The 135,564-nt window shown below is 45.5% G+C and overlaps 2 protein-coding genes and 1 non-coding gene across 6 annotated transcripts; 2 read left to right on the top strand and 1 right to left on the bottom strand.

Annotated features, from left to right (window-relative positions):
• Positions 1–24,714: 24,714 nt before the first annotated feature.
• RAB19 (RAB19, member RAS oncogene family) lies at positions 24,715–45,351 on the bottom strand. The gene is made up of 4 exons (XM_054496900.1): positions 45,295–45,351; positions 41,668–41,891; positions 38,815–38,998; positions 24,715–24,983 (listed from the first exon to the last, which is right to left on the bottom strand). Exons 2-4 carry the CDS (start codon positions 41,866–41,868, stop codon positions 24,715–24,717), a joined length of 654 nt encoding a protein of 217 aa, XP_054352875.1. The 5' UTR covers positions 41,869–41,891; positions 45,295–45,351.
• Positions 45,352–50,884: 5,533 nt separating this feature from the next.
• SLC37A3 (solute carrier family 37 member 3) lies at positions 50,885–111,722 on the top strand. 4 transcript variants are annotated; one of them, XM_063667886.1, is made up of 16 exons: positions 50,926–51,022; positions 56,093–56,152; positions 66,639–66,800; positions 68,841–68,949; positions 78,271–78,363; positions 83,470–83,553; positions 86,922–87,067; positions 89,950–90,046; positions 93,578–93,662; positions 94,273–94,451; positions 96,956–97,097; positions 99,753–99,854; positions 100,461–100,508; positions 102,170–102,321; positions 108,104–108,169; positions 109,942–111,722. In XM_063667886.1, the coding sequence occupies exons 3-16, from the start codon at positions 66,712–66,714 to the stop codon at positions 110,032–110,034; spliced, it is 1,485 nt and encodes a 494-aa protein (XP_063523956.1). In that variant the 5' UTR covers positions 50,926–51,022; positions 56,093–56,152; positions 66,639–66,711; the 3' UTR covers positions 110,035–111,722. The 4 variants fall into 4 exon arrangements, with proteins under 4 accessions (XP_054351819.1, XP_063523955.1, XP_063523956.1 ...); XM_063667884.1 differs by having other exon boundaries at positions 50,936–51,022; positions 110,007–111,722; XM_054495844.2 differs by lacking the exon at positions 56,093–56,152 and having other exon boundaries at positions 50,885–51,022.
• LOC129041858 (small nucleolar RNA U13) lies at positions 73,599–73,702 on the top strand. Its single transcript, XR_008503986.1, has one exon. It is a non-coding gene; the product is annotated as a small nucleolar RNA U13 (small nucleolar RNA).
• Positions 111,723–135,564: the final 23,842 nt, after the last annotated feature.

Here is a 135,564-nt window from a genome sequence, read left to right as displayed (position 1 = left end):
GTGGTGGCGGGCGCCTGTAGTCCCAGCTACTTGGGAGGCTGAGGCAGGAGAATGGTGGGAGCCAAGATCTCGCCACTGCACTCTAGCCTGGGCGAAAGAGCAAGACTCCATCTCCAAAAAAAAAAAAAAAAATTATGCTATCGGAAAATGTTTAAACATCTAGGAATCATTTCTGAGTGTGCTTACTGCAGTCATGGTAACAGCTGGAGATACTGAGTAGTCTGTTTCTGTAAGCTTGTAGCCCAGCAGCTCCCTCCCGGGGGGAGTTAAGTCCACCCTCAGCTGTACTAATCAGGCTATGCTGGGGACCTGCAGAGGGATGGGGAAGAGCCTGAGAATGGGTTGGGAGTGCTGGAGCTAGGAGGTGGAGAGAGCCTTGAGCACTTCTGGAAAGTAGGAAGAAGCACCCTGTTTGCATATCTGAATCTGTGACAGGGAGAGAGGGGTATAGCAAGGTCCAGGGAGTGGCAGTTGGTCACTTCTGGGATGGAGAGAAAGAAGTGTATGTTTAGAGCAACTCTTTGGTATCTTGGAAAAGGCAGTGGAAGCTTCTGTACTAGTCCGAGTAATCTGTAATGCGGATTGCTACCCTCACTGGCTGCATTGAGAGTGAGTTCTCTTTCCCCAAGTCTTAATTGCCTGTTGCAAAAGAAGCTGAGGTGTAAACATTGATGGGTGCAACGTCTCACTTTCTCATTTGCACAAAACTACAATTTCAGTCTCTTCCCTGCCACCATACACAATAAGTGATTTCACGTCGTGCCAGTGATTTGGGGGAGGGAAGAGGCTTGATACTGATAAAGGTAGTTGATAAAGTTGATACTGATAAAGGAGGAGAAAAAGGCTTGATATTGATAAAGGTAGATATTGAAATGGTAGTCATAGTACTGGCAACAGATTTCCAACCCTGCTTTTTGGGTTCGTGCTTCACCTGCAAGGCCCAGCTGACTTTCCTAGGCTGAAATGTGAGAAGTGTCGTTTCCAGATGAAAGTTTAAGATCCCACACGTGATCCTCTTTCCAGGCAATTAGTAAATTTTGAGAAGTGGCTGTTCTACCAGCCTGGGTCACCATGCTGGTACACTTAACTCAGTTAACCCATGAGGGACATGGAATGTGAGCAACCGATAAACCGTTGGGGTGAGAAGCCACTGAGCTAAACAGCCTGCCCTGTCTTGAAATCTTGTTTAAACTGTCATTTTATAAGGAAAATAAAGCAAAATCTGCAACCTCTGCCTCCTGGATTCAAGTGATTCTCCTGCCTCAGCCTCCTGAGTAGCTGGGCTACAAGTGCATGCCACCATGCCTAGCTACTTTTTTTGTATTTTCAGTAGAGATGGGGTTTCACCATGTTGGCCAGGATGGTCTCCATCTCCTGACCTCATGATCTGCCTGCCTCAGCCTCCCAAAGTGCTGTGATTGCAGGCGTGAGCCACCTCGCCCGGCTGAGAAATAATTTTTAAAAACAGCACTGACATACTTGTCCATCTGAAGTGGTTAATACAAACTCACTCTCACGCAGTGGCCGTGTTTTATTACTTTTCAGTGTCCAGGACTTATTTCACAAACCTTTAAACAAGTTTACATTGTTGATAAAGGAAGTGTTCTGTCGCAAATTGTCTTAGGACAGCGCTTATTTCTTTGTATTGAATGACAGGAAGAGATCCATTGCTGATAATAGAATATGCCTCAGATCTTACTTCCCCAGAATTAGCCTGGGCTCTTTGTTTAGTTCACTAGGTCTTTATCTCAGCCCCCTCATCAGTGTATAGAAGAAATAATACCACACAGTACCTGAGCAAATAAAAGCATTTTTAGGTTCTAGTGATGTGCTTTTTTTGTGGGGTTTTGCTCCATCACCCCGGCTGGAGTGCAGTGGCGCGGTTTTGACTCACTGCAACCTCTGTTTCCTGGGTTCAAGTGATTCTCCTGCCTTAGCCTCCTAAGTAGCTGGGACTACAGGCGCACGTCACCACGCCCTGCTAATTTTTGTATTTTTAGTAGAGATGGGGTTTCCCCCTTTTTTTTTTTTTTTTTTTTTTCTGAGACACTCTTGCTCTGTCACCCAGTCTGGAGTGCAGTGGCACAATCTCGGCTCACTGCAACCTCTGCCTCCTGGGTTCAAGCTATTCTGCCTCAGCTTGTCAAGTAGCTCAGATTACAGGCGCCAACCACCACGCCTGGCTATTTTTTGTATTTTTAGAAGAAGCGGGATTTTGCCATGTTGGCCAGGCCGGTCTGGAACTCCTGACCTCAGCCTGGAACTCCTGACCTCAGGTGATTTGCCTCCCAAAGTGCTGAGATTACAGGCACCACCATGCTCGGTCTAAAACTGTTAATGGATGACCTTTTTAGTAAAATGAAGGTATCCACATACTTTACAGATATTTGAGTTCTTGTGCATACAGGCACTGTACTAGTGCTAGAGATGCTGTGAGCAGAACACAGTTTGCAGAAGAAGTGCTCATCAAACTAGCCCACGTGGTCCCTTCCACTTCCCAGGCCCTTTGCAGTTTGGTTGGTGCTGCATGGCTAACTCACGTCATGTGCCGTGTGTCCTCCTTGTCATCGTCTCTGTTTCATGGAGGTATTGGAAGCCATGTGTTAAAGTGGCAGAGTCAAAAGACAGGAGGGATCCTGGATCTCTGTGTCATGGATAGAGGGAGAGCTCCCACCCCCAAAATCAGATTTTGTGTAAACGAGATAAATTGAGATTTGGGAGTTTTTTTGTTTTGTTTTGCCAGTAGCCTAATATGAAATATCCTAATAAGGCAGTTATGGCCCTTCATAAAACTGGTGACTGCTTTCGATAGGGGGCCTGGGCTAGTGTGGCCATGGAAAGCTCATTTGAAGTGAGATCTGAATTGCAGAAAAGGTGCCCTGCAGACAAGACATCCTGTGTTAAAGCCTGAGGCAGGCAAAGGCAAGACATCCAACAGCTTTTCCTTGACATCACCATTAAGGACACTCGATGGCCTACAGGACACACTGAATTTCCTGTGTTAGGTATAACTTTTACTTTCAGAAAAGTATACGTGCAAGTCAGTAACATTATAACAATGTGTAACATTTCTAGGAATAATGTTGGATTGCCTTAAAATATCAAAAACATTCTTCCTACAATTTAATGCTTTAATAAACTGCAACACACTCACCTGATCATGACCTGCTGCAGTTGGAACCAGTCTCCAGAGCAGGGCTTCTCAGCCTTTAATGTGCAAATAAATGAGAGGAGGAGGTTCTTGTCAAAATGCAGATTCTGGTTCAGTGGGTCTGGAATAGGCATAAGACACTTATTTGTATTTTTTGAGACTGGGTTACTCTGTCACACAGGCTGGAGTGTAGTGGTGCCATCGTGGCTTGCTGTAGCCTCGACCCCCTGGGCTCAGGGGATTCTTCTGCCTCAGCCTCCTGAGTAGCTGGGACCACAGGCACATGCCACCATGCTCAGCTAATTAAATTATTTATTTATTTATTTATTTTGAGACGGAGTCTCACTCTGTTGCCAGGCTGGAGTATAGTGGCGCGATCTTGGCTCACTGCAACCTCCGCTTCCCGGGTTCAAGTGATTCTCCTGTCTCAGCCTCCCAAATACCCGGGACTACAGGTGTGCATCACCACACCCAACTAATTTTTGTATTTTTATTAGAGACGGGTTTCACCGTGTTGGCCAGGATGGTCTTGATCTCCTGACCTCGTGATCCGCCCCCCTCGGCCTCCAAAGTGTTGAGATTACAGGCATGAGCCACCGCACCCAGCCAATTAAAAAAAAAAAATTCAAACTTGGTTCCATAGGCCAAAACCAGTAAGAGCAAATCCTGCAGGCAAATGCATGTAGAGGAATTTTGATTTAAGATTTGAAATAATTTACAACTGAAAACGACCATATGGAAGTACACACTGTATTAAGGGGTAAGGAGGTGTAGCGAAGTACTAGTAAAGGAACTACAGACACCCTTTTACCCTTCTGGCATTCAGTAACCAGTACAATCTAGCAAGTTAGTGGTCAATTAACCATCATGCCTGCAACGTTGAGAGGCCCAGTCCTTTCTTTAGTCTGATTTTTGAAGTATTCTAATAATAACAGCTATTATTCTATTACTTAAGCCAGTAAGTCTTCAGCAAACATATTTCTGGTATGTTGGGTGGCGTCAGGGAAGTGGTTGAGTTTGAGAAGACACATGCGATTTCAAAAGCATTGAATGTAGGACTTTTTGCTCCTAATCATAGCCCCATTATCTTTCACTGTGCATACTGCTGGGTGCCACATATGTCCCCCTTCAATCCCTTTGTTCTTCTCCCCATCAAGGCTTGTTGACTGCCTCCTTCCATCACACCGTAAAGACCGTCTATGAGCTAAACTTTAGTCTTGATCTATTTCTCATGCCAGCACTTCTCTTTTTTATGGAGATCTAATTACATACCCTAAAATTCACCCTTTTAGAGGGTACAATTTAGTGGTTTTAAAAACAAAGTGTTGGCTGGGCGCAGTGGCTCATGCCTGTAATCCCAGCACTTTGGGAGGCCAAGGCAGGCCGATCATCTGAGTTCAAGAGTTTGAGACCAGCCTGGTCAACATGGTGAAATCCCAACTCTACTAAAAATATACAAAAATTAGCCGGGCATGGTGGCACGCACCTATAGTCCCAGCTACTCAGGAGGCTAAGGCAGGATAATTGCTTGAACCCAGGAGGCGGAGGCTGTGGTGAACCGAGATCGCACCACTGCACTCCAGCCTGGATGATAGAGTGAGGCTTAGTCTCAAAAAAAAAAAAAACAGGCCGGCTGCGGTGGCTCACGCCTGTAATCCCAATACTTTGGGAGGCTGAGGTGGGTGGATCACCTGAGGTCGAGTTCGAGACCAGCCTGACCAACATGGAGAAACCCCCGTCTCTACTAAAATATACAAAATCAGCCAGGCGTGGTGGCGCATGCCTGTAATCCCAGCTACTTGGGAGGCTGAGGCAGGAGAATCTCTTGAACCCGGGAGGTGGAGGTTGCGGTTGCGGTGAGACGAGATCGCACCATTGCACTCCAGCCTGGGCAACAAGAGCAAAACTCTGAACTCCGTCTCAAAAAAACAAAAAAAGTGTGCAATACTCACCAATAACTTGAGAACATTTTCATCACCACCCCCCGAAAACCCCTATACCCATTAGCAGTCACTCCCCATTTCTCTGTTTCCCTAGCCCCTGGCAACCACTAACCCATGCTACTACTCCATAGAGGTAGGATTTCTGTCTATGGATTTGCCTGTTCTGGACACTTCATATAAATGGAGCTGTATAATCTGTGGCTTTTTGTGACTGGTTTCTTTGACTTAGCATAATGTTTTTATTTCATCCATGCTGTAGCATTTATCAGTACTTCATTTCTTTCAGTGGATGGACAGTGTTTTATTGCAGGGGTCTTCAACCCTTGGGCCGTGTACGAGTACCAGTACCAGTACCAATCCGTGGCCTGTTAGGAACTGGGCCACACAGTAGTAGGTGAGCGGCAAGCAATACTCTCGGAGCTCCGCCTTCAGTCAGACCAGGGTTCTGCTGCTGTTGTGAACTGTGCATACAAGGGATCTCGGTTGCATGCTGCTTATGAGAATCTCATGCCTAATGATCTGAGATGGAGCGGTTTCTTCCTGAAACCATCCCTGTCACCCCCTGTCCATGGAAAAAATTGTCTTCCAGGAAACCAGGCCCTGGTGCCAAAAAGTTTGGGGACTGCTGTTTTATTGTATGGATATACCACATTTTGTTTATTGATTCATGACTTGATGGACACTGAAGTCATTTCCACCTTTTGGCTATTATGAATAATGCTGCTATGAACGTTTGCGTACAGGTTTTTGTGTAAAGATATGTTTTCAGATTCTTTGGGGTGTATACCTAGGAGTAGAATTGGTGGGTCATATGGTAACTGTTTAACGTTTTGAGGAACTGCCAAACTGTTTTCCAAAGTGGCTGTACCACTTTTCGTGCCTGTCAACAATGTGTGAGGGTTCTAATTTCTCCACATTTTTTTTTTTTTTTTTTGAGATAGAGTTTCGCTCTTGTTGCCCAGGCTGGAGGGCAGTGGTGCCGTCTCAGCTCACTGCAACCTCTGCCTCCCAGGTTTAAGAGATTCTCCTGCCTCAGCCTCCCAAAATGCTGGGATTACAGGCGTGAGCCACAGGGCCCCGGTCTTATACCACTGTCTTCAAATGAGAACTTGTGTGATGCTTTATAAACCATTTTCATGGCTGTCTTATTTGATCCTCACATTTCTGTAAAGAAGTTAAGCCCTTATTAGTCTTATTTTGCAAATGAAAAAACTAAGGTTTAGAAGTTAAACAACTAACCCTGTCTAACAGCTAGTGTGTAAGTGCTACAGCTTTGGACTCCAAATCTATGTTTCTTTACATAGATCAGCTACTGTTGGCTGCCTTTGTGGACCTATCTCAAGTTTCTGGGTGATGTTAGTAGATTTACATTCTTCCTCGCTGTACTATGCCTGTTATCAGTTGTCTATGGCTTATCTGTTTTCTTTTGACCCTGTGGAGTCCTAAACCTCAAGATTTCAGGGGATGGGCAGGCACGGTGACCTGTAATCCCAGGCTACATGGGAGGCTGAGGTGGAAGGATCACTTGAGTCCAGGAGTTTGAGGCCCACAGTGTCCTATGATTACGCCTGTGAATAGCCACTACACTTCAGCCTTGGCAACATAGTGAGACCCTGTCTCTTAAAAAGAAAAATATTGGGGGCGGTGTGGGGGGCTGCTGATTTGTTCTATTTGGGTTTTTTTTGAGATGGAATCTTGCTCTGTCACCCAGGCTGGAGTGCAGTGGCACAGTCATAGCTCACTGCAGCTTCAAACACAGTGGTTCAAGTGATCCTCCTGCCCCAGCCTCCCAAGTAGCTAGGACTACAGGCATGTGACATCACACCCAGCTACTTTTTAAATTTTTGAGGCGGAGTCTTGCTGTGTTACCCAGGTTGATCTTGAATTCCTGAGCTCAAGTGATTCTCCCGCCTTGGCGTCCCAAAGTGTTGGGATTACAGGCACGAACCACTGGCCTGGATATTGATTTTTTTTTTTTTTTTTTTTTTTTTTGAGACAGAGTTTCGCTCTTGTTCCCCAGGCTGGAGTGCAATGGCCCAATCTCGGTTCACCGCAACCTCCGCCTCCCGGGTTCAAGCAATTCTCCTGCCTCAGCCTCCCAAGTAGCCGGGGTTACAGTCATGCGCCACCATGTCTGGCTAATTTTGTATTTTTAGTAGAGACGGGGTTTCTCCATGTTGGTCAGGCTGGCTTTGAACTCCCGACCTCAAATGATCCGCCCACCTCAGCCTCCCAAAGTGCTGGGATTGCAGGCATGAGCCACCTGCCCAGCCTGGATATTGATATTTGAAAATGAAAAATTGAAGCAGATTCTATTATTATCATTATCATTATTATTACTATTATTTTGAGACAGTCTTGCTCTGTTGCCCAGGCTGGAGTGCAGTGATGCAATCTGGGCTCACTGCAACTGCCACCTCCCGGGTCAAGCGATTCTCCTGCCTCAGCCTCCTGAGTAGTTGGGACTGCAGGCGCCCGCCACCACACCTGGCTAATTTTTGTTTTGTTTTGTTTTTGAGATGGAGTCTTGCTCTGTCGCTCAGGCTAGAGTGCAGTGGCGTGATCTTGACCCACTACAATCTCTGCCTTCTGGGTCCAAGCAATTCTCCTGCCTCAGCCTCCCGCTGGCCACCGCGCCTGGCTAAGTTTTGTATTTTTAGTAGAGACGGGGTTTCACCATCTTGGCCAGGCTGGTCTCGAATTCCTGACCTCGTGATCCACCCGCCTCGGCCTCCCAGAGTGCTGGGATTACAGGCGTCAGCCACGGAGCCCAGCCAAACCGATTCTATTATTGCCTTTGATGATAATGAATCCTCAGAAACTCGTCTCAATGACCCGGAGTTTTGCTAACCACCTGCAGGGGGCGCTGATCTATGCTTGCCTGGCTGCATCCTTCCCCACCTCTCGTTCCCTTCCAGTGTCTATTCCAACCCTTGGACTCGGATGATAGGGTGGAGCTCAACCTGATTTGCCCTGGCTCACCCAAATAACCTTGCACTGAGTGAACTGGAGTTTCTTCATGATCTAGGAGAAAGTGTACACAGGCCGGGCCTAGCACATTTCAAGCACAGCTTGCCCCTGATTTTCCTGCGGTTAGATGGGTTTGGGTTACTCCACCCAGCCATCTAGCCCTTCTCCACCCCACCTCCTCCTCCCTATCTAGCTTCTTTTACAGACAGCTGCACAATTTTACTTTGGAAGACACTGAAATACATGTATGAGAGGTATATCTTGGAATGGATACGTTTCTCTCTCTCTCTCTCGTGTGTGTGTGTGTGTGTGTGTGTGTGTGTGTGTGTGTGTGTGTGTGTGTGTGTGTGTGTGTGTGTGTGTGTGTGTGTTGAGAATGATGAGGGGTTAATATGATGGAGCCCAAATCTGATACTGGCCATTATCTGAGAGGGAGTTTAGCATAATTGTTTTTGTTTCTTTGTTTGCTTGTTTTGTTTTGAGACAGAGTCTGGCTTTTTCACCCAGGCTGGAGTGCAGTGGTGCGATCTCACCTCACTGCAACCTCTGCCTCCTGGGTTCAAGTGATTCTCCTGCCTCAGCCTACTGAGCAGCTGAAGTTGCAGGCAGGCACCACCATGCCTGGCTAATTTTTGTATTTTTAGTAGAGGCGTGGTTTCACCACGTTGGCCAGGCTGGTTGCAAACTCCTGTCCTCAAGTGATCTGCTCGTCTTAGCCTCCCAAAGTGCTGGGATTACAGGCGTGAGCCACCACCTCCAGTCTAGCATAATTGTTAAAAGTGGACTCTGGAATCAGATTGCTGGGGTTTGAGTCCTGGCTCTGCCATTCACTAGCTGTGTGACCTTAATGTCTCTGTGTCTCATAGCCTCATTTTAAAAAATAGGGATGATAAATAGTATACACTCCAAAATATAGTTGATAAATTAAGTGTTTGCTACAGTGCTGGGACATAGTAACTGCCATATGTGTTTGTCACTATTATTACTATTATACTAATATTACTATTAATACTAATAGATTTTTTTTTTTGAGATGGAGTTTTGCTCTTGTGGCCCATGCTGGAGTGCAATGGCGAGATCTCAGTTCATTGAAACCTCCGCCTCCCAAGTTCAAGTGATTCTCTTGCCTCAGCCTCTCAAGTAGCTGTGATTACAGGCGCCCACCACCACGCCCAGCTAATTTTTTTGTATTTTTAGTAGAGACGGGGTTTCATCATGTTGGTCAGGCTGGTCTTGAACTCCTGACCTCAGGTGATCCGCTTGCCTTGGCCTACCAGAGTGCTGGGATTACAGGCATGAGCCACCTCCCCAGCCAATAGGTCTTAAAAGTAAGAAAGTGGGGGAGATTCAGAAAAAATTTATGAACATAGATATATTAACTGAAAGATTCCCTCACATGTGAAAGTGCATTTGACACTGGCAGACAAGATAAAATATTAAGACGTTTTATAATATAATTTTTGTATTCTTCCGAAATGTACTTTTTGTTCAGAAATATTTGTGTTGGGTTAAAAAGTAAAAAACAAGCGGCCAGGCGCGGTGGCTCACGCCTGTAATCCTAGCACTTTGGGAGGCCGAGGTGGGCAGATCACGAGGTCAGGAGTTAGAGACCCGCCTGGCCAATATGGTGAAACCCCATCCCTACTAACAATACAAAAATTAGCCGGGCGTGGTGGCAGGCACTTGCAGTCCCAGCTACTTGGGAGGCTGAGGCAGGAGAATCGCTTGAACGCGGGAGGCGGAGGTTGCAGTGAGCCGAGATCGAGCCACTGCATTCCAACCTGGTGACAAAGCAAGACTCCATCTCAAAAAAAAAAAAAAAAAGTAAAAAACAAACAAAGCACCCAAACACGCACACGACAAAAAACCCAAAATGTTCCTCTTGGAACTTTTGTTTATTCTTTCTTTTTTTTGAGACAGGGTCTTGCTCTGTTGCTCAGGCTGGAGTTCAGTGCCACAATCATGGTTCACTGCAGCTTCGATCTCCTGGGCATACTCCTGCCTCAGGCTTCCCCCCACCCCAAGTAGCTGGGACTACAGGTTCATGCCATCATGCCCGGCTAATTTTTTATTTTTAAATTTTTTATAGAGATGGGGTCTCACCATGTTGCCCAGGCTGGTCTCAAAAACCTGGGCTCAAGCAATACTCCCACCTCAGCCTCCTAAAATGTTGATTACAGGTGCGAGCCACCATGCTTGGCCCTCACTTAATTTCATATCATTTACTTGTTACCAATTATACGATTTTGAGGATGTGAAAAAAATGCTAGAATTAATTAACACACAGTACCATATCTATAAAGCAAAGCCTGCCTGAGGCAGTTTCATAGTGCCAGTTATGGGACTGTGGTAAACTTCAGAGAAGTTGTCCCTGTTTTCACAGCAGACAAGACTCTTGTAGCCTCTAATTCAGGAAAATTGGTAGATTTTATGGGTCCCTTTCAAGTGCACACTATAATTTCAACAGAAGCAAAGGCTGGTTAATTACAGGTCGATGGTTTTCAGGTGACCATGTTCTCCTGTTGTGTAACTTGTTGGTAGGACAATTTCAGTGGTAAATAATCCCATAAAGTACACGATCCCAGAAATTGATGAGATTTTCAAAATATTTATTGGGATTGATGTGCAGATAAATGGAGGTAGATTGATGTGTGTCATTAAGGTTGTATTTGTTCCTCAAGTTTTGTGTTCCTTCTTTTGTGTAATTTTTTTTTTTTTTTTGAGACAGAGTCTCACTCTGTTGCCCAGGCTGGAGTGCAATGGTGTGATCTTGGCTCACTGCAACTTCTGCCTCCCAGGTTCAAGCGATTCTCCTGCCTCAGCTTCCCAAGTAGCTGGGATTTCAGGCACCCACCACCACGCCTGGCTAATTTTTGTAGTTTTAATAGAGACGGGGTTTCACTATGATGGCCAGGCTGGTCTTGAACTCCTGACCTCAGGTGATCTGCCCGCCTTGGCCTCCCAAAGTGCCGATTACAGGCGTGAGCCACTGCGTCCCGCCTTGTGTGTGTAATTGAAACATACATTTTTGTCTGGGCGTGGTGGCCAAATCCCAGCACCTTGGGAGGCCAAGGCAGGTGGATCACTTGAGGTCAGGAGTTCGGTACCAACCTTGCCAACGTGGTGAAACCCTGTCTCTACAAAAAATACAAAATTTAGCCAGGCATGTTGGCACGCACCTGGAATCCCAGCTACTCGGGAGGCTGAGGCAGGACAATCGCTTGAACCTGGGAGACAGAGGTTCCAGTGAGCCAAGATCATGCCATTTGCACTCCAGCCTGGGTGACAGAGTGAGACTGTGTCTCAAAAAAATAAAATAAACATTTTAGTCTCTCAGATTGTTGAGTCATCTGAAGTTCATTGTCAAGAGAGGGAGCTCAGTTTCAGCTGCCTCCTCATAGAAGCTGACGACCTCTTTTGTCCCCAGGCAGGCCGTATAGTTCAAAGCCTTACTTTTCCTCCAGGAGCAAACCATCCAGCTCCCGACAAGGCGGTGCATAAAGAGCTTTGCTTTTTTTTTTTTTTTTTTTTGAGAGAGAAGATCTCACTCTGTTGCCCAGGCTGGAGTGCAGTAGCATGATCTTGGCTCACTACAGCCTTGACCTCCTTGAGTCTGAACTCAAGTGATCCTCCTGCCTCAGCCTCCCGAGTAGCTGAGACTACAGGCGTGCACCATCACACCCAGCTAATTTGTATTTTTGTAGAGACAGGATTTTGCCATGTTGCCCAGGCTGGTCTCAAACTCCTTGGCTCAAGCCATCGTCCCACCTCACCCTCCCAAAATGCTGGGACTACAGATGTGGGCCACCATGCTGGACCTTACGAATTCATTCTCAGCTCCTAGGGATTGCCTTAATTTTTTTGTGAGTTTGACTATGAATTTACAACCATTTATAAATTTTTTTTTCTTTTTTGAGACAAAGTCTTGCTCTCTTGCCCATGCTGGAGTGCAGTGGCGTGATCTTGGCTCACTGCAACCTCCGCCTCCTGGGTTCAAGAGATTCTCCTACCTCAGCCTCCCGAGTAGCTGGGATTACAGACGTGCGCCACCACGCCCAGCTAATTTTTGTATTTTTAGTATAGATGGGGCTTCACCATGTTGGCCAGGCTGGTCTTGAACTCCTGACCTCGTGATCCGCCTGCCTCAGCCTCCCAAAGTGCTGTCATTACAGGCGTGAGCCACCGTGCCTGGCCCATTTATAAATATTTTATTCAGTGTTTTCAGGTATATATAGTAAGAAGATTTCAGGTTACCTAATCAGCAAAATCCTGGAGCCAAGCGTCTCCTGTCACTTATTGGAATGTTACCTTGGGCAAGTTATTTAACCTTAATCTCTTTGTAAAATGTGAATAGTAGCTATCGCAAGTGACAGTTTTGAAAATGAAAAAGAGCTTTACTTCTACTAGGCACGCAAATATGACATGTTACTGCCTCTGTGATTCATTCCCAGTTGATGAGGGAAAGCTCTTTTTTACCAAGAGTGACAGTTAACAAATATAGCAGAAACGATAGAATTTGAAAAGCACCATTTTATAACTCTTGATGAAACTGATTGAGACAGGTATCATCAGTGGGTGGTGAAACCAGTTAGTGAAATGTCAGTATTTGCATAGTCCAAAGTATCAGCTCAATAAGGACATCTTACTGCAAAGGAGGAAATGTGCTTTTTCACAGAGAGATCTTCAGTCTCCACTTCCAACAAGTGAGTGAACCCAGCATTTGCAAGAAGAGATGACCTTCAGGCCTGATACAGCAGCAAGCGCAGAGCATCACCCCAGGTCATGGTCTTGCCCAAAATGTTTAGCCCTAATAACAAGCCTTAGACCTGACTTCCGGCAGATGGAGAAAATAGTGGGTAGAAGAAATTAACCTTGGCTGGCCCAGTGGCTCACGCCTGTAATCCCAGCACTTTGGGAGGCTGAGGCAGAAGGATCCCTTGAGCTTAGGAGTTCCAGAGCAGCCCGTGGTCCGAGCTACTCGGGAGGCTGAGGTGGGAGGATCACTTGAGCCCAGGAAATTGAGGCCATAATGAGCTGTGATCGCGCCACTGCACTCCAGCCTGGGCAACAGAGTGAGATCCTGTCTCAAAAAAAAAAAAAAAAAAGAAATTAACCTTGAAGAAACAAATTCAGAATTCTAAAAGACAATGCCTTTATCTTCAAACAGCCAGCGTCATGGGAAAAAGTGAGGAGTCTGGAGAAACATGACAACTAAATGTAAGACGAAAACACGTAGCCGGGCGCAGTGGCTCACGCCTGTAATCCTAGCACTTTGGGAGGCCGAGGCGGGCAGATCACCTGAGGTCAGGAGTTCAAGACCAGCCTGACCAACATGGAGAAACCCCATCCTACTAAAAATACAAAATTAGCCGGGTGTGGAGGCGCATGCCTGTAATCCCAGTTACTCGGGAGGCTGAGGCAGGAGAATCACTTGAACCCAGGAGGCGGAGGTTGCGGTGAGCCGAGATCGCGCCATTGCACTCCAGCCTGGGCAAAAAGAGCAAAAACTCCGTCTCAAAAAAAAAAAAAAAAAAAAGAAAAGAAAACACGTGACTGGATCCTGGTTATTTTTATTAATATTATTTTTAATTGAAAAATCATAATTATATACATTTATAGGATACAATGTATTGTATATGCCATGGAATGATTAAATCAAGTTAATTAACAACCATCTCCCTTTCTTTACTGGTGAGTCATTTGAAATTTGCTCTTAGCTATTTTGAAATATATATTATTATTTTATTTTCCTTTTTTTTTTTTTTTTTTGAGACGGAGTCTTGCTCAGTCACCCAGGCTGGAGTGCAGTGGCGCGATCTCGGCTCACTGCAAGCTCTGCCTCCTGGGTTCACGCCATTTTCCTGCCTCAGCCTTCCGAGTAGCTGGGACTACAGGCGCCCGCCACCACGCCCAGCTAATTTTTTATGTATTCTTAGTAGAGACGGGGTTTCACCATGTTAGCCAGGATGGTCTCGATCTCCTGACCTCGTGATCCACCCGCCTTGGCCTCCCAAAGTGCTGGGATTACAGGCGTGAGCCACCGCGCCTGGCCTCCTTTTTTTTTTTTTTTTTTTTTGCGACAGAGTTTCACTCTGTTGCCCAGGCTGGAGTGCAGTGGCGTGATCTTGGCTCACTGCAACCTCTGCCTCCTGGGTTCAAGCGATTCTCCTGACTCAGCCTCCTGAGTAGCTGGGATTACAGGTGTGTGCCACCACATCCGGCTAAATTTTTGTATTTTCAGTAGAGATGGGGTTTCACCGTGTTAGCCAGGATGGTCTCGATTTCCTGACCTCATGATCCGCCCACCTCAGCCTCCCAAAGTGCTGGGATTACAGGCGTGAGCCACTGTGCCTGGCCTTTTTTCTCTTTTTTGAGACAGAGTCTTGCTCCAGCACCCAGGCTGGAGTGCAGTGGCATGATCTGGGCTCACTGCAACCTCTGCCTCCTGGGTTCAAGCAATTCTTGTGCCTCAGCCTCCTGAGTAGCTGGAATTACAGGGGCTGGAATTCTGTTGGTTTTTTTTTTTTTTTAAATACAAAAATGGAAGCCAGGCACACTGGCTCACGCCTGTAATCCCAGCACTTTGGGAGGCCTGGGTGGGTGGATCACAAGGTCAGGAGTTCGAGACCAGCCTGACCAACATGGAGAAACCCCGTCCCTACTAAAAACACAAAATTAGCTGGGCGTGGTGGTGCATGCCTGTAATCCCAGCTACTCAGGAGGCTGAGGCAGGAAAATTGCTTGAACCTGGGAGGCGAAGGTTGCAGTGAGCTGAGATCGTATCATTGCACGCAAGCCTGGGTAACAAGGGCAAAACTGCACCTCAAAAAAAAAAAAAAAAGTAAAATTACCAAAGACATTTTAGACTGAATATTCGATGATATTAGTGAATCACTGTAGATTTCCTTGGATGTGATCATTGTATTTAGGAGAATATTCTTTTTTAAAAAAATTTGTTTTTTTTTTTGAGACAGGGTCTCAGTCTGTTGCCCATGCTGGAGTGCAGTGGCACCATCTTGGCTCACCGCAACCTCCACCTCCTGGGTTCAAGCGATCCTCCTGCCTCTGCCTCCCAAGTAGATGGGGTTACAAGCGTGGGCCATCATGCCCAGCTAATTGGAGAATGTTCTTATTTGTAGGAAATGCATGTTAAAATTTGGGGGGCTGAAGTGTGATATGTATTATATATCAAATATGGGAAAATTATAACAAAATTCAAATCTAGGTATGTGGACGACGGGTAGACATTCATTGTTCAATTATTTCAACTTCTTTCTGTGTTTGAAGTTTTTCATAATAAAAAGTTAGGAGATGTCAGGTGCGGTGGCTCACGCCTATAATCCCAGCACTTTGGGAGGCTAAGGTGAGTGGATCACTTGAGGTCAGGAGTTCAAGACCCCATCTGGTGAACTCCTGACAGAGTTCAGGTGAAACCCCTTCTCTACTAAAAATACAAAAATTAGCCAGGAATGGTGGTGGGCGCCTGTAATCCCAGCTACTGAGAAGGCTGTGGCAGGAGAATTGCTTGAACCCAGGAGGCGGAGGCTGCAGTGAGCTGAGATCGCACCACTGCATTCCAGCCTGGGCAACAAAGCAAGACTCCATCTCGAAAATTAAAAAAAAAAAAGTTAGAAGATAAATATTATTTTTTCACATCTCACTAGGTATCTAGAATACAGTCAGGAAGGGAAAAAGCTTGGAAACTCTGCAGTCCATGGCAGCAGAAGGCACTGAGGGGCTGGGGAACTAGAAGGATGGTGTATGTGTGTGCATGGGCAGGGGTCGGGGGGATGCTGCATAAAAGCCAGGGAAATGAAGAAATCCACAGATGAAGTGCTGGCTAATATAAGCCAAGTCGGCATTTTATTATAAATAGTGATCAAAGAGAATTAATGGTGGCCACACAGGTTCCCAGCTCTTTCATCACAAGCTTACTGTGTGACTACATAAAGAACCTCATCCTGCTGAAGAAGAACCTCGTCTTAAACCACCTCATTCCAACAGCCTGAGAAGCATAGGAGTACATTGTGGTGCCAAAGCCGGGTGCCCTGGTACCACCTGCGATCCCAGCTACTGCTCCTTGTGAGGCTGAGGCTGGAGGATTGATTGAGCCCAGGAGTTTGAGCAACCTAGTTGAGCCTGGGCAACCTAGCAAGATCCTGTTATTTATTTATTTGAGACAGGGTCTGGCTCAGTCACCCAGGCTGGAGTGCAGTTGCGGATCTGGGCTCACTGCAACCTTCGCCTCCCAGGCTAAAGCGATCCTCCCACCCCAGCCTTCCAATTAGCTAGGACCACAGACTCCCACAACCATGCCTGGCTAATTAAAAAAATTTTTCTGTAGAGATGGGGGTTTTCTCACTATATTGCCCAGGCTGACACACACACACACACACACACACACACACACACTCCCAAAGAGAAGAATGCCAATGACACGCGGCTGCACGAGCCTGCGAGAAATGGGACTACAAGGTGGCTGGCTGCTCCAAGCTGCATGTTGTGATGTAGAATTAACTGATAATAGCGCTCAGCTGGCGGCCGGCCACACACACACACACACACACACACACACACACACCCCCAAAGAGAAGAATGCCAATGACACGCGGCCGGCCACACACACACACACACACACACACCCCCCCAAAGAGAAGAATGCCAATGACACGCGGCTGCACGAGCCTGCGAGAAATGGGAATACAAGGTGGCTGGCTGCTCCAAGCTGCATGTTGTGATGTAGAATTAACTGATAATAACGCTCAGCTGGCGGCCGGCCGGCCGGCCCGGCGTCACAGGAGGCTTCTCCGGGCGCGTTGCGCCGCGGGTTTCGCTGCGGCCTGTGGGCCCCGGGCCAAGCCTTCGTGCGCCCTAGCTCAGGAGGGCCCTCCTGGACCCTGGAGCGGACCCTCGTCGTGGTGAAGTCAGATGGGGCACAGCTGCGGCTCGTGGGGGACGAGATCTAGCGCTTTGAGAGGCGGCTTCACGCTGGTGGGGATGAGGACGCTGCAGGCGCACAGCGCGTCCTTGTCGGGCACCGCGAGGGCCCGCGGGGGAAGCACTGCTACCCAAGGCCTGCGAAGGGTCCAGTGTGGTCCCGCACCCCGGGACCATACAGGGAGATTTCAGCGCCCACATCAGCAGGAACCTCTTCCAGGCAAGCAACTCCGTGGAAGGGGCTCGGAAACGGACCCCGCTGTGGCTCCCGAGCAGGGACCTGGTGAGCTGGGCACGGCGCCAGCACAGCCGCAGCCACCCAGCCTGAGGCCCAGGCCGCCCTCCCAACGGTCAGCAAGAACCCAGGCCCACACGCATATCTGCCTCTCCCAAACCGCTTCCCTGTTCACCTCTGGCCCCCCAGCCCAGAGGAGTTTGAGCCACCAACTTTAGTACCTGTAATCTCAGCTACGCGGGAGGCTGAGGCAGGAGGATCCCTTGAATCCAGGAGTTCAAGACTAGCCTGGGCAATGCACCACCACGCCTGGCTAATTTTTGTATTTTTAGTAGAGATGGGGTTTCACCATGTTGGCCAGGCTGGTCTTGAACTCCTGACCTCAAGTGATCCGTCTGCCTTGGTCTCCCAAAGTGCTGGGATTACAGGCATGAGCCACTGCGCCTGGCCCCTAGAATTTTTAAATGGAATAAAGTAGGAGTCTCTCCAAAGAGGGAGTTTTCTTTGAAGATTACATCTTGGTCAGTGGATTCATCAAGAAATGTAGGAGGGTTTTCTGTACTGAAGTTGTTTGAACACTGCTCTTCACCCCAACCCTTCTCCAGGTTTTAGTAGGTCTGAGTAGGAGGGCAAATGTCATCTTACTCTTCTCACTTTCCTGGGGTTCATAATGGAGCCTGCTTTCCCCAGAGGCTTCACCCATGACCAAGTGAGAAGATAGTCCAGGGACCCAATGTGGTGGCTCACACCTGTAATCCCAGCACTTTGGAAGGCTGAGGAGGGAGAATTGCTTGAGCCTAGGAGTTTCAGACCAGCCTGGGCAACATAGCAAGACCCCATTTTTTTTTTTTTTTTGAGATGGAATCTCACTCAGTTGCCCAGGCTGGAGTTCAGTGGCTCAATCTCAGCTCACCACAACCTCCGTCTCCCAGGTTCAAGCAATTCTCCTGCCTCAGCCTCCTGAGTAGCTATAGGTGTGCACCACCATGCCCGGCTAATTTTTGTATTTTTAATAGAGACAGGGTTTCCCTATGTTGGCCAGGCTGGTCTCTAACTCCTGACCTCGTGATCTGCCCACCTTGGCCTCCCAAAGTGCTGGGATTATGGGCGTGTGCCACCGCGCCTGGCTACAAGACCCCGTCTTTACAGAAAATACAAAAATGAGCCGGGTATGGTAGTGCAAGCCTGTAGTCTCAGCTAGCTATTCAGGGGGCTGAGGTGGGAGGATCACTTGAGCCTGGGAGGTCAAGGCTACAGGGAGCTGTGATTGTGTCACTGCATTCCAGATTGGGTGGCAGAGTGAGACCGTATCTCTAAAAAAAAAATGAAAGAAAAAGAAAGAAAAAAGATAGTCCGGAGAACCTAAGGAGCACTGCCTTGGCCTCTGCTGTGGGCCTGGCAACCCGAGGCCTTTCCAGGATTCCTCATGAGTGACACACAGCCTCCCTCCGACACCCAGTCAGTTTCATATCTCCTGATCTGTCTGTTCCTATGCCCTGGAAATTTTGCTGCATTACCCATGTGTGATTTGATCTTGGAACCTGTTAGGAAATTATTCTAGAAATGGCGTTTGTCAGAACATGCTGGCACCAAGAAGCTGTAAAAGGTTCTTTCTGGAGCTGAAGGGCACGGGGCTTGGAATAGTGGCAGGAAGGGTTTTGCAAACCCTCTTTCTGAACAGACACCACCCCAGAACTTCACATCCCCCACTATAACTCTTCCCTGGGCAGGCTGAGGGGCAGGGACCAGCCACAGGGACTCTGTGAGGCTGGGTGTAGGCAGTTCAGGGCTGTTTGCTCCGTGGATGGACAATGAAGCCCTTTACCGTCGCTTCTTGTGAGGACAGTGCTTTGACATGTGCATTTTCAGGTAATGTGAGTTTCTCAATAATTTCTTTATGTCATCAAGAGTATTTGTGCCAACACATGGAGTAGAGAAGAGTAGTTCCTTTATTCTCAAGGAACTAGTAGGCCACAGGGAAAACGCACCCCTTTCCACCTCTTCCCAGGTGACAAGGCCTTAAATACCAGACCAAGTGTCCAGACGCTGAGCTTCAGTTCCCTGATGGCTGCTGAACAACATGACAATGATTCCCTATTGCCTTTGTCTTGCTTTTATATTTTATTTTCTTTTTTTTTTTTGAGATGGAGTCTTGCTCTGTCACCCAGGCTGGAGTGCAGTGGCGCAATCTCGGCTCACTACAGCCTCTGCCTCCCGGGTTCCAGCGATTCTCCTGCCTCAGCCTCCTGGGTAGGTGGCATTACAGGCGCACACCACCATGTCCAGCTAATTTTTTTGTATTTTTAGTAGCGATGGGGTTTCGCTATGTTGGCCAGGCTGGTCTTGAACTCCTGACCTCAGGCGATCTTCCCGCCTCAGCCTCCCAAAGTGCTGGGATTACAGGCGTGAGCCACCACGCCTGGCCTGGTTTTATATTTTCAAAGCATTTTCACAGCCATTCCCTCTCTTAGTCCTCACAAGAGTTTAATTAAGCAACTGCATCATATGCTTGAGCAAAGGGAATTCACAGAGGTGTGTGACTTGTCCAAGGATACGTAGTGCCCAAGCCCAGGGGTTTGAGTCTCATACCATCACCCTCTCCTTCTATCACGGGCCAGGTCTGCTCAGGTGGGTCACAGAGAGCTGTGGGCCCCTGCCTTGGCTTGTTGACTAAGTGGGTGAGGCTGGACACATGCACACATGCTGCCAAGTACCTGCACCCAAACACAGGAGGCCACTATATTGGTGACAGACCTAGGAAGTTGGCAGAAGTTGGACACTTTCTGGTAGAAGGTGTCCTGGTAGAGACAGTTGATTGACTGAGGAAGGACCTGTGGATATGGCTGCCGTACCTCTCAGAACTTTAATGTAAATTCTTATTATTTATTTGAGACGGAGTCTCACTCCGTCACCCAGGCTGGAGTGCAGTGGCACCATCTCGGCTCACTGCAACCTCTGCCTCCCGGGTTCAAGTGATTCTCTTGCCTCAGCCTCCTGAGTAGCTGGGATTACAGGCATACGCTACCACACCTGGCTAATTTTTGTATTTTTAGTAGAGATGGGGTTTCACCATGTTGGCCAGGCTGGTCTCAAACTCTTGACCTCAGGTAACCCGGCCTAATGCAAATTCTTAACTGGACCGTGGAAGCCAGGGTTTGGCAGCTGGTCTCAGAGCTTACCCTTTGTGAACAAAGTGGGGAGAGGAGGGTTCTGTGAGGAAGGGCAGACACTCCAGCAAAAATGAGGGACTCACATGACTCCTCTGGGATGCGGCTTGTTTAGGGGAGCTGCTCAGGCAGCTGGTGTCTTTGTGTGGAGCTCTCTCCTCCCAAAGCCAGCCCTAGAGCCCTCCCTCCACCTGGCACCAAGCAGCCATCTCCATCCCCTCAACACCTGTTTGGGAGGCCTGGCGTGGAGGATACCTGTGCGTAGAAAAACAATCTCCCAGTGGGGATGTCCCACACTAGGACGATGGCTGAACCAGCGGTGATCTCAGGGGTTCCCAGAAGGCCGCCTTCTCTCTAGATGCCTTTCTTTTCCTGTGATCCTGCGAGCTGAAGTCCTGGCTACAGTTCCAACCTTACAGCTTTATCTCTAGGTTTGTGTCTTTGATTCCCACCAAAATACAGATGTGTCAGGGAAGACTAGTACTCCAGGATGCCATTGGTCTCTGATCTGAGATCTCCTCCTGGGGGTGAAAGAGGAGGGGAAAGAGGGTGAGGTTTGCTTTCGGGGGAGGCTGCATGGCTGCTCCTCAGAACAGGAGAGGGCTAGCCCCCACAGGAGGCTCAGCAGGCTGTTTATCTTGATCGGTGCCCGCCCTGAGTCGGCTCTGGGACACACACTGAACAGATTGATGGATCCATTCCTCAAGAATAGACTAATCAACAAGGAATGAAAACTCTGTCGCAAGACAAGAAATTTCTAAAAGGCACCTTAACTGAGAAAAATTAAGAGTGCTTCCTGATGGTGGAGAACTGGGAGGAGGCTCGTGCTTCGTAGGTCTCCTAGCTTTGCTCTTCTTCTCTGTGGTTGGCTTAGTTTATGGATATATTCCAAAGGTCAGAATTTAAATTCTGGCTCCTACCTAAGGACTCCTTGCAGACCAAGAAATGTATAAAGGAGCAGGAGAATAACTTAAGGCCAAGGAGAAGACCAGTCCAGGGGAAGAGCCCTAAAGCCTGCCTTCCTCTCACTGAAAGGCAGATAGGCTGTGATTGGGGCCCTGATACCCAGATGCTAAGAGTGGAGCAGGGGGCTGGGCACAGTGGCTCACGCCTGTAATCCCAGCACTTTGGGAGGCTGAGGTGGGCGGATCACCTGAGGTCAGGAGTTCGGGACCAGCCTGACCAACATGGAGAAACCCTGTCTCTACTAAAAATACAAAATTGGCCAGGAGTGGTGGCACACGCCTGTAATCCCAGCTACTCGGGAGACTGAGGCAAGAGAATCGCTTGAACTCAGGAGGCGGAGGTTGTGGTGAGCCAAGATTGCACTATTGCACTCCAGCCTGGGCAACAAGAATGAAACTCTATCTCAAAAAAAAAAAAAAAAAAAAAGGGCTGGGCGCGGTGGCTCACGCCTGTAATTCCAGCACTTTGGGAGGCCAAGAGGGGAGGATCACGAAGTTAGGAGATTGAGACCATCCTGGCTAACACGGTGAAACCCCGTCTCTATTAAAAATACAAAAAGTTAGCTGGGTGTGGTGGCATGCGCCTGTAGTCCCAGCTACTCAGGAGGCTGAGGCAGAATCACTTGAACCTGGGAGGCGGAGGTTGCAGTGAGCCGAGATCGCACCACTGCACTCCAACTTGGGCAACAGAGCGAGACGCTGTCTCAAAAAAAAAAAAAAAAAAAAAAAAAAATAGTGGAGCAGGGAAAGGGTGGACTGACAGCCACTGCTGGATGAGAGGATGCCAGGAAGTCCAGGGGTATTAAGAGGAGCAGCAGGCCAGGTGCGGTGGCTCAAGCCTGTAATTCCAGCACTTTGGGAGGCTGAGGCAGGTGGATCACCTGAGGTCAGGAGTTCAAGACCAGCCTGACCAACATGGTGAAACCCTGTCTCTACTAAAAATACAAAAATTATACAGGTGTGGTGGTATACCCCTGTAATCCCAGCTACTCGGGAGGCTGGGCAGGAGAATCACTTGAACCTGGGAGGTGGAGGTTGCAGTGAGCCAAGATCACGCCATTGCACTCCAGCCTGGGTGACAGAGCAAGACTCTGTCTCAAAAAAAGAGGAACAGCACAATGTGGCTGGTATCTCTTTTCCTCTCCACTGGCATCACAAACCAAGGGGACCATTCGCTTTCCCCAGACCTCACACAACTTCTGGCCATGAGAAGCAGCTCAGTAAATGTCAGCTGCAGTCATAAGTGGTATTTGTCCTCTGGAAGCCCCCGGTGAGTGTCCACAGTTCCCTGGGACCCTGGAGGGGCTCCGTGGCCTGCTCCTGCTGCCTGCCCTGATGTCCCCTAACACAGTCCTGGAAACGAGGGGTGCCTGGTGACTTCCAGCCTCCTCTTACGTGTTTAGTTCTGAAAGCCAGGGTTACTCCATCCCAGAAGGCACCAGCTGCTCTCTGGCCATATCTTACAGAAGGGGCAGTACAACACTGGCTTGATATTCATCTATGAACCAATTTAATTTTAATTCAAAAATGACTTCTGATCTGGCAGATGATTTGGGGTTCTAGAAAGAAATTGGGCCAGGCATGGTGGCTCATGCCTGTAATCCCAGCACTTTGGGAGGCTGAGGCGGGAGAATCCTGTGAGCTCAGGAATTGGAGACCAGCCTGGGCAACGTAGCAAGACTTCGTTTCTACAATAATAATAATAATAATAAAAGGCCAGGTGCGGTGGTTCACACCTGTAATCCCAGCACTTTGGGAGACCACGAGACGGGCGGATCATGAGGTCAGGAGTTCGAGACCAGCCTGGCTAACATGGTGAAACCTCGCCTCTATTAAAAACACAAAAATTAGCTAGGCGTGGTGGCGGGATCCTGTAATCCCAGCTACTAGGGAGGTTGAGGCAGAAGAATCGCTTGAATCTGGAAGGCAGAAGTTGCAGTGAGCTGAGGTCACACCATTGCACTCCAGCCTGGGCAACAAGAGTGAAACTCTGTCTCAAAAAAAAAAAAAAAAAAAAAGGGCCGGGCATGGTGGCTCATGCCTGTAATCCCAGCACTTTAGGAGGCCGAGACGGGTGGATCATGAGGTCAGGAGTTCAAGACCAGCCTGACCAACATAGTGAAACCCAGTCTGTACTAAAAATACAAAAAAAATTAGCTGGGCGTGGTAGTGGGCGCCAGTAGTCCCAGCTACTTGGGAGGCTGAGGCAGGAGAATTGCTTGAGCCCAGGAGGTGGAGGTTGAGGTTGCAGTGAGCCGAGATCGTGCCACTGGATTCCATTCCAGCCTGGGTGACAGAGTGAGACTCAGTCTCAAAAAAAAAAAAAAAAAAAAAAAAAAGAAGAAGAAGATCAGGCATGGTGGCTCCTGCCTGTAATCCCAGCACTTTGAGAAGCCAAGGTGGGCAGATCACTTGAGCTCAGGAGTTGAAGATCAGCCTGAGCAACATGGTGAAACCTTGTCTCTACAAAAAATACAAAAATTAGCCAGGTGTGGTGGCGTGTGTCTGTAGTCCCAGCCACTTGGGAGAACCTCTTGAACCCAGGAGGTGGAGGTTGCAGTGAGCCAAGATCCCACCACTGTACTCCAGCTTGGGTGACAGAGTATGACCCTGTCTCAAAAAAAAAAAAAAAAAGAAAGAAAGAAATGACCCTGTCTCAAAAAAAAAAAAAAAGAAAGAAAGAAAAAAAATTGCAGGTGTCTTCCCCTATCCCAGGAGGGTGGCCAAGTCAGCGCTGCTAGAATAGAGTGAATTCCAGTTCCATCTCCATCAGATAGTTCCTGACCATTTGGCAAGACGGTACTTCTGGTATTTCTGCTAAAAGGCTTCGCTCCCCAAAGTGAAGACCTGAGGTGTGAATGTCAGGAACAAAATGATAGCAGCATTCTGGTTTCTCATTGCAGGCTTTTGTTCCATTCTCCCTGCCTGAGCTGTTTCAAACAGCCTCTTCTCTCTCTTGCTGTTTTGCCTCCCTCCTTTCCTTCACTACCCTCTTCTTCAAGCAAGAAACAAAATTCAGTAGAAAGCAGCAGAAGTGCTGGGGAGACAGAAAAGTGAAAGGGGAGAAGAGTCCACTTCGTCCTCCCTCTCCTAGCCTGAAGTCCTGCCTTCTCCAGGAGTCAAGAGTCAGTGAAAACAATGGTGCTGGTTTTCCTGAGAGTCAGCAGCTACGGCCTGTGGTGTGAGTCAAGGGAGAGGTGTGGCCCATCCAGACTAGGAGGATTAGGGGTGAGCAGCAAGTCCACGCTGGGGTCTAAAGTGCCACTGGGGCAACACTACGGTATCCTGGCTACCTTTGGTTTCAGAGGCGGCCTCTTTGGTGGGTGCGACTGGCTTTGCAAACATCTTAGCAAGTGCAATGGGTATTTTCACTTGGACCCTGGGCCATAAGAACGGGGCTGGAGTCCAGTGGGAGGCCGTTCGAGGCACTCTCCCCATATAGGTGCAGGCTGTTGCGGGCGATCAGCTCCTTGGCCATGAGCACGAAGACTTCGTCTATGTTCTTTGACTCCTTGGCAGATGTCTCCAAAACGGCCAGGAGGCCGTACTTCTCAGCCAGTGTGCAGGCATCCTCGAACAGGACGTGCCGCTTTTCCCAGAGGTCACATTTATTTCCTGGAAGGAAAAGATAAACCGATATTCCACTGAGTAACTTAATCTGGTTTCTTTCAAAATGAACTTTACAAATAACATTTTAGTTCTTCAATAGGCACGCATGCATTCATCACAAATGGTAATTGAGGGCACATTTTTTTGTTTCTTTTTTTTTTTTTTTTTTTGAGATGGAGTTTCACTCTTGTCGCCCAGGCTGGAGTGCAATGGTGCAATCTTGGCTCATTGCAACCTCCGTCTCCCAGGTTCAGGCAATTATCCTGCCTCAGCCTCCCAAGTAGCTGGAATTACAGGCACCTGCCACCACGCCCGGCTAGTTTTGTATTTTCAGTAGAGAAGGGGTTTTGCCATATTGGCCAGGCTGGTCTCGTACTCCTGACCTCAGGTGATCACCTGCTTCGGCCTCCGAAAGTGCTGGGATTACAGGCATGAGCCACCGCACCTGGCCCTTGCTCCTCTTTTTACTCTCTTTTTCTCCTCCTCAAACAGCAGAGTGTTAGATGCTGTCTGAGATGGAGCTCATTTAGCTGAGTAGACTGTGATCAGGATTTGCTGGATTGGAGGTGCATAATGGAAGACTTTCTTTTGCTTTTTTTTTTGAGATGGAGTCTCACTTTGTCACCCAGGCTGGAGTGCAGTGGTACAGTCTTAGCTCACTGCTACCTTTGCCTCCCAGGTTCAAATGAGTCTCGTGCCTCAGACTCCCGAGTAGCTGAGATTACAGGCCAATGCCACCACGCCTGGCTAATTTTTGTATTTTTAGTAGAGACAGGGTTTCACCATGTTGACCAGGCTGGTCTTGAACTCCTGGCCTCCAGTGATCTGCCCACCTTGGCCTCCCAAAGTGCTGGGATTATAGGCATGAACCACCACGCCTGGCCTAAAGGACTTTCTGAGAAAGCTATAATTTACACACAATAAAAGTTTGCCTTTGATTTCCCTGAGGCAGGAATCTAAAGATAAAATTACTTTCCCACAGGATTTGTTCTACCAGACATCAAGATTTATTACAAAACTGTAGTAATTAAGACAAGCTAGACTATTGTTTCTGAACCTGGTTTTCATTCCTGTCCCCACAGGAGCCTCTGTAGATATTTTTTTCCATAATTTCCCCTTCTTCCATAAAACATGTTTAAACCTTTTATTTTGAAACAATTATAGATATACGGGAAGTCATTATATATGTATATATATAGATAAGTGTATATATATATACACACACATATATACACACACACACATATATATATATAGAGAGAGAGAGAGAGAGAAAGAGAGGGGTCCAGTTTACCCTTCACCCAGTTTCCCCCAATATAATATCTTGTATAACTAGTACATTATCAATACCAGGAAATTGACATTGGTGCTATCCACAGACTTTAATCAGATTTCTTGTCATGAGTCCAGGCTTGGTGGCTCATGCCTGTAATCCCTGCACTTTGGGAAGCCGAGGTGGGTGGATCACCTGAGGTCAGGAGTTTGAGACCAGCCTGGCCAAGATGGCAAGAAACCATCTCTACTAAAAATACAAAATTAGCTGAGTGTGGTGGTGCATGCCTGTAGTCCCAGCTACGGGGGAGGCTGAAGCAGGAGAATCACCTGAACCCAGGAGGCAGAGGTTGCAGTGAGCTGAGATCGCACCATTGCACTCCAGCCTGGGCGACAACAGCGAAACGCCATCTCAAAAAAAAAAAAAAAATTTATCAGCCAGGCACAGTGGCTCACGCCTGCAATCCCTGCATTATGGGAAGCTGAGGCAGGTGGATCACCTGAGGTCAGGAATTCGAGACCATCCTGGCCAACATGGCAAAACCCCATCTACTAAAAATACAAAAAATTAACTGGGTGTGGTGGCACGTGCCTGTAATACCAGCTACTCAGGAGGCTGAGGCAGGAGAATCACCTGAACCCGGGAGGCGGAGGTTGCAGTGAACTAAGATTGTGCCACTGCACTCCAGCCTGGGCAACAAGAATAAAATTCTGTCTTAAAAAAAAAAAAAAGTTTCTTGTCATGAAATGAATAAATGTCCCAAGCACTTATTTGTGTGTATATTTATAATTATACACAATGTGATCACATGCATAGATTCCTTTAATCACCACCACAGTCAAAGCACTCAACAGTTCTGTTCTCACAAAGCTCTCTTTCATGCTATTCCTTTATAACTCTCACCACCCCCGGTCCTCCGCCCCTGCTAACCACCAGTCTATTCTAGTTCCAGAATATTATATAAATAGATTCATATATGTAATCTTTTGAGATTGTCTTTTTTCACTCAGCATAATTCCTCTGAGATCCATTCAAGTTGTTGTATAAATCAGTAGTTTGTTTTCTGCATACCACTAGTAGTTTTTATTGCTGAGTAGTATTCCATAGTATGCATGGACCAACATTTGTGTTTTTTTTTTAAAATGTAGTCTCTCTCTGTTACCCAAGCTGGAGTACAGTGGCACCATCTTGGCTCACTGCAACCTCTGCCTCCCAGGTTCAAGCGATTCTCCTGCTTCAGCCTCCTGAGTAGCTGGGACTCCAGGCACACACCACCATGCCCAGCTAATTTTTGTATTTTTAGTAGAGACAGAGCTTCACCATGTTGGCCAGGCTGGCCTTGAACTCCTGACCTCAGATGATCCGCCCACCTTGGCTTCCCAAAATGTTGGGATTACAGGCGTGAGCCACCACGCCCAGCCAAGGACCAATATTTGTTTAACCATCCACCTTATTTATTTATTTATTTGAGCAGAGCCTTGCTCTGTTGCTCAGGCTGGAGTGCAGTGGTGCTATCTTGGCTCACTGCAACCTCCGCCTCCCAGGTTCAAGAGATTCTCATACCTCAGCTTCTCTAGTAACTGGGATTACAGGCATGCACCACCATGCCTGGCTAATTTTTGTATTTTTAGTAGAGACAGGGTTTCACCATGTTAGCCAGGCTGGTCTTGAACTCCTGACCTCAAGTGATCCACCCGCCTCAGCCTCCCAAAGTGCCGGGATTACAGGCATGAGCCACTGTGCCTGGCCTTTATTTATTCATTTTTTTTGAGACAGGGTCTTGTCCTGTCACCTGGGCTGGAGTGTAGTGGCATGATCATAGCTCACTGCAGCGTTAACATTCTAGGCTCAAGCAGTCAGCCTCTCAAATAACTAGGACTACAGACATGCACCACCATCCATGGCTAATTTTTTTTTTTGGTGATAGGGTCTCACTTTGTTGCCCAGGCTGGAGTGCAGTGGAGTGATCTTGGCCTATGAAAATTTACTACCACAGATGTACTGTGTATGGCCCTTTGGAGGGCCATAAACCATTGTAAAAGTGAGGATATTTTCACTCCCAAGAGCATGAATGAACTAGATCAATGGAGAGGAAAAACAGCTCAGAAACTCATCTATAAATGTGTACTCTACAAAAAGATGGCGCCACAGAGCAGTGGAAAAGGTTGCCTTTTTTTTTTTTTTTTTTGAGACAGCATCTCACTCTGTTGCCCAGGCTGGAGTGCAGTGGCGTGATCTCGGCTCACTGCAACCTCCACTTCCCAGGTTCAAGTGATTCTCCTGCCTCCGCCTCCCGAGTAGCTGGGATTACAGGCACCCGCCACCACGCCCAGCTAATTTTTGTATTTTTCTAGTAGAGACGGGGTTTTACCATGTTGGCCAGGCTGGTCTTGAACTCCTGACTTCAGGTAATCAGCCCATCTCAGCCTCCCAAAGTGTTGGGATTACAGGCGTGAGCCACCGTGCCTGGCCAAGGTTGCCTTTTTGTTAAATGGTACTGAGACAATTAGATCTTTATATAGAAAAATTTTGGACCCATACCTTTCACCATACATAAAAAATCAATTACAGGTAGATCTAAATGTAAAAGGCAGAGTAATGATAATAATTAATCAATTAAACTTTAAAAGGTAATATAATCTTGATGATTTCAATTAAGAAAAAATTTCCTAAATAGGACACAGGAAGCAATCATTATTAAAGAAAAGATCAATAGATTGAAATATATTAAAATTAAGAGTGTCTGTTCATCAAAATACACCATCAAGAGACGAAAAGGCTGGGTATAGTGGTTCATGCCTGTAAACCCAATGGTTTGGGAAGCTGAGGCAAGAGGATCACTTGAGCCCAGGAATTCAAGACCAGCCTGGGCAATACAGCAAGACCCCATCTCTACAAAACATAATACAAAACTAGCTGGGGCTGGGCATGGTGGCTCACACCTGTAATCTCAGCACTTTGGGAGGCTGAGGCTAGTGGATCACTTGAGGCCAGGAGTTTGAGACCAGCTTGGCCAACATGGTGAAACCTCATCTTTACTCATAATATAAAAATTAGCTGGGTGTAGTGGCATGTGCCTGTAATCCCAGCTACTTGGGAGGCTGAGGCATGAGAATCGTTGAACCCAGGAGGTGGAGGTTGCAGTGAGACGAGATTGGGCCACTGTACCCCAGCCTGTGTCACAGATCAAGACTCTGTCTCAAAAAACAACACAAAACAACCTAACTGGACATGTTGGAATGCGCCTGTCATCCCAGCTACTTGGAAGATTGAGGCAGGAGGATTGCTTCAGCCCAGGAGTTCGAAGCTGCCGTAAGCTAGGACAGCACTATTGCACTCCAGCCTGGGTGACAGAGTTGGACCTTATCTATAAAAAATAAAACATAAAAGGCCAGGCGTGGTGGCTCATGCCTGTAATCCCAGCACTTTGGGAGGCCGAGGCGGGTGGATCATGAGGTCAGGGGTTCGAGACCAGCCTGACCAACATGGTGAAACCCCGTCTCTATTAAAAATACAAAAATTACCTGGGCGTGGTGGTGGGCGCCTATAATCCCAGCTACTCAGGAGGCTGAGGCAGGAGAATTGCTTGAACCTGGGAGGCGGAGGTTGCAGTGAGCTAAGATCGTGCCACTGCACTCCAAACTGGGCGACAGAGCAAGACTCAGTCTCAAACAAATAAAAATAAAATAAAAAATAAAAAAACCAAAATATTCCTTCCTTCAGGTATTTTTAAGAAGAGAGAGGGAAAAGTTACTCCACAGGGTGGAAGATGATGTTTGCAACATATGTAACTGACAAAGGGCTGGGGCCTCCTTCAAGAGAACCTAGTGCCGAGAATGCAGGTCACAGACAGCCCAACAGGACCCTAGTGCAGCGCCCTAGTGGGGATAGCACCCCATCCCCCGTACCATGAGGGCACTCACGCACATCCATGCTGCAGGATGCGGGATTCGATTCCTCTATCAGGCAACCTTGGCTTTTGAGCACCCCACTGCCTGAAAAATAAACTTTCTTTGAATTGTGCTTAGTCTAAGACTCTTCCTACCTACCAAGCCGTCCTTCCTCCGTTCTCTCCTTCCCAGGGGCAGGTCTACATCTCATAGAAGACTCCCTGCCTCCTTCTGCTCCTTCTTCTTCTTCTTTTTTTTTTTTTGAGATGGAGTCTCTGTTGCCCAGGCTGGAGTGCAATGGCGCGATCTCAGCTCACTGCAACCTCTGCCTCCCAGGTTCAAGCGATTCTCCTGGCTCAGCCTCCTGAGTAGCTGGGATTACAGGCTCCCACCACCACACCCAGCTATTTTTTGTATTCTTAGTAGAGACAGGGTTTCGCCATGTTGGCCAGGCTGGTCTCAAACTCCTGACCTCAGGTGATCCACCTGCCTCGGCCTCCCAAAGTGCTGGGATTACAGGCATGAGCCACCGTGCCCAGCCCTGCTCCTTCTTCTTTATCCCCCACAGCTGCTTCTCCCAATAAATCTCTTGCATGTCTATCTCATCCTGTCCCAACATCTGCTTCCTGGAGGACCCACACTGACACAGACTCATTTTCAGAAGATATAAGCTACTGTTAGGAATTGACAAGAAAAAGATAAACAGAAAAATGGGCCTTGGACTTGAAAAGTATTTCATAACAGAGGATATCCAAATAGCTAACAAACACCTGAAAAGGTGTTCAATTTCATTAATAAACAGGGAAATACAAATGAAAAACACTAGTGATCTCATGACACACTTCTCAGGGTGCATGCAAGTAAAAGGACTAATAGCACCAGATGTTGGTGAGGATGTAGAACAACTGAAACCCACACACACTGCTGATGGGAGTACAGACTAGAACGACCACTCTGGCAAGTGGTTTGAGATGATCTAGAGCTGCATGACCATGCAATTTTGCTCCTGGGTATTACTCAACACAGATGTGTGCCCATCGGCATCAATAAACATATACCTGAATGTTCAGAGCAGCAATTTTCCTAGTTGCCCCAAACTAGAAACAACTCAAATGTCCATTGCCAAGAGAACAGAGAAATACTCTGTATTTCTTGCAAAGGAATAGTATATGAATTATACAAAAGAATAGATTACAGCCACATGCAACAATGGATGAAACTCATAAACAATATTGAGGGAAAGAAAGTTAGGCAAAAAGGTATGATTTTGTTTATATATAATGTACAAAACAATAGCAAAACAAGACGAGGCATTGTGGCTCACACCTGTAATCCCAGCACTTTGGGAGGCTGAGGTGGGCGGATCACTTGAGGTGGGGAGTTCAAGACCAGCCTGGCCAAGATAGTAAAACGTGTCTGTACTAAAAATACAAAAATTAGCTGGGCATGGTGGCACATGCCTGTAATCCCAGCTACTTGAGAGGCTGAGGCAGGAGAATCACTTGAACCTGGGAGGTGGAGTTTGCAGTGAGCCGAGATCACGCCACTGCACTCCAGCCTGGGCAACAGAGTGAGACTCCATCTCAAAACAAAAACAAAAACAAGAAACCCACAAAACAAACAAACAAAAAAACCCACCAAAACAAAACTGCAGTATTTAGGGATGTGGGCTGAGGTAGTAAAATGATTAAAAAAGAAAAAAGCAAAGAAGTGTTTATCATAAAAGCACTTGCCTTTGGGGCAGGAGTGTGGAGTAATGAAGTGAAAGCTGGTGGGGGTGAAGAGTGGGCTGGCAATATTCTTTTTTTTTTTTTTTTTTTTTTGAGACATGGTCTCACTGTGTCACCCAGGCTGTAGTGCAGTGGTGTGATCACAGCTTACTGCAGACTCTACCTCCTGGGCTAAAGCAATCCTCCCAATTCAGCCTCCTGTGTAGCTGGGACTACAGGCGCATGCCATCACGCCCAGCTAATTTGTAATTTTTTTGTAGAGATCGGGTCTCCCTATGTTGCTCAGGCTGGTCCCACCTCTGCCTCCCAAAGTGTTGGGATTACAGGTGTGAGCCCACACCCGGTCAATATTCTCTGTCTTTTTTTTTTTTTTTTTTTTTTTTTTAAGAGACGGAGTCTCTCTCTGTCACCCAGGCTGGAGTGAAGTGGCACAATCTCGGCTTACTGCAACCTCTGCCTCCCAGTTTCAAGCAATTCTCCCGCCTCAGCCTCCCGAGTAGCTGGGACTACATACAGGTGCATGCCGCCCCGCCCGGCTAATTTTTTTTTTTTTTGTATTTTAGCAGAGATGGGGTTACACTGTGTTGCCCAGGCTGGTCTCCAACTCCTGAGCTCAGGCAATCCACCCGCCTCAGCCTCCCAAAGTGCTAGGACTACAGGCGTGAGCCACCGCACCTCGCCAATATTCTCTGTCTTGACCCAGCTGGTGTTTGCTCAGCAGTTCCCTTTGAGACAAATCAATGTGTACTTTTCTTTATATACATTAATATGTCCCAATAAAAAAGATTTTGAAAATCTTTTCCCATAGTCACTGTCACCAACCTGCCCAGCGTCAAAGCTGGACTTAGATCATAATGATCCCCAAAGAAGTTTAAATCCAAGACCATTTTCAGCAGACATTAGCACATTGGAGTGCTACAGTAGGCTAGGAAAGGGGGCCCATGGAGACCAGGCTCTGGCCTCAGGCAGCTGTCAATGCTAAAAGGGTCTTTGCAGGTGTGATTAATTTGAGGATCTTGAGATGGGGGGATTATTCTGGACTAGCTAGGCAGGCCCTGAATGCAATCGCAAGTAACCTTACAAGGGGGAGGTAGAGGGAGACTTGATCCCACACAGGCAGGAAAAGGTGAGGCACACAGAGCCAAAGATGGCACCAGAAGCCAGAGGAGGCGAGGGACAGAGTCTCCCCTACAGCGTCCAGAGGGGCATGGCCCTGCTGACACCTCCATTTCAGCCCCACAGGACTGATTTCAGAGTTGTGGCCTCCAGAACAGTGGGAGAACACATCTGTTGTTTTCAGCCCCCAGCTTGTGGCAGCTGGTTACAGCAGCCACGGGAAGCTCGAATAGCACGCACCTTCAAGAGAACCATGCGTGTGTTTTTAGCTGGTGAGCCTGAAGCTCAGGGCTGAGCTCTGCTTCTAGAAGAAAGGAATGAGAGTCCCTAGTGGAGGAAGGGATGTGGTGGGAAAAGGAACCCCTGCAGCCAGGAATCTGATCTACTCCCTGCATCCCACTCCATCTGTGGATTTGACTTTTTTTTTTTTTTTTTTTTTTAAGAAATAGGGTCTCCATCTGTTATCTAGGCTGGAGCACGGTGGCTCAATCATAGCTCACTGCAGCCTTGAACTCCTAGCCTCAAGCAATGTGCCCACCTCAGTCTCCAGAGTAGCTGAGACTATAGGCGTACACCACTGAGTGCAGCTAATTTTTTTTTTTTTGAGACAGAGTCTTGATCTGTCACCCAGGCTGGAGTGCAGTGGTGCGATCTTGGCTCACGGCAGCCTCTGCCTCCTAGGTTCAAGTGATTCTTGTGCCTCAGCCTCCCGAGTGGCTGGGACTACAGGCACTAGCCACCACACCTGGCTGCCTTTTTTTTTTTATTTTGTATTTTTAGTAGAGATGGGGTTTCACCATGTTGGCCAGGCTGGTCTCAAACTCCTGACCTCAAGTGATCCACCTGCCTCAGCCTCCCAAAGTGCTGGGATTACAGGTGTGAGCCACTGCGCCTGGCTTAATTTTTTATTTTTTGTAGAGATGGAGGTCTCACTATGTTGCCTGGGCTGATCTCAAGCTCCTGGCATCAAGCAATCTTCCCACCTCAACTTCCCAAAGTGCTGGGATTTATAGCTGTGAGCCACGGCGCCCAGCTGGATTCTAACTTTTATGACCTGCTCCTTCCACCTGCTCCTCTACCACAACTAGATCAACAGTGCTGATGTCCACGGTTCCACCTTCCAACAGCCAGGGCTGCACACTCCGGGGTGAGCCAGGTGCCTGGAGGAACGAAAAGGATCTGAAGTTTGCTAAGTGCACAGTGACAGATGGCCTTGCCCCAAGGAAGGGCTTCTTCATTTCGTTAGGGAGGCAAGAGAGACACACAGAACATTAAATGGCTAGATAAGAATGTACCAATCCAAGACAGCAATAAAATAGCATACGCTATGGACCAGGTGAGCTGCATGAGTTGTTTGTAGTATAAGCATACAACCCCCAAATCCCCCAAACTCTGAAACTCCACTCCTGGGCAGCTGTAACCAGTGCATTTCTTGATAATTCATTTGACAGTAAAATCTGAGCTAAACTAGCCATTTGAAGTTTTTTGTTTGATTTATTTATTTATTTATTTATTTATTTATTTATTTTTGAGACAGAGTTTTGTTCTTGTTGCCCAGGCTGGAGTGCAATGGTGTGATCTCGGCTCACTGCAACATCCACCTCCTGGGTTCAAGCGATTCTCCCACCTCAGCCTTCTGAGTAGCTGGGATTACAGGTGCCCACCACCAAGCCCAGCTAGTAGAGATGGGGTTTCTCTATGTTGGTCAGGCTGGTCTCAAATTCCCGACCTCAGGTGATCTGCCCGCCTTGGCCTCCCAAAGTGCTAGGATTACAGACATGAGCCACTGCACCCAGCTGTTTGTTTTAAAAATAAAAATAAAGATGGGGTCTTGCTATGTTGCCCAGGCTGGTGTTGAACTCCTGGCCTTAAGCAATCCCCTACCTCAGCCTCCCAAAGTGCTGGGATTACTGACGTGAGCCACCACACCTGGCTTGAATAATTTTTTTTTTTTTTTTTTGAGACAGAGTCTTGCTCTGTCACCCAGGTTGGAGTGCAGTGGTGTGATCTCAGCTCACTGCAACCTCCGCCTCCTGGGTTCAAGCGAGTCTCCTGCCTCAGCCTCCCGAGTAGCTGGGATTCCAGGCATGCGCCACCGTGTCTGGCTAATTTTTGTGTTTTTATTACAAAATAATCCACCTGCCTTGGCCTCCCAAAGTGCTGAGATTACAGGCATGAGCCACCATGCCCAGCATTAAAGATTTTATTCAACCTGCTCTGGATGACTATTTATACATCTGACTGCATAAATAGTAACGTATTTGGCCATGGGCCATTGGCCCAGACCCTGCTGAGGGTGTTATGTAACACAGAGTACATTTTTCTAAAATCTGACGAATTCTGAACTCTGAAATATTTGGCCCTGAGGGTTTTTGTTGAGTGATTGTGGACCTGTAATATAACAGGACTTTAAGTGGGAGGTTTGGCTGAGATCTTTAGAGGGACAAATATCAGATGTTGAAGAAAGTTATGAGACAGAGCATCCAGGATAACCTACAAAAAAGGCTGGTTCCCTGCAATCCCAGCACTTTGGGAGGCGAGGTGGGTGGATCATTTGAGGTCAGGAGTTTGAGACGAGTCTGGCCAACATGGTGAAACCCTGTCTCTACTAAAAATACAAAAATTAGCCAGGTGTGATGGCAGGTGCCTGTAATCCCAGCTGCTTGGGAGGCTGAGACAGGAGAATCACTTGAACCCGGGTGGTGGAGGTTGCAGTGAGCTGAGATTGAACCACTGCACTCCAGCCTGGGCTACAGAGCAAGACCCTGTCTCAAAAAAAAGAAAAAAAAAAAAAAAAAGAGGTCAGGTCCTAAAGCCCTTGCTGCGATGGAGTGAGGGCAGGAGAAAGATGGGAAGCCAACCATCCCCAGAAGAAAAGCAGGACTGGGACCTGAAGTACCTTGTGAACTATGTTCAGGAATATGTGCGTCATTCTAAGGGAAATGGGGGCCTCTGAGGGTTTTACATGGGGACATTAGGAGGATCCTGGCCCCCTGTGGCCAGCTAGAGGAAGAACAGCTGTACAAATCAACATGCAATCAACCCCTGACACCGGGGTCATTCCTGTGCTGATAAAGTGGCTTCGAGGAGCTGGGGATAAACTTCTGAGACAGAAAGAAGCACCTGTATGAGGCAATGTGTGCAGGGACACTTCCGTGAGGGATGACACGAATTTTTCTGGATTCAGGCAGGGAGGCCACGAACAGAAAACAGGAAGGCTGCTGTGTCAGCCCTCTGGCATGGACACCTTATAAACCGGGAGACTGGGACACTCTAGATCATCTTTGGGGGCATTTCTAGAACCAAGGAAGAAGTGAGGCAGAGATGGTTGTTATGAAAGACAGACTAGGGTATAAATACCAAGCAAACATTCTGAGATTCCTGGAAATCCTGCAACATCCTGGCATCTGTCACCCTTCTCTGATGCATCTGTTTCACAGAGTGATTAAAGACGGAGCTGGCTGGGGGAGAGGCAGCCGGGAGCCTGTGTGCTGGAGACAGGGAGCTGCCTTCAGAGATAGTGCAGAGGGGCCGGGGGTGGTGGTTCACGCCTGTAATCCCAGTACTTTGGGAGGCTGAGGTGGACGGATCACCTGAGGTTGGGGGTTCAAGACCAGCCTAGCCAACATGGTGAAATCCTGTCTCTACTAAAGCAAAAATTAGCTAAGTGTGGTGGCGGGAGCCTGTAATCCCAGCTACTCGGGAGGCTGAGGCAGAAGAATTGCTTGAACCTGAGAGGCGGAGATTGCAGTGAGTCGAGGTCGCGCCCCTGCACTCCAGCCGAGGCAACAGAGTAAGACTCTGTCTCAGAAAAAGAGAGAAGGTAGCGCAGAGGGAGGCACCTGAGGTTGGGCAGCTTCCCACTCAGCCCTGAGGAAGAACTGCCTCCACTGTGTCCTGGAGATGCATGACCTTAATACAAAGGTGGATCTGGTCCACATTCCTGGGGAAACTGCACATAGCTTAGAACTGCTTCATTCCCAAGTGAGATGCGTGCATTCCGCCCTTCTGTGGGAGCCACCATTGCTGGGTTTCCTTTTGTCCCTGGAGGGTATGGGCTGCACCTGCCTGTCCACCCTGGCTGTTTGTATGCCATGGCACAGCTCTCCCATCTTTGCTCTACTAGGACATAAGAGTTTCCTTTTATTATTTATTTATTTTTTTTTTAAGAGACCAAGTTTTGCTTTCTCACCCAGGCTGGAGTGCAGTGGTATGATCACAGCTCACTGCAGCCTCAAATTCCTGGGCTCAACTGATTCCCCCCACCCTAACCTCCAACGTAGCTGGGACTATAGGCCTGTGCCACCACATCTCACTATTTTGTTTTGTTTTAGTTTTTGTAGAGATGAGGTCTCACTATGTTGACCAGGATGGTCTCAAGCTATCCTCCCGCCTCAGCTTCCCAAAGTGCTGGGATTACAGGCATGAACCACCGTGCCTGGCCCAAAGACATTCATCACAGAAATAGAAAAGATTATCCTAAAATTTATATGGAACCATGAAAGACTCAGAATAGTCAAAGCTACCCTGAGCAAAAAGAACCAACCTAGAGGAATCACATTGCCTGACTTCAAATTATACTACAGAACTAGAGTAACCAAAACAGTGTGGTACTGATAAAAACAGACACATAGACCAATGGAACAGAATCCAGAATCCAGAAATAAATCCATACATCTACAGTAAAGTCATTTTCGACAAAGGTGCTAAGAACATATGTTGGGGAAAGGACAGTCTCTTCAATAAGTGGTGCTGGGAAAACTGGATACCCATATGGAGTGCAATGGTACAATCTCAGCTTACTATAACCTCTGCCTGCTGGGCTCAAGCAATCCTCCCACCTCAGCCTCCTGAGTAGCTGGGACTGCAGGTGTGCACCACCACACTCAGCTAATTTTTTTTATTTTTTGTAGAGACGAGGTTTTGCCATGTTGCTTAGGCTGGTCTTGAACTCCTGGGCTCAAGCAATTTACCTGCCTCGCCCTCCAAAGTGCTGGGATTACAGGCATGAACCACCACGCCCCATCTAGTTTATGTATTTTAATGTAAATTATTGGTAAACACTTAGAAATTGCCTCTTCTTTTTTCAAGAACCCATTTGTACCCAATAAATATATATACCTACTAGATACCCATAAAAAATTAAAAAACAAAACTCACCTGTTCACTCTGCAGTAGAGACTGTCAAAAATAAAAATAAAGGGCCAGGCACATTGGCTCATGCCTGTAATCCCAGCACTTTGGGAGGGCCAGGCAGGAGGATCACTTGAGTCCAGGAGTTCCAGACCAGCCTGGGCAACACGGCAAAACCCTGTCTTTACAAAAAATTAAAAAAAAAAAATGGGCTGGGCATGGTGGCATCCAGCTTAAAGGCACTTTCTGAGGCCCTATCCATCACTTAACACTTTTTTTGTTTTTTTTGTTTGTTTGTTTTCCGACGGAGTGTTGCTCTGTCACCCAGGCTGGAGTGCAATGGCTCGATCTCGAATCACTGCAACCTCTGCCTCCTGGGTTCAAGCAATTCTCCTGCCTCAGCCTCCCAAGTAGCTGGGACTACAGGCGCCCGCCATCACGCCTGGCTATTTTTTTTGTATTTTTAGTAGAGATGGGGTTTCACCATGTTAGCCAGGATGGTCTTGATCTCCTGACCTCGTGATCCGCCCGCCTCGGCCTCCCAAAGTGCTGGGATTACAGGTGTGAGCCACCACGCCCGGCTGCATCACTTACACTTTTAAGATTTCATTTTCCACTGTCATTAGAAACACGCAGAAAGCTGAGCATCCTCAGAGGAGAGTAAACAAAAGTTAAAAACTTCAAAAATGCCATACCAATCAGCATAATGACCACATTTGCAGCTCCATATTTCTCTATCTCATGAATCCAGTGAGGGATGGACTCGAACGTGGACCGCCGGGTGAGGTCATAGGCGATGATGGCCGCGTGGGCACTGCGGTAGTAGCTTTGGGTGATGGTGCGGAAGCGCTCCTGGCCAGCTGTGTCCCACACCTGCATCTGGAGAAGGACAGAAAGGAGAGTCCAAATCAGGGGTTCCCACAGGTAATGGGGACTCCTTCACCTACATCACCTTAAAAACACAGTTTTCTGGTTCTCACTTCTAGATATTCAGACCCAGTAGATCTGGGGTGGGATCCAGGAATCTATTCTTCCAGTTGCTCCCTGGATGACTTGGATATCCTCCTTGGTTGGGGAACGACCATCTAAGACAAACTTGTCCAACCCGCAACCCACGGGACACATTTGACCCAGGACAACTTTGAATGCAGCCCAACACAAATTTTTAAACTTTCTTAAAATATTATGAGTTTCTTGCATTTTTTTTTTTTTTTTTAGCTCATCAGTTATCATTAGTGTTAGTGTAATTTATGTTTGGCCCAAGAGAATTCTTCTTCCAACACGGCCCAGGGAAACCAGAAGCTTGGACAGCCCTGATTTAAGGGATGCTGCTGTCAGAGAGGTGGACCTGTTTTTTTTTTTTTTTTTTTGAGACGGAGTCTCACTCTGTCATCCAGGCTGGAGTGCAGTGGCGCGATCTCTGCTCACTGCAAGCTCTGCCTCCCGGGTTCACACCACTCTCCTGCCTCAGCCTCCCGAGTAGCTGGGACTACAGGCGCCCGCCACCACGCCCGGCTAATTTTTTTGTATTTTTAGTAGAGACGGGGTTTCACTGTGTTAGCCAGGATGGTCTCGATCTCCTGACCTCGTGATCTGCTGGCCTCGGCCTCCCAAAGTGCTGAGATTACAGGCGTGAGCCACTGCGCCCGGCCTATTTTATCTTTTTGAGACAGAGTCTTGCTCTGACTCCCAGGCTGGAGTGCAATGGTGTGATCTTGGCTCACTGCAACCTCTGCCTCCCGGGTTCAAGTAATTTTCATGCCTCAAGCCTCCCGAGCAGCTGGGATTACAGGCATGCGCCACCACGCCCGGTTAATTTTTTTGTATTTTTAGTAGAGATGGGGTTTCCCCCCGTTGGCCAGGCTGGTCTTGAACTCCTGACCTTGGGTGATCCGGCTGCCTCGGCCTCCAAAAGTGCTGGGATTACAGACATGAACCACCATGCCTGGCAGTTTATGGCATTTTTGAGTACATAGGAAATTTGACCTTTTTTTTTTTTGAGACAGAGTCTCACACTGTCGCCTAGGCTGGAATGCAGTGGTATGATCTCAGCTCACTGTAACCTCTGCCTCCCAGGTTTGAGAGATTCTTGTACCTCAGCCTCCCAAGTAGCTAGGACTATAGGCAGCTGCCACCATGCCTGGCTAATTTTTGTACTTTTAGTAGAGACAGGGTTTCACCATGTTGGCCAGGCTGGTCTTGAACTCCGGACCTCAAGTCATCCACCCGCCTTGGCCTCCCGAAGTGCTGGGATTACAGGTGTGAGCCACCTTGCCTGGCCACTAGAAAATTTGACCTTTTAAGGCCAGGTTTGGTGGCTCACGCCTGTAATCCCAGCACTTTGGGAGGGTGAAGTGGGAGGATTGTTTGAGCCCATGAGTTTGAGACTGGCCTGAGCAACACAGGAAAATCCTGTCCCTACAACAAATTTAAAAAATGAGTTGGGCATGGTGGGGTGCACCTGTGGTTCCAGCTATTCAGGAGGCTGAGGTGAGAGGATCACTTGAGTCGGGGAGATGGAGGCTGGAGTGAGCTGTGATTGTGCCACTGCACTTCAGCCTGAGTGACAGAGCAAGACCCTGTCTCAGGCTGGGTGTGGTGATTCACATCTGTAATCCCAGCACTTTGGGAGGTAGAGGCGGGTGGATCACTTGAGGTCAGGAGTTCGAGACCAGTCTGGCCAACATAGTGAAACCTCATCTCTACTAAAAATACAAAACTTAGCCCAGTGTGGTGGTGTGCACCTGTAAATCCAGCTACTTGGAATGCTGAGGCATGAGAATTGCTTGAGTCCAGGAGGCGGAGATTGCAGTGAGCTGAAACTGTGCTCCTGCACTCCAGTCTGGGTGATGGAGTGAGACTCTGCCTCAAAAAAACAAAAACAAAAAGTCCTGTCTACACCCCCTACCCCCCAAAAAAAGCAAATTTGACCTTTACATAGAGAAATGTATAAATTTGACCTTCATAGTTAGATTCAGCAGTATTTTCCTTACTGGCGTCTAGGTTCGTGTCTCATTTAAAGCCTGATTTTCCCATTCCATGATGAGAAAATAAATACTCCCATGTTTTCTTCCACTATTTGTATTATTTCATGTTTTGTACTGAAATCTTTTATTGCTCAGACATGTGCTTTGTTGTTGGGAATTCTGGCTAAAAAAGGTGGAACTGGCCAGGCGCGGTGGCTCACACCTGTAATCCCAGCACTCTGGGAGGCTGAGGCGGGTGGATCATGAGGTCAGGAGATAGAAACCATCCTGGCTAACACGATGAAACCCCGTCTCCACTAAAAATACAAAAAAAAAAAAAAAAAATTAGCCAGGCGTGGTGGCGGGCGCCTGTAGTCCCTGTTACTTGGGAGGCTGAGGTGGGAGGCTGAAGCGGGAGGCTGAGGCAGGAGAATGGCATGAACTCGGGAGGTGGAGCTTGCAGTGAGCCGAGATCACGCCACTGCACTCCAGCCTGGGCAACGGAACGAGACTCCGTCTCAAGGAAAAAAAAAAAAAAAAAAAAGAAAAGGTGGAACCAGTCCCGTCCCGGTGCCCTCTGACCTTCACTTTTTTGCCGTCAATATCAAGGGAGCGCACGGTAAAGTCCACTCCAATCGTGTTCTGCTGTGTCTCAGTGTAGACTCCAGACTTGAAATGCTGCACCACACACGTCTTCCCCACATTGGAATCCCCAATGAGGATAATCTTGAACAAATAGTCAAAGTTCTCATCCGCTGTCCTGGCTGAGCTGGAGAAGTGCATGGTTCTTGCCACCTAGAATAGAGCTAGGAAGAAAGGATGGAATTCAGCACCAGGAACTGGGGATCCAGTATAAGACGAGATGAAGGGAGGTCATTACCTACACAGCGCTACATTCTTGTGAGAGGACAATGCTAATGATGCTAGTCAGGCACAGAGGAGTTGTCCCCATAAGCTGACATCTGCCCTACATGTGTTGATCTTACTTTAGGGGTGCTCTTGGAATAAAGAGGTACTACTGCCATTCTCTGGTGGGTCCAGTGGATGGTCAACACCATCAGATAAAAGCAGTGATATATCCTAGGCCTGGAGACGAGGTGCCACATGCTCCATCAGAGTGCCCGGAGAGCAGGAGGATGGCAGAGGAAATGCCCACAGCAGTGACTCACCTGCCATTGGAGGTCCCACTAGTGTCAATTTCACCTGGGGAGAAAGATTCCCAACTGCTGTAAGACTGACCATCCAGGCTGGGCACGATGGCTCATGCCTGTAATCCCAGTGCTTCGGGAGGCCAAGGTGGGTGGATCACCCGAGGTTGGGAGTTTGAGACCAGCCTGACCAACATAGAGAAACCCCATCTCTACTAAAAATACAAAATTAGCTGGGTGTGGTGGCGTATGCCTATAATCTCAGCTATTTGGGAGGCTGAGGCAGGAGAATCACTTGAATCCGGGAGGCAGAAATTGCAGTGAGCCGAGATCACGCCATTGCACTCCAGCCTGGGCAACAAGAGCGAAACTCCACCTCAAAAAAAAACCCCAAAAAACAAAAAACTACTGACCATCTAGGTAGTCAGCAACGAGGACTGATAAGAGGTGATTGGTAAGTCAGCTTGGGGAAGAGTGACATGACCTTTTTGTTCTGTTTGGAGCCTAATTTTTTTGACCACGAAATTAGGATTTTGAGAATATTCAAAATTAAAACCACAGCTATAATGTTATGGCATATTTTACCAAAGGCTGGTTATGGCATATTTTACCAAAGGTTTTTTTTTCTTTTTTTCGAGACAGAGTCTCGCTGTGTCGCCCAGGCTGGAGTGCAATGGCATGATCTCAGTTCACTGCAACCTCTGCCTTCCAGTTCAAACGATTCTCCCGCCTCAGCCTCCCGAGTAGCTGGGATTATAGACCTGCACTACCACACCCAGGTAATTTTTGTATTTTTAGTAGAGACGGGGTTTCACCCATTTGGTCAGGCTGGTCTCGAATGCCTGACCTCAAGTGATTTACCTGCCTCAGTCTCCCAAACTGCTGGGATTACAGACCTGAACCATCATGTGCCGCCAGAAAATTAAGGTTTCTAATGACGGTGTTTCACAAACTAACTGATTATCAGAATTATCTGGGAGTATCATTGAAAAATATATATTTCCTTCTTTTTTTTTTTTGAGACAGAGTTTCACTCTTCTTGCCCAGGCTGGAGTGCGATGGTGTGGTCTCGGCTCACTGCAACATCCACCTCCCGGGTTCAAGTGATTCTCTTGCCTCAGCCTCCCAGGTAGCTGGGATTACAGGCGCCTACCACCACGCCTGGCTAATTTTTGTATTTTTAGTCGATACAGAGTTTCGCCATGTTGGCCAGGCTGGTTAGGAACTCCTGACCTCAGGTGATCTGCCTGCCTGGGTCTCCCAAAGTGTTACAGGCCTCCCAAAGATTACAGGCATGAGCCACCGTGCCCGGCTGGAGAATAAAAGTTTCTAATGACAGTGTTTCACAAACTAACTGATTATCAGAATTATCTGGGAATATCACTGAAAAAATATATTTTTGGAGCTCATCCCAGACTTGCTAAACATATTTTACCTTGTTCTTTTAAAAATTATTTCTTAATTTTTTTTTTTTTTTTGAGATAGACTCTCGCTTTGTCACCCAGGCTGGAGTGCAGTGGTATGATCTCAAAACTGCACTGGGCCAGGTTTTGTGTTTTGTGTTTTTAACTTTAAAATATGTTTAGTGCGCCAGGCCACAGTCGCTCATGCCTGTAATCCTAGCACTTTGGCAGGCCGAGGCAGAAGGATCACTTGACGCCAGGAGGTTGAAAGTAGTCTGAGCAATATAATGAGATCCCCGCCTTCCGCCCATCCCCCCGCCTTGTCCCTGTGCCCATCTCTATTAAAATAATAAGAAATAGGCCAGGTGCAGTGGCTCACACCTGTAATCCAAGCAATTTGGGAGGCTGAGGCAGGTGGATCACTTGAGGTCAGGAGTTCAAGATCAGCCTGGCCAACATGGTGAAACCCCATCTCTACTAAAAATATAAAACATTAGCCGGGCGTGGTGGCATGCACCTGTAATCCCAGCTACTTGGGAGGCTAAGGCAGGAGAATGGGTTGAACCCAGAGGGCAGGGGTTGCAGTGAGCCGAGACTGCACCATTGCAGTCCAGCCTGGGCAACAAGAGCGAAACTCCGTTTCAAAAAACAAACAAACAAACAAACAAAATACAAAACCAAAAACCTCTGTCTCTCTTCCCTCTCCTCCCCTCTTGCTCTGTCTCTTCCCCAGGTGATTCTGATGATGAGCCAGGTTTGGAAAACACCAATCGACCAAGTCACCTACCTGAAACTTTACTCCCACCATCAGCATCCCTGGCTTAAATGTACACCTATGCTTAAATATCTCTGATCACAAGGAACTGACTACCTCCTGAAAAATTTCCATTTTGCACTGGGCAGCTCTCACTTCTGTGGGATTGACACCTCCCTCCGTGAGGTTTCCATCTGTCTAGCTCAGTGCTATCCTTACTCTGCCAAGACACATCACATTCCTGTTCCACATGACAGCCCATCAGATATTTGAAGCAGCAAGAATATCCCCCCGAGGAGAATATCCTCATCCTCTTTAACTGTTCTTCAAGAGAGTGTGTTCGGACTCCTCATCCAATTGCTCTAAAAGTAACTGAAACCTGATCCCACTTAATGATTACATTTGATGTGCTGCAAATTGCTCCTGCCTTGTGACATCCTTCTTCACCTCTCCGTTTTACTCTGGTTTTCTCTAAAGTCATAGACAAGGACACTCTGTCTCATCACACAAGGTAAAATGCACTCAAATGTCCAATCTGCATGCAGAAACCCAAGGCTTTAAGGCGATGAAGAAGGATCCCATACCTCTCTTGGCCCTCTCTGAAATCACATATGGGTAGGTGATCCAGCAGACAACAGACACAATCAAACCACTTTTTTCCTGTCTGACTTTTCAACTAAAGACAGCCATTCCACTTCCGGTGTCTTGGTCTTATCACTGTAACTTGAGCTGAGACTTTACTTCCATGTCTCCCCGCACCCTCGGGAGTCCTCAGAGTTTCCACGAAAGCCCCCTTTCATTTAGTCTACAAGCCTTGCTGGGAGGCACAGGCAGCGTCCACCCCGATGATGTCCTCCCGCCGGCATCCCGCAGCCTTCGCCTTCTTGGTTCACCTGTCGCTTACCTGTCTCACTCTCTCACCTCTGCTGGTCAGCAGGTAATGTTTTCTCTTTCTTCTGGTTTTGCTTTTCAGCTCGCAGTGCCCCCTTCTTCCTCCTGCCTCGCTGCTTGGTGGGAAGCGTAGTTCTGGCCCCAGGTGTCGGGTTTGGCGTCCTGAGAAAGTGAAAGGAAAGTGCAATCCCTCCCACCTGCCCTGAGTGCAGAGCTGCCTCAGGGTACAAAGCACCTGTTCCCGCCGGCCTAGCGGGAAGCCCTCATGGGAAGGAACAGCCAGTGAATTAAACCAGCGCCGGCCCATAAGACCGCTGCCCCTGCTCCTTTCTTCTACTTTACCTTCTCTTGTGGGCTCTTGTGTCCTTTGCTCTCAATTTGTCCTGGTGTCCCTTGTTAGGAAACAATTTCAGAATGTATCTCATGTAGTAACAGTGACTGTTTTGCAAAATGTTTGGGTCAGTTGTACATGTGCATATTGTACTGGGTGATGTAAAAAAATTTTTTTTTTTTTTGGAGACAAGGTCTCACTCTGTCACCCAGGCTGAAGTGCAGTGGCACCATCATGGCTCACTACAGCCTCAACCTCCCGGGCTCAAGCAATCCTCCTGCCTCAGCCTCCTGAATATCTGGGACTACAGCTGGCCTGAGGGTTGTCAGTTGAGATAACACCAACTAAAGGAGGATATAGATCTTAAGTAATTTATTTTATTTTTTATATATACATATTTTTTAGATACAGGGTCTTGCTCTGTGGCCCAGGCTGGAGTGCACAGGCGTGATCATGGCTCACTGCAGCCACAACATCCCAGGCTCAAGGAAGCCTCCCACTTCAGCATCCCAAGTAGCTGGGACTACAGTCATACACCACCATGACCCACTAATTATTTATTTTTTTTAGAGATGGGATCTCCCTATGTTGCCCATGGTGGTTTGAAACTCCTGGGTTTGGCCAGGCGTGGTGGCTCATGCCTGTGATCCCAGCACTTTGGGAGGCTGAGGCGGGCAGATCACTTGAGGTCAGGAGTTCGAGATCAGCCTGGCCAACATGGCAAAACCCCATCTCTACTAAAAATACAAAAATTAGCCAGGTGTGGTGGTGAGTCTATAATCCCAGCTACTCTGGCAGGAGAATCGCTTGAGCCTGGGAAGTGGAGGTTGCAGTGAGCCAAGGTCATGCCACTGCACTCCAGCCTGGGTGACAGAGTGAGACTCCGTCTCAAAAAAAAAGAAAAAAGAAAAGAAACTCCTGGGCTCAAGTGATCCTCCTGCCTTGGCTTCCCAAAGTGCCGGGATTACAAGGCATGAAACCACCGTGCCTGGCCAGATTGTAAGTAATTTAAGTCTTTGTTTTGTGGATCTGAATATCTCTTTGTGAGGAGTCAGAGAAAGGAGATGATGCAAAGAGAAGGAGGCAAAAACAAAACTAAAAGAACTTTGAAGGTATATGAGAAGAAAAAGCTGAAAAAAAATGTCTGCCTCGCTCCCTCAAAAATTCTACCATAGAGCAAAGGTTAATGTCCAGAAAACCTCAAGTTTATCAGTCCCAGATGCTGGCAGTAGAAGCATAAAACTGAGGTGAATTTTCCTTACTATTTTTTTCCCCAGAGTCTAGAACAGTAACTGCCTCTCAATGCCTATCACAGGGACCAGATTTTCTCCACTACACAGGATGTGATACGTACGCAGTTAAATGGCGTTATAGACACAATAAGCAAAATTGAAACAGAGACACCCTGTTTGATAAAATATTTACATTGGTGTCCTGTTTCCAAACTGTGGGCTGAGACCTATAAATGAGTCATGAAATCAATCCTTGTGGATTGCAACCAGCATTTTCACAAGAAGGGATTAGGAAACAACTTCAGAATGTATCTTGTGTAGTAACAGTGACTACTGTTTTGCAAAATTTTTGGGTCAGTTGTACACGTGCCTATTGTACAGGGTGATGTAAAAAAAAAATGTTTTTTTTGAGACAGGGTCTCGCTCTGTCTCCCAGGCTGAAGTGCAGTGGCACCATCATGGCTCACTGCAGCCTCAACCTCCTGGGCTCAAGCAATCTTCCTGCCTCAGCCTCCTGTATATCTGGGACTACAGGTGTGCACCATCATGCCCAGCTATTTATTTCTTTTTTTTGTAGAGCCAGTTCCTCACTTTGTTACCCAGAATGATCTTGAACTCCTGGGATCAAGCAATCCTCCCACATCAGCCTCCCAAGGTTCTGGGATAACAGGCGTGGGCCACCATGCCCGGCCTGAAATGGCTTTTTAACTGTAGGCTGGGGTCCGCAATGTTTGAGAAGCACTGAAATACGGGGCAATTTATTCACTGTCCAAGAGCATTACTTCTATGATGTCTTCAGATAAATTTGAAAATACATGTCTTACCCAAAATTCCAGTTACATATCCATTTTCAGGATACTGTCTTCTGGGTGAGATAAACTCAACACTGGCAGGTATAGCAAGCAAACAAAAGACTCTGTCAAATATTGCTGCAGGGTGAGAACCACCAGCCCAACGTGGTAATCCAGCGTAGGTAAAGATTCGCCCCAAATGTGTGATCAGGAAATAAAACCTGTTAGGTGTCAATGTCATGAAGTTAAGTGTCCAAATGTTGTCTTTCTTCTGGTAATGGTTACTTTTTTTTTTTTTTTTTGAGATAAGGTTTAGCTTTTGTCACTCAGGCTGGAGTGCAATGGTGCGATCTTGGCTCACTGCAACCTCCACCTCCCGGGTTCAAGCAATTCTCCTGCCTCAGCCTCCCGAGTAGTTGGGATTACAGGCACCCGCCACCATGTCCAGCTAATTTTTGTATTTTTAGTAGAGACGGGGTTTCACTATGTTGGCCAGGCTGGTCTGGAACTCCTGACCTCAGGTGATCTACCTGCCTCGGCCTTCCAAAGTGCTAGGATTATAGGGGTGAGCCACTGCACACAAGCTGGTTACTGTTTAAAAAAAAAGTCACCTGACTCAGACCCACTGAGCACTTGGAGAACATCTGCAGGTAGAAAACAAATGTTACAAATATTTAAATATCCTGATGGTTTTGGAAGTCAAGGGAAGAGAGATCTTGCCTCTGTCTACCACCCGACCCTCTCCACCAAGGTCACTATAAATACAAAGAGCATAGCTTGGGCTACAGGAAAGAAGGCATTCATGTGTATAAATGTGTGTGTATATATATATATATATATATATACACTTTTTTTTCATTTTTAAGAGACTGGGTCTCCCTCTGTCACCCAGGCTGGAGCGCAGTGGTACGATCATAGCTCACTGCAGCCTCCAAAGGTGAGGCTGAAGTGATCCTCCTGCCTCAACCTCCCTAGTAGCTGGGATTACAGGTACACACCACCACGTGGCTAACAAGGCATTTTAGCCCTGAGTGGTGGTGACACAGGTTATACACTTGATAGTACACACACACACACATATGTATACACCCATATGTAAATATAACACAAAAAAGTATGTATTTCACTCTATGTATATATATTTACCATTTTAACCATTTGTAAGTGTACAATTCAATGGCATTAAATACACTGTTGTGCAACTAACATCACCATTCATCTCCAGGACCTTTTTGTCATCCCAAATGGAAACTCCGTAGCCATTAAACAACAATTTCTCATTTCCCCTTCCCTCCAGCCATGGGCAAACACCATGCTACTTTCTGACTCTATGAATTTGACTGTTCCGGCTACCTCATATAAGTGGAATTGTACTGTACTGGTCCTTTTACGTCTGACTTATTTCACTTAGCATAATGTTTTTTAAGGTTCATCTATGTTGTAGTGTGTGTCAGAATTTGCTTCCTTTTTTAGACTGAAAAATAAACGATTCACAATATATTTTTAAAAATAAAAGTAACATATTTGGCTCATTTATTTTTGCTCACCCTGACATCATATTTCTCCTTGGATGCCTAGAGACAAAACTACCACTGTATAAGGGCAAATAAAAATGAAAAATAACAGGCTTAATTCCTCTGCTGAAAATAAAGAGACTTCTCAGCCTTCTCTCTTTTCCTTCAAAATTTCTTTCTCTGTCCTTTTCAAATGTATACAAATCTTTATAACGGCGAAATGAGCCTCTTGCCAGTATCACAAGTCAGAAATGTATCCTCAAGGACTTGGGGGTCATCTTTTTGAAATGCAGACGTGGAGTTAGTGCCTGTATCTCCCAGTTCCTACAGGAGGGTAAGAGACTTAGTGGACATGGGCGCCTTGCTCCAATTTGTAAAACTACCTCCTGCTATAAAGATATGCGAAGTTTAGCCAGGCGCGGTGGCTCACACCTGTAATCCCAGAACTTTGGGACGCCGAGGCAGGCAGATCACGAGGTCAGGAGATCGAGACCATCCTGGCTAACACGGTGAAACCCCGTCTCTACTAAAAATACAAAAAAATTAGCCAGGCGTGGTGGCGGGGCCTGTAGTCCCAGCTATTTGTGAGGCTGAGGCAGGAGAATCCCTTGAACCCGGGAGGGGGAGCTTGCAGTGAGCTGAGATCACGCCACTGCATTCCAGCCTGGGCCACAGAGCAAGACTCCGTCTCAAAAACAAAAAACAAACAAAAAGATATGCGAAGTTTAAAAAACGAACAACAACAACAAAAAGTTATGCGAAGTTTGTTTTGCTTCTGGATAAAGCCAACATGAGTGGTCTCCCCAATTACTACTATTAAGTAAGGAGGAACTATGTTTGACAAAAGGTGTTGTCAAGTTCTGTTATTTGAAGACTAGTGATTGTTTATCTTGAGAACAGGTATGTAATGGTTGTTGTGGAGATTTTCTGGGTTAAGAGAAGTTTTTTTTCCTTTAAAATTCGAACAGATGTCTGTATTTTTTCCCTTTATTTAAGAAACGGCGGCGACGGTGGTGGTGGTGGTGGGGGGGTGGGCGGCTCTCACTATCTTGCCCAGGCTGGTCTCAAACTCTTGTTCTCAAATGATGCTCCTACTTCGGCCTCCCAAAGTGTTAGGATTACAGGTATGAGCCACTTGTGTTGGATTTTTTTTTTTTTTGGAGGCAGGGTCTCGTTCTGTTGCCCAGGCTGGTGCAGTGGAGCGATCACAGCTGCCAGCCTCAAACTTTTGGGCTCAAGCGATCCTCGCACCTCGGTCGCCCCAGTAGCAGGGACCACAGGCACATGCCACTACTCCTGGCTAATTTTAAAATTTTTTGTAGAGATGGGGTCTGGCTATGTTGCTAAGGTTGGTCTTGAACTACTGGGTTCAAGTGATCCTCCCTTCTCGACCTCCTAAAGTGTTGGATTACAGGCGTGAGCCCAATGTGCCCGGCCTGCATTTAATTAGACACCTAAAATTTAGGCAGGTCAGTAGCACACTTAGCAGCATGTTACTTTTTATAAAAACAAAGACCGAATACCGCTTTTTTGAAAGAAAAAAAAAAAAAAAGGATGCACCAGTTCTCCACATATCATTTCTTCTCTCTACCTCTCGTCTTTTGCAGCTAACATTACTGGCCAGGTCCGCAGCAGCAGAGCTCTCTACGCTCCCAGCCTCCGCCCTCCTCGCCCTCCTCCGCGCCGGCAGGTGAGGCCGCGCCGCGGGACTACAACTCCCAGCGTGCCCCGGGACGGGAGGGTCACGTGGACGTCCGGAAACCCTGGCCGCGGCGCCAGGGGTGAGCTGGCGGCGGGGGAGGCGGGCAGCGGAGCCAAGCAGACCCGGCGAGCTGAGCTGCGGCTGGAGAGCGGCGACCACTGCGGATCTCGGGTGCGCGAGCCGTGATGCGTGGGGCCGAAGACCTGCTGGGGCGGGGGCGGGTCCAATCCGAGGGGCTTCCCGGGTCGGGAGGGCGGTGGGGAGATGTAGGTGGCGGCCCCCCTTGGGTGGGTCGGCCGCTCGCCCCCTCTTTCTCCTCCCTGGGCCCGGGCCTGGGGTCTCGGCGGTCACGGCGAGGCTGCGATGGGGAGGATGGGGAGGAGAAGGACCCCCGGGGGACCCTGCGGCCCGGCCCTGATCCACGCGGCGGCGGCTTTTGTGCTCCTCGCTCGCCTGTCCTCCAGCAGTGGGTCTGGGAGATTCTGACTTGATCAGAAAAGGGCTTGTCGTTCGGACCAGGGGAGAGGGGATGCTTTTCAGGTAGGTGGGGAAGGAAGCTCTTTGGAAAGGATGTATAGAGGTCAGAGAAGAAGCGGGGTCTCAGTGGAGTGACTGGTTTTGTCTTCTGGTAACTAGCATGAACTCAATCAAAGAATTTGGTCAAATTATTCGTCATTCTCTCCCTATTCTTCTTCGCAGGGTGTGTTCTGTTTATTCTCAGTTTTGACGGGAGATAATGGGAATGTGTCCCCGGAGTTTTTAGTGTTTTCTTGAAATGTAAGATGGTAGGCTATCTCGTGGTAACTCTTACTGAAAAGTTTATAGGGAGGAGTGATTCCTGGGGTGAGCAAAATCATTCAGTTGTTATCTTTTTGTCCACCGGTTTATTTCTACCTTTACACAAATTTATACATACATAAATATATATAATAGTTGTTGAAGGGAATGTCTTCAGTGCTTTGGTGCTTAAATGATTTCTTTTCAGTTTGTTTGATGTTTCTTGGATACTAGGCTCTATACTAAGAACTCCATATAAATTATCTCGTTTAATTAATACATGAGGAAATTGAGCTTCGGGTTGGGCGCAGTGTCTCATGCCTGTAATCCCAGCACTTTGGGAGGCCGAGGCCTGTGGATCCCTTGAGGTCAGGAGTTCAAGACCAGCCTGGCCAACATAGTGAAACCCCGTCTCTACTAAAAATACAAAAATTAGCTGGGCGTGGTGGCGCATGCCTGTAATCCCAGCTACTCGGGAGGCTGAGGCAGGAGAATTGCTTGAACCTGGGAGGCGGAGGCTGCAGTGAGCCGAGATCACACCACTGCACTCCAGCCTGGGCGACACAGCCAGACTCTGCCTTTTTTTTTTTTTTGAGAGTGAGTTTTTGCTCTTGTCGCCCAGGCTAGAGTGCAGTGGCACCATCTCGGCTCACTGCAGCCTCCGCCTCCCGGGTTCAAGTGATTCTCCTGCCTGAGCTTCCCAAGTAGCTGGGACTACAGGCGCCCGCCACCACGCCGGGCTAATTTTTGTATTTTTAGTAGAGACGGGGTTTCACCATATTGGCCATGATGGTCTGGATCTCCTGACCTCGTAGTCCGCCTGCCTCGGCCTCCTAAAGCGCTGGAATTACAGGCGTGAGCCACTGCGCCCGGCCTCAGACTCTGTCAAACAGAAAAAAAAAAAAAGAAAGAAAGAAAAGAAATTGAGATTCAGAGAAGCTACTTAAGTGGAGGGTCTTAGATTCCATACCTGGCTTGTGTCTTGAATGACACCATTCTTCTATTAGTCTTTGATTTCCAGTCTCTGCCTAAGAAGATGACCCGGAAATAATACTTTTATAAAAGTTAAGTCAACAGTATCTTGCTGCTTTCTAGTTGTCAGGATCAACTGCCTTGTTCATTGTTTAATGTTCTGATTTGTTCTCTGTTCATCAGTGTTAATGTCATGTCACTGCAGTGACCATTAACTTGATTATAAATCCTTTGTGTAGAAGAGGGAAAGATTTTTGTCTTGAAAACTGGTTGTCTTTGGAACATGTCCAAAAACAGGGAGGAAGAATGTGGTTTTGGAAACCCTGGAATAAAATGAGAGATATTTACAGATAAATGCCAAGTATTTTATGCCTGTGGTAATGAGATAATTTAAGAAGAAAGAAAAATTACAGGAAGATGGATGAATTATGAATAAAAAGGATTTATGAGGTACAAGTAAATGGCTTCATATGAGATAATGTGGGATAAAAAAGATACTTGTGTCTGGGTGCAGTGGCTCATGCCCATAATCCTAGGCCTTTGAGGCAGGAGGCTGAGGCAGGAGGATCTATCTCTTAAGGCCAGGAATTCAAGATCAGACTGGTTAACATAGCAAGACCCTGTCTCTACAAAAACTAAGAAAATTAGCCAGGTATGATGGTGCCCACCTGTAGTCCCAGCAACTTTGGAGGCTGAGGCAGGAGGATCACTTAAACCTAGGTAGGAGATTGAGGCTGCAGTGAACTATGATCACGCCACTGCACTCCAGCCTGGGTAACAGAGTGAGACCCTGTCTCTGAAGGAAAAAAAAAAAAAAAAAAAGATAGTTGTATGAGTGTGAGCATTGAGATGCTAAACTGCAACATATACAATACTGTAAAAATGGTGAACTCAACTATCCATTTAATAATTTCCCACATTCTTCTTTACACTTTGAATACACATAATCTTTTTACTGTGCAGACATAAAAACTGAAGTCTGGGAGGTGAGTAATTGCCCATCTAATGCCTCTCTCCTTTGAGTGTGTAAGAGAACCACTCTTACCAGTAAGTTGTTTTTTTTCCCCATCCTTGGTATATACCTCTGAGTTTAGGTGTGCTAGTTCTTTTATTTATTTATTTATTTATTATTTGAGGTGGAGTCTTGCTTTGTTGCCCAGGTTGGAGAGCAGTAGGGGGATCTCGGTTCACTGCAACCTCCGCCTCCTGGGTTCAAGCAATTCTCCTGTTTCAGCCTCCCAAGTAGCTGGGATTACAGGCATCCACGACCACACCTGGCCAATATTTGTGTTTTTAGTAGAGACAGGGTTTCGCCATATTTGCCAGGGTAGTCTAGAACTCCTGACCTCAAATGATCCACCTGCCTTAGCCTCCCAAAGTGCTGGGATTACAGGCGTGAGCCACCACACTCAGCCTATTTTTATTTTTTTATAGCGTCTTTTTTTTTTTTTAATTTGAGATGGAGTCTCGCTTTGTCACCAAGACTGGAGTGCAGTGGCACCATCTCAGCTCACTGCAGCCTCCGCCTCCCGAGTTCAAGCAATTCTCTGCCTCAGCCTCCCAAGTAGCTGGGATTATAGGTGCCTGCCACCACGCCTGGCTAATTTTTGTATTTTTAGTAGAGACGGGGTTTCACCATCTTGGCCAGGCTGGTCTTGAACTCCTGACCTCGTGATCCACCCGCCTTGGCCTCCCAAAATGCTCAGATTACAGGCATGAGCCACGGTGCCCAGCTTTATAGCTCTTTTTTAATGCATGAAGGGTGTGATAGTTCTAACTATTTTATTTTACCCAGCTTGGAGTATTTTCTATTTTAACCTTTACCCTTAAATGATATAACATAGGATCTAGAATTAGGTCTGAGTTGGAATGTGCACTCCATCGTTTGAGTGAGATTGCTTTCTTTTTTAAAAAATTTTTTGAGGGCTGAGCACAGTGGCTCACACCTGTAATCCCAGCACTTTGGGAGGCTGAGGCGGGTGGATCACGAGGTCAGGAGTTCGAGAACAGCCTTGCCAATATGGTGAAACCCTGTCTCTACTAAAAATACAAAAATTAGCTGGACGTGGTGGTGCATGCCTGTAGTCCCAGCTACTCAAGAGGCTGAGGCAGAAGAATCGCTTGAACCTGGGAGGCGGAGGTTGCAGTGAGCCAAGATCACGCCACTGCCCTCCAGCCTGGGCGACAGAGCGAGACCCTGTCTCCAAAAAAAAATTTTTTTTTTGAGATGGAGTCTCGCTGTGTCGCCCAGGCTGGAGTGCAGTGGTGCAGTCATGGCTCACTGCTGCCCCAGCCTCCCGGGCTCAAGTAACCCTCCCACCTCAGCCTCCCAAGTAGGTGGGGCCACAGGTGTCCACCACCACAACTGGCTAATTTTTGTATTTTTTGTAGAGATGGGGCCTCCCTATGTTGCCAAGGTTGGTCTTAAACTCTTAAGCTTAAGTGATCCTCCCACCTTGGCCTCCCAAAGTGCTGGGATTATAGGCATGAGCCACTGGACCAGACCTAGAGATTACTTTCTAATATCTGTTTTCTCATCTGTAAAACACTGAGAGAACTAAATGCAGTAATGCATGGTAGGTACCTAGCATGGTGCCTAGTACTTTGTAAGCATTCAGTGTTCTGCTGTCAGTCAACCAATTCATTGATTCAAAAAAAACTTTTTTTTTGATATGGGATCTCACTCTGTTGCCCAGGCTGGAGTGCAATGGTGCAACCTTGGCTCACTTCAGTCTCCACCTACCAGGTTCAAGTGATCCTCCCGCCTCCACCTCTCGAGTAGCTGGGACTACAGGTGTGCACCAGCATGCCCTGCTGATTTTTGTATTTTTTGTAGAGACAGGGTTTTACCATATTGCTCAGGCTGGTTCCGAACTCATGTGCTCAAGCCATCTGTCTGCCTTGGCCTCCCAAAGTGTTGAGATTACAAGTGTGAGCCATCGCGCCCAGCCCAAAAAATATTTATTGATCATTCTCAGTGCTCTGCTGGGTCCTGTGGATGTAGCTGTGGGACTCAGGACAGAGAGAGCCACTGCTTTTATGGAGCTTACAGATGAACAGTAGACATGGAAACAATTAAACCAGATAATTGGGAGAGATGCTTTGAAGGAAAGAAATGGCGAAAGAGATGAGAGAGGTAGTAACCAGGGGAGACCATTTTAGACAGGGTGATCAGGGAGCTCACTCTAGGGGGTAACATTTCATTGACTAGCCAAGAAAAGGAAGGAGCAAGCCATTTGCCAAGAAGCAGGACAAAAGCACTTCTCTTGCGGAACAATAAACACAAAGCCCGAAGCAGGAGGAGGCTTGATGGGTTCAGGGACAGGAGAGGGATTTGGTGTGGGGAGATGGTGGTGGTGAGTGTGGGAGGTAGGTGGGCACAGCAGAAAGGAGACAGGCTAGATCCTCACCAGGTGGCCTGGCAAAGGATTGGGAACCACCCAGCTGCCCAGTGGGGGACTGGTTAAATATCTAAAGACTCGTTCATGTCAGGGAGGACGGCGCACGTGTTCAGCTCTGCGGGTGCTGATATGGATGGACCTCCAACCTCTGGTAAGTGAAGAAAATGCACAACAGATAGTGTGTGCTGTGTGTTTGCATGTGTGATCTTGGGGGCTCTGCCTGGTATGTGTGCAGAGGCACAGATTGTGCCCCTGAAGGAAAGAAAGAAGACGTGAAAGAAACTGGTTAGGAGATCAGGGTGGACTGAGGACACAGGAGGGAGTTGTATCCTTTGAGTTTTTTTTCTTTTTTGGGATGGAGTCTTGCTCTGTCACCCAGGCTGGAGTACAGTGGCGCGATCTCAGCTCACTGCAACCTCCAACTCCTGGGTTCAAGCGATTCTCCTGCTTCAGCCTCCTGAGTAGCTGGGATTACAGGCGCACGCCACTGCTTCTGGATAATTTTTGTATTTTTAGTAGAGACATAGTTTCCCCATGTTGGCCCGGCTGGTCTCAAACTCCTGACCTCAGGTGATCTGCCTACCTCAGCCTCCCAAAGTGATGAGATTACAGGCATGAGCCACTGCACCCAGCTATACCTTTTGAGTTTTATATCTTAGGCATATAATACCAGTTGAAAAGTAATGAAATAAAACAAAACCCAACCTCTGCAGTTTAGATACTGGCTCAGGCAGGCTCCTCCTCCATCTGTACCAACCCATCTGTCAGCCCTGTCCCTCCCCAGCCCTAAGCATCCTATTTACCTGCAGAGGTTAGACAGGCTTTGAAGGCTGTGGCAAAGAATCTGTGTTTTTATCTCAGTCTTGGGAAGGCAGTAAAGAGTTTTAAGCAGAAGCTGTCGAGGTAGGCAGGTAGGAGATGCTACTGGTGGTTTATCTTAGGGCGGGGCAGTGAGGATGGAGAGCAGAGGGTGGCGGTGAAGAGGACCAGAACTGAGAGGCTGGGGAGTGAGCTTATCCATCTGGAGGTTGGGATTTGGGATATATTTTGGAGGTGAAAAGGACTGGATTTAGTAATGGGTTGGATGTAGAAGTTAAGGGAAAAGAAGTATAGGCTACCTCATAGTTACCTTGGTTGACTGTAAGGAATGGCAGTACCTTTGCTGAGATGGGGAATACCAAGGGATGTTGCAGGTGATTAGCGACTATCTGGGCTGGTGGAGGTTACACGGACACCTTTCAGTCCCATTGGAGTATAGCTTCAGCCAGGACCTTCAGTTATCTTCCTGCTTAGATGCTGTCCACTAAGAGTCCCAAGTTGGGAAAGAGAAAGGGAGGGGAGAGGGTTTTCCATAAGGCGAGTTTCCCGTACAGGCCACCAAAATGTTGCAGGTGATCAGTGACTATCTGGGCTGGTGGTGTAGGTGGTGAGAAGAATTTACCAAGACAGTTATAGGTATAGAAAGGCATATTTATTAGAGAAGGTCTGAGAGTATGTTTGCAAAGAAGCAACAGGCAGGTCAGCAAAAGAGGAGCTGACTGCAAAGAGATAAAGGCTTGCTGGAGATTTTATAGGATGGTGCTGTGTGCTGAAGAGGGCTTTGTGCAGTACAGATAATGATAAGGTTGCAGTGAGCTAACTTGCATGTTTCTGTCGGCTGAGTGTCTGGTGATTACTGGGTGCAGGAAGATTGTGAGTTACTTGCACAGGAGGGATATATGTCCTGGGCCACGAAGAAAGGCAGGCTTATAGTTTATCTGCTTATTCTTTTTGGTTTCCCCTGATCCCACCAGCCTGACTCCTTTTTCTCTAATTAGAACTCCACAGGGGAGGGATAGATTTGGAGGGAGAAATGAAGAGTTGTGTTTTATCTTATTGTTTATTTTTTTGAAATGGAGTCTCACTCTGTTGCCCAGACTGGAGTGCAGTGGCCTGATCTCGGCTCACTGCAACCTCTGCCTCCTGGGTTCAAGTGATTCTCCTGCCTCAGCCTCCCAAGTAGCTGGGATTACAAGGCGCATGCCGCCACAACCGGCTAATTTTTGTGTTTTTAGTAGAGACAGAGTTTCACTATGTTGGCCAGGATGGCCTCGAGCTCCTGATCTCAAGTGATCTTCCTGCCTTGGCCTCCCAAAGTGCTGGGATTACAGGCGTGAGCCACTGTGCCTGGCCTAAGAGTTCTGTTTTAGATTTTGGAGGGATATTAATTGGTCATTTGGATCCTGGAGGGTCTAAGTTAGAGCAATGAATCTGGGAATTGTTGACATAAAGGTATGATACCAGAGGAAGGAGGAGAGGACGATGTTGGAAGTTTAAAAAGAGAAGTGTGAAATCGCTGTCACAGGTTGAGAAAGCAAAATTACTAGGAAGTGTAGTAGGCTTGCTGGGCAGTGTTGCATGCCCTTTGAGGTTTGTGGTTTCAATCTAAAAAGTGAAATCAGCCTGCTTGAGTGATTTTTCTGTGGCAAAACTCAGCTGCTTTGGTGCAGGGAAGGAGGAGGACAGAGACAAGGAAGGGCACTGTAGATTCTAAATTGGTAAGGCAGGAAGTGAGGACAGGAGGGGGATGGATAAGGTAAAAATGAGGCTACTGAATTGGGAGCCTTGTTGAGGTCAAATGACCGTTGAGGTGTGGTATATTCAGGTAAGTGATCTGCAAGGAAAGGAAGTAGGAGGTTTGAAATCCGGCTACCAGGCTTCAGCCTTGTGTGGGTTTTTTATTGGGGGATGGAGGAGAAGGGTGGTGGTGAAGAGAACCGGAACTGAGAGGCCCAGGAGGGAGCTTATCCACCTGGTGGTGGGGATGGAGGTTGGGTGACCATGCCACAGGAGTGCGGGGGAGATCAGTCCCTGACATCTATGGGGAACAGCAGGCTATAGAGCCCCAAGGTGTGAGTTTCAAAGAAGCTGGGGTCTTGGCAGGAAGACAGTGGTCCAGAAACGGCCTCGGGGAACAAAGAGAACATGGACCCCTTGTGTCCTTGAGGCATGTAGGTTGGGGGAGGGAAGACTGCTCCTCTTGAAAGGCCTTAGGGGAAGTGAAGGTATCGGGAGCGCCTGGAGTCTTGTGAGGATATGGTGCCTGCTAACCATGTAACTAGGTTTCCAGAGAGCAAGTATACGGGGCTTGCTAACCGTGTATCTCTGTTTCCAGAGAGCATGGTCAAAAGGGCTGGGGGTGGGTGTGTGGGAAGACTGGGCAGATGAGATGAATGGGGCAGAGTGGGTGTGTGGTGGCTTCATGTATGTCATCTCTTTTCCTGCTGACCACGCCCCTGCCCACTCTGCAGTAGACTTTCTTCAGAGAGTTCCTAATACGAGACAGTTGGGTTTTTTTGTTTTGTTTTGTTTTTTGAGGCAGGATCTTCCTCTGTCACCTAGGCAGGAGTGCAGTGGCATCATCATAGCTCACTGTAGCCTTGAAGGCCTGGCCTTAAGCGATCCTCCTGCCTCAGCCTCCCTGGTAGCTAGGACTACAGTGCATGCCACTACATCTGGTGAAATTTTAAATTTTTTGTAGAGACGGGGTCTGCTGCCCAGGCTGATACTGAACTACTGTCCTCAAATGATCCTCTTGCCTTGGCCTCTGAAACAGCTTTGTATTTGGGTTGGAAAGGACTCTAAATACCATTATAGAAAGTGAAATTAGAAATAATAATTGGGGGAAATTTTATATCCCAAAGCAGCGTTTCAGAAGGCAGCATTGCCTTCCACCTGGACGTGTTGCTGCAGTGCGAAGTCATCTTTTACTTAGCAGTGATTGCACACTATTGTAACCACCCAATGGGTTCACCTTGCCTGCTTCCTAGACAGAGCCAATTTATCAAGACAGGGGAACTGCAATGGCAAAACAGTAGTTCTCACAGAGCCGGCTGTGCGGGAGATAGGAGTTTTATTATTACTCAAATCAGTCTCCCCGAGCATTCGGGGATCAGAGTTTTTAAAGATAATTTGGTGGGTAGGGGCTTGGGAAGTAGGGAGTGCTGATTGGTCAGGTTGGAGAAGGAGTCACTGGGGGCCGAAGTGAGGTTTTCTTGCTGTCTTCTGTTCCTGGGTGGGATGGCAGAGCTGGTTGAGCCAGATTACCAGTCTGGGTGGTGTCAGCTGATCTATCGAGTACAGAGTCTGCAAAATGTTTCAAGCACTGATCTTAGGTTTTACAATAGTGATGTTATCCCCAGGAGCAATTTGGGGAGGTTCAGACCCCAGAGGTTGCATGACCCCTAAATTGTAATTTCTAATCTTGTAGCTAATTTGTTAGTCCTGCAAAGGCAGACTGGACCCCAGGCAAGAAGGGGGTCTGTTATCAATTTTGTTTCAGTGTCAAACCATGAACTGAATTCCTTCCTAAAGTTAGTTCAGCCTATGCCCAGGAATGAACAAGGACATTCCTTAAGGGTTAAAAGCAAGATAGAGCCGGTTAGTTCTGATTTCTTTCACTGTCATAATTTTCTCAGTTACAGTTTTGCAAAGGTGGTTTCACTATTGTGTTCCATTCTGGAAATTACCATTTTTAATGGGTAGTCTTCTAGGACTAAGAAAAACTTCACTATAAAAATCACATGAGTTAGTGATTGTGAACTTGCTTTGGAAAGTAGAAGGTGGCTTAATGGTTCTGGATTTTTTTTTTTTTTTTTTAAGATGGAGTCTTGCTCTTGTTGCCCAGGCTGGAGTGCAGTGGCATGATCTTGGCACTGCAACCTCTGGCGATTCTACTGCCTCAGCCTCCTGAGTAGCTGGGATTACAAGCGCCTGCTACCACGCCCAACTAATTTTTATATTTTTAATAGCGACAGGGTTTCGCCATGTTGGCCAGGCTGGTCTCAAACCCCTGACTTCGTGATCCGCCTGTCTCAGCCTCCCAAAGTGCTGGGATTCCAGACGTGAGCCACCATGCCTGGCCAATGGTTTTCTGGATTTTATTTGATGGCAAGAATCTTGCCAGTATTTTTTTTTTTTTTTTTCTGGAGAGAATGGAAGCAAAGGAATCCTTTCTTTTTTTTTTTTTGGTACAGGGTCTCACTCTGTCGTGCAGGCTGGAATGCAGTGGCGCAATCTTGGCTCACTGAAACCTCTACCTCCCAGGCTCAAGTGATTCTCCTGTCTCAGCCTCCTGAGTAACTGGGACTACAGGCACACACCACCACACCTGGCTACTTTTTGTATTTTTTGTGGAAACGGGGTTTTGCTACGTTTCCCAGGCTGGTCTCAAACTCCTGGGCTCAAGTAGTCCTCCCACCTCGACCTCCCAAATTACTGGAATTTCAGGCATGAGCCACCATGCCTGTCCAGAATCTTATTTTTAAACAAGGATTTTTTTTTTTATCTTTTAAAATAATTCTAATGGGGGTTTGGGGAGATGTTGGCCAAAGGATACAAAATTTTAGTTAGGAGGAATAAGTTGAAGAGATCTATTGTACAATATGGTGACTATAGGTTTTGTTTTTTTTTGAGACAGGCCCTCACTCTGTCACCCAGGCTGGAGTGCAGTGGCGCAATCGCAGCTCACTGAGCCTCTAACTCCCAGGTGATCCTCCCATCTCAGTCTCTGGAGTGGCTGGGACTATAGGCTTGTGCCATCACCCCCGACTAATACATACATACATACATATATATATATTTAGATGGAGTCTCGGTCTGTTGCCCAGGCTGGAGTGCAGTGGTGTGATTTCAGCTCACTGCAGCCTCCACCTTCTAGGTTCAAGTGATTCTCATGCCTCGACCTCCCAAGTAGCTGGGATTACAGGCGTGCGTCACCACGCCTGGCTAATTTTTTGTATTTTTAGTAGAGATGGGGTTTCGCCATGTTGGCCAGGCTGGTCTCGAACTCCTGACCTCAAGTGATCCACCCACCTTGGCCTCCCAAAGTGCTGGGATTACAGGTGTGAGTCACCGCACCCGACCTGGCTAATATTTTTGTATTTTTTGTAGAGATGGGGTTTTGCTGTGTTGCCCAGGTTGGTCTGAGACTCCTGAACTCCAGCAATCCACCCGCCTCGGCCTCCCAAATTGCCGATATTACAGGCCTGTGAGCCACTGTGAGCCACTGTGCCCTACCGGTGACTATAGTTAATAACAATGTACTCTATTTTGAAAATTGCTAAAAGAGTAGATTTTAAGTTTTCTTACCACAAAAAATAAGTAGGTGAGGTAATGGATATATTAACTAGCTTGACTGAGCCATTCCACAATGTGCACATATTTTAAAACGTGTTGTACATGATAAATATATATAATTGTATTTGTCAATTAAAAATACTATAATGTTAAAATTCTTGTTGCTGACAAATATCGGTTGATAATTGTGTATTCAGTATTCATTAATAGAGTCTACAACCATACCTGCATACCACTCTGAACATGCCCTGCCTTGTCTGACTTTGGAAGCTAAGTATGGTGGGGCCTGGTTAGCGCTTGGGTGGGACACTGCCTGGGAATACCGGGTGCTGTAGGCCTTAAAAAATAAAAATTCACCAATTGAGAAAATACTAAATGACAAGCTACAATGAATTCAGAAGCACTGAAATGAAATTTGGTTTTGCAATTTGGTTTTATTAATTATAACAGCATGTACACATATTTGAAAAATGTTACACATTTGTTCAGTGTGTATTTAGAGTGGTAAAGAGAGTATTCTTCAAAAAGTAGGATGTGCTCGATGGACTCAGACTTGACAAAAACTCCTGTACACCCCAGGGTCCCTGAGCTCATGGATGATTGGAAATCACTTCTGTGATAGATAGGATACATATGCAAGGTATTATTATTATTATTATTATTGTAATTGCATGGGACCAAATGTTATAGTATTCATCTTAAATGTCATTATGCACACAGCAGGTGAATGTTTAAAACTATTTTCCTGGGCGAGATGGCTCACACCTGTAGTCTTAGCACTTTGGAAGGCTGAGGTGGAAGGATTGCCCGAGGCCAGAAATTCAAGACCAGCCTGGACAACATGGCAAAACCCTGACTTAACATAAATACAAAAAATAAGCTGGATGTGGTGGCGTGCGCGCCTGTATTCCCAAAGGATTGCTTGAGCCTGAGAGGTCAAGGCTGCAGTGAGCTGAGGTTGTGCCACTGCACTCCAGTCTGGGTGACAAAGTGAAACCTTGTCTCAATAAATAAATAAATAAGGCCGGGCATGGTGGCTCACGCCTGTGATCCCAGCACTTTGGGAGGCCAAGGTGGGTGGATCATCTGAGGTTAGGAGTTCGAGACCAGCCTGGCCAACATGGTGAAACCCCATCTCTACCAAAAATACAAAAATTAGCCAGGCATGATGGCGGGCACCTGCAATCCCAGCTACTCGAGAGGCTGAGGCAGGAGAATCTCTTGAACCTGGGAGACAGAGGTTCCAGTGAGCCGAGATTGTGCCACTGCATTCCAGCCTGGGCAACAGAGCCAGACTCTGTCTCAGAAAAAAATAAATAAATAAAAGAATAAAATAAAGCTTGTTTTTCCAATGTGCTTAATTAAGCCTTTTCTCCCCAATCATTGTAGCTTGGGAAAAGATGGTCTATTTAGAAACTAAATCCAAATGGCCTCAAGTATCTTGGTAGTTATTTAAAGCTATTAGTATAACTGTACAGCCCTAGGTTATACAGCTCTATTGCCAATGTACTGTAATTTCAATCTGTTGGAGCATTTATTTTTGGAATTATGATTTTACACGATACCTTATTGAATTTCATATCCCATGCCCTTTCCTGGAGTACATACTACAGTGTTTTGAGGTGGGAAGGTGTCCAGTTCAAAGAGCTATGATTCATAGAGAATGATTAAAGTTTTGAGTTTTTCCACTTGGGTTTCATGTTTAATTTTCAGGATGGAAGTAAATTTAGTCATAACACTAGTAGTTCTTGTTTTTGTAACTTCCTGGAATTACAGACAGGAAGTTTATTTACATTTTGTGAGTGGAATTTTATAGTCCTACTTGGCATGTAATTTTATTAACATTTTCCAAGAAGAATGACTTTAAAATGAAATTAGCTAAATTCTGCTGATTTGGAATTAATCCTTGGCAGATCAGTGGCTAATATAATTATCTGAATATGTCACATACATTGTTACTTTTAGCCTTACAACTCTCAAATGAAAGAAGCCATTTTATGGATGACCACTTGCGATTTATAGAGCATGACTTGTCCCAGGGGCTAACAGCTAGTAAGGAAAACAACTGTCATGTGTACGTAATTGTAACCACCTCAACTTTGTTTCTTTTATCTACAAGTTGCAAGAATGGCCTTTCTGCTGGGTCTCTTAGCCTTTAAGGTTTGGGTGCATCTATTGAGCTGTGGCTAGTGAAAATAAGTAGTGTAACAGTTCCAGTGAACGTAGATCTGAGAGCCAAGCCCTGTGATCCTTTCTTGAGTATCGGAGCTCTTGAATGTGTTCCCTACCTTGACTACTGTTGTAGATTTATCATACAAGCCATTTTGTGGATTTTTTCCCTTGAATATGAGGATAAATTACATTACTTTTTTTGGTGCGGCGGGGGGCAGGCAAGGTCTTACTCTGTGGTACAGGCTGGAGTGCAATGGTGTAATCATAGCTCCCTGCCTCCTTGAACCCCTGGGCTCAAGCGATCCTCCTGCCTTAGCCTCCTGAGTAGCTGGGACCACAGACATGAGCCATCACGCTTGGCTATTGTTTTTTTTTTTTTTTTTTTTTTTAGTTTTTGTAGAGATGGGGTCTCACTATGTTGCCCAGGCTGTTCTCAAACTCTTGGGCTTAAGTGTGCCTCCCACATTGGCCTCCCAAAGTGTGGGGATTACAGGCATGAGCCAACATGCCCAGCCTAAAAGATAGTACTTTTCTAATGCTGTGGGTGTTTCCCTTCCATTATAAAAATTATATAGATGTTTATTGTAGGCTTTTTAAGAAAGTACATAGAAGAAAATTAAAATTATCCATCATTTCACTACCCAGAGAGAACTACTATATTCCCTATTTATTTGTAAGTATTATGTAAACACAGTTGAGTTAATTAGATTTATAACCGGCTCCCACTTTTTTTCACTTGACATTTTCTCATGTCATTAAAAAGTCTTCGTGGCAAATGATTATAAATGATTCAGCCATTCAGACATACCATAATTTATTTAATTATTCCCCTATTGTATATTTAGATTGGTTCTGCAGACTCATAACTGGAGACGTTAAGTTTAGCTGCTTACTTTATGCGTAATTGTTCTTGGATATCAGAGCATGGGTGCAGCTTTTAGAGAGTACAGTCAAATGAAAAGGCATTGGGGCCAGGCACAGTGGCTTATGCCTGTAATCCCAGCACTTTTGGAGGCCAAGGTGGGCAGATCACTTTGAGCTCAGGAGTTCAAGACCAGCCTGGGCAACATGATGAAACCATGTTTCTACAAAAAATACAAACATTAGCCAGGCATGGCGGCTCATGCTTATAGTCCCAGCTACTTGGGAGGCTGAAGCTGGAGAATCGCTTGAGCCTGGGAAGCAGAGGTTGCAGTGAGTCGAGATTGTGCCACTGTACTCCAGCCTGGGTGACAGAGTGAGACCCTGTCTCAAAAATTAAAAAAAAAGCCGCTGGAAGTAGTGGAAGGAGATGACAAGGGGTGGCCCGACTGCTTTCTCTGTTTCTTTGACACAAATTTTTTCATTTTGGGGGGATACTGGGGGGCAGACGGGGGTTAGGCAGCTTGCCCAGAGTCTTGCAATGGGACCTCACCTCAAGGCAATAGAAGATCATTTAGAACGTTGTATTTAATCATTTTGTTTTGTTTTGCTTAGAGTCAGGGGTCTCACTTTGTTGCCCAGGGTCGACTGCAGTGGCGTGATCATAGCTCACTGTAACCTCAAACTCCTGGACTCAAGGGATCCTCCTGTCTCAGCCTCTCCAATAGCTGGGGTTCTACAGGTGTGAGCCATTGTGCCCAGCTCCTTCTTTCTTTTAATATTAAAAATCTCCTCCAACACTTTGTGAAAAATACTTTTGTTTATAGGCCTAAACACATCTGTATTTTTTAAGGAATAGATCCCTGGAAATTCATTTTTTTTTAAGTGAAAGCAAGCTTATTCAAAAGTAAAGGAATAAAAGGGCAGCTACTGCATAGAGAGAGCAGCCCAGAAATTGAATTTTTGTGTCAAACACTCTTGATGAACATGGCTAGATTGTCTTCCTATAATATTATACTAATTTTTACTTCTTTCAGTAGCATATGGGAGTTCGGGAACCATTATACCCTGAGTTGCATTGAGCACAATCTTTTTTAACTATCCAAATGCTTTCTTGCCTTAATTACATTTTTAATATTACTAGTGGGATTGAACTTTTATTTCTCAAGTTTAATAGCCATTTCATTTCTTCTGAATCGTCTGTTTATTTCCTTTGCTCAGTTTTTCTATAAGAATGAGTGATTTTCTTATCAGTTTGTATGAGCTCTTTCTATTAAGATATAATCTCTTGTCCAGGATTTTTTTTTTTTTTAAGGACTACCTAATAGCTTTAAAATAATTACTGATCCAGTTTTCTGGTGTCAACTAGGCCATGAGATTTTTTTCCCACAAGGCCTGATTATATGGTGACTATAAATCTAAATAATTCAGTTTTTGGATAATCTGCCTATGTTTAATAATGTCCATAATGTGTTTTGTCTTTCCAGAAAGAAGAAATGATGTAAATCACTCACTATCCAAACTTTAAGGTCAAAGGTGAGAAGGAAGGTCAGGAAGAACATGGCCTGGCCACATGTTTTTCAAAGAGTGTCTCTGCTGTCCCAGTTCAGCCATCATCACGTTGTAGTGTTCCTGCTCACTTTCTTCAGGTAAGCATGTCGCTAAAGCTGCTCTCCTGCTTTTTTGCTTTTTTTCTTTTGTGGGAGATGTTGCATGGCAAGTGTCAAATGCACTGATGGGCATACACTTATAATGTTAGTTATTCCTTCTGTTGTAGTCTTGATAGCTCTAATATAGTAGTTCTGGAGGGCTGTTTTGCCCTCCAGAGGACATTTGGCGGTGTCTAAGATAGTTTTGGTTGTCATGAGGAGAGAGGAATGCTACTTGTAGTTAGTGGTGGAGACCAGGGATGCTACTAAACATTGTCCCATGCACAGGACAGCTCTCCACAACAAAGAACGTTTCACCTGCAAATGTCAATAGTGTGGAGGCGGAGAAGCCCTGATCTATTTTTTTTTGTTTTGTACTTTTTTTTTTAAAAAATATATCTCACTTTTTTTTTTTTTTTTTTTTTTTTGAGACAGAGTATCACTTTGTTGCCCAGGCTGGAGTGCAGTGGCATTACCTCAGCTCACTGCAACCTCCGCCTCCTGGGTTCAAGCTATTCTCCTGCCTCAGCCTCCCGAGTAGCTGGGATTACAGGTGCATGTCACCATGCCCGGCTACTAAATAGAGATGGTTTCACTATGTTAGCCAGGATAGTCTCAATCTCCTGACTTCGTAATCTGCCTGCCTCGGCCTCCCAAAGTGCTGGGATTACAGGCATTTCTTTTCATCACCCTGTTTGGAGAGAGAAGTCCTCTATTTGTTAAAAGCAGGAGCTGGAGAACAAAGGTGATCTTAAGCGGTTCTCTTAGTAACATAGCATACATCAGGCCATTGGGTGTTAGAGGCATGCTGTAAGTGACCTTGTTACTCAGCTTTTTTTGACATTTCTGCTGAGTAGATTTTGTTTATTAATCTTTATGAAAGGCACCAGAAATAATGATTATTTATTTATTTATTTATTTGAGATGGAATCTCACCCTGTCGCCCAGGCTGGAGTGCAGTGGTGTGATCACGGTTCACTGCAGCCTCGAACTCCCAGGATCAAATGATCTACCCGCCTCAGCCTCTTGAGTAGCTGGGACCATAAGCATGAGCCACCATGCCTGGCTTATTTATTTTTTTTATTATTATTGTTTGTAGAGATGAAGTCTTCTTATGTTGCCTAGGCTGGTCTCAATCTCCTGGGCTCAAGCAATCCTCCCACCTCAGCCTCCCAAAGTGCTGGGACTATAGGCGTGAGCTACCATGCTTGGCTCATCCTTTTTTTTTTTTTTAAAGAGAAGAATTCTTGGCCAGGCACAGTGGCTCACGCCTGTAATTCCAGCACTTTGGGAGGCCGAGGCGGGTGGATCATCTGAGGTCAGGAGTTCGAGACCAACCTGGCCAACATGGTGAAACCCCGTCTCTCCTAAAAATACAAAAATCAGCTGGGCGTGGTGGCACGTGCCTGTAATCCCAGCTACTCGGGAGGCTGAGGCAGGAGAATTGGCGTGAATCCGGGAGGCTGAGTTTGCCGTGAGCTGAGATCAGACAGCACTGCACTCCAGCCTGGGCAACAGAGCGAGACTCTGTCTCAAAAAAAAAAAAGAGAAAAATTCTAAAATTGTTCAGTGTCATGCCTGTAATCCCAGCAGTTTGGGAGGCCAAGTGTTGGGAGGATCACTTGAGCCCAGGAGTTTGAGACCATCCTGGGCAACATAGCAAGACTCTGTCTCTACAAAAAATACAGAAATTTTTGTATCCCGAGTAGCTAAGATTACAGGTGCACTGCGCGTGGTAAAGTGCCCCTGTAATCCCAGCTACTCAGGCTGGGGTGGGAGGCTCGCTTGAGCCCAGGAGGTCAAGCCTAGTGAGCTATGATCATAACTGCACTCTAGCTTGAGTGACAGAGCGAGATCCTGTCTCAAAAAATAAAAATAAATAAAATTGAGAGAGCCTCTCTGAATCTATTTTGGTTCAGGTGGCTGCCCACCAAATAAAATAAAATACAACTGAATAAAAGAAATGGGCCTATACCTGTGATTTTACTGAATGCTGTTTCTCTTTGCTATTCATTCATCTGTATTCTCTCTATTTTGTAGTTATTCGTTGCTCCATGCTTCACGAAAAACATTCAGCAATGTCAAAGTCAGTATCTCTGAGCAGTGGACCCCAAGTGCTTTTAACACATCAGTTGAGCTGCCTGTGGAGGTAAGCAGAACAAAGTGCTGGGATGGATCGAAGAAGGAGACGGTGCACACCCCTAGATTCTTCTTAAGCTCTTTTTTGCATCTTTTACTTGCCTAGGACTCTGAAATGGCTCACTGTTTCTTATCACATAAGAGCCAAACTATTCTACCAATTTCAAAGCCTGCTCTGACTCAGTCCCATTTTACCTCTCCAGCCGGCTTGTTTCTAACTGTTGAGAAATCACACCTTTTGACAAGGCTGTTTTTTCACTGGCTTTCGTTAGTGCTGTGCTCTGTCTTTGAGATTCTGTCTTTGAGATTTTGCACATTATCTTTTATGTGCTTTTTTGCCCTTTTCCACCTATCTAAAGTTTGCCTTTCTCTTTGTGTCAAGATAAAATATAACTTTTTTTTTTTTTTTTTTAACAGAGTATCTTTCTGTTGCCCAGGCTGGAGTGCAGTGGAACGATCTCTCAGAAAACATCTCTGCAACCTCCACCTTCTGGGCTCAAGCGATCCTCCCACCTCAGCCCCCTGAGTAGCTGGGACTACAGTCACGCACCACCGTGCCCAGCTAATCTTTTTTTTTTTTGTAGAGATGGGGTTTCACCATGTTGCCCAGGCTGGTCTTGAACTCCTGAGCTCAAGCAGTCCACCCGCTTTGGCCTCCCAAAGTGCTGGGATTATAATGTGAGCCATCACGCCTGGGTAAAATGCCACGTTTTCAGTCAAGTTTTTTCCCAACTTCTGATTTTTCCCTTCACTAAACTCTTGTACACTGTCTTGCATATTGTAATGTCTTGGTATTTCCATATTTTCTTATTGTTTCTTTTTTTTTTTTTCTTGAGACAGAGTCTCACTCTGTCGCCCAGGCTGGAGTGCAGTGGTGCCATCTCGGCTCACTGCAAGCTCCGCCTCCCAGGTTCACACCATTTTCCTGCCTCAGCCTCCCGAGTAGCTGGGACTACAGGCGCCCACCACCACTCCTGGCTAATTTTTAAAATATTTTTAGTAGAGATGGGGTTTCACCATGTTAGCCAGCATGGTCTCGATCTCCTGACCTCATGATCTGCCCGCCTTGGCTTCCCGAAGTGTGGGGATTACAGGTGTGAGCCACCATGCCCGGCCTGTTTCTTTCTTTAATTTAAATTTTTTTGTAGAGACAGGGTCTTACCGTGTTTCCCAGGCTGGTCTTGAACTGGGCTCAAGCAATCTTCCTTCCTTGGCTTCCCAAAGTTTTAGGATTACAGATATGAGCCACTGTGCCCAGCCTGTTTCATTTGCTTGTATCTTGCTTACGTGCCTTGAAGTCAGGCATGATCTCGGCTCACTGCAACCTCCACCCCCTGGGATCATGGATTCTCCTGCCTCAGCCTCCTGAGTAGCTGGGATTACAGGCATGCACCACCACGCCTGGCTAATTTTTGTATTTTTAGTAGAGAAGGGGTTTCGCCATGTTGGCCAGGCTAGTCTAATTCCTGACCTCAAGTGATCTGCCTGCCTCGGCCTCCCATAGTGTTGGTATTACAAGCGTGAGCCACCACGCCCGGCCAGAATCATAAATCTTTTTTTTTTTTTTTGAGATGGAGGCTTGCTCTATCGCCAGGCTGGAGTGCGGTGGCATGATCTCGGCTCACTGCAACATCCGCCTCCCGGGTTCAAGCGATTCTCCTGCCTCAGCCTCCTGAGTAGCTGGGACTACAGGCGCATGCCACCACGCCCAGCTAATTTTTGTATTTTTTAGTAGAGACAGAGTTTCACCATGTTGGCCAGGATGGTCTTGATCTCTTGACCTCGTGATCCTCCCACCTCGGCTTCCCCAAGTGCTGGGATTACAGGTGTGAGCCACTGCGCCCGGCCCAGAATCATAAATCTTAAAGATGGAAGTGGTCTTAGAGAGATCACGTACCCTAACCTTCCAGATTGGAATCTTTCTTTGTCATTCTTGGAAGATAATCATCCAGCTTCTGCTTCAGTAGTTCCAAGCAGAAGAAACTCACTGTTGTGTGAGGTGGACGCTTACATTTTTATTCAACTTTTGAAGAAAATTCCTCCCTGTCTCCCTAAGTTTCTGTTTAGGCAAAACATTCCTGGCCCCTTCAGCTGTAGTTTAGTGACACTGAGCACTAATTGTGGGATTTCAGGTACAGCCTGAACAATATACAGAAAAAGAGGATTTCATTTAGGCACTAGATTTCTGGTTGTACTGCCCAAGGTTGCCTTTATTTTTAAGGTAACTGGGTTGGGGTTCCCAAGATCACCCCTAGTTTGGTGATTAACTAGGAGGACTCAACATAGAGTACGTGTGGCTGTAATTTATTCCAGTGAGAGGATACAAGGTAAACTCAGCAAAGGGAAGAGGCCGGCCTGGTGTGAAGTCTGGAGGAGGCCAGGCCAAGCTTCCCAGAGGCCTCTCTCATTAATTTTCAATAAATTTTTTTTTTTATTATTATTTTTTAAGAGATGGTGCTCTTGCTGTGTTGCCCAGGCTGTACTTGAATTCTTGGGCTCAAACGATCTCCTGCCTCAGCCTCCTGAGTAGCTGGGACTACAGGTGTATGCCACCGTGGCCAGCTAAAAAAATATTTTGCTTATATATTTTTAAAAGTTAAAAAATTAAACAGAAAAACATTTCTTAAGTGCTCTAAATAGCATCCTAAAAAGTACTTTTTATAGCTTTCATTTTTGTGCATAGCTCTGGGTGTTTTACAAAAAAAGAGGTCAGCAGACACAGTCTCTGTTACCTTTAGAACTTATAATGGATTCACTGACATGGACAAACATTGGAAATGGTGAGTAAACATAATAACATAAAATCTATGTCTATAGATAATAATCATTAGATCTTACATTTGAGAACAACTCAGCTAAAAACTATAATAAAAATTTGTACAGTTCTTACATGAGAATAGCGCTAGGGAATCTAAAATTATCTCCAGGAGAAGGAAGGAGAATTTAAAGTGTCTTGGGCCAGGTGCGATGGCTTAGGCCTGTAATCCCACCACTTTGGGAGGCCTAGGCAGGAGGATTGTTTGAGCCCAGGAGTTTGAGACTAGTCTGGGCAACATAGAGAGATCACCGTCTCTACAAAAATGAAAAAGGAAAAAACAACAAAAAAAAACACTTTGGGAGGCTGAGGTGGGCAGATCACTTGAGGTCAGGAGTTCGAGACCAGCCTGGCCAACATGGCGACACTCCATCTCTACTAAAAATACAAAAATTAGCTGGGTATGGTGGTGCATGCCTATAGTCCCAGCTTCTTGGGAGGCTGAGGCAGGAGAATGGCTTGAACCTAGGAGGTAGAGTTTGCAGTGAGCCGAGATCATGCCATTGCACTCCAGCCTGGGTGACAGAGTGAGACTCTGTCTCAAAAAAAAAAAAAAAAAAAAAAAAATTAGCTGGGTGTGGTGGCACATATCTGTACTCCCAGCTACTTAGGAGGCTGAGGTGGGAGGATCATTTAGTTTCTAGAGGTCAAGGCTGCAGTGAGCCATGTTTGTGCCACTGCACTCCAGCCTGGGTGACAGAGCAAGACCCTGTCTCAAAAAGTGTCTTTGGACATTCCATCTCAACCTTATGCACAGCTACTTGGTAGATTCCCACATAAACGTGTTCTACTCGCCTTAATGCAAAGAACCTCATGCATAAGTTGGCTTGTCATCCATCCTCTGCTCACCACTTTGAGGAAGCCCTTGCATGTTAGTGAGCTTCCACTGCCCGCCTGCATAGCTCTTATTCTGTTATAAACATTCTCACCTGGGAAACTCACACAGGGAACTTTAGTGTGTGCACAGGAAGTACCTCAACATCGAGCAAATGTAGTAGCTTATATAGTCCCCCCAGCACAATACAAGAAAACCCTGCAGTACATTCAGGCTGATAAGTTCACATCAAACGTACGCTCAGACCAGGTTGAATCACATTTAGCATGTTGACTTAGTTGTGCTGGTGACTTTCATTAAACATTGGATGGTTCACTATGAATACTTGGAACATTTTTAACCAAGTAGTATAGTCATCCTGATCTGAGCTATGTTATTGTTGTTAACTTTCTTCTCTAGGCTTTTTTCTGTTACCGTTTCCTGAATCTGTTTGTTAGTCCTACTTTGTTCTTTTAGTTTTTGGTTTCGTTTTGTTTTCCATTTAAGTCAACAGTCAAAAAGTATATTTCAACTGACTTCTGGCAGTGAAGCAGAAAAAAGCTGTTTAAAATCTGTTAATTCTTGCGAAAGCCACACCTTCAGGGAGTTTTTGGTAACTTCTTGGAGGAGTAAAGAAACCCTACAACTTTGAGCAGCTGCTTAAGTTCCTTATCTCTAGCTCACACTGGTGCGTGTACCCAGCAGGGCTTAATCATGGGTCCTGATGAGTCTGCTGGGCACGCAAGGATGGAACACTGTGGTTGCAGTGGGAATGTGGGAATGTCACTCTAATTGAAGACATTTAGGGCCCCAAATTGGCATTGCTGAAGTTACTGTTTGATGTCAGCTGTGTGAGCCTGCACTGCTTTCTCATCTTCGATAGAATGCGTTTTCACAGTATGTGTGAAGTTAAAGTAACCAGATTGGTGCCAGAAGCCACCTAGAAATTAGTTCCAGTGCTTTGGAATCACACTTTATTATTTGTTTATGATTTGGGGATTTTATTTTTTGTTAAAGATACATTTCTTTGATTCTTTTGTAGTTCATAAGCTGGATTATTGAGTATTCGCACACATGTGTGAGATGTGCCACCCTTGAACCTTGTTACAACGTGGGCACATTACTCACTTGACATGGATTAAAAATAAAGATGTTTCTTTAAAATTGCTGATTGCGATTTTTCTCTTTAATATTCTTTTAAATTTATTTATTTATTTATTTTTTTGAGATGGAGTCTTGCTCTGTCGCTCAGGCTGGAGTGCAATGGCACTATCTTGGCTCACTGCAACCTCTGCCTCCCAGGTTCAAGCGATTCTCCTGTCTCAGCCTACGGAGTAGCTGGGATTACAGGTGCACATCACCATGCCTGGCTAATTTTTTGTATTTTAGTAGAGATGAGGTTTCACTGTGTTGCCCAGGCTGGTCTCGAACTTGAACTCCTGAGCTCAGGCAATCCACCTACCCCCGCCTTCCAAGGTGCTAGGATTACAAGCATGAGCCACTGCACCCGGCCTGTTTTTTTTGTTTTTTTTTTTTTTTTTGAGTTGGAATCTTGCTCTGTCACCCAGGCTGGAGTGCAGTGGCACAATCTCGGCCCACTGCAACTTCTGCCTCCTGGGTTGAAGCGATTCTTCTGCCTCAGCCTCCCAGGTAGGTGGGACTATAGGTGTGTGCCACCACACCTGACTAATTTTTGTATTTTTAGTAGAGACGGGGTTTCGCCATATTGGCCAGGCTGGTCTCAAACTCCTGACCTCATGATCCCCCAACCTCAGCCTCCCAAAGTGTTGGGATTACAGGTGTGAGCCACCGCGCTGGCCTTGTTTGTTTTTTAAGACAGGGTCTTGCTCTGTTGCTCAGGCTGGAGTACAGTGGCATGATCATAGCTCACTGCAGCCTTGAAGTCCTGGGCTCAAGCCATCTTCCCATCTCAGCTTCCTGTACGCAGACACTGAACTCTGGCACGACAGGTGTGTACCACCATGCCCAGCTAATTTATTTTTATTTTTGTAGAGATGGTGGGGGTCTCAGCATGTTGCCTATGCTGGTCTCGAGCTCCTGGTCTCAAGGGATCCTCCTGCCTGGGCCTCCCAGAGTGTTGGATTATAAGCATGAGCTACCGCACCCAGCCTCTTTAATATTCTAAAATCTAAATTCTTTTTTTTTTTTTTGAGATTGAGTCTTGCTCTGTCTCCCAGGCTGGAGTACAGTGGCGCGATCTCAGCTCACTGCATCCTCTGCTTCCTGGGTTCAAGCGATTCTCCCGTCTCAGTCTCACGAGTAGTGGCACTACAGGCACATGCCACCACGCCCGGCTAGTTTTTGTATTTTTTGGTGGAGATGGGGTTTTGCCATGTTGGCCAGGCTGGTTTCAAATTCCTGACCTCAAGCGATCGACCTGTCTCGGCCTTCCAAAGTGCTTGGGATTGTAGGCGTGAGCCACCGTACCTGGCCTAAAATCAAAATTTCTTTCTGTAACAACCCATCTCAGAAATGCCAGTATATTATAATTAGTAAGTACCTCAGAAATGATTTAGTTCAAGGATTTTCTAGCTTTTTGGTCGTAGGATGCCAAAATGTGTTTGGTTATATGGGTTTATATCTATAGATACTAGTTTAGAAATTAAAGCTGAGAATTTAAAAAATACATTGGAGTTTTTGGGATTGCTTTTTAATGAATTAAATAAGTCAATAAGTATTAACATAAATAACATCTTCTGAAAAATGACTTTTTCAAAACAGAATAATGAGTGGCATTGTTTTACATTTTTGCACATCACTTCATGTCTGTTAATAGGAGATAGTGGGTTTTCATGTCTCCTTTGAATTCAATGTGTTGCAGAGTTTATTCAGAGATCCATTAGCTGGGCATGGTGGAGTGTGTCTGTAGTCCCAAATACTCAGGAAGCTAATGCTGGATCGCTTGAGCCCAGGAGTTCAAGAGCAGCCTGGGCAACATAATGAGACCCCATCTCAAAAAAAAAAAAAAAAAAGTTATTTGAAATATAGGAAGAAAATCTGGCCTTTCACAGGTTTGAAGTTAGAAAAGAGAGAAGTGTTTTTATAGCCTTTTCAGTTAATTGTGGATGTTCATTTGTCTTTGGTACTACAGCAAAATTTTGATAAGTGATAATTTCTTAAAAGTTAGTTCCAGTGATGGAATCTGAAACTGTATCAATGCACTTTGGAATACTCTTACATTAAGATCTATTTGTGTTGTTCTTTGGTTCTTTAAAGTGACAGGCTAATTTCATTCATTTTTGAGGAAATAGCTGCCAAATACTCAAATCTGAATAACTAGTTTCTCAGTCATTCTTTCAAGTCAAAATACGTTCCAGCTGCTTTGGTATCAGAAGTGATTCTTGCAGACTTTCTACTTACTCACACAGAATATGAAAAATTATTGGCCAGATGCAGTGGCTCACTACTGTAATCCCAGCACTTTGGGAGGCCGAGGGGGACAGATCACGAGGTCAGGAGTTCGAGACCAGCCTGACCAACATGGTGGAACCTGTGTCTACTAAAAATACAAAAACTAGCCGGGCATGGTAGCACGTGCCTATAGTCCCAGCTACTCAGGAGGCTGAGGCAGGAGAATCGCTTGAACCCGGTAGGCGGAGGTTGCAGTGAGCCAAGATCGCGCCATTGCACTCCAGCCTGGGTGACAGGGTGAGGCTCTGTCTCAAAAAAAAAAAAAAAAAAGAAAAAAATTATTGTACTCAAGGGCCTACAGTTTATAAAATTAAAAATTTTTACTGCTTCATGAAGGACAGTCTTACGTGACACTGGCTTTTTTTTTTTGAGATAGAGTCTCACTCTGTCACCCAGGCTGGAGTGCAGTGGCACGATCTCGGTTCAGTGAAACCTCCTCTCAAGTGCAAGCAATTCTACTGCCTCAGCTTCCCGAGTAGCTGGGATTACAGGCGCCCACCACCACACCTGGCTAATTTTTGTAATTTTAGCAGAGATGGGATTTCACCATGTTGGCCAGGCTGGTCTTGAACTTTTGACTTCAAGTGATCCGCCCGCCTCAGCCTCCCAAAAGTGCTGGGATTACAGGTGTGAGCCACCCCTCCCAGCCGACATTGGCTTTTTAAAATCCTGTTCTGGTTTTTTATTGTGAGCATGCTGCAGTGAGCAATATGGTGATCACTAGTGCTGTTTGGCATTACTACCTTGGTTTATGCTAAGGTGCAGCAGTTTGTCTCCACTGCTCTTGCACTGTCAGTGCAGAAGGGAACAAAGTTGAAAGGACATCACATTTTAATGTGGTGCAAAGAATTTTGACCTTGCAGACCCCCTTGGGGCAAGGCTCTGGAGGCCTCTCTGATTCCCCGAGTTCCGTGGACCACAGTTGGAGGGCTATGATCTGGTCCATCTCCCATCCTATCAAAGAACCCCTTCTGTATCTTTGAGAAATTACCTTTCCGTTTCCCTCAGGGATGTCTATTGCGGGGGAAATTCACTACACTGTGAAGCAGCCCATTACATTTTTGAAAGTTCTGTAAACTAGGCTGGGCACCGTGGCTCACACCTGTAATCCCAGAACTTTGGGAGGCCGAGGCAGGTGGATCACGAGGTCAGGAGTTTGAGACCAGCCTGACCAACATGGTGAAACCCCGTTTCTACTAAAAATACAAAAATCAGCTGGGTGCTGTGGCAGGCGCCTGTAATCCCAGCTACTCAGGAGGCTGACGCAGGAGAATCACTTGAACCCAAGAGGCAGAGGTTGCAGTAAGCCAAGATCGTGCCATTGCACTCCAGCCTGGGTAACAGAGCGAGACTCCGTCTCCAAAAAAAAAAAAAAAAAAAAAAAGTTCTATAAACTAACTCAGATCTTTTTTCCACTGCTGGCCCTTGATAAAGTTGAGGATAACTTTTCACAGATTCCCTGTGCCTCTTTTTTTCAGCATAAATTTGTATTTCCATTTCCTTTAGTGGTTCCTTTCATGGCCTGGTTTCATATATCCTGCTCATCTTTCTTTAAAATGAAAATGAATGGACATTATTTAATTCATTACAAAAGACATTGACAAAATAACCATGGGTTCTTTTCACTGTTAGACCCTGTATAAATATGTGTAAGACTTGGAATTCTTATCCTAAAGGAATTTAAAAAACTGGATTTAAACACAGCTGAAGAATATAAAGATCCTGCAGGATCATACATGGCATTTTGCAGTTACAAAGAACGTAGCTCTCAGTCGGGCACGGTGGCTCATGCCTGTAATCCCAGCACTTTGGGAGGCAGAGGTGGGTGGATCACGAGGTCAGGAGATGGAGACCATCCTGGCCAACATGGCGAAACCCCGTCTCTACTAAAAATACAAAAATTATCTGGGCGTGGTGGCACGTGCGTGTAATCCCAGCTGAGGGAGGCTGAGGCAGGAGAATCACCTGCACCCAGGAGGTGGGGGTTGCAGTGAGCCAAGATCGTGCCACTGCCCTCTAGCCTGGGCAACAGAGTGAGACTCCGTCTCAAAAATAAATAAATAAGTAAATAAAAATAGAAAGAACTCGTTTTGTGGTTCTGCAGACTGGCCACTGAGGTGCTGTGAGAGCTGCTCAGCTGCTTTGTCGTGAATGGGTTGTAGGTGGGCTGCGATCTCCCTTCCCTAAGCTCCTGGGGTTGCTAGGTGGGGCTTGGGATGGCCTCCTCCAGATTCTATAGGGACTGACCTGTTCCTGCTGTCTTACTGTAGATCTGGAGCAGCAACCATTTGTTCCCCAGTGCAGAGAAAGCGACTCTTTTCCTCGGAACACTGGATACCATTTTCCTCTTCTCCTATGCTGTGGTAAGTTTTGGAACTCTAGGGCTTAAAGGTAAAGAAAAATGTAAATGGAAATGACCCTGAGCCTTACGAAATTTGTAAGGGATTTTGAATTTGCTGACTGAGGCAGAGTTCAATATTTCTGAAGTTTATATTTTTTGTTCTTCCCATTCATTTATTCATTCATTCGACAGATATTTATTGCTCATCTAGCATATGTCAATGGGAATTTATCCCGAACAACACAAAATGCCCTGCCTTTATGGACCTGTATTCTTGGAGTTAGGGGAGACAGACAGTAACCAAATGCTGTAAATACATTATAGAGTATATTTGAAGGTGGTAAGTACAATGGAGGAAAATAAAGCAGAGAAGGGGGACTAAAGGGGCCTGGGGGAGGTTGTAATTTTAAGTAGCACAGCCGGGAGACCTCAAGAGGCAGCGGGCATTTGAGTGAAGACCTGAGCAGGTGAGTAAGGTTGGTGTGCTTGGATCAGAGCTGCAAGAAGAGAGGCCAGAGATGCGGTGGGGCTCAGATCTGTAGGGTTTTGGTACCTTTGGGGGGGCTTTGGCTTTAACCTTGAGTGAGATGGGAGCTGCTGGAAGGTTTTGTGCAGAGCAGTGGCAGGACCTGACTTAGGTTTGGACAGGTGCACTTGCTCTGGGAGCTGAGTTCTTTTGAGGTGAAGGATGATGGTGGCTTGGGTCCAGCGTAACAGTAACAGAGGTTGGGGGGAAGTAGATTTTAGCGGTGTTTTGGAGGTAAAGCCAATAATATTTTTTCCCTCTTGAATGTGGAATGTAAGAGAAATGTGTCAAGAACACCTCCAGGGTGGAAGTGTCATGGCAGAGGGGAGACTGGGGAGATAGAAAGCTTTGATGACTCGCTTTTGGATGCATTACATTTGACCTCTACTGCCCAGATGATGAAGAGCAGACACTTGGTCATTGAGTGTGGAGTTCAAGGTGTAGGTTCAGTCTGAAGATACACGTTTTTGGAGTCCTTGGCCTTTATTATTATTATGTTTTTAATTTTTTATTTTTGAGACAGAGTTTTGCGCTTGTCGCCCAGGCTGGAGTGCAATGGCACAATCTCGGCTCACCACAACCTCCACCTCCCGGATTCAAGCAATTCTCCTGCCTTAGCCTCCTGAGTAGCTGGGATTGCAGGCATGCACCACCACGCCCGGCTAATTTTGTATTTTTTTAGTAGAGACCGGGTTTCTCCATGTTGGTCAGGCTGATCTCGAACACCCGACCTCAGACGATCCGCCTGCCTTGGCCTCCCAAAGTGCTGGGATTACAGGCGTGAGCCACCGCGCTCGGAGTCCTTGGCCTTTAGATGATTTATAGATCAAAACTGTGAGGCTGCATGAATTGATCAAGAGAACAGGCGAGGGCGGGGAAGAGGTGTGAAGCCTGAGCCCTGGGGCTTCCAGTCCTCAGAGGTGGGTGAGGAATGGGCCAGCTGGAGGGGGTGGAGTGGTAAGGAAGGTGGGGCTGGGCGCGGTGGTCCACGCCTGTAATCCTAGCACTTTGGGAGACCGAGGCGGGTGGATAACTTGGGGTCAGGAGTTTGAGACCATCCTGGCCAGCATGAAGAAACCCCATTTCCAATAAAAATACAAAAATTAGCCAGATGTGGGTGCCTGTAGTCCCAGCTACTTGGGAGGCTGAGGCAAGAGAATTGCTTGAACCCAGGAGGAAGAGGTTGCAGTGAGCCGAGATTGCGCCACTGCACTCCAGCCTGGATGACAAAATGAGACTCCATCTCAAAAAAAAAAAAAAGGAAGGCGGGATCCTGGAGAGGTAGCATCCTGGGAGACATTCCATGGTGGCGAGGAGTAATTGAGCGTCAGGATAGGCAGCTGGCGTCTCTGCCTGGCTGTAGGAACAGCTGTGGTGGATGCCACATTAGAGTTCTGGAGCTGATGGTGGCAGCAGCTGGAACGTGGACTGTGAGAGGAACCTTCCTTTTCTCCCCAGCGTATAAGATGCTGTCTTTAAGTATGCCTTATTTCTGTCTTTAAGTGTGCCTTATTAAAAACGCCTTTTAATTCTCAATGTCCAGGCAATGTGAAATACTGGGTAAAAGTTCTGAAGTAGTTTCTAAATGTTTATTTGGTTAGTTATTTTTATTTATTTATTTATTTTATTTTATTATTTATTTTATTATTATTTTTTGAGACCGAGTCTTGCTCTGTTGCCCAGGCTAGAGTACAATGGTGCGATCTCAGCTCACTGCAACCTCCGCCTCCTAGTTCCAGTGATTCTCCTGCCTCAGCCTCCTGGGTAGCTGGGATTACAGGTGCACACCATCATGCCCTAAGCTAATGTTTGTATTTTTAGTAGAGACGGGGTTTCACCATGTTGGCCAGGCTGGTCTCAAACTCCTGTCCTCAGTTGATCCACTTACCGCTGCCTTCCAAAGTGCTGGGATTACAGGCGTTAGCTACCATGCCTGGCCTATTTTTTTTTTTTTTTTGAGACGGAGTCTTGCTGTGTTGCCCAGGCTGGAGTGCAGTGGCACAGTCTTGGCTCACTGCAACCTCTGCCCGCTGGGTTCAAGCAAATCTGCTGCTTCAGCCTCCCGAGTAGCTGGGACTGCAGACATATGCCACCATGCCTTGCTAATTTTTTTTGTATTTTTAGTAGAGATGGGGTTTCACTGTGTTGGTCAGACTGGTCTCGAACTCCTGACCTCAAATGATCCGCCCACCTCAGCCTTCCGAAGTGCTGGGATTACAGGTGTGAGCCACTGCGCCCAGCCTATTTGGTTAATTATTAAGAGTATCTTTTCTTCAAAGAGGAAACAGAGAAACAGAACAGTTCTTTGGTCGTTCATTTAGTCTACCTCCTCACCTTGGGTATTTTCTGTATAAAATCCCCATGTAGAGGCGCGGGGCTTTGGCTGGAGCTGGTGACACGGTGCTCGCTTCTCTTCGAGCCACTCATTTCTTTCAGGGACCAGTTTAAGAGGCAGTGTAGTCTAACTAGCTGTGTTAAACTTGGTTGCAAAGTAGAATTTAACCTTTTTTTGGTGTTTAGTTTCCTCATCTATAGAGTCATCTATAGGACTAGATTTAGGACATGAAAGATCAATGCCATGAAAAATCAATGGTCATGGTTTTTTTTTATCTTGAGCTGCACTTCCTTCTGTAACTTATGGGCATTTTGCTTTCTGCAGCAAAACAGAATGTATTGATTCTGGTGGGGCACGGTGGCTCACACCTGTAATCCCAGTACTTTGGGAGGCCAAGGCGGGCAGACCACCTGAGGTCAGGAGTTTGAGACCAGCCTGGCCAGCATGGCAAAACCCCATCTCTACTGAAAATACAAAAATTAACCAGGCAAATTCAGTTAGGACCAGGTGTTTCTAATAAATTGACTATCTCTAAAACTTGGCTGGGCGTGGTGTCTCACGCCTATAATCCTAGCACTTTGGGAGTGGGGAGAATTGCTTGAGGCCAATAGTTCAAGACCGAACTGGCCAACATAGCAAGAACCCATCTCTAAAAAAACAAAAATTGGCCGAGTGCAGGCTTGTAGTCCCAGCTACTCGGGAGGCTAAGGCAGGAGAATTGCTCGAACCTAGGAGGCAGAGGCTGCAGTGAGCCAAGATCACATCATTGCATTCCAGCCTGGATGACAGAGTGAGACTCTGTCTCAAAAAAAAAAAAAAAAGCATGTATTGTTCTGTCATCTGAAGCAGAATTGAGATTTTCTTCGTCCCTTTTGTTCTGTGTAGCATAAGTCCACGTGAGGGGCAGCTAGACAACACAGAATCTACTTTAAGGCTGACATGCTTCTCTTAGGATGAGGAAGCTTGATGATAATGAGGGAGAAACATTCATATTTAAATTTATCTTCTCATTTTTTTTTTTTTTTTGAGATGGAATCTCACTCTATCGCCCAGGCTGGAGTACAGTGGTGCCATCTCGGCTCACTGCAAGCTCCGCCTCCTGGGTTCAAGTGATTCTCCTGCCTCAGCCTCCCGAGTCACTGGGATTACAGGTGCGAGCCATCATGCCTGGCTAATTTTTCTTATTTTTTAGTAGAGACAGGGTTTCACCATGTTGGTCAGGCTGGTCTTGAACTCTTCACCTTAGGTGATCCACCCGCCTTGGCCTCCCAAAGTGCTGGGATTACAGGCGTGAGCTACTGCACTCGGCCCAATTTTTGTTTTTTTTAGAGATAGGTTCTTGCTATGTTGGCCAGTTTGGTCTTGAACTATTGGCCTCAAGCAATTCTCCCTGCTCCCAAAGTGCTAGGATTACAGGCGTGAGACACCACGCCCAGCCAAGTTTTAGAGATAGTCAATTTATTAGAAACACCTGGTCCTAACTGAATTTAGGTTTTCACTCAAGATATTTTATATATTTATGGAAGAAACCTAAAGTGTGCTGCGCTTAAGGTCTTCAGTCTCACTTCCTGCCGTGATCTCAGCATTTTAATTCCTGCCACTCAGTGGGAGGAGAGCAGAAGGCAGAACCTGTCTCCAGCTTATTATTGTCTCTGCCTTCCTACTCTCCCTGCCTTGGGATGTCATGAAACCCAAGGTTCAGATTCAACAGGCAGCTAGTGTTGGAACCTTCTATTCCACTTTTTACAAGGTTGGAACTGAAACTGCAGGGCGTGTGATAACACATGTTAACCCAGAGTGCAGAGGGCCAAGAGGAATCCCTTTGGGAGAGCTTATCACTGATGGGTAGGAATTAATCTAGTCTAGAAAATGAAATATACTTGTGTGCTTGTTTTATTAGAGTCATTCTTATTTATTTATTTTTTTCCAGTTAGGGAATCAAGTAAAACCAAAGTTTGCCCTGAACTTTGGTGTGTTTGTGGTAGAGTGTGCAGAAGCCCGCTGCCATTTCTTTTTTTTTTTTTTTAAATATTTTTTCATTCTATTTTCATAACTTTTTTGTTTTCACTGTATTACTGACCCTGTTATCCAGCCCACTGCCATTTCATGAAACATTTGTGAAACTCCTGTAGACAGGTAGCCTAGGCATGTGAATAAGAGTTAATTTTAAATAATATCTGTGTTTGTCTCATTTGCTTTGCAGTGCATGTTACTTTTTCATACTGTGTTATTATTTAGAGCTGTAAAAGAAAATGCTTTATTTTTAGGGCCTTTTCATCAGTGGCATCGTTGGGGATCGGTTGAACTTGCGATGGGTTCTGTCTTTCGGCATGTGCTCTTCTGCATTAGTGGTAAGTTAAAAAGGTCTTATTATTATTATTTTGGTCAGGTATTTTAGAAATCTAAGTAATCTCCCTACTTCTCTGTAGAATAGAATAGTAAGATTAATCCTCATTGTTCGAATCCCTCATTTGCCTTTTCGCTTAGATGAGTCTTGGTTTTTTTTTCCCCCTGAGACAGAATCTTGCTCTGTTACTCCAGGCTGGAGTGCTATGGTGCGATCTCAGCTCACTGCAACCTCTGCCTCCCATGTTCAAGCGATTCTCCTGCCTCAGCCTCCTGAGTAGCTGGGACTATAGGTGCAGGTCACCATGCCTGGGTGATTTTTGTATTTTTAGTAGAGACAGGGTTTCACCATGTTGGCCAGGCTCATCTCTTGGCCTCAGGTGATCCTCCTGCCTTGGCCTCCCAAAGTGCTGGGATTACAGGCGTGAGCCACTGCACCTGGCCAGATGAGTCTTTTTAAAGTAAGATTCTAATCAGGTCCCTTTGTTGTCCCTCAGGCACCAGCAGAGTTAATTAATAGTCTGAATAAATGGCCTGGCGTTCACTACACCCTGGCCCCAGCTGCCTTCCCATCATATTTGTCACTCTGCTTCATCCCTTTGCTCCAGCCAAGCTGGACTGCTTTCCAGGCCGCTAACATCCTGCTCCTTTGTTTGTTTGTTTTTTTTTTTTTGAGGCAGAGTTTCACTCTTGTTGCCCAGGCTGTAGTGGAATGGTGCAATCTTGGCTCATCACAACCTCCGCCTCCCAGGTTCAAGCGATTCTCATGCCTCAGCCTCCTGAGTAGCTGGGATTACAAGCATGCGCCACCACACCTGACTTACTTTTTTATTTTTAGTAAAGACAGGGGTTTCTCCATGTTGGTCAGGCTGGTCTCGAACTCCTGACCTCAGGTGATCCGCCCACCTCGGCCTCCCAAAGTGCTGGGATTACAGGTGTGAGCCACCGCGCCTGGCCCTGTCCTGCTCCTTTCTATCTCGGTGCTTTTGTTCCTCCTGTTCTGCCTGCCTTGGATGGTCCCCTTTTCAGCTCTCCATCGTCCAACTCACAGTCTCCTTCAAGCATTGGCCAAATGACACCTCTTTGAGAATGTCAGTCCCTCTTCTGAGCTCCCGTGCCTGTTTCTTTGCAGGCACTTGAAACAGTCTGCTGCTTAGCTTGGTTATTTCTGTTTCAGTCTTGCTTTCCCTTAGGGCGGGCATGCAGTGGTTAAAATCACAAATACCCTAGACCAGGACAGCCTGGGTTTCTGTCTGTCTTCTGTAGTTTCCTAGCTTATGATTTCTGTGAGCTTCAGAGGGAGATATGCATATTAGCTCTCCCTGGATGGCAGTGAGGACTGCGAGTTTCTGTATGTGAGGCATTTGAAACAAGTGCTGTGTAGGGGAGAATCCATATCTGATTAATCTTTTTTTTTTTGAAATGGAGTCTTGCTCTGTCACCCAGACTGGAGTGCAGTGGCATGATCTTGGCTCACTGCAACCTCCATTTCCCAGATTCAAGCCATTCTCCTGCGTCAGCCTCCTGAGTAGCTGGGACTACAGGTGTGCCCGACCATTCCCGGCTAATTTTTGTATTTTTAATGGAGTCAGGGTTTCACCATGTTGGCCAGGCTAGTCTCGAACTCCTGACATCAGGTGATCTGCCCACCCCAGCCTCCCAAAGTGCTGGGATTACAGGGGTGAGCCACCGTGCCCGGCCTCCATATCTGACTAATCGTCATTGCTTACTAGCTTCTAATCAGGAATTTTTGTTGATTAAATGAAACCATGGAGTTTAGTTAGACCCTAATTTATTATGATTATTATTTTTTTAGAGATAAGGTCTCAATTTGCTGCCCAGGCTGGAGTGCAGCGGTATGATCCTGCAGCCTTGAACTCCCAAGCTTGAGCAATCCTCCCACTTTAGCCTCCCGAGTAGCTGGGACTGTAGGTGTGTACCACCATGCTCAGCTAATCTTTAAATTTTTTAGTCATGGGGTCTCACTATATTGCCCAGGTTGTTCCTTGAACTCCTGGCCTTAAGTGATCCTCCCTCCTTTGCCTCCCCAAACACTGGAATTACCGGCACAAGTCCCTGCGTTTGGCCTACTGTTGTTTTTCAGTGTTTGTCATTTGAGTGTAAGTAAAACCTTTTTTTCCCCTTGACATTTTAGAGATGGAAGCACTTTATTTATTTATGAGTTGCTCACCCACACATAATAAACATATTATTTTAAAACCTGTGCACAGACTTTTTTGTGTTTTATATATTTTTTAAAAACTGCAGTTTGTACATAAACTTGCCCTTTTTAAGCATATTGTTCAGACTTTCAACAAATGAGTAGTTTTGTGACCACCCCTTCTTTCTCCAGCCCCTGGCAACCCCTGATCATTTTTCTGTGTACAGTTTTGCTTATTCCAGAATGTCTTGTAACTGGAACTAGACAGTATTGTACATACTATTTTTTAATCATGCAGAGTATTCTCAAAATACAGTTTGACTGTAGATAAAATGTCCACTTGAGCAAAATGCCTGGAAAAAAGCAGCCCCTTGATGAAAGCTGCTAAATGATTCAGCAGATCACAAGTTTGATAGGTTTCGCTTTCGTTGATTAACTCAGGAGCTGTAGCCATAACAGTGGCTGGCACACGCCCCATGCCTCTGCCCATAGCAGCGTCTGGCACTGCTCCAGGAAAGGTGGCCTCCCTGAGCTCGTTCTGTCCTCACAGCAGCCCTCTGGAGGTTGCTGTTCCCTCCACATGCACAGTCTGAGGGTGAGGAGATAGAAATACATGTAAAATGAGGAATTCACTTTTTTTTCTTTTTTTTTTTTTTGAGACAGAGTCTCGCACTCCCGCGCAGGCTGGAGTGCAGTGGCACGATCTCGGCTCACTGCAAGCTCCACCTCCCGGGTTCACGCCATTCTCCTGCCTCAGCCTCCCGAGTAGCTGGGACTACAGGCGCCCGCCACCACACCTAGCTAATTTTTTGTATTTTCGTTAGAGATGGGGTTTCACTGTGTTAGCCAGATGGTCTCGATTTCCTGACCTTGTGATCTGCCCGCCTCGGCCTCCCAAAGTGCTGAGATTACAGGCGTGAGCCCGGCCCGGAATTCACTTTTTAGCCTTGAAGATGTCAGTTGGAGGGCTGATAGCTTAATGACTTTATGTCTTTGGCATCTCCTCCTCTCTGGTGGGCAGTGATTGGGTGGCTGCCTCCTCATTGCGGCTCTGAGCAGGACCTTTGTGATGCTGGCCACGTGACTTACAGGCACTGGCTGTGTGAGTGTATCCTTCACGTGGTCTCTGCTCTGAAGCAAGTGGGTAGAGTGGCGTCCACTGAAAGTGTCAGTGTGGCTGTTACATATTCCTTTTGTTTCCTCCTCTTCAAGGTGTTTGTCTTTGGCGCGCTCACAGAATGGCTGCGTTTCTACAACAAATGGCTGTACTGCTGCCTGTGGATTGTGAACGGCCTGCTGCAGTCCACTGGTTGGCCCTGTGTGGTTGCTGTGATGGGCAACTGGTTTGGGAAAGCTGGGTATGCCACTTCCTTCCTCTCTGATTTCTCTGTTTAAGTGGTTTCCATGATGGATTTTTCAGGCTTGTCAAAGTCAGTTACTTTGATGCCTTAGATACCACCCACATCTTTCGTTAGCAAGTCAGAGTTGTTCAGGGAGAGAGGGTTTCACGTCAGTGTGCGTTGGAAATGGTGTGGACCTTAGAAGTGATCTGGCCTAGGAGACACATTCCTACCACTCTTTGGGCTGTGGGCAGATTCTGAGTGTGGGCCAAGGCAGGAGGTCTCAATTTTTTATTTTACTCATCGTTTCTTTAGAGAACATAAAAATCTCATTTACTATCCATCATGTATCTTCCTTTGGGTTTTGCCTTCCCTGCCCTTTTTTGAGAGTGATCTTATTTAACCTTTTTACATTAAAGATAAGGAAATTGAGGTTAAAGGTTATTCATGTTGACCTGCCCAAGGTCATGTAACAGGGGCTCTAATTAGATTCAGATGAAGAATGCCAGACTTTGGGGCTTGATCAAATGGAATATTTTGTCCCCCTAAACCTTCAAGGAGCTTTTTTTTCTTTTTTGTTTTTGAGACAGAATCTTGTTCTGTCGCCAGGCTGGAGTGCAGTGGGGTGATCTCGGCTTACTGCAACCTTCGCCTCCCGGGTTCAAGTGATTCTCCTTTCTCAGCCTCCCGAGTAGCTGGGACTACAGGCGCGTACCACCATGTCCAGCTAATTTTTTTTTTTTTTTTTGAGATGGAGTTTTGCTCTTGTTGCCCATTGCAATGGCGTGATCTCGGCTCCCTGCAACCTCCGCCTCCCAGGTTCAAGCAATTCTCCTGCTGTAGCCTCCTGAGTAGCTAGGATTACAGGCATGTGCCCCCACACCTGGCTAGTTTTGCATTTTTAGTACAGGTGGGGTTTCTCCATGTTGGTCAGGCTGGTCTCGATCTCCTGACCACAGGTGATTTCGCCCGCCTCGGCCTCCCAAAGTGCTGGGATTACAGGCGTGAGCCACCGTGCCCAGCCATAATTTTATATATAAATGGAATCATACAGTATGTACTCTTTCTTTGAGTCATCTTTTTTTTTTTTTTTTTTTTTTTTTCCTGTAAAGAAAGGATCTGTGTTGCCCAGGCTGGTCTCAAGTTCATGGCCTCAAGCTATTCTGCCTCAGCCTCCCGAAGTGCTGGGAATACAGGCATGAGCCACCACACCCAGCCTTTGTGTCTTCTTTCATTCAGCATAATTATAAATTTATTCATGTTTATTCATTTACCTGTGGATGAACATTTGGCTTGTTTTCAGTTTTGGGCTATTACAAATAAAGCTCCTGGGAACATTTGTGTACAAATCCTTGTGTGGACATATGCTTTCCTTTCTCTTGGGTAAATACCTAGGAGTGGAATGGCTGGATCATATGCTAGGTTTGTATTTCCCTTTTTTTTGTTTTTCCCCAGGATGGAGTTTCGCTCTTACTGCCCAGGCTGGAGTGCAATGGCGTGATCTCGGCTCACCGCAACCTCCACCTCCTGGGTTCAAGTGATTCTCCTGCCTCAGCCTCCTGAGTAGCTGGGATTACAGGGGCCCGCCACCATGCCCAGCTAATTTTTTGTATTTTTAGTAGACATGGGGTTTCTCCATGTTGGCCAGGCTGGCCTTGAACTCCTGACCTCAGGTGATCCACCCACCTCGGCCTCCCAAAGTGCTGGGACTGTAGGCGTAGCCACTGCGCCTGGCTGTGTTTACCATTTTAAGACACTGGCAGTGTCTTCCAAAGTGGTCGTACCATTTTACATTCCCATCAGCAGAGCATAAGGGTTCTTATTGTTCTGTGCCCTTCCCAACACTTGGCGTGCTTGGTGTTTTTTGATTTTAGCCATTCTAATAGGTGTGTAATGATATCGCATTGTGACTTTAATTTCCATTTTTCTAATGTCTAATGATGTTGAGCATCTTTTTAAAAAAATTTTTGCTTTGTTTTGCTTTTGAAACAGGGTCTCGCCCTGTCACCCAGGCTGGAGTATAGTGATGCGATCTCGGCTCACTGCAACCTCCGCCTCCTGGTTTCAAGTGATTCTCTTGCCTCAGCCTCCCAAGTAGCTGGGATTACAGGTGTGCAGCCACCATGCGCAGCTAATTTTTGTATTTTTAGTAGAGACGGGGTTTCACCATGTTGGTCAGGCTAGTCTCAAACTCCTGACCTCAAATGACCTGCCCACCTCAGGCCTCCCAAAGGCTGGGATTACAGGCGTGAGCCACCTCGCCTGGCCAATTGAGTGTTTTTTCATGTGCTTATTTGTATATTTTTTTGTGTGAAGTATCTATTAGAATTTTTGCCCACTTTTCAAAGACTTTGTATTTTGAGATGATTGTAGATTCATGCTTTTTAACATTCTATTGCATTGTCTGTTGTCATATTTTACCGAGTTTTGAGAGCCTTATATTCTGGATAGTTTTTTTTTTTTTTTTTGGGGAGGTGGAGTCTCGCTCTGTTGCCAAGGCTGGAGTGCAGTGGCCTGATCTCGGCTTACTGCAACCTCCGCCTCACGGGTTCAAGCTATTCTCTTGCCTAAGTCTTCCGAGTAGCTGGGGTTACAGGCGCATGCCACCACGCCCAGCTGATTTTGTATTTTTAGGAGAGATGGGGTTTCTCCATGTTGGTCAGGCTGGTCTCAAACTCCTGACCTCAGGTGATCTGCCCGCCTTGGCCTCCCAAAGTACTGGGATTACAGGTGTGAGCCACTGCGCCCGGCCCATTTTAGTGTATTTTTAAAAACTTTTTAAATAGCGTGTTTAGTCTTGGTAGCATGCACCTTGGTTGTTTTGGCTGTTTTGTATTTTGAACTGCCCAGAGTATCTCTTCTGACCATGGCCCTTTGTCTCCCACTGTTTTCCATCTTAGACGAGGAGTTGTTTTTGGTCTCTGGAGTGCCTGTGCTTCGGTGGGCAACATTTTGGGAGCATGCCTAGCTTCTTCTGTTCTTCAGTATGGTTATGAGGTAGGTATTGTTTTCTAGCTCTGGTGCTCTCTCTCTCTCTCTGTGTGTGCACATGTGTGTTGCTTTTTATATATTAAATAATACTGTGGCCATTTAAAACTGTGTAGAACTGTGTCTGGATAGGGCAAGGCTTGTATTAAAAGAGACAAACTTCTGTCCGGGCATGGTGGCTCACGCCTGTAATGCCAGCACTTTGGGAGGCCAAGGCAGGTGGATCACCCAAGGTCGAGAGTTTGAGACCAGCTTGGCCAACATGGTGAAACCTCGTCTCTACTCAAAAAATACAAAAATTAGCCGGGTGTGGTGGCGCATGCCTATAATCCCAGCTACTCTGCAGGCTGAGGCAGGAGAATCGTTTGAACCCAGGAGGCGGAGGTTGCAGTGAGCCAAGGTCGCACTGCTTCATGCCAGCCTGGGTGACAGAGTGAGACTCTGTTCAGAAATAAATTAATTTAAAAAAAAAAGTAGACAAACTGATATATTCATTAAAAGTAGATAAACCTCTGATATATTCAAACACATAAAAAATTATTCGTAACGAAAACACTATGGAGCGTCTAAAGACATATAACCAGTTGAGAAGTATTTGCAACTTGTATTACAGATAAAGGACTAACCTGGGTCAGGCATGGTGGCTCACGCCTATAATCCCAGCACTTTGGGAGGCTGAAGTAGAAGGATCACTTGAGCTCAGGAGTTCAAGATCAGCCTGGGCAATATAATGAGACCTTGTATCTACAAAAAAAACTACAAAATTAGCTGAGTGTGGGGATGTATGCCTGTAGTCTCTGCTATTCAGGAGGCTGAGGTGGGAGGATTGATTGCTTGAGCCTGGGAGCTGGAGGGTGCAGTGAGCCAAGACACACCACTGCACTCCAATCTTGGTGATGGAGCAAGACCCTGTCTCAAAAAAAAAAAAAAAAAAAAAACACCAAAAAGCAAAGACTAATCCGCCTAATATGTAAAGAGCATCCATGAATTGATAAGAAAAAGACCAACAATAGAAAGATACAGAATTTGAATATATAGCTCATGTAAAGCATGTAGGAATGGCTTGTAAACATATGTAAAATATTCTACTCACTCCTTATTTAATATTTAACTCCCTATATGTGCTCTTGGAACTATAGAATATAGAACTGACCAACAGAGACAAAAATCTCTGATCTTATGGAACTTAGCAGAGAAATGCAAATTAAAGCTATGTTGTTTAAAAAAAAAAAAAGGAAGAAAAACTATACTGTATACTTACTAGACTTGTAAAAATCCAAAAGTTTGAAAACATGTTGTACTTGTAAGAACCTGAAGAGACAGGCATTGCAGTTGAAAGACTAACAGAGTCACTAACTCCTGGAGGGGTCAATATGGAAGTGTCTGTCAAAATTACAACTACGCACACTGAGTAGTTACACCTCCAGGAATTATTCGCACAGATGAATAGACTGAAACACATGCAAATGATGCATCTACAAGATTCTTTATTTTGGCATTGTTTATAAAAGCCAAAGAGTGAACACAACTGTCAGCGAACAGGGCCATAGTTCAACCATGATAAACCTGTTGAAAGCAATGCTGTGCACCTCTGAAGTCGAATGAGGAAGCTCTGTATGAACTGATAGAGAGCAGTGCACTGCAGCAATCTCAAAAGTGTGCTAAGTGGACCGGGCGTGGTGGCTCACGCCTGTAATCCCAGCACTTTGGGAGGCCGAGGCAGGTGGATCACGAGGTCAGGAGTTCAAGACCAGACTGGCCAACATGATGAAACCCTGTCTCTACTAAAAATACAAAAATTAGCCAGGCGTGGTCACAGGCACCTGTAATCCCAGCTACTCCAGAGGCTGAGGCAGAGAATTGCTTGAATCCGAGAGGCGAAGGTTGCGGTGAGCCAAGATCGCGCCACTGCACTCCAGCCTGAGTGACAAAGCGAGACTCTGTCTCAAAAAAAAAAAAAAAAACAATGTGCTAAGTGAAGACAGCAAGGGTGCAAAACTGTGTATTGAATGCCATTTGTGTAAGAAGGAAGAATGAAAGAGAATATGCTTGTATTAGCTTGTATGTTTCCAAAACAATTTCTGGGCAGTAAAAATGAACAACAATGGTTATATGTTGGGAAAATCGGGAGAATTGAGCAGATGGGGAAGGTGGGGTAGGAGGGAGAGTTTTTACTGTACTTTCTTTTTTTTTTTTTCCGAGACAGAGTCTCACTCTGTCACCCAGGCTGGAGTGCAATGGCGTGATCTCAGCTCACAACAACCTCCTGGGTTCAAGGGATTGATTCTCCTGCCTCAGCCTCCTGAGTAGCTGGGATTACAGGTGTATGCCACCACGCCTGGGTAATTTTTGTATTTTTAGTAGAGATAGGGTTTCACCATGTTGGCCAGGCTAGTCTCGAACTCCTGACCTCAGGTGATCTGCCCACTTCGGCCTCCCAAAGTGCTGGGATTATAGGTATGAGCTGCCGTGCCCAGCTTTACTGTACCTCTTATTCCTCTATTGCTTGAATCATGTGAATATATTACCTACTCAAAAACCTAAATTATTAAAAGTAAGTTTGCTCTTTTAAAAGGTAGATACATTTTTAAACAGCTCACCAAGAATTTTGGTGTAGTTAGGGTCAGTGAGAAGTCCTTCATTCCCTGCATTCATGGCCGGCTTTATTCTAGGCTTCTTAGCCTCACACCTGGATTGTATAGTTGGTTCAGATGAAAATTTCAGTTCACCTTCTGTGCTGCTCTCAGATTTGACTTCTGGAAACATTGCTTTAATTTTGTCACTCATCGGTTTAAAAATTCAGAGTGTCCACATCAGGTTCCATTCTCTGTTAAATAAAAATTCAGCTGTGCAGCCTGGGGGTTGAGAGTCTTTAATCTAGCTGTCACCTTTCCAAATCAGTTTTCTTCCCTATTATCCCCTAGCAGAAGCCCTCTCCTTGAGTCGTGCAGTAAGCTTTCTATCTCCTTCCACTCTGTGTCTTTGCTTACTGTGTGCCTGGAAAGATGGGCAATTGGCTTTGATCTTCCATTCTTCCCTAAGACATTGTCTTACTGCTTCAATCTCTTCAGCTCTTTCCTTCATCTGGATTCCCGTATATGTTTCTCAGTAGGATTGGGCCTTCTCATTTATTCAGCTTCATGGTGCTTTATAATATTGTTTCATGTATTTAATCCCCTCAACTGTACGTAATATCTTCGAGGGCAGATACTGTCTTTTATGGGAGGCTATGTGACGCAAAGAACTAGATTTTTGGAGCTAGTCTAATTTCACAATCATAACAGTACCACTTAGTATCCAGGGGAGCTTAATTCTCCTCTCTGAGCCCCATAGAATCACCAGGAAGAATTAAATGAGAAAACACGAGTAGAACACTTTGCACAGCACCTGGCCCAGTAGAAGCTCTCGGTGCTCCCTTGCTTCCCGGTCTCCCTTCCCACCTCTCCCCCACCCCCACCTCCCCCCACACGCCTTTAATGAATGTGCTTGTGATGACTGTCCCCAGATATGTAAGGACCACCTTTCCCCCCTCTCCTCCAGTATGCCTTTCTGGTGACGGCGTCTGTGCAGTTTGCTGGTGGGATCGTTATCTTCTTTGGACTCCTGGTGTCACCAGAAGAAATTGGTGAGGAGAAGCCGCCCCTTCTATTCCGAATGTCTTACTATTATGGCCAAAAGGAAATCTGAGGCCAAGAAATCGAATCTCTTTTTTCCTAGGAAAACTCTGAGCTCCTTTTAGTGAGTGAAAGGAGAACAGTACTGCCGTTTGAGTCCTGTCGACATTGTAGCCAGCCCCTGGCACAGCTGGACGTGTTTGAGAGGAGTGATGCACGTCTTTTATAGATACAGGAAAATATTCGCATTTGCAAATGATTTTTATAATTGAGACACTGGCAAGCAATGAACAGGGATGTATTTCTAATTTCACTTCTTGAAACATTACTTTTCATCCATAAAAATGATGCACAAAAATGATACTTAACCTGTAGTTAAGTACAGATTACATACAAACGAAACCACAGAAACAAACAGATGTACAATTCTTCTATCTTTTGAGTATTTTTAGATAGACTGTGTGACTTTAATTGACCTTAGTTGACTTCAGTCTCTGGACCTTCGTTGCTGCTTCTGTAAAATGGAAATAAAAATAACATCACCCCATAAGTAGGGATGTATGCAGAGCCCTTCGCACGTGGTAGGCACTCCATAAACAGTGGCTGTCGCTTTTATTTTAGGTCTCTCGGGTATTGAGGCAGAAGAAAACTTTGAAGAAGACTCACACAGGCCATTAATTAATGGTGGTGAAAATGAAGACGAATATGAGCCGAGTTATTCAATCCAAGACGATAGTTCTGTTGCCCAAGTCAAGGCAATAAGCTTCTACCAGGCGTGTTGCCTTCCTGGAGTCATACCGGTAAGGACCGCTCACATCTCACCGCAGCCAGAGAGGTATGAGAGCCCGTGACATCTCCTCTGCCTGGGATAAAGCTTCCTTAAGTATTGAGCCTCTGTTGGATACTTTATTTTAGGAATATATGTGCTGAGGAATGTTGTCTAGTGCCCCTCAGCTTATCTGATCTCTAATGCAGGGGTTGACAAACCTGTTCCATGAAGAGGCAGAGAGTAAATATTTTTGACTTTGGGGAACCATCCAGTCTCTCCCCCAACTACTCAGCTCTGTAGAGCAAAATAAGCCACAGAAAACATGGGACAGTTAGATGTAGCCAGACTTGGCCAAAGAGCCCTGCTTTCCTGACCCTGATCTGGTATGTGATTAAAAAGGCAAAATTGATATTTTTTAATGTGTGCTTTTGGGCCTTTCGAAGTATTATAGAATTATATGTGGACCAAGAAGAAGGGTTGTGAATGGTTGCTAAGTCTGCCTTGCCCCCTTTTATTATTTATTTATTTATTTATGTTTTTGGGACAGAGTCTCGCTCTGTCACCCAGACTGGAGTGCAGTGGCGCAGTCCTGGCTCACTGCAACCTCTGCCTCCTGGGTTCAAGCGATTCTCCTGCCTCAGCCTCCCAAGTAGCTGGGATTACAGGTGCATGCCACCACGCTTGGCTAATTTTTTGTATTTTTAGTAGATAACAGGGTTTCACTGTGTTAGCCGGGATGGTCTCCATCTCTTGATCTCATGATCTGCCCACTTTGGCCTCCCAGAATGCTGGGATTACAGGTGTGAGCCACCGCGCCCGGCTTGCCCCCTTTTAAAGGGTCCAGAACAGAGCACTCCACAGTCTTTCTTGGTAATGCATTCCAGTGTTTTCCACAGCCTGTGCAGTCAGGAAAGCCTTCTAACGTCTACACTAAATCCCTTCTGCTGCAGTTTTTCTGTCTTGATGTTTCGGGCGCTCTAGCACTGGAGTGGAAGTTAAGAGGCCTAGGTTATGTTTCCAGCTTACCCACTAACTTTCTGTGACACTTGGGGTAAGTCACGCAACCCGTCCGTGTGTCTCAGTTCCCCTTCCCATGGAATAGAAACTATTCCAGTCTTCCCTGGGGCCTGTAACATTGGGCTGTTGTGTTTTGAACAAGCACCTGTTGTTATTTCATTTGTCAATGGTGCTTTATGAATGTGATCCCTCAGGTAGAGTGATCTGTAGGCCATCTTAATACATGCCTGTCAATCCCCTTCTGTCAGTGCCCCCAAGCTGAGAGAACTAACGTTTCCAACAGAGTTAAGTATGAGTTAAAATGTAATTTTCCACAATTCTTTAACCCAGTAATGATATATGATATAAGAGAAATGCAGGTTGCTTTAGACCTGTTCTTATGCTATTGATTATTATCTTTTAACTGGTTTTTCAAGTACTCTGCTGGTAATAGTTTAATTTTTGAGAAAGAACTTTGTTGTGACTAAATATGGACCTCTTTTGCTGTTCCTTTGTTCTTCACAAGCTATTGTTCTCTGACATGGGCAGGGATGTAAAGGAAATCTAGTTAACTTAATTCCTTTGTCTTTGTAGCAGCCTGTCTGGTCAGAATGCACTCGTGATTGGGATTTGGCTCTCTAGGGGGTGGCTGTTGCCTGCCAGGGAAGCTGTTTTAAAACAAGTAATACCTAGGGAATAACTGGCAGCTCCAGGGAAAAGAATATACTAGCCAGACACCCTTTGAAGTCAGCCCCTCTGTTCCCCCCCCTTTTTCCTTTGATGCTAAATGTCAGGATTTCCTGGTAGTAATGTGTTGAATATAGGAGTCTCAGCCCCACCACATCTTCATGCAGCTGCAGCATTTTTTTCCCCTCAAGGGAGAGCCACAAGGCCGATGATGACATGTTCTTTCATTTTTGACTTGCCAGAGAGACTCTCTTCTTTGCCACCAGACCGGGGAATGTGGAGCTTTTGGAAACTAGTGTGAAAGGAATTATCATGCTGCTGCTTTTCTTAGACCGTGCAACTGTAGTGTAGTCCCTTTGCTGTCCGTTGTTCACAGTGTTGCCTTGGCAAGGAGTAGAATAACCAACCCCGTTTGGCTGCTCCCAGTAAAGGCCCTGATGCTTCCTGGACTTCTTTGCCTATGGTTAACGCTGGTTAGTGGCATGAATACCATTCCTCTTTGTGTGAACAAAGAAATATGGGTATGTGCCGTGCCTTATAGGTTCAAAACACTGGCTTGCTTCTACCAGAGAACTGATAGGAGGAGAAACTGGAGACAGCTAAGAAGTAGCCATATGTGTTTTTTATTCCAAAGGCCTGCTGTACATGCCTGTCTAGAAGTTAACAGGGATGAAGAGCAGAGGGAGACTAGCTGAAGTCAGGCATGTGGGAGTTTGTAGAGATGTTTAATTGTAAAATCAGGTTCTGTTCATCCTAAATTCCTTTATTTTGTTTTGCTTTTAAATGACATTAAAAATGGTGGTCATCCTGTGCTATTTGTCCCTCGCTGATAGTTGAATGCTTTTCTTGTAGTACTCATTGGCCTACGCCTGCTTGAAGTTAGTCAATTACTCCTTCTTCTTCTGGCTCCCCTTTTATCTGAGTAACAACTTCGGCTGGAAGGAGGCGGAAGCCGACAAGCTGTCCATTTGGTACGACGTTGGAGGGATCATAGGTATGCCAGTGATGTGTCTTTTCCATAATAAAGAGTTAGTCACTAGTGATCTTTTACTGCGTTGTGAAATCTGGCCTCATTTAAAGTTTTATTACTTATTCTACAGCCATTTTGCCTAAACTGTCCTACTAGTAAACAGCCAAACTCAAAAAAAAAAAAAAAGAAAAGAAAAGAAAAAATAAGAGGTCCGTAGAAAGGAAGACCCAGCCTAAGGCAGCGCTGTGATTTATTGGACTCTTTTTTCTTAGTCCTTTGTTGATGGATCAGTTCTTTTGTCTCGGGAAGCACATGGGAATCTCTTTAAATGCAATCCTTTCATACTGCTTTCTCAGTGATATCTTAGCTCTAAAGCTAATTGTATGTCAGAGATCCAAGTTAGAATGTGAACGTGTTCATTGTATCTACCTCCCGCCTTCCCCACCTTCCCCAGCCTAAAAAGGAAGAATACACCAGTCCCCCACTTATCTGTGGTTTCACTTTTCGAAGTTTCAGTTACTCTTAATACCGTACAATAAGATATTTTCAGAGAGACCATTCACATAACTTATGTTACAGTATATTGTTATTATTTTCTATTTTGTCGTTAGTTATTGTTAATTTCTGTGCCCAACTTATAAATTAAACTTGATCGTGGGTATGTATGTATAGAAAAAAAGCATAGTATATATAGAGTTTGGTACTGTCTGTGGTTTCAGGCATCCACGGGGTCGTGGAACATATCTGCTGAGGATAAAGGAGAAATACACCTTAGTGTGTAGGTCATCAGATCATAGAGGTAGACATAACAGCAGGGATTAATTTTTGTGAATGTTTTACAGTCGTTTCATTATAAATGAAGATTTTAATAGTGGTTTTTTTTTTTTTTTTGCTGTAGCTAGAAGTATCAACAAGGAAGTAATAAGTATGAACAAGGAAGTAAGGTAGAGGAGCAGAATGTGTTTTAGTGGGTATTACTTAAATGGCTGTGCCAGATCTTAATAACCTTCAATAATGTTAACATTTAGAATTGTGGTGAGACTCAACTGCCGTGAACTTGTGAAAGCAGTCTGTGCTAGGAAATCTACTATTACTGTATTTGAAGTTGGCTGCCCGTATTCTTAAATCCAGAGCCAAAGTGAGGTTGCCACCTTTAGACCTCACCATATTCTGTATCCTCTGAAGTTGAAATTGTCCAGCTGCCTGCTATCTGATAAGGACACACCAGATGTCCCATATCCCCTAGAACTCAGAATGGTGCTGTATGTGACATTGTTGCTTGAAAGATTCATATCCCTGCTTTTTAAAGATTGTGTCCTATTAGCAAACCATAACTGCTAAATTTTATTTTAGTGAATATTTACTAGCCACTTTTTTTTTTTTTTTTTTGGAGATGGGGGTACTGCTCTGTCACCCATGCTGGAGTGCAGTGGCACGATCTTGGCTCACTGCAGCCACAACCTCCTGGGCTCAAGCGATCCTCCCTAAGTACCTGGGGCTACAGTCATGCACCACCACACCCAGCTAATTTTTTTGTATTTTTTGTAGAGATGGCGTTTCACTGTATTCCCCAGGCTGGTCTCAAACTCCTGAGCTCAGGCAGTTTGCCCATCTCGGCCTCCCAGAGTGCTGGGATTACAGGCGTGAGCCACTGTGCCCACCTACTGGCCTCAATATACTGTAAGGCACAGTTTTTTGGTTTTTGAGACATGATCTTGCTCTGTTGCCCAGGCTGGAGTGCAGTGGCATGATATAGCTCACTGTAGCCTCAGCCTCCTGGGTTCAGGTAGCACGATACGGTTCACCACAGCCTCAACCTCCTGGGCTCAAGCGATCCTCCTACCTCAGCCTCCCAAGTAGCTGGGAATATAGACACGTGCTACCACACCCGGCTAATTTATCTTTTATAGAGATAAGGGCACTGTGTTGCCCAGGCTGGTTTTGAACCCCTGGCCTCAAGCAGTGCCCCAGCCTTGGTCTCCCAAAGTGCTGGGATTATAGGTGTGAGCCACCATGCCCAGCGAGGCGTAGTTCTTAATTCATTATCTTTTAAATTAAAAAGAAAAATCAAAAATAACATTCACAACTTGTTTTTGTAAGGGATAGCCGATGGCTTTGACAATTTTTCCTTTTTTCATGTTTTGCTGTCTGATTTGTGGTCTCCTGTCCCCATTGGTCAACATGGCGATTTAACAGACAGTTTACTCCTAAAAGGAGGTCATGGAGGACCCCTTTTCAGGGAGTCAGACATATTTTTTTTTTTTTTGAGACGGAGTCTCGCTCGCTCTGTCGCCCAGGCTGGAGCGCAGTGGTGTGATCTCGGCTCACTGCAAGCTCCGCCTCCCAGGTTCACGCCATTCTCCTGCCTCAGCCTCCCAAGTAGCTGGGACTACAGGTGCCTGCCACCACGCCCGGCTAATTTTTTTGTATTTTTAGTAGAGACAGGGTTTCACTGTGTTAGCCAGGATGGTCTCCATCTCCTGACCTTGTGATCCACCCGCCTCGGCCTCCCAAAATGCTGGGATTACAGGTGTGAGCCACCGAGCCCGGCCCAGCCATATTTTTTGATAGACCAGTGTCAGGCTGCTGCTAGTGAGACTAGAGGGCAAATGGGGAGCACGCCTCAGGTGAGTGAGCTAAATTAGAAGTGATTTTGATTGCTCGACACTCTGCTTGAAGGTGGAACTTTGCAAGGCTTCATCTCTGACATACTACAGAAGAGAGCGCCGGTTCTTGCCCTGAGTCTGCTTCTGGCAGTTGGGTCCCTCATCGGGTATAGTCGTGAGTATTCTTTTGCAATTACTAATTCCTTTGCTCCCCTAATCTGGTTGGAATAAGGCATTTGTCTGGAGTCAGTGACCAGTGCTGGGGAGAGCCTGGAGACCAGCTTCAAGACCCAATGTGCCACCTTTGCATTGTCCTGTGAATGCCTGGGAAACCTGTCATCACATCGTTTTATTTGTCTTGGGAGGAAACTGGCATCTCTTTTGCTTTGTTAATTTGCTTAAAAGCTTGCTTGGGAGTGTATATGCTTTGTTTGGGGGAGGCTCCAGAGGCACAGCATTATAGCCAATAAAACAATAAAAAGGGAACAGGTTTCAAAAGCGAAAAGATGGTAATTAGTAGGTTTGGTATATGTCCCTTAAGATGCTGCTGAGACAGGAGTAGAGCTTTTCTTTAGCTTTTAGAAGTCTTGTTAGCTTGAGCACCAGCAAGAGGCAGACGTTACAAATCAGAGTTGAAAGAGGCAGAGAGAGTTGTGTCTCTTTGTTGTCTCTGGGAGTGATTTGTGAGGTCACGGAGATATAGATCTTTGCGTACTGTTGGCAGAGGCACATGGAGTCTGCTTTTCAAGTCATCGTGGTTTGTCTGTTTCTTCCCTCACAGGTTCTCCAAATGATAAGTCCATCAATGCCCTTCTGATGACTGTTACAGGTACGGCACATGACTCTGCTCCACTGTGCTTCTGTTACTCTGTAAATTCAGAGGAAAAGGGAAACTGTTTTCTCCCTCAATTTGAGTAGTACCGAAACCTTAATTACAGAGAATTCAAATTTTAAAAGGAAAAACATCTCCTTTTCCAGATTCTTTTTCTCTGCTGTTTCTTACATGACCTTCTCAGTCCTATTGTGACAGAAGCGGTCCCTATTGACAGAGATTTTCTAAGATTTTTGATTACTGCCCCAGCTTCTGCTCTTACCTCTAGAAGCGACTTAGAAAGATGCCACATGGGAGACCAATTCACCAGCTTTCAAAAAAATCCACAATAGCTCGTGTCTCCTCCTGTGTTGGAATAGGTCAGCATTTTGTCACTTGAGCACTAGATAAAATAGTTGGGTGCATTTAGGGACTATGTTATAGAAAAATTACTTATTTTATTTATTATTTATTTATTGAGACAGAATGTTGCTCTGTTGCCCAGGCTGGAGTGTAATGGCGCAGTCTCAGCTAACTGCAACCTCCACCTCCTGGGTTCAAGTGATTCTCCTGCCTCAGCCTCCTGAGTAGCTGGTAATATAGGCGTGCACCACCATGCCTGGCTAATTTTTGTATTTTTAGTAGAGACATGGTTTCACCATGTTGCCCAAGCTGGTCTCAAACTCCTGATCTCAGGTGATCCACCTGCCTTGGCCTCCCAAAATGCTGGGATTATAGGCATGAGCCACCATCCCCAGCCAGAAAAATTACTTATTTTAAACTTTCTAATTTTATTTTTATTTTTGAGAAGGAGTCTCGCTCTTGTCACCCAGACAGGAGTGCAGTGGTGCGATCTCAGCTAACTGCAATCTCCACCTCCTGGGTTCAAGTGATTCTTCTGCCTCAGCCTCCCAAGTAGTTGGGATTACAGGCACCTGCTACCACGCCCAGCTAATTTTTGTATTTTTAGTTGAGACAGCGTTTCACCATGTTGCCCAGGCTGGTCTCAAACTCCTGACTTCAGGTGATCTGCCCAACTCAGCCTCTCAAAATGCTGAGATTACAGGCATGAGCCACTGCGCCCAGCCAGAAAAGTTACTTATTTTAAACTTTAGATCATGCTTGGGAGAGTGAGCTGCTCATTCTACTTGGGGTACATGGGACTGATTCCAGCAGTGGGACCAGATTCACCTGGGCCATCCCATGCCTGATTCATGGGCAGCCTCACTGAGAGCAGTGGCAGATAGAGTCACCTGCTCCATTTCAGTGGCTCTTTCCTCTTTGCTCTTTTTTTTCAATATTTCTGGTTGAATTTGTGTAGTGGAATGATCATATGATGCAACTCTACCATAATAGAATTTATTTGACAAGCTAGTGCAATTAGTTATTAATGAATGTAAACTTCACAGGATTAGAAAGGCTATGTGTTTCACTATATTTTTGTATCTTTGGGTTCTGCAAAATATACTAGAGTGTCACATAATTCAAGAAGGGATTTCAGGAACGTGGATGTTAACTATTAATAGTTTGAAAATGATACTATTTGGGGGTTTCCTTTTTTTTCCATTTCTCTCCAACATATTAAGAAAACTATTGGGATATTATTTTGCCTTATGCAGTAGATTGCTGATGGTTGTGAATTGTGTTTTAATAAGAACCTGTTCTGTTTATGACTTCAGGATTTTTGATTGGTGGACCTTCTAATATGATTAGTTCTGCTATTTCCGCGGACTTGGGTCGCCAGGAGCTTATCCAAAGGAGCAGTGAGGCTTTGGCCACTGTCACAGGAATTGTTGATGGTTCGGGGAGCATTGGAGCTGCAGTGGGCCAGGTGAGAGAACAGGAGAGAGGCTGGGATTCTAGTGTCTTCCCTCAAAGGCGGCTGAATGTGAACCTGCCCTCTGGGCCTCGGTAGGTGGCACTCTTGTGCTGTAGAACGCTGTTCCCAGAGCCCAAGGACTTCCGCCTCCTCTCAGGACCAGCTGATGCGTCCTAATGTAGAGGGACTCTCCATTGTTTTTAGTTCCTTTTTTCTACTTATACTTCTAGATTCTTCCTGTCTGCAAATAAGCTAAGACCTCGTAAGACAGACAGATCCTTCTGCCCCAGCCTGCCACCCCCTTCTTTCTTTCCAGGCTGAACTTGGTATTCCATAGTGGGGAGTGCTTCTTGTTATCCCCCCCTGGCATGTGGACCCCACCATTGCTGTCTCCCGTCTCCCTTTCCCAGACACTCTACTGCATACACGTTCCTTCCTGGGCCCGGCCAGACGTGGCCATGGACTCTGCAGCTGCTCCTGAATCACTCGCTCTGCTTCCTGTGTGTCCAAAAATCTCTGACTGTATCTCAAAGAGTGGCCCATAAGTGTCTGGTATCAGAATCATCTGGGACACTCATTAAAATACAGAACACCAAGCGTACTACAGACTCGCTGAGTTCGAACCTATGGATCTGTATTTTCAACAAGGCTTCTTGGTGATTCTTCCGCACTCGGATGTTTGAGATCCCTACACTAAGATTGGCCTACTATACTTAGAATTATTTACATTGACCTTTTTTTTTTTTTGCATAAATTCAGGCTTTCTCTGGGACAGATATTTCTTTTCTGGCAGAGTCATGAGTCATGCCTCTTCTAGGATATACCACTACAGATTGTAGAGTACTAATTTTGTAGAAAGATGGATCTGAGAGTCATCTGTATGGATAAAAATAGTTGAACCTGTGGAAGTGAATGAAACATTTAATAGGGAAAGAGAATGTTGGCCGAGCCTCAGGGAATGCCCAGAAAGAAAGAGGAAGGCAGCAGAGTAACCTGTAGTCAAGGGAACTGCGTTTGAGAAGGCGTTAGTAAGGTCATGGATGTAGAGGGGTCAGGAGAAAGAGAACTGAAGGATTTGTCTCTTAGGCTCTTAGTTTTGACATCTAGGAGGTCATTAATAACCTTGAAGATTATTGTTACTTGCTTGGTGGGGGTGAATTGCTGATGTCTGATTGCTAGTGGTTAATGAGAGACAAGTATTGAGGTAAAGTAAGCCACGTTAATACTTTGACTACCTAGCTGTATTTTAATAGTCTATATGCACTTGTTAATGTCTGTCTCTCCCACTATAACATAAGCTTCCTGAGCGCAGCATTTTGTTGTATGTTCTTCTGTCACCTTAGTACCTAGAACAGTGCCTGGCACACAGTAGACATTACTTGTGGAATGAATGATTGATATGCTTAGCATATTTGATTATAAGACTAAAGGGCAAAAAACCCCAAAGAAACAAAAACCTTAGCAAAGGCTTGAAAAATACACTTACCTGATCATGCTCTGGAGTGGGAATCGAAAAATGCTCCCAGCCATCAGTTCAGACGTCTTCATCTATGGGATAGAGAGTGGCTGCACTGGGCATCCTTTTCTGATATTATATTATTTTAAGTTATCCTTCCTTACGAATGTTTTCTTCACTAACTAAATGGGTGCATTATAATGAGTATTTCAGAGAATTTGCTTTTATTTAGATTGCCTCACCTGCCAGTATCCGGATCCCTCACTGTGAACTTGGGTCCTAGTCTGACCTTCATGGTTGGGGAAGCATGTCTGGAGTAAATCACTGTTAGCTTCACTCATTCCTCTTGCATGTTGAGTTTTGAATGATTTCCCATTGCCTAAGGGGTGAAAGCCCAAACTCTGTGACTTAGCGTTAAACTCTATCAGCCCTGTCCTTAGCCAGTGTACTAATTTACCCTGAATAACTTTGTTGCCCCATCTTTCCCCGACTTCCCAAGTAAAGAATTGTTTCTCCTTCAGGTTGCCATAGCAGTTGATGCGGTCCTGTAGCAGGCACCTGTCATGGTGTAAGGGTGATGCACCGTGACAGGTGCTCTGCTTGTTTCTTTCGTCTTTGTATTCCCAATGCTTAGTGCTTTTGTTGACACATACTAGGGGTTCAGTAAGATTAAGTTGCAGTATCTGCCCAAGAGAAATGAGAACAAATGTCCACATTAAAACTTGTACATGAGGCTGGGTGTGGTGGCTCATGACAGTAATCCCAGCACTTTGGGAGGCCAAGGCAGGAGGATTACTTGAGGCCAAGAGTTCAAGACCAGCCGAAGCAACATAGTGAGACCCTCATCTCTACAAAAAATAAAAAGTTAGCTGAGCATGGTGGTATGTGCCTGTCCCAACTACTTAGGAGGCTGAGATGGGAGGATCGCTTGAGCCTGGGAAGTCAAGGCTGCAGTGAGTCATGATCACACCACTCCAGTCCAGCCTGGGTGACAGAGCCAGACTCTGTCTCTCTCTCTCTCTCTTTTTTTTTTTTTGAGACAGCATCTGACTCTGATGCCCAGGCTGGAGTGCAGTGGCAGGATCTTGGCTCACTGCAACCTCTGCCTTCTGGGACTCAAGCAATTTTCCCACCTCAGCCTCCCAAGTAGCTTGGACTGCAGGTACCCACCACCATGCCCAGCTAATTTTTGTATTTTTTTTTTGTAGAGACAGGGTTTCACCACGTTGCCCAGACTGGTCTCAAACTCCTGGGCTCAAGTGATCCTCCTGCCTCAGCCTCCCAAAGTGCTAGGATTATAGGCATGAGCCACTTGCCTGGACAAGACCCCATCTTAAAAAAAAAAAAAAACAAACAGAAAGTTGCAGTCAGTTTGGAGCCCCCCTATGCTTCCTGTAGTGGATGATGAGACCTCTGCTTTTTTGCTACACATGATGTGATCTAATATAAATCACATAGTCGTTCTGCATTAATTTTTTTCACGTGTACATTTCAGTAACAATGTGATTAAAGAATGCCACCCTTTTGTGTCTGTGGCCACATTGATTTTTGACAAGGGTGCCAGGACCATTCAATGGGGAAAGGATGGTCTCTCAATAAATAGTATTGGGAAAACTGGATATCCACGTGAAAAGAATGAAGTTGGAGCTGAGGAGTAGGGGAGGAAAGACAAAAAAAAAAAAAAAAGAATGAGGTTGGACCCTAACCTTACCTCATATGCAAAAATTACCTCAAAATGGATTAAAGGCCTAACTTGAAGAACTTAAAATTATAAAACTCATAGAAGAAAACAGGGACAAATCTTCATGACAAATATGTACAAATGAACAATAAGCACATGAAGAGTCTCAGCATCCTTAGTCATTAGGAAAATGCAAATCAAAAACACAGTGAGCTGTGACTTCATACTTACTACGATGGCTGTAATTAAAAAACAGGAAAGGTGACTGGTGTTGGCAATGATGTGCAGAAATTGGAGCCCTGCATTGCTGGTGGGAATGCAAAATGATGCAGCTTCTGTGAAAAATACTTTGGTGCTTCTTCAAAAAAATTTAAATAGAATTACCATATGACCCAGCAATGCCACTCCTAGTTATTTCCCAAAAGATTGAAAACTGGGGGCCAGGCACCGTGGCTCATGCCTGTAATCCCAGCACTTTGGGAGGCCAAGGTGGGTGGATCACTTGAGGTCAGGAGTTCGAGACCAGCCTGGCCAACATGGTGAAACCCTGTCTCTACCAAAAATACAAAAATTAGATGGATGTGGTGGCAGGTGCCTGTAATCCCAGCTACTCAGGAGGCTGAGGCAGGATAATTGCTTGAACCTGGGAGGTGGAGGTTGCAGTGAGCCAAGATCACACCACTGCACTCCAGCCTGGGTGACAGAGGAAGACTCCGTCTCAAAAAAACAAAAAAACAAAAAAAACTGGGACTCAGATGTTTGTATGTCAACATTTATTGCAGTATTATTCATAGTAGCCAAAAGGTGGAAACTACTTGGGTCCATCAGCAGATGAATGGAGAAACAAAATGTGGTATATCCATACAATGGAATGCTAATGAGCCATTAAAAAGAAATGAAGGCAGGTTACAGTGAGCTGTGATCATACCATTACACTACAGCCTGGGCAACAGAGAAAGACCCTGTCCCTTTTAATCCCAGCACTCTGGGAGGTTGAGGTGGGTGGATTACCTGAGGTTAGGAGTTCGAGACCAGCCTGGCCAACATGGTGAATCCTCATCTCTACTAAAAATACAAAAATTAGCCAGCAGGGGTGGCACCTCAGCTACTTGGGAGGCTGAGGCAGGACAATCGCTTGAACCTGGGAGGAGGAGGTTGCAGTGAGCCAAGATCGCACCACTGCACTCCAGCCTGGGTGACAGAGCAAGACTCCATTTAAAAAAAAAAAAAGTCCAGGCGCAGTGGCTCATGCTTGTAATCCCAGCACTTTGGGAGGCTGAAGTGAGTGAATCACCTGAGGTCAGGAGTTCCAGACCAGCCTGGGCAATGTGGTGAAACCTCATCTCTACTAAAAATACAAAAATTAGCCGAGCATGGTGGCTCACACCTGTAGTCCCAGCTACTCGGGAGGCTGAGGCAGGAGAATCACTGGAACCTGGGAGACAGAGGTTGCAGTGAGCAGAGATTGCCCCACTGCACTCCAGCCTGGGTGACAGAGCAAGACTCCATCTCCAAAAAAAAAAGGAGTGAAATTCCAATGTAGTTTACCTTGAAAGCATTATGCTAAGTTAAACAAGCCAGACATAAAAGGACAAATACTGTGTTTCCATTTACACGAAATACCTAGCAGAGGCCAGTTCATGGAACCAGAAAGAAGAGGTTAGCAAGGGCTGGGGAGATGGGCAGTTAATTTCTTAATAGGAACAGAGTTTCTATTTGGATGATGAAAACGTTTGGAAATAGATGGTCGTGATGGTTGTACGACATTATGAATGTAACTGATACCACTGGATTGTACACTTAAAAATGGTTAAAATGGGCCGGGCACAGTACGCCTGTAATCCCAGAACTTTGGGAGGCCGAGGTGGGCGGATCACAAGGTCAGGAGATCGAGACCATCCTGGCTAACATGGTGAAAACCCATCTCTACTAAAAATACAAAAAATTGGCCAGGTGAGGTGGCAGGCACCTGTAGTCCCAGCTACTTGGGAGGTTGAGGCAGGAGAATGATGTGAACCTGGGAGGCAGAGCTTGCAGTGAGCTGAGATTGCGCCACTGCACTCCAGCCTGAGCGACAGAGTGAGACTCCATCTCAAAAAAAAAAAAAAAAAAGGTTAAAATGGCAAATTTTATGTAAGTTATATCTTACCATAATAAGAGAAAAAAAGAAAATGGGTTAAAAATGTGCAATTAGATCCTTTTCAATAATTGAAAGTAAAGTAAAAGAGTATGCTGTAGGATGCAAAGGTAGTACTGCAACACTGTGAGCAAACAGCCTAATTGGAAAATCAGTGGCATACTTAAAGACAAACTATTTTTGAGGCATCAGTTATAGTACCTTTCATTGGAAGAAAGAATGATTAAATGGGAGTGGCTTGTGGATGTTCATCTTCCTCGCTAAATAGCAAAGTGAATAAAAATAAACCTTCTGAACTGACAACTTCTATTATACAGTTTTTCCATTTGGACTCTGCATGCTTAAATGGGCCATTAATCACAGCAGGCACATGTATGTGGAAGAGGTTTGTAAACTGCAAAACATACAAATCCTGTTCCCTTCTTATTTTCTAAAAGCCATGTTTAATCTACTTTTTAGCTGCTTCCTTTTATGAATTTATAAAGAATTATATTGTAATTTTTTTTTTTCTCCCTTTCAGTATTTAGTGTCTCTGATCCGGGACAAGCTAGGATGGATGTGGGTTTTCTACTTTTTCATTCTCATGGTAAGTGTGTGCTCCTTTAAAAAAAAAAAAAAAGTCATTTTTCTATTAATTTAAGTTCAAAGCATTTACTTAAGTCACTTCAGCAAAATTGTTGATTACTTTTAAAGGCTCCTTTGTGAAAAGTAACATTTTATTAGTCTAAAAGACACATTCTTCTTCTGCTTCTTTTTTTTTTTTTTTTTTTTGAGGCAGAGTCTCGCTCTGTTGCCCAGGCTAAAGTGTGGTGGTGCGATCTCGGCTCACTGCAGCCTCTGCCTCCCGGGTTCAAGCGAGTCTCCCATCTCAGCCTCCCGAGTAGCTGGGATTACAGGCGCCTGCCACCACACCTGGCTAGTTTTTGTATTTTTAGTAGAGACGGGGTTTCACCATATTGGCCAGGCTGGTCTTGAACTTCTGACCTCAGCTGATCCACCCGCCTCGGCCTCCCAAAGTGCTGGGATTACAGGTGTGAGCCACCGCGCCTGGCCTCACATTCTTTTTAAGGAAGAAAAAGGCTCTCAGTTTGCTCTTGACCTGAGTCTAATGAATATTGCCATTTATGATTTCAGAAAAACAAGAAGAGACTTATTTAAAGTATCACCAGCCCCTTAATCAGTACACTCTTTAGGCTACCCTCTATCTGCTGAATATAATTTAGGAATTCTGAAGTAAATGATAATGTATACCAAGCAACACTGAGTTAAAAGAGAAGCACTGCTGTAATTAACACTGTCATGTTTCCCGGTTCTAAAATGTTGATAGTTTCTTGAGGAAATATTTATGATGCCCTAGACATTCTTGGCTGGGATTCTCTACTTTCTTGGAAATAGCCAATACAGAGTAAGGCCTTGTTTATTTTTATTTATTTATTTTTTGAGACAGGTCTCATTCTGTCACCCAGGCTGGAGTGCAGTGGCACGATCACAGCTCACTATAGCCTTGACCTCCTGGGCTCAGGTGATCCTGGGCTCAGGTGGTCCTCCCACCTCAGCCTCCTGATTAGCTGAGACTATAGGTGTGTGCCACCATGCCTGGTAACTTTTTGAATTTTTCCTAGAGGTGGTTTCACCATGTTGCCCAGGCTGGTCTCAAACTCCTGAGGCTTTGTGCTTTTAAAATGTTGCTCTCTGTTATGAGCTGTGACATACTCAGGCATGTTATTGTGGGACAGTGCTCAAGACAGGTCTGCCTGAGAGAGTCTGGAAGGCACCAGGGATGCATTCAGTGTCCTGTCCTCAAATTCAGGGCACTGTAATTGAAAGCAGCCTCCACCACCCCTACTCCAGGCAGCTGTCCTCTTGCTGTGGTCAAGGAGCCCCAGGATAGTCCAGCTCTGGGAATACCTTGGAGCTTTCGTCTTATTCCCATCTAGTTTCCAAAGACTGGGCCATGTAACTTGTGTTCCATTTCTGACATCCATGCTAAGTAGAGGGAAGTATCTTGTGATGAACTTTCTGATGTGATCATACTAGGAATTGTAGTAGAAAGAAAACTTTATCTATTATAAGGATCATTGTTGTTAATCTGAGCCTCTGGTCTCAGTTCTCTGCTCCGCCTATGGCAAATTATTTGTATGTATTGTTCTTTTTTTGGCAACTGAAATGTGATGTTGAGTGTTTTGTAATATTAGCCATGATTTTCAAAATCATTTTCTAATTCATTGAAGATTAAACATTATCTTTGTATGAAGTCAAAATGAATGTAATTGTCCAAATCCATTATTATGTTCAAAACATGACACTCTAACAGAAGTAAATTGTTGCTGCATATTTGATACTATTTTCTCTTCACAGACAAGTTGTACAATTGTGTTTATCTCGCCATTAATAGTGAGGGAAATATTCTCTCTCGTGCTAAGGAGACAGGCTCACATATTGAGGGAGTGACTGGTGCCCACGAGACAGAAAGAACAATGTCAGCCACATCAGGACTGCTGGGGCTTCGAGTCTGCCCTAATTTGGATTTGTCTAGGAGCTCCAGCCTGATCTTGGATTGTTAGGCGTCTCTCAACACTGCCAGCCACCTGAGATGCTGACCAGCGGTGAAGGCTGCACTAGTTTTCTACACTACAGGAATTATTGTTGATGATTTTTGCTGTTGTTTCATGAATGTGCCGAGTGACTTCTGACTCTGCCAGCATCTTTGACCTCTGACTCTGCCAGCATCTTTGACCTCTGACTCTGCCAGCATCTTTGTTTAGCCTATTGAGGTTTAGCGTTTTAACCTTAACTGTTGTTTTGGACTTGAACTTTCTCTAGCCTTGAAAATAGAGTGAACAGGAGGCAAAGCCACGCGTGGTTTGTGTTGGTGATATGCTCCACAAATGGAAGAGATCATTGCATTTTGCTTTGGTAATGAGTTTACAGAGAGTGGCTCATCTTTGAAGCATCAAATCCTGATCAAATGCTCAAGCTGGACCGAGCTGCAAGCCTGCCTTGGACAAAGAATCCCTCTGTTCACTGTGGTGGGAAAGATCACACTACATGCCTGTTGATTGGCTCAGTCACTGTGTCTGATCTAAACGTCATTCAGCCCTAGAAGCATGAATAGCTTCAAATTATTGTCAACTTGTTCTCTTCCATCTTCATTCAAATTAACTTTGACTCCTGGAAGTATTTCGTCTTCCTTTCAAGGACCATAAGGTACATCAGTTATCTTGAACATTCTGACGTGTAAAGGACCATAAGGTACATCAGTTATCTTGAACATTCCGACGTGTAACTCAGAGCCGAAGCACTCCATCCCAGATTTGTTGTCTGGGAACTTTAGGATCCTCTAGGAAGCTAATCTGCTTAGTCTATTTTTAGAGGATTGATCTCTGGCACAACCAGCTTCCTGGAGTTACCTCAGCAGAAGACTAGAATTAGAGAAAAGGGAAAGACCTTTTTTTCTAGTAAGTGTCAAGTACAGATGCTCTTTGACTTATGATGGGGTTATGTCCCAGTAAACCCATTGGAAGTCAAATGCATTTAATACCCCTGACCTACTGAACACCACAGCTTAGCCTCGTCCACCCTAAATGTACTCAGAACACTTAGAATTGCCCACAGTTGGGCAGAATCATCTAACACAAACTCTATTTTATAATCAAGTGTTGAATATATCATGTAATTTATTGAATATTGTACATTATGTTGAAATTGCAACCATTTCACACCATTGTAAAGTCCAAAAATCAGAAGCCGAGGACTGTCTGTACATGACATTGAATCACATGAATGGATTACTAGGGCCTGAGGGGTGTCCATTCTTTAGAAAAATGTAGAGTATATATATCTTCAGGGCTGTGAATTCCATACTAGTTATCAATATTTTAAGATCATTCTGTATATATATATTTTAAATTATACAAGCAAACTAGGAGGAGAATGTGCAATTTTGAGGGATACCTAATTTGCATTGGGCTAGGGGATATTTTTCAACCTCTTGCTTTATACTCTGATATGGGGTGTGTTTATGAACTTGTTGATGTTATTTAATCATACAGATTTCCAATCAGTGTATTGCTCATTTACTGACAAAAAGGGAAAATACGAAACACAGAAAGGGAAAATAAACTGACTTTTATAATGAATCTCCATTTCGTTACTTAAATCTATATACCATGAGCACTGAGATTTAGAATGTGATCGGTGCCCTTATGTTTCCTGATACTGAGCGCTCCCGGGTGAGCCCACGCTGACCCACAGCATTGCTGGGTCACGTGCTCCCTCACCTGAGGTGCTGGGGTGGCTTCGTTTCCATCTGTTCTGTGAAAACTTGCCCTTTCCCACTGTGGAAGACTGTGCACGGTTTGGATGAATTGCCCGGTTGTAAGTTAAGGGCCGTCTGTTTTCTCATTGAACCTCTTGGCTGGCGTTTGGCTCAGTTTCCTTTCCAGCTGCACTGTGGGTATGGTCTCATCTTTGTGTCCCCACGCCAGCCTGTGTTTTCTTACCCAGTTGAACCTTAGATCGGTGACTGTTCCCCTGACCTTTCTATGGCCCCCGAGCTGTACTGAAATGAAACCATTTAACAATTTTTTTTGAGACAAAAGTCTTGCTCTGTCACCCACACTGGAGTGCAGTGGCACGATCATGGCTCACTGCAGCCTCGACCTCCTGAAGTTAAAAGCCATCCTCCCGCCTCAGTTCCCGAGGAGCTGGGACTAGCCTCCCAAGTAGCTGGACCGTGCGCCACCATGCCTGGCTAATTATTTTTAGTCTTTTTATTTTCTGTAGAAACGAAGTCTCACTGTTACCCAGGCTGGTCTCAAACTCCTGGGCTGAAGCGATCCTCCCACCTTCACCTCCCCAAGTGCTGGGATAACAGGCATGAGCCACTGGGCCTGCCTAAAATGAAATTACAAAGCAATGCTCAGCACTGGACAACATGAAATAAGGATATATCCCCTTATTCTAGTTCTGCCAGTCTGTGCAGGATTTAATTTTTTTTTTTTTTTTTTTTTTTTTTGAGATAGAGTCTCACTCTTGCCCAGGCTGGAGTGCACTGGTGCAATCTCGGCTCACTGGAACCTCCACCTCCCGGGTTCAAGCAATTCTCCTGCCTCAGCCTCCCAAGTAGCTGGGACTACTACAGGCACACGCCACCTTGCCCAGCTAATTTTTGTATTTTTAGTAGAGATGGGGCTTCGCCATGTTGGCCAGTCTGGTCTCTTAGCTCCTCAAGTGATCCACCTGCCTTGGCCTCCCAAATTGCTGGGATTACAGATGTGAGCCACCGCGCCCAGCCAGGATTTAACTTTAATGAACATTTAAGAGTTCACTTTATTTTCTTCTTAATATCTTCTCCCTTGAAAAGGGAAGAGAAAACCATAGTGAAAGCTAATTTGAAAACGCATCCTTTCCTCACAGCCAGATCGTCGATGCTCGCTAGGTTGAAATAAAATGCTGCGGTCTGCCTTTTCTTTTCAGAAGGTGTTTTTTTTTTTCTTACAGTTTCAAAGGAGGAAATGTCTCTCCCTACTCCTTCTTATTCTGTCCTTTCCTGGTTCCCGAGGAACCAGAGTGCCACAGTCAGCATTCCTGCAGCAGTATTGGAGGAGCTGCTGTGCCTCATGATGTTCCGTGGGATGGAGAATGTGCAACGCTCTCAGTCCTTTGCGCCCCTTCCCTTTTCCCTTTTCCCTTTTTTTTTTTTTTCTTTTTTTGAGACAGGGTCTTGCTCTGTCGCCCAGGCTGGAGTGCAGTGGCACGATCATAGCTCACTGCAGCCTCAACCTCCTGGGCTCAAGCAATTCTCCCACTTTAGCCCCACTCCGAGTAGCGAGGGCTGTAGATGCACACCACCACACTCAGCTAATTTTTAAATTTTTTTTTGTAGAGAAGGGATTTCGCTGTGTTTCCCAGGCTGGTCTCGAACTCCTGGGCTCAAATGATCTGCCCACCTCGGCCTCCCAAAGTGCTGGGATTACTGGCATGAGCCACCGCACCCAGTCCCCTTCTTCAAAACCTCCAGAAGTCCTCCTGCCTCCCAAATCAATATATGGTAAAGCCTTTTCTTTTCCCTACCGGCTTGGCTTTTCTGACTAATGTCCTAGTTTTCTTTTTGCAGCTAAACCCTTTGAGCTAATAGACAGTATCTGCTGCCTTCCCATCTATACTACTCATTTCCTCCTCAACTAGGTAGCTACCTGTCTGTCTGTTGGCCCAGGACAGTCCTGGTTTATACCTGTCACTCACCGTAATTATCAATGGCACTTCCTTTTGCTCTCCGAGTGTCCTGATTTGGACCCCTTATCTCTAGCCTCTGGCTTCATCAACCTACAGAAACCATGCATTGAGGGTCATTGAATTTTGAGATTTTTTTTCCCCCTCATCCCGTATTTGTGCTTGATACCTGTAACCACTTCATCTTTCCCAGGACTTTTTCTTCTTTGGCTTCTCTGGCATTTTAATTTATCGAATCTTCTTACCGACTATCCCTTTTCCTGGGTTCTCTCCTCTGCTCCCCCTGCGCTGGTCTCCTTTCTACTTTCCCTGATGAGCTGTTTTTGTAATCTACCAATAACCCTGTCAAGTACTTAATGAACAAGAAGCCACTAAAGAGAGGAATGGCATCTGTTTGTTAATGACTATCTGGTGTATAGTTAAGAACAGCTGGTCTCAGGGGAGGGGAATGGGCTCGACTTATATAATCCCAACCTTTTCTCCCCTCCCCACACAGACCACTCTGCCAGTTTGCTGCATTAATCGTTTTCAACTCTTTAGGTCATAAACCCTTTTGAGAATCTGAAAGCCACTTAACGTCTCCCAGATTGAAATGCTTATATGAAAAAATATTCGCAGTTTTCTCACTGGGTGTTCATGGGCCAAAACTTGAAGCTCATCGTTGGACTACAAAGTTAGAAACCTCGGTCAAGAGAATCAAGTGCCTGGGATTGAGATTCTGCAGAATTCAGTTTTACTCGCTTTCTGTACTGACCCTCCCATTGCCTGTCTACAGGAACCTTCTGCAGCATCAGACCAGTTAGCTCATTACTCACTGCAAAGGGCAGTTGTGCATTCATATTCATACCTTCTTGTCTTGATTGACACCTCTCTTTAATATCCCTTTTTGGCTCCCAGCTTCGTGAATCTTAATTTTCCCTCAAGGCTTGGCCAAGCACCATCTCATCTGAGGAACCTTTCCCAACCAGCCATGCTAGCCCTTCCTTCTCTACCATCTCTCCTTCCCTTGGTGGTAATGTCAATGTTGCTTATTTGGTGCTTAGCTGTTTCTGTCTTTCCTATTTTTGTATCTAACTCCCCAGGGAGACTGCTGCTGTTTTTTTGCAGTGCCCAGCTCCTCGCACGGTTGGTGCGGAATAAATGTGGAGTGTGTTGAGAAAGGTGGGAGGAATATTCGAGAGTGGAGTGTGGGCAGAGCAGGCCAAGGCAAAGTTCCTCCCTGACCCCGCACACTGCCCCGCCACCTGCTTTACACAGGACGCTGCACGCCTGCAATTAATGGCCGCAGACTGTCGGCGCTGCCCAGGTTCTCGGACTACGTGGCTTTTGAGTGCATTCTCCTCTCCTCTGGCTCTTGGCAGCCTCGCCAGCTCTCCCTGAGGGCTCAGCGGCAGCGAACAGTGAGCTCTTTTGCTCCAGTACAAATCTCTGTGTTATTCAAGCTGCTGTCTTTATTCCTGCTGCGTGTTTTTACTTGGCCTGTCCCTTCCAAGCATTCAAACTCTCTTCATCCGTCATAGTCCCCCTTCATTGCCCACCTCCATGAAGCTTTTCCCGGTAACCCTGCTAGTAATGCTATTTTCCTTCTGGAAACTTCTCTTGAGAGCCCTTATCCTTAGACCACACAGTCTACCCCAGGCTGATTGGTTTTATTGCCTTATTTTGTTCTTGGTTGTTTCTGGCTAAGTTGTCATTTCCTCAATTAAATTGTGAGAGTCACAGGAGTCAGCACCCTGGCCCAGGACACAGCAGCCATTTCATCACCGCCGGCTGATGTTCCTTCCCACTTTGCCTCTTCTGTGCCTTTAGAGTCAAAGCACAGTCTTGTGCTTTTCCTCAGGCCATTTCTGGTGACATAAAGTTTGTTTCAGCTTATGTCTAGAATAAATCAAATTAAATGTGAAATACTGTTCGGGCATGATGGCTCACGCCTGTAATCCCAGCACTTTGGGAGTCCGACGCGGGCGGGTCACTTGAGGTTAGGAGTTCAAGACGAGCCCGGCCAACATGATGAAACCCTCTTTCTACTAAAAATACAAAAATTTAGCCTGGTGTGGTGGTGGGCGCCTGTAATCCCAACTACTCAAGAGGCTGAGGCAGGAGAATCACTTCAACTCAGGAGGTGGAGGCTGCAGTGAGCCGAGAGCGCGCCACTGCACTCCAGCCTGGGCAAAAGAGCAAGACTGTCTCAAAAAAAAAAAAAGTGAAATACTGGTATTTACATATACATGATCATAGATAATACAAATCACTTCAATGGTTTATTTTTTTATTTTTTTATTTTTTTTTTGAGATGGAGTCTCGCTCTGTCGCCCAGGCTGGAGTGCAGTGGCATGATCTCGGCTCACTGCAAGCTCTGCCTCCCCGGTTCACACCATTCTCCTGCCTCAACCTCCCGAGTAGCTGGGACTACAGGCACCCGCCACCACGCTCGGCTAATTTTTTTTGTATTTTCAGTAGAGACAGGGTTTCACTGTGTTAGCCAGGATGGTCTCAATCTCCTGACCTCGTGATCTGCCCTCCTTGGCCTCCCAAAGTGCTGGGATTACAGGTGTGAGCACTGCGCCCGGCCACTTCAATGGTTTTATGTGTGTGTGTGTGTGTGTGTGTGTGTGTGTGTGTGTTATATGCAACGTAACAATGATTTGTTGGTATATGGCTTTTTGGAAGTAAGAACATACGCATGTTGCATAGTTAATCAAGTAATACTCGAAAAGTTCTGTACCTGGACACCCAAGGTGTGGTCTTTCAGCCATTAGTGAAATAATACTTCATAGGTGGATGCATCTTTAAAAACTGCTGTTCCGTTCACTACTCTGTTTTATCCCCTCCACAGTCTGAGGTCTGCAGGTGGTTCTGTAGTTTACATGTGAGAACCAAGATTCAGAGAGAGTTAAGTGGCTTGCTGGGAGTCAAATCATCTAAATAACAGAACTAGGACTAAATTAAAACCCAGTTTTAAAAATTTAACTTCAGTGGCTTTTTTTTTCTGCCATGCAGCCTCTCCTTAAATTGACTCTTCCCCCAGGCTTCTACGTCCAAGGTGTCAATTGGGTGGCCAGTTCTCATCTTTCTCTAGGGCCAGAGTCCCAAGGGTGAGCAAAATTGTCAGACCTGCACCTTTGTGTGGAAACCACCTGTGCCCCGTTCCTGCTGTTGGGCTGTGGCCCTACAGGGATGTCCAGGCCAGCCTGGCTGACTGGCCTTGCCCTGGGGTCTCAGCCTCTCTCTAGGGGGCCTTCTGTACTAGATTTACCTTTTTATTTTTTTTGAGATGGAGTTTTGCTCTTGTCGCCCAGACTGGAGTGCAGTGGTGCGATCTCAGCTCACTGCAACCTCCACCTCCTGAGTTCAAGCGATTCTCCTGCCTCAGCCTCCCATGTAGCTGGGAGGTGCCTGCCACCATGCCTGGCTAATTTTGTATTTTTAGTAGAGATGGGGTTTCACCATGTTGCCCAGGCTGGTCTTGAACTCCTGACCTCAGGTGATCCACCCACCTTGGCCTCCCAAAGTGGTGGGATTACAAGTGTGAGACTCCGTGCCCGGCCTAGGTTTGCCTTTCTAAACAGCACCTCTTTACTCTTTTTCCCTCATCTTCTGTTTGAGTCTGAGAGTTGCACCATCCACTTGATAAACTGCTGCCTTGGTGTTTCTCCCCCATTCTGTGTCTGCACAGTCTGTGGAGGTGTGACTGTTTCGTCACAACCTCTCACAACCTCTCACAACCCAGGTCTGCCTTGGGTCCCTGCTCGGGCACCCCTCTTTCAAACAAATGTTGAATTAACCTTGAATGAGATTGTTGCTTCTAAAATGCTATTGGTCAGCTTTTTGCTGCTTGTTCTTGCCCTCTGTTTAAGGAATTTTTTTTTCTTTTTGTCCTTTCAGGAATTAAATAAAAAGTAGCAAAATTATTTGAAACTGTTTTCAATCCCCTTTATCACTGTGGCACAGGAAGCTGTCATCTCAGAAATTCATCGGCAGAGAAACACAGATAAAAGGGCTACCCTATTGGACAGGAATGTTCTTTTGGATTTAATGGGATAATTGTATTTAGGTAAAACCTTTCATCTGAGGACTTCAAAGGCCTTTACCTTGTTTAGTAGTTATTATCACACCCTACAGAGTGACATTAGGGTACCACACTCCTAGATTTTGTGTGTGTGTGTGTGCATTTGTTTATTTATTTAGCATTTTGCTTGTTAGGCTCACCATGGAAAGTCTCAGGAACCTAACAGCACTGCAGTTGATTTCCATTAAAAAATAGTACCTAACAAATAGCAGACGTAACTGGCCTCTGTTACGTCTGGAATGAAGAATGAAGATGTTAATGGGGTTATAAAATAAAGAGCAACCATTCTGGAGCCAGGAAGGAGGGGCTGGGAGGGGTAAGAGTCGTGACCAAAGTACTGGTGGCAGAGAGCGCTCCTTCCCCACACATCCCGGTGGGTTTTGCTTTTATTGGTTCTACTCAGGTTTCAAAAAGAGATTATTCTGTGAACAAGCTCTTGGAGAGAGTGTAGAGCCTCATAATCCTCCTTAACAGATTTTTTTTGTTTTTTTTGTTTTTTTTGAGACAGAATCTCGCTCTGTTGCCCAGGCTGGAGTGCAGTGGCGCATTCTCAGCTCAGTGCAGCCTCTGCCTCCTGGGTTCAAGCGATTCTTGTGCCTCAGCCTCCAGAGTAGCTGGGACTACAGGCATCTGCCACCATGCCTGGCTAATTTTTGTATTTTTAGTAGAAGACAGGGTCTCACCATGTTGCCCAGGCTGGTCTCAAACTGCTGACCTCAGGTGATCCACCTGTCTCAGCCTCCCAAAGTGCTGAGATTATAGGTGTGAACCACCGCGCCTGACCAACAGATCTTTTGAGAAGCAAGCCTGTGTCATGACCTGAGGAAGGGTCCCTAACTAAGTTAAACTAAGGCCAACTCCTGCCCCCACCCTCCCAGCCCCAGTCTCTGCAATCCGTGAGAGGCCATTGGCACAGCCTCTGGATAAAGGGGTTGGATCGGTGGTGACAGGAAGAAGCTTTCAGAGAAAAGCTTGGCAAGAGTGGCCATGGGGTGCCCAGTGGTGTCCCCCTTGCTGACCCCTTCCACGCGCGTCTGGTCTTGGCACAACCATGTCACTTTCTACCAGCTTCTTTAATGCTGCAGGGTCGTGGTGGTTGTGAGAGAGAAGGAGATTTTTATACCATTGGTTATGTTTTCCTTCCCAAACAAGCAGTTCTTTGCCTGTGAAAACCTTTCCCCGTGGCAGGCCATTCATACCTCTTGGCTCAGCAGGGGGAGACAAAGTCCCAGACACTGCCTGCTACACTTGTTTGACGGAAAGTGCTGCGCGCTCTTTATTTCAGTCTCACTTTATATCCGTTTGTTTAGATGTCCTCCTGGCTAGTTATTCTCTCTCTGTTTCCCCTCTGTGTAAGTCCTTGGTTCCCGCCCCTGGCCTCCTACTTCTACTGGTAACCAACCTCCCAGTCCCTGATACTGGAAGATGCAGAGGACCTGGAGATAGTCCACTGAAACAGTTCAGCCTCAAAGTCCCTGGCTCAGCCTGTGCTAAAGTCTCAGAAGACGTGGGTCCTTCACTCAAAATCTCACTCCCTTAAATTAGCTTCTGTCCACCTTTTTCTTCAGTCTTTATGTCTCCAGACCTCTGAATTGAACCAGTGGAGGGAGGAGAGACCTTCAGTCACCCCCTTTGCCCCTTACAGCTGCCATCCCTCTACTACCAATGCTGAACAGATTCTCCGAATGGACAGTCCACCTATGGAAAACCACATCATTTTCCACCAACTCTTCCTTCCATCATCTGGAATCCAGCTTTGAACTGAGTTTAGAGCTCAGTCGGCTTCCTCCCTCCCTGGTGTGTGAATTCCTTTGTGTCATCTCTACCAGCTGGCCACTAACCTGTCCGCGGAAACTGTCCCCTTTCAAGGACCAGAGCATGCTCTCCCAGGGAAGCCATTCCATTGTTGGAGAGCTCCCGTGGTTAGAACGGTCTTTATCCTATTCACTGAGAATCTCATGATTTCTTCCATTGGTCCTAGGAAAAAGCAACACAAATGTATATTTTCTCTTGAGATGTGTGTGTGTGTGTGTGTGTGTGTGTATGTATATATATGTGTGTGTGTGTGTATATATAATATACATATATAAAATATACAGTTTTTTCCTTATTTACATTGAAGGGCTAACTCAATATATTTGAAGACAACTTCCATCTTTCCCTTTGAAAAACTTTTTAGGGCCAGGCGCGGTGGCTCATGCCTGTAATCCCAGCATTTTGGGAGGCTGAGGCGGGCAGATTGCTTGAGGTCAGGAGTTTGAGACCAGCCTGGCCAACATGGCAAAACCCCATCTCTACTAAAAATACAAAAATTAGCTGGGCATGGAGGCGGGCGCCTGTAATCCCAGCTATTTGGGAGGCTGAGGCAGATGAATTGCTTGAACCTGGGAGGTGGAGGAGAAGGTTGCAGGGAGCCGAGATCACGCCACTCCACTCCAGCCTGGGTGACAGAGCGAGACTCTCTCTCTCTCTCTCCAAAAAAAAAGCTTTTTCAAAATGTGATTGAAACTCTTCCCCCACTATTGCTTTCTGATCAAACTGGGAGGTCCCAGTTCTTCCCTTTTGAAATTGTTGAGTACCTTCTCATTCTTTGAACTCTACTGATCTTTCCCAACTTGATTTCCTCTTTCCTCCTAATCCTCAATCCCAAGAAACTCTCTAGGCAAAATTCTTTCATTTTCTGTGTTCCAGAGATTCTTGTTCATACTCAACCTTGTCTTCGCCAGTCTACAAAACTCTAGAAAGGTCTACATTCTAATCATTAAAAAAAAAAAAAATCTCTTAGTACAGTGCCTGGTAAACAGGAGGTAGAACATTACTTAATGTTTAATTTTCTCTGTTCTTGCTCTAGTACTTCCTTAGAAAGTTCACTTTTTAATATTTTTTAAAACCTACAAATGACTACCTTTTAGCCCTGGCCCCAATTTGTTACTCATTTTCCAGTCTTAGGTTCCCTGGAGATCACTAGGATATCCCAATTTAATATGGCTAGTTTTCTCCAGTCCCTGCAAACCTGCCGCCCATATAACTTTCCTAGTGGTCTTTGTTCAGTAAGCTGCTTGAAATGATTTTGAGGAACCTTAGGAATCGAGCCATGTCTGGATTCTCATTCATGAAGTTGTTCTGATTCCTGGACCACAGGCCCTCAACTGGGCCATGATTCTCACGCTTTCTGGTTTCTCTTTAACTATCGGGGGCAGCCCAGTCTTTCAATTCCCCCAGGCTCTCAGCCTCAAGGATCATTTTTGGCACATCTTTCTCTGTTCATGTAGTCAGCCTCCAGGTGTTGCTGATTCTTTCTCCTCCTCACTTTTCCAGTTTATCTTTCATTTTTATTTCCGAGCCACCATCCTGTGCCTGGGTGACTGACAACAGCCTCATCGCTGGTGCTCCTGCTCCCAGGCTTGCCTCGCTTCACTCTGCCCTGTGCTCAACTCTTAGAATAGTCTTGCTAACGGGACTTTTGCGGTGTTATTCCGCTGCTTAGACACCGAGAGTGACTCTCTTACTTGCTGGATTAAGTGTGAGATCTTGCACGAATCCTCATCTCTAGCTATAAAATCTGAGACAGACCAGAGACCTGTAAGCAGAGGCTGCACTTTTCTTCTGTGGATGTACTGTTTGCAATTAATAGTATTAAACAACTCTCTTCGTCTTTTTTTTTAAACAACTTTATTGAGATATAATTTATACATGCCATACAAGTCATCCATTTAAAGTGCACAAAGGTTTGGGGGACATTCACAGAGCTGTGCAACCATTACCACAATCAATTGTAGAATATTTTCATCATCCCCCCAAGAAACTCCATATCCATTAGCACTCACTCTCCATTTCCTCCACACCCCTAACCCCTGGCATCCATCACACTTCTGTCTCTATAGATTTCGGACATTTCTTCTAAATGAAATTGAACAGCATGTGGCCTTTAGTGACTAGCTTCTTTCACATAGCATCATCGTTTCAAGGTTCATCTGTGTTGAAGCATGTATCAGTATTTCATTTCTTTTTATTGCATAAAATATTTCCATTGTATGGATATACCACATTTTTTGCATCCAGTCATCAGTTGATGGACATCGGGTTGTTTGTCTTTATTTTATGTAATTCGCTACTCGAAACTCCACCCCTTTACAATGTAAAATTCATTTTTTTTTTTTTTTAGTTTATTCGCAGAGTTATGTGACCATCACCACTATCTAACTTTAGGACATTTTCATCACCCCAGAAAGGAACCCTCCACCCGTTAGCAGTCCATTCCACTCTCCCCACTCCCCTGCTTCTGGAAAATACTGTTTTCCATTTTGTGTGGATGGATTTTCCTCCTCTAAACATGGCATATGAATGGAAGGATGCAATGAATCGAAGAATGTCTTTTGTGACAGGCTTCTTCTACTTACATAATGTTTTCAAGGTGATTCTGTGTTTTCTTAGATTCTGTATTTGTCTATTTGGCATTCATTCATCACGGGCCTACTGGATTAACTATATTTTCTTATTTTCTATAATCTTGATGTCTTGTCATTCATGGCCTGGCTGACTGGGAGACACTGCCCTTCCCAGAGTGAGCCAGTTCTTAGAGATAGCTCAGGCCTGGCCCAGGAGAACACCTTTCATTTGCAAACGAATCAGCGGTCTTCTTTATCAAACTCTCATACCAAGCTAATCTTCCCCTGCCCTTAATCAACCCAGCGACAGGCACCAGGCAACTAGCCGACAGCCCCTGTGCTCTAAAACCTGGCAAAATTATTTACGCAGTCAGTCCTCAACTGTTTAACCCTGACCTGTCTTGCCTTTCCTGTAGAAAACACAATAAAGTCTTTGGCCCTGGCTTTTCCCTCACCCTTCTGCCTCCTGCCCAAAATCGGTGCTTCCCCATGTGGCCCTACATGGCCTGGCTTCCCCTCCTGTCAGGAGCTGTAGGTCATAAAAGCCTTCCTTCAGTGGCATGGACCTCTGTGTAGTCACTTGGTTACCTCCATAAATTAAACTCTTGTGGGTACAATTGAGCCAAATGCTTGTTTAGGTTGTAGCATGTATCAGTTCTTCATTACTTTTTTTTTTTTTTTGAGATAGAGCCTTGCTCTATCACCCAGGCTGGAGTGCAGTGGCGTGATCTCTGCTCACTGCAACCTCCACCTCCTGGGTTCAAGCGATTCTCCTGCCTCAGCCTCCCAAGTAGCTGGGGCTACAGGCACGCACCCCACAACGCCTGGCTAATTTTTGTGTTTTTAGTAGAGACGGGGTTTCACCATGTTGGGCAGGCTGGTCTTGACCTCCTGACCTCAGGTGATCCGCCCACCTCGGCCTCCCAAAGTGCTGGCATTACAGGTATGAGCCACTGCGCCCAGCCTCTTCATTCCTTTTTATGGCTGGATAATATTGCGTTGTGTGGATATGCTACATTTTGTTCATTCATCAGTTGATGGACATTTGTGTTTCCCCTTTTTTGGCTATTTTGAATATTGCTTCTATGAGCATTCATGTACAAGTTTTGATGTGAACATATGTTTTAAATTCTCTTGGGTAAATACCTAGTTTTGGGGAATTGCTGCATCATATGGTAATTCTATGTTTAACATTTTGAGGAACCATCAAACTGTTTTCCAAAGTGGCTGCATCATTTTACAATCCCATCGGCAGTCTGTGAAGCTTCCAGGTTCTCTGTGTTTTCACTGACACTTGTTATTGCTTATCTTTTAACAATTTTAATAATCCTAATAATTTGAAGTGGTGTGTTATTGTGGTTTTGATTTGCATTTTTCTAATGAATAATGATGTCGAGCATCTTTTCATGTGCTTATTTAATGGCCATTGGAATATCTTTTTGGTGAAATTCTTCTTTGCTCTTTTATTTTTTTGAGACAGAGACTCACTCTGCTGCCCAGGCTGGAGTGCAGTGGCACGATCTTGGCTCACTGCAACCTTTGCCTCCGAGGTTCAAATGATTCTCGTGCCTCAGCCTCTCGAGTAGCTGGGATTACAGGCGCCACAACCATGCCTGGCTAATTTTTTTTGTATTTTTAGTAGAGATGGGGGTTTACCATGTTGACCAGGCTGAACTCGAACTCCTGACCTCAGGTGATCTGCCCGCCTCGGCCTCCCGAAGTGCTGGGATTACAGTCATGAGCCACCGTACCTTGCCATCTTTTTTTATTTTTTAATTAGATTATTTGTCCTTTTATTGTTGAGTTGTAAGAGTTCTTTATGTATTAATGTTTTGGATGTAAGTCCCTTATCAGATGTAGCATTTGCAAAATTTTCTTCCATTCTGTGGGCTGTCTTTTCACTTTTTTACTGGTGTTCTTTTTTTTTTTTTTTTTTTTTTGAGACGGAGTCTCGCTCTGTCGCCCAGGCTGGAGTGCAGTGGCGCGATCTCGGCAAACTGGAAGCTCTGTCTCCCGGGTTCACGCCATTCTCCTGCCTCAGCCTCCTGAGTAGCTGGGACTACAGGCGCCCGCCACCACGCCTGGCTAATTTTTTGTATTTTTTTTAGTAGAGATGAGGTTTCACAGTGTTAGCCAGGATGGTCTCAATCTCCTGACCTCGTGATCCATCCGCCTCAGCCTCCCAAAGTGCTTGGATTACAGGCGTGAGTCCGGCCTCTTACTGGTGTCCTTTGAAACACACAAAAAAATAATATTGATGAAGTCCAATTTATTTTTCCTTTTGTCACTTTTGGGTTTGGTGTCATATGTAAGATATCTTGGCCTAATCCAGGGTTACAAAGACTTATTCCTGTGTTTCCTTCTAAGAGTTTCATAGTTCTAGCCCTTACTTTTAGGTGTATGATCCATTTTGTGTTATTTTTTGCATATGGTATGAAGTAGGAAGTAGGAGGCACATTCATTTTTTTACATGTGAATATCCAGTTGCCCAGCATCATTTGTTGAAAAGATTACTTTCACCTCCATTGAAATGTTTTGGCATCTTTGTTTAATATCAATTGACCATGAATGTAAGGGTTTATTTCTGGACTCTCAATTTTATCAGATTGATCTGTGTGTCTGTCTTTATGTCAGTACCGTTCTGTCTTAATTACTATAGCTTTGTAGTAAGTTTTTTTTCTTTTTTTTTGAGACAGGGTCTTGCTGCCCAGGCTGGAGTGCAGTGGTGCAATGTTGGCTAATTGCAACTTTTGCCTCCTGGGTTCAAGTGATTTTTCTGCCTCAGCCTCAGCCTCCCAAGTAGCTGGGATTATAGGCACCCACCACCACACCTGGCTATGTTTGAATTTTTGTATTTTTTCAGTAGAGACGAGGTTTCACCATGTTGGCCAGGCTGGTCTCTAACTCGTGACCTCAAATGATCGACCCGCCTCAGCCTCTCAAAGTGCTGGGATTACAGGCATGAATCATCATGCCTTGCCTGTAGTAAGTTTTGAAATCAGCAAGTGTGTGTCCTCTAACTTTGTTCTTAATTTTCAAAATCGCTTTGGTGAGTCTGAGTCCCTTGCATTTCCATATGAATTTTAGAATTAGCTTGTCAATTTCTACAAAACAAGACGGCTGGGATTTTGATAGGGGTTGTGTTGAGTCTGTAGATCAATTTGAGGAGTATTGTCATCTTAACAATATTAAACCTTCCAATCCATGAATATGGGATGCCTTTTTATTTATTTATGCCTTTAATTTCTTTCAGTGATGTTTTATAGTTTTTGGTGCACAAGTCTTGTTACTTATTCTGTTAAATGTATTTTGTATTTTTTTCTTTTTTTTTTTTTTTGAGACGGAGTTTGCTCCCGTCGCCCAGTTGGAGTGATCTTGGCTCACTGCAACTTCTGCCTCCCAGGTTCAAATGATTCTCCTGCCTTAGCCTCCTGAGTAGCTGGGATTACAGGCGCCCACCACCACGCCCATCTAATTTTTGTGTTTTTGGTAGAGACGGGGTTTCACCATGTTGGCCAGGCTGGTCTCAAACTCGTGACCTCAGGTGATCCACCCGCCTCGACCTCTCAAAGTCCTGGGATTATAGGCATGAGCCACTGCACCCAGCCATTTTTTTCTTTTAAATTTTATTGTAAGTGGAATTATTTTCTTACCTTCATTTTGGGTTGTTCAACACTAGTATATAGAGAAATACAATTGAGTTTTGTATATTGATCTTGTATCCTGCAATCTTGCTGAACTTGTTTATTTGTTCTAATAATTCTGTGGATTCCTTAGGATGTTTTTAGATATAGGATCATGTCATCTAGGAATAGAGATAGTTTAACTTCTTTTTCAGTCTGGGTGCCTTATCCTTTTCTTGCCTAATTTCCCTGGTTAGAATCTTCAGTGCAGTGTTGTACAGAAGTGGTGGGAGCAGACATCCTTGTCTTGCTCCTGATTTTAGGAGGAAAGCATGTAGTCTTTCACCATTAAGTATGATGTTAGCTGTGAGTGTTTTGCAAATGGCCTCTTGCCTTTTTGTCATCTTGCACCATCCTGTTTCTCTTTCTACTCTGTATAGTGGAAAGAATGAGAACCTCAGAATCAAACTTGGATTTGAATTGATTCGTTCATTAATTTCACCAGAAAATATTGAGTGTTAGATAGAGTGAGATTAAATTGAATTCGATCATATAGATTAAGTTGTAGTGTGGTAAGAGCTATGATGGGGATATGGCCAAAGCAGTGAAGGGTACAGAAAACAGGCCCCTGGGAAGCTCTGAACACCTGGAGGATATGATGCCTGAATTGCTCTTAAAAAACAGTAGGAGACAGCCTTGAAAAACAGGGAACATGTGCAGCTATGGGAAGGTAGCTGTATTCTGTGAGCCACAGATAGGTCTGTGAGGCCTGTGGTGCCTGCAAGTGAGTGGTTGAGGTGATCCCAGAGAGTGAGTAGAGCCACCTCACCAAGGCCCTTGCTAGCTTCTGAAGGTGTTGTGAGAACTGGATTTGTGTGTTGGAATCCTTGGTGGTAGAGGAGATGGAGTGGTAATGGGTAAGACCATGAAGAGAGAGACCTGGACAGAGGAAGCTATTGCCTAAGCAGGGGACACCTGAGGACCTAAAGGAAGGCTCTAAAATAAGGCTGGAAGAAGGAAATTGAGTCAAGAAAGATTAGAAGGTAGTATTAACAAGGTGTGTTGCAGTTGACTGAGAGGTGAGGGAGATGGATTTGCAGAGAATGACTCTTGGATTTCTGGAATTTGGGTTGTTTGATGGAGTAGACTAGATTCAGTTTTCTTATCTGTAAAATGGAAAAAATACTTTGCAGATAACATAGGCAAATCTCTTAGCACAAGCATATGGTGGTGACTCAATAAATGCTCGTTCTTTTTGCTTTCCCCCATTTTGTTTCTGTTTCCTCCATTCTGTCAATGTAGGTCTTTGTTTGGTTAGTTCTGCCTTTGGAACGCTTTTCTTTGCTGTATCCCATACTTCCCACTGTGACTGCTGCATGAGTGACTCCCGGATCCTTCTCTCCAGCCCTGATCACGCTTGTATGCATTTTCGACTGTGTTCTGGTCATCTCCATGGCCTCTCACCCTCACAAGGGAGAACCACCCCCAAATTTTTTCTCCTCTTGAGGTCCATATGCCTGCTGATGGCACTGTAATCTTCTCCGTCAATTCGGCTACAAATCATTTTCTCTAGTTGAAAAAACACATCCACCTCTAGTGGTTTTGAGTATTTCAGAATCATTTTGATGCCTTTCTCTTCCTCTTTCATTTCTTCACATTTGGTGAATATTTGGCCTCTGTTTAATTATCTCCATAACATTATACACACAAGTTTCTTTTTCTCTCTCATTGTTACTTCCCTCATCAGGCCTTTATTAGTTCCCATCTGAACTATGACGCTGGTTCCCTATCTCTGGTTTCCCTTCCTTTCAAGTCATCTTGCCACAACTGCCAGACCAAGCTTCTGGAAGCTCTGATTGGATCACCCCTGTCACCTTGTGGGTTCTCCATACCCGCTGAATCAAGCCCAAGCTCCTAAGCCTGTCATTTAAGGCACTGCATGTCTAAACCCCATGTACTGCTCTGATTTTATCTCCCCACATCCTTGTAGAAAAATGGGGCAGTTCTCTGTACCTTTGGTATCATCTCTGTGTCTTCCCTGGTGGAAATTGTGCTTATTCTTCAAGGCACAGTTTGTGAATCCTGCCTAACTTTCATCAAACCAGTTAATTATTTTTCATATCACATAGGACTCAGTGCTTATTTATTTTATTTTATTTTTTTGAGACAGAGTCTCACTCTACCGCCCAGGCTGGAGTGCAATAGCATGATCTCGGCTCACTGCAACCTCTACCTCCCGGGTTCAAGTGATTCTCCTGCCTCAGCCTCCACAGTAGCTGGGACTACAGGCACATGTCACCAAGCCCAGCTAATTTTCATATTTTTAGTAGAGACGGGATTTCGCCATGTTGGTCAGGCTAGTCTTGAACTCCTGACCTCAAGTGTTCCTCCTACCTTGGTCTCCCAAAGTGCTGGGATTACAGGCATGAGCCACTGCGCCTGGCTGGTGGTTATTTAAAATGATCTGTGTACACTTCTTATCTCTCCTACTAGATTTAATCTTCTTGAGGTGCCTCCATCTCTGTAACCCTCAAAATGCCTTCTTCATATTCAGTATATGTTTGTGAATGGAACGTATACTCTCCTCATCTTCCTGAAGCATACAGGCATGACCTTTGCTTTTCCAAATACCCATTCCCAAGGGTCTGTGACACAAGACAGTGAGAAGGTGAAGGACAGCTTACTTTCCCCTGTGGAGCCCCTTGCAATTTAATACACAGGAGTGTGAGAATGTCACACAGGCAGGTTCTTATTTAAATCCCTGGTAGCTGAGCCCAGCAGCATGTGGTGGGTTTGATTTAATCTGTACAGCATTTAACTCTTTCTATGGATGAAAGATGAAAGTGGATAAAAGTTCTCATAGACTGTATGGGAACCAGATAGATTGAGAAATTAACTCATGTGTTGTGCAGTTATACAGAGCTCTAGGTACCAGTCTGATTTTTCCTTATAGAATCTAGAACTTAACTGACATACTTCTTGGGTACTTTCAGACACATAGCCAAACACGTAGCCAGGTGATTCATTTGGTAAATTCCATAAGGTCTGCCCTGCCCTGGAATGGCTTCTCAGCAAGGCTGTCTCAGCTAGGCTGGGAAGGAGGTGGCTTTCAGTTCCGGTTTCCAATCAGTGACTTCCAAGAACTGGTTAAGAAGCAGGAAGAATAGAAAGAGTTAGATGGTTTCTGTGTTGGGCTAAAAAAAAACCTCTCAGATACCCAGTTCCTACAATGCATGTCTCCTGGCAGCCAGACAAGGAAGGAGAGAAACTGTGAAGGGTGCCAGGGTGCCAACAAGAGCATTCGTGTTCTTGGCAGAGCTCAGAATAGCGTTCGCAGCTCTCAGTGATTCATCATCCGCAGGCCTGCCCACCCGTGATCCGAGTGACTGAGGACGGGGTGAGTCAGGCGGCTCCCTCTCCTCATCATCCTTCCTCCACGGCTTGGTTCTGTGCCCTCCCTGGGCCCTATGGGCTGCCTAGCAGAGGGGAGGCCGATGTTGCGGGGGGTGCTGCCAGCGAGGAAAGGGTGCCTGCTCTGTGTCTGTGCCAGGGTGAAGCCTTCATGGCTTCTTGAAGGACTCCCGGCTCCCCTCTGCGTTAAGCCCTAGGCACGTTTAGAGAAGAGGGGAATCTTCACTGCCAGCTCTAGGGATGGGTCTGATGGTGGGGCCTGCTTAGCCCCAGCGAGCTACTCAGTGCTCCTGCATTGATCTAGACACCACCCCTCATCATCGTATCTGCCCCTCTTAAATCTAATCTGCATTCTGTTCTCTTTCTTTCTCCCACTCTTTTCTGTTTATTCTTTTCTTCTCTTGCTCAGCAAGAATGATATTTATTTAAGACATCACAGCTGTTAAATGTTTGCCTCTGGGGATAATTTTTCGGCCAGGTGCCCCCATGCCTCTTGGCTGGTCCACAACTGATTGCTGGCCATGATGGGAGGGGGTGGCCCGCTGCCCTCAACACTGAACTCCCTAGTGTGGGTCCAGGCCCGGGGCTCATCACAGCTACCCTGCTTTGACCCGCAACACAATCACGGGTTGAAAAACCACCCTAGTGCCATAATAGGCTTAGAAAGGGATCATTCTTCATCTGGTCAGCCAGAGCCAGGCCACAGGCTGCGTGGTTTCCCTCAGCGAGGCTCTCGCTGGGTGTCCCACTTTACTTCTGCAGCGAAAAAGCCGTTTTACCTCTTTTGCCACTTTCACAAAACATTCTCTTGGATCCACTCAAATGAAAGCTGTGAAGTGTCCTCGTTCCTCCCTCACAGAGGGAGCTCCTAGCCTTGCAGCCCTGTGTGTGTCTGTCACTTACCAGCAGCGTGCCAGGACACTGCAGACATCCAGGTTCGGGGACTTGTCTAGGAAGCCATGGCTCTGTGTGGGTGAGCACAGGAATGTACTGCTTCAGAGCGTTCCTGTTTTCCCTTCCCTGTTGCTGCAGAGCACACATGCTGCGGGGAGAATGCAGCTTTAGTAACAAAACATCCAAATATACTTATTTCCAAAAAGAGCAACACAAGATGAAGAATGGGGTGCTGTGTGGATGATGTCCTGCGTAAGGATAGAACACAGGAGGAGCTTGAGTGCGAATAATGTATCACTTTTTGTCCAGGAGTCAAAACTTACAATAAATACGACCAGGTCTCCAGATCACAGTGAATTCCAAACCCCGGTGGACGACCCACTTATTTCAAACATGTTATGTAACATTGTAAAGCACAAGGGATAGGTAAAATTCACAGCCCTGGGACAATTCAGGGCACTTAGATGTGAAATGTTTGGAAATCGCTTTCATTTTTCTCATCAGAGCCATCCCATGAAATGGATAGGACAGAGACTTTGCCCCATTGAGAAGCAAGGACGCCGAGGCACAGCGAGATTATCATTCAGCATAGATTCCAAAGGGCACAGACTTGGTTAGCACAGTCGGGCTTAGCCCCCGATCTGTGTTTGATTTCTATCACAGTGCTCTTTTTTCAGTAAACCTCTTTCACATAAGAGATGAAACCAACCCACCACTAATAGGACCTGTGCTCTGTTCTGTTTAATTAAAGTCGGAATGAGTTTTACTGAATTTACACGCCCTTCCCTAGAACTCCATATATCCCATTTGGAATTTGTACGAAGTACTAGGAGCAGGCTCCCTCTCTGCAATTGCTCAGGACTCAACTCCTCTGGCGATCTCCTGACCTCGTGATGTGCCCACCTTGGTCTCCCAAAGTGCTGGGATTACAGGCATAAGTCACCACGCCCAGCCCCCATTTTAACCATTATTAAGTGTACAATGTAGTGGCATTAGTTACTTTTGCAATGTTGTGCAAACATCACCCACTGTTTCCAAAACGTTTTCATCACCCCAATCAGAAACTGTACCATTAAGCAAGAACTCCTAGGCACTTCCACCCACCTGCCTGCTCCAGCCCCTGGTAATCTCTTACCTACTTTCTGTCTGTATGAATTTGCTTATTCTAGGTATTTCACGTAGTGCAATCATATAATATTTGTCCTTTTGTGGCTGGCTTATTTTACTTAGCATAAGATTTCCAAGGTTCATCCATGTTGTAGCATGTATTGGAACTGAACTTTTTTTTTAATGGCTGAATATTGCATTGTATGAATATATCACATATTATTTATCAGTTCATCTGTTGATAGACACTTGGATTGTTTCCACTTCGGGTTGCAGTGAACATTGGCCTACAAATATCTGTTTGAATCCCTGTTTTCATTTCTCTGGGGGAGTATACCCAGGAGTGGAATTGCTGCATTGTATGGTAATTTTATGCAGCATTTTGAGGAACCCACTATAGAGTTTTAAAATTCCAATTAATTAACAACTTTCAAAAATGAGGAATTCCACACAAAAATTATATCTTTTTTTCAACTCCTTCTTTTTTTTTTTTTTGAGATGGAGTCTTGCTCTGTTGTCCAGGCTGGAGTGCAGTGGCGTGATCTCAGTTCAGTGCAACCTCTGCTTCCTGGGTTCAAGCGATTCTCCTGCCTCAGCCTCCTGAGTAGCTGGGACTACAGGCACCCACCATCACACCCAGCTAATTTTTGTATTTTTAGTAGAGACAGAGTTTCACCATGTTGGCCAGGTTGGTCTTGAACTCCTGACCTCAGGTGATCCGCCCACCTCGGCATCCCAAAATGCTGAGATTACAGGCATGAGCCACCACACCTGGCTCAGAATTTTTTTCAACTTATCTTGACGTTCCTGGGTCTACCTACAGTGATATGATCTGCTGGGGATGAGTGGAAACTGCCTCCTCTAGATGGGGCATCTGGTATCCAGCTTGACAAGGGCCTCACCCAGCTGGTATCAGACATTGGTCCCTGCCTGGGCCCTGCTCTGAGCCTTTGCCCCAATCCCCTCCCTTTATGAGGTTTTCCAGCCCCCCTCACACAATCAATCCTTCCCTCTCATGTTCATACTCCCTCATTATTTGTTTACATGCCAGACCTCTCTCCATCTTGGCTGTGATAGTCTGAGGGCAGGGCACTTGTCTTTTCACCTCTGATTTACTCAGGACCAACAGACACATTGTTGGTGCTCATAGTCTTTGTCAAATTTAAGTTTTAAATTGATGCCTCATGCTTGTAATCCCAGAGACTCAGGAGGCTGAGGCAGGAAGATCACTGGAGGCCAGGAATTCAAGGCTACAGTGAGCTACGATTGTACCACTGCACTCCAGCCTGTGTGACTGTGTGAGACTTCAACTCTAAATAGATAGATAGAGGGATAGATAGATAGATAGATAGAAATGGGATAGAACAGAATAGCTGAAGGTTAGGTCAGGACTAATTGGTACAGTTACCACTGACCGAATTGAACAGGTGCTAAATTGCATTGTAAAATATTATAAGAAAAGGGGAAAAAACTAAAATTGGAGAAATGAGTTACAGATTACAGGCAATGTAAGAAGGGCTAACCACTTCCTCATATGGACTGTTTCTTCATTTAGGGTTTTCTTTTTTATCACTCTTGGTGTAGTCTCATCAAAGACATGTAAAAGGTGACTTGTGGAACTGAGCATGATCGTGTGTGTCTATAGTTCCAGCTACTCTGGAGGTTGAGGCCAGAGGATCGCTTGAGCCCAGGAGTTTGAGTCCAGCCTGGGTAACATAGTGAGACCCCTGTGTCTAAATAAATAAATAAAAGGTGGTTTATGGAAAACAGGTACAATATCATAGAACAAGTCAAAAAGAAACAGGATCAAAATGTAATATCTATATACAAATGCAAAAGAATGAGTTTGGATCCCTACCTCACACCATGTATTAAAAAATTACTCAAAGTGAATCATACATCTAAATGTAAGAGCTAAAACTAGAAAACCCTTTGAAGAAAACATAGGACTAAATCTTTGTGATATCAAGTCAGGCAATGGTTTCTCAGATCCACACCAAAAGGACAAGCAACAAAAGAAAAAATAGATACACTGGACTTTATCCAGTTGAAAACTTTTGTGTTTCACAGCACACCAGGAAGAAAGGAAAAGACAGCTCACAGACGGGAGAAAATATTTGCAAATCATATACCCAATAAGGGACTTCCATCCAGACTATATAAAGATCTTTTACAACTCAACAACAACACAAAGACATGACCCAATTGAAAAACAGGCAAAGGATCTGAAGACACATTTCTCCAAAGAAGATTTACAAATGGTCAATAAGCACATTTAAAAAGCTCAACATCATTAGTCAGTAGGGAAATACAAATAAAAACCACAATGAGATATCACTTTACACCCACCAGGTTGGCTATAATAAAAAAGATGGAGAATAACAAGTGTAGTGAATTTATGGAGAAATTAGAATTTTCATACATTGCTGGTAGAATAGTAAAGTGTTATAGCCACTTTGGAAAACAGTTTGGTGGTTCCTCAAAATGTTAAACATGGCTGGTGTGGTGGCTTACACCTGTAAGCCCAGCACTTTTGGAGGTGGAGGTTGCAGTGAGAGGTGGGGGTTGCAGTGAGCTGAGATTGTTCCACTGCACTCCAGCCTGGGCAACAGAGTAATACTCCATCTCAAAAAAAACACAAAAAAGTTAAACATAGAGTTACGAGGCCGGGCATGGTGGCTCACGCCTGTGGCCCCAGCACTTTGGGAGGCCAAGGTGGACAGATTGCTTGAGCCCAGGAGTTTGAGAGTAAGGCTGAGCAACATGGCAAAACCCTGTCTCTACAAAAAATACAAAAGTTAGCCAGGCATGTTGGTGCACACCTGTGGTCCCAGCTACATGGGAGGCTGAGGCAGGAGGATCACTTGAGCCCAGCAGGTCAAGGCTGCAGTGAGCCATGTTCATACCACTGCACTTCAGCCTGGGCAACAAAGTAAGATCCTGTCTCAACAAAACAAAAACCCAAGACATAGAGTTATGTTCAAAAAAATTCTACTCTTAGGCATATACACAAGAGAAATGAAAACATATGTCCACACAAACACTTGTACATGAGTGTTCATTGTGGGATTATTCATAATAGCCAAACGGTGGAAACAACCCAAATGTCCATCAACTGATAAATGGATAAATAATATGTGGCATATCCATGCAGTAAAATATTACTCAGCCATGAAAAGGATTAAAGTGCTGATACATACTTTAGCATAAACCCACCTTGAAACATTTTGCTAAGTGAAAAAAGAAGCCAATTACAAAAGACTAGATACTGTATGATTCCCTTTATATGAAATGTTCCAAATCAGCAAATCTATTGAGACAGAAAGCAGATTAGTGGTTGTCTGAGGCTGGAGTGTTGGGGAGGAGGGAAATGAGGAGTGACTGCTGATGGGTACAGGGTTTCTTTTGGGGGTGATGGAAATATTCTAAAATTAGATTGTGGTGATGGTTGCACAACTGTGTGAATATATTTAAAACCACTAAATAAAAAATTGTAAAAAAGAGAAAACAAAGCAAGCACACAAAAATCACTGAACTGTAAAAGAACTGAAAGAGGACCCAGATATAAAACTCTATTCATTCCTTTTACATAAGTAATAAAATACTCCTCAGAGGTGACCGAAAAAATGCGCCTGAAGTTGTTTACACTAAAGCTTTACAGATGACCTGGCATGGTGTGTTGTTTGCTTTAAAATGCTCCACATACTGCCCCATGCAAAGTGACCTTGGCTGGGGGCTAGATGAAATACAATGGGCAAAATTCAATGGGCAAAATTCTTCATAAAAGCTGGGGATGGGCACATGGGTGTTCATTACGCCACTCTATTTTTGTGAATGTTAATTTTTTTTCCATAATAAAAGTTAAAAAAAAGAGACAGAATGAAGGCATCTGTAATCTTCAGCTCAGTAGTTACACAGAAAATGTGTATTTGTGTGTGTGTGTGTGTGTGTGCGCGCATTTGGGGAGCTGTATGTGGAGGTCTGTGGCTGTGGACCGACACACCTGTGTTTCTGTGAACCTGCATTTCTGTGGACGAGGGCAGGGAGGGATTACCGGAAGGAGAGGAGAGGACAAAGCCATCTGGGGATGTGTGACTTTGCTAGGGCTGTGTAAAAATGACCACAACCTGGGGAACGTAAAGCAACAGCAATTTCTTTTTCTTTTTTTTTTGGAGACCAAGTCTTGCTCTGTTGCTCAGGCTGGAGTGCAGTGGCATGATGTTGGCTCACTGCAATCTCTGCCTCCTGGGTTCAA

Source organism: Pongo pygmaeus, chromosome 6 (genome assembly GCF_028885625.2).
Source record: "Pongo pygmaeus isolate AG05252 chromosome 6, NHGRI_mPonPyg2-v2.0_pri, whole genome shotgun sequence".
NCBI classification, from domain to species: Eukaryota; Metazoa; Chordata; class Mammalia; order Primates; family Hominidae; genus Pongo; species Pongo pygmaeus.
The sequence above is the reverse complement of the archived record's forward strand: the minus strand, read 5'-3'. Positions and strand labels throughout refer to the sequence as shown.

What these genes read in the sequence shown, in the direction of transcription:
- RAB19 (XM_054496900.1), bottom strand. Translation starts at nt 41,868, where the DNA reads ATGCACTTCTCCAGCTCAGCCAGGACAGCGGATGAGAACTTTGACTAT. An exon ending in TTGACGGCAAAAAAGTGAAG is followed by an intron (nt 38,999 to 41,667) that starts GTCAGAGGGCAC and finishes GTCCTTCTCCAG; the next exon opens with ATGCAGGTGTGGGACACAGC. An exon ending in TGTGGTCATTATGCTGATTG is followed by an intron (nt 24,984 to 38,814) that starts GTATGGCATTTT and finishes TTTTCCTTCCAG; the next exon opens with GAAATAAATGTGACCTCTGG.
- SLC37A3 (XM_063667885.1), top strand. Translation starts at nt 66,712, where the DNA reads ATGGCCTGGCCACATGTTTTTCAAAGAGTGTCTCTGCTGTCCCAGTTC. An exon ending in CAGTTGAGCTGCCTGTGGAG is followed by an intron (nt 68,950 to 78,270) that starts GTAAGCAGAACA and finishes GTCTTACTGTAG; the next exon opens with ATCTGGAGCAGCAACCATTT. An exon ending in CCTTCTGATGACTGTTACAG is followed by an intron (nt 100,509 to 102,169) that starts GTACGGCACATG and finishes TTATGACTTCAG; the next exon opens with GATTTTTGATTGGTGGACCT.